Raw genomic sequence first — 144,179 nt, 5'->3', positions numbered from 1 at the left:
AAAAGTTCATTATTGTGTAGATAGACTACTTTTCCAAGTTGATCAATGTCAAATTAGTTAATAAAGTTTACACAAAGACTATAATATGTTTCTTGACTGAGGTTTTCATGAGTGAGGGCATCCCACACACACTCATCACCGATAATGGAGTACAGCTGGTTTCCAAGGGAATGAAGTAGTTTCTAAAGAGTCTGGCCATTAAGCACATTTGCACCCCCCTCTATTGTCCATGTGTAAATGGTTTAGTGGAACGCTGCAATCGCATGATCAAGGAGTCCTTGCAGTTAGCTATGGTTGCGGGCAAACCTATAAACCAAGCGATCAGGGACACCATCTGGTCAATTCATACCACACCCAACAGTGCGACAGGCATGTCTCCCTTCACTCTTCTTAGAGGATGTAAACCAGGTTCCAAACTCACGCCTAATTGGTTATTGGAGGACAACTCAGTTGGAAGAAATGACACTATAATCAAAAGGAAGATTGAGAATCACCAGAATAAGTACAAACAGGTGTATGACCGCAAATGGGGAACTAGAAATCACCAAGTAGGCCAAAGAGTTCTTATCAAAAGACCACAAAATAGCATGAACCGTTTTGACAAATTCAGTGGCCCTTTTAGAATAAGGGAAGTCAGGAAAAATGTAGTGATAATATCAGATGGCAGGATGTGGAGTGTGGACAGATAAACTCCTTATACAGAACCTAAGGGTGACAATGGAATGATAGTCTTTGTGCCTTCTGGGTGGTCTCAGCAATCTATGTCATGAAATAGGGTCTTTCCTCATCCTATGTTGTTTACTGTATCTTTCCTGGATGTTCTTTAATATTTACTTCATCATTGTTGGATGTATCTAGTTGTGTAACCTTTCTCGTTCACAGATTATATACATATGATCTGTAAATTTGTGTTACGGGTTGACCTTCCGTTTAGTTTTTCTCCAATCTTTTTTTCCCTCTTTCCCTCCTTCCTTTTCCCATCACCCTGAGGGGAGGAGGTGCGTTATATTCTTCCTGGTCACTTCCCACTTTGGTATCTTCCACCCCACCCCCTCCTATTGGTATGGTCCGTTGGCCACTCTGTAGTGCACCTTAGAATGTTTGTTATGTGAAGCGGAGGGATCAGCTGAGGAGTGCCAGGCTGGTACTCCAGAGGAATGTATGAATTAAGCTCATTTGAACTGTATTCTCTGCAGTGTCCTTCTTAACACACCTCTCTCCAACACAGCTCTGTGGCGCTTACTGTAGGTACCTGGTGGGCTAGTTGGCCCCCAGGGACCTTCGGGACTCATGGGGAATTAATCCCCCAATTTACAAAGCACCAGGGGGTGTGTTTGAACAGTGGCGCAGGGCCTTACATAGCAAGTGTGAAAATGCACCCCCTGGCACATTGTAAATTGGGGGATTAAGTCCCCTTGAATCCGGAGGGTCCCTAGGGGCCAACTAGCCCATCAGGTACCTCCAGTAAGCGCCAGAGGGCTGGGTTGCAGAGAGTTGGTCCGAGGCCGTGCCACTTTCACACCTCTCTACAATGCAGCTCTGTGGTGCTTACTGGAGATACCTGGTGGGCTAGTTGGACCCCAGAGACTGTCAAGATTCATGGGGACTTTACCCCCGAACTTAGAGCACGCCACAGACAGGGCGCGTTTGCACAGTGGTGAAGGCAGATAGGGGGGGCCTGATGTGACAAGTGTGCAAACGCACCTGTGGCACGTTTTAAGTACTGCTACTCTGTTGCCCTGCTGCTCAAGTGAGAAGACTGGACCCACATCTTGAACCCAGGATCACTAGAGTTACTCCAAGGGATATATGGCCTGATCAGAGTCTAGGGGACAGAAAATGCTCCAACCACCTCGATCCCAGCACCGAGAGGGAGAATTTCAATTTTTTTATTAAATATGTTTTGGAACTCCGTAGAGATCCACATATTATACACTTACAAACACAATATAAAATTCAGACCGTATATAACAACTCATGTAGGCAGTAATTATACAAAAACAACATACCATTCTATTAATAAAGTTCTAAGAAACATTTAAAAAAATTAAAAATTTTGTTACAAAAAATTCCATTTGGGGGACTAAGGATAGCATCCAACAAGGCTGTTACGGAAGAAATACCAAATTGGGTACAAGCCGGTTTTATCCAGTGGCGGCGGTAAGTCAATAGCTAGACAAACTAGCAGGACGTGTTTGGAATCTTGAATTGCTAGGTTACAGTAATTGCATACATTAGATATGCCATACCATTTGGCCAACAACTTGTTCAGGGGGAGCAAGTCCTGCCTGAGAAGTAGCCAAAAGCGGCATAAGCCGTGGGGGATGTTCCATGACAGGTAAGGTTGTATTTGTCTAATTGTATAGGAATCAACAACTTGTATGGCCCCCTTTTTTTGTATTATTAAATTCCGATCCCTCTCGTGACTTAGCTTCCATGTAGCTTGTTTTAGTTGTAATTTTAATTGGTTCATGGAAAGCTCTAGGATGGATGCTTCCTCCAAATCCAAGAGAGTGATGGCTCTCCTATAGTTCTTTATTAGGATCGAGTATTCATTTAGTGGGCCCATCAACTCTTTTGTAATAAGAGATCTGAGAGTAGTTGGCTTTCCTTTGATCAGACTAATAACCCAGCGAATCACTCCTGCAAGTCCCTGAGCCCAGCTACTCCTAAGGCCGAGTTCTAAACGCAGGGTTGCAGCACTACAACTGTTGTTAACCGAGGATAAATTTCTCAATAGGGAGCCCTCCACTGTATCTAGGAAGCCCCATTCCGCTAGGTCAATTAATTCAACCCCATTGAGCAGAGTCGGGGGGACTTTTGCCCGAAAGGCCTCCAACAAGTGAACAAAGTGTCTCTGGCCTGTTGATTTATACAGTGCTCTTAGGCCTTTACCCTGTGACTTTGCTTTTCGGGAGCTGCTTTCAATATGTGATTTGTTGCCTAAACTGCTAGTGACTACCATACCTAGAAAGACATACGATTTTACTCTTTCTAATTTCTGACCTCCCAATTCCCAACTAATGTGGTCCAACTTTAGTTTATTTCGTCCTTCCAAGCACATTATCTTACTTTTAGAAATGTTTATTTTCAGAAAGTGCTCTTCGGAGAAGGTGTGTAGTGCATGTAGACGATTATTAAGACGCTTAGGGGTGAGGTCTAAAATTAAAATGTCGTCCGCATACATTAGGCAGGGGATGTGTCTTTCGCCTAAGCGTGGTGCAATTCCTACACATGTCGATAAAGTGAGGGGAAGGTCGCTAACATAAAGGGAAAATAAGAGGGGAGCTAATAGGCAGCCCTGTTTGAGGCCATTTGCAGATGGAATGAGCCGGGAGAGACCTCTTTCTCCTCCCAACAGTACCTTACACCATGTGTTATCATGCAGATCCTGTACCAAGCGTAAGAGACTATGTGGCATTCCTAGGTTGTGTAGCTTTCTCCACAATACCTGACGGTCGACCTTATCAAAGGCCGTGGAGAAATCTATGAAGGCCACATAGACTCTCCCTTTCCTTGCTCTTATGTACTTGTCAACTATTACCTGGAGGGCAGTTAGATTATCCATGGTCCCGTGGTTTTTTCTAAAGCCTGTCTGTTCGAGTGGAAGGATATTTGCAGATTCAACCCATGCATTTATCCGTTTAAGCAGGCATCTAGTAAAAACTTTGCCGATTGCATCCAACAATGCAATCTGGCGATAGTTCTGGGGGAGGAGACGATCACCCTTTTTGAACAATGGGACCAGGATGCTTCCCTTCCAGGAAGGTAGAACCTTTCCGCTTAATAGGCAGGAATTAAAGATAGGGCACAAGAGCTTGCTCCATTTGACCCTGTTCTGCTTTAACACGTTGATTGGAACTTCATCGGGGCCCATAGCCCCTGAACGTCTCATTTCCCCAATGGCGAGATCTATGTCTTTTTCTGAAAAAGACTCTACCGGCGGGCTTGTGTCTATTAACCATACCTGGGGTGAAACTGTGTGGTTACTGGCATAGAGGTTTGAGACAAAATCCCTCCATGTATGTTCCTCGATAGGGATGGGAAGCGGACTGGTTCTCGTTCCGCACCCTTCACCTATAAGGGACCAAAATTGTCTCATTTCTCCATTAGTTGCTGCTTCCCTTATTTTTACCCAGATGGTGTCCTCTTTTTCTTTGCGAAGAGCATATAAGAGTCGTCTCCTTCTCCTTTTTAGCGTTGTTATTTGTCGGGATATATCCTCAGTTCTATTTAAATATTGGGCCCTTATAAGTTTATTCAGATCTACGTTAAGCAGTTTCAGGGGACAGGAGATTATTTTGGTGGACTTTTTCTTGTTCTGTTTTTGAGCCCCTGTTATTATCGAGTTCAAAAATAGGGAAAAGAGCTCGTTTTCGCGGCCATACCATGAGGGGAGCTCAGAGATTGCTATATCTAGCTTATCCTCCAGGTAACGATGAGCCCTTGCGTTCCAATAGCATCTTCCAGAACGGTTACCAAAATTTATTTGGTTACTATTCAAGGTCCATTGGTCACATTTAGGAGGGTGTACGTTCATCGAGATGAAAAGGATTTTATGATCGCTGAATATGGTTTCGATTACAGCGATATCCTTTAGTAACTCAAATGAATGAGACCCTATTATAACATAATCAAGGATCGATTCCCCTTGATACGATTTGTGGGTAAAATTTGCTGGGGAGTCCGAGGGGAGACGCCCGTTAGCGATTATCCCATCGGATTCTGCCAACTCATTTAATAATAGTTTACCCCGTTTATTTGTTAATATACTTTCAGGGAACGTTGCTCGAGGAATATGGAGTGTTTCTTCTCTTATTTTGTCAGAAAATAGATTTAAGCTAAAGTTGGAGATCTTACAGTTCAAGTCCCCGGTTAGGATGATAACCGTTCTGGGATCTTTCTCCTTAATACTCTGTATATGGAGGAAGATTTTATTTAAAATTGTATTAAAACCTGTTTCAGGTGGGATGTAGGCGTTTATCAAGGCCAGGCGGTTTCCAGCTAAGAGGTTGCCTGACCCAAACAAAGTTACTACCTGGAAAAGTTTACTCGAGTCCAAGAAGTGGTCATAGTCCCAGTTTATACGGTTCGATAGAAGGCAAGCTATACCCCCACTGGCGTGGCCTTTTTTATTCGCAGTGGCGCTGCCTTCCAGTACAATATAGTCCTTCCCTATTTGGATATTTCCATTGCACCATGTCTCCTGGAGGCATATAATATTTGCCTCTAGCGACAAAAGAAATTGTATTTTCTCCGGATTATTTTTTAGGCCTGCTGAGTTCCACGATATTATGGATAGATCCGTGCTAAAGGAACTGATTGGATAATGGTTTACCCGAAGATTTGTCGGCCAATACTTTGGGGAGCCAATTCCACTGATCCTTTTCCTCTCTGGGGGTAATTTGATAAGTTAAAAAAGAGGATTGAGCATAGGATACCACACGAGAGTCATTGGACTTGCTTATTTTTAATTCTTTGATTTCACCCAAATTATTTATGTTGCCTGTTGCAGCTAGCAGCAGGGAGGAGGGTGGATTCTGTTGGTTTAACGCTTTGGCGGCATTATTCCGACTGGATGGCATTAATACAGGAATTACATCTATTCCTCTACTCTGGAGGTCTTCAGCCCGTTGTAGGATGAGGTTAGCTACTAATTTAGAATGAAACTTCACCCTCGTGACCGTCCCCACTTCAGACTTTTGTTGTAGAACTATGTCTAGGTCGGCTGATTGGATAAGTTTCAGATTGGCAGATTCTTGAAAGTATTTCAACAAGAGGGATCTGTTCAGGATACAGTCAGCTTCGAAAAGGGGAAAGAATTCTACCCATACAGTATCTATATTATTTTTCATGTATTCTTTACCTGGGATAACCTTTGTAGGTGCTTCCATGGGGGCAGTTATAAAAGGATTGAATGATGAACTTTTTTGAGCAGGGAGATTTTGCTCATGCCCTAATGGAATTGGTTCATCTGCTTCTTGGTTCATGGAACCTTGGGGGGGAGCACCCTGAGCGGTTACTCCCTGGAAGGCAGGTGCAAAGGGATTAAGTGCCATTGTTGCTTGGGTAAGTGGCTTTTGAACCTGACCTGGGGAGGTCGATTTGTGTGCCACTTTTGTATCCCTAGTATTGTTGCTTTGTTGACCAAAGGTGAATATGTTAGCAATTGCTGACAAGGGGGATGTATGGGTAGATAAGAAGGGTGACGTTGCCTTGGATGTTAAGGCAATATTTTCTTTGGCTGACATATTGACTGGGTTTTTATTTTTTCCCACTGCCATCTGTACTGGGGGTGTCGCTTTCGGAAAGGGAGAGTTTAAGTGTTTCCTGAATAGAATTTTCCTCCGCCTATTTTTATCTATCCGTCTTAACAGTTTCCTCTTGTGCTTTCCGTTCTTTTTTATTGGCACAATTTTCCCTCTATTATCAGTTTCCCCCTGAATAGCTTCCTCCTCTATGTCCCCGTCCCCCTTCTGCTTCTTAAAAATTGGGAACAGATCATTTCCAGTTTTTAGCGGGGTTTCCCCATGAGATTTTATTTCAAAATCGTTATTTGCTGAGCCATTTAAACTGGATGATGACTGGGGAACACTTATTTTCTCTTGTGGTGTTTTTGAAGTAATTATAGCTACTGGGGAATGACCATTTATACCTATCTTATCTGAGGCCGTGGGAGGGTAGGAGGGCCCCTTCCCGTCCACTTCCTTCTCTTTTTGGGTCCTCAGCAGGACTTTTAAAATTTGAGTCACTGTATCAAGCACACAATCAGGTCCCCCCACAAATTTTTCCAACAAATGTAAGATAGAAGCCAATAAGTGTTCTAAAATGTGGAGGGAGTCAGAAAGCGGTTTGTCGGGCCCCTTACATTGGAAGGTATTTATTCCGGTCAAATTTAAATTAGGGCTAGAGGAAAAATGAGAGTGTGAGGTTTTGGATGGAGTACTACTGTAAAGATGTAAGCCGGCATGGTTTGACATTAGCGGGGTGTTCTGGGGTAGCTCAACTTTTGTGGGATCAGATTCTAAATACCGTTGACATAGGACTTCATCTAGAATCATTGGGGACAAACCGTTGTGAAATGACGTTTTGGTTAGTGAACTGTTAACTGGCTGAGTAGCTTCATCGTGAGGAATTATCATGATGTTTAAATTATCTTGCTCTATATCTTTTTTTGTTTTTATGATTACCTCTGGTGCTAGGTCAATATTATTTTTCAGAGTTGAAAATAGGGGGGGTGAGAACTCGCTCTTGGGGGGAGATTGTAGCGTCCTAGTTGGCCCTGGGCTCGAGTCTGCCGTAACCTTTTTAATTTCAGGGCTCTCTCGAGGGTTATTAGGGGCAGAATCTAAGTGGATAACTCCGGAGTCCTTTGGGTCCATTTCTTTATTGTCCACCCCTGTGGCTTTGTTTTTACCCTTTTCCCAGAAATTGAAGAGCTGACACGTACTTTTCATGTTGGTGGATTGGCTATGTTTATTTCTAAGGGGATTTGATTTTGTTTTGGTGCTGGATCTTCCTACTATTATTTTACCAGATCTTAATTTCTTTGTCATCGTGACAGGGAGACACTGTCGTGGTTGCACAGTAAAGTAACGTGGCCAAAGTGGATAATGGACTCTGTGATTACACTACAAGAGAATATTTCTAGGGTCGGGAGCTTAAATACCTATCCGGCTACACACTAGCTGAAGCTGCAGTCTCACAGGTAGTTTAAGGCAAGGGTGGAGTATGGTTTACCGGGCATAAGGTGGTGGGCCTAGCCTGGCCTTCTCGTGCCTCTGAGGGCCTCAGAGGGCCCGCCCTTGTCCCGGGCTTCTCCCGGGCGCTACCCGCGCGCTCCCGCGCAGCGGTATACTGACACTCTATTTATTGGATGGCCTTGGGAGAGGGCGTGGCCTCCAGGGAGAGCGTCACCAGGTGGTATCGGTGATGGCAGCTGCTGGGACTCTTGGGAGTTGGAGTCCAGCAGTCTGCTCGCTCGCAGCCCTGGTTGCCTCAAGCCCTTAGTACGAAGAAGTCAATATCAGCAGGATGCAGCTCCAATGAAGCGGGACCCGCGGAGCGGGTCCGGCGAAAAGTAGCGCTTTGAAATGCGCTTCAGCAGGATCACAGAGCGCTATCTCAGTCCTCCAGCGCTTGGCACAGGCACAGTTCGGTAGAGAAAAGTAGCGGAAAGGTATCCACTGCAGCTGTAGATCCGGCGCCTTTTGCAGGATAGCAGGGGGCGTGGCCTTCAGGGAGAGCGTCACCAGGTGGTATCGGTGATGGCAGCTGCTGGGACTCTTGGGAGTTGGAGTCCAGCAGTCTGCTCGCTCGCAGCCCTGGTTGCCTCAAGCCCTTAGTACGAAGAAGTCAATATCAGCAGGATGCAGCTCCAATGAAGCGGGACCCGCGGAGCGGGTCCGGCGAAAAGTAGCGCTTTGAAATGCGCTTCAGCAGGATCACAGAGCGCTATCTCAGTCCTCCAGCGCTTGGCACAGGCACAGTTCGGTAGAGAAAAGTAGCGGAAAGGTATCCACTGCAGCTGTAGATCCGGCGCCTTTTGCAGGATAGCAGGGGGCGTGGCCTTCAGGGAGAGCGTCACCAGGTGGTATCGGTGATGGCAGCTGCTGGGACTCTTGGGAGTTGGAGTCCAGCAGTCTGCTCGCTCGCAGCCCTGGTTGCCTCAAGCCCTTAGTACGAAGAAGTCAATATCAGCAGGATGCAGCTCCAATGAAGCGGGACCCGCGGAGCGGGTCCGGCGAAAAGTAGCGCTTTGAAATGCGCTTCAGCAGGATCACAGAGCGCTATCTCAGTCCTCCAGCGCTTGGCACAGGCACAGTTCGGTAGAGAAAAGTAGCGGAAAGGTATCCACTGCAGCTGTAGATCCGGCGCCTTTTGCAGGATAGCAGGGGGCGTGGCCTTCAGGGAGAGCGTCACCAGGTGGTATCGGTGATGGCAGCTGCTGGGACTCTTGGGAGTTGGAGTCCAGCAGTCTGCTCGCTCGCAGCCCTGGTTGCCTCAAGCCCTTAGTACGAAGAAGTCAATATCAGCAGGATGCAGCTCCAATGAAGCGGGACCCGCGGAGCGGGTCCGGCGAAAAGTAGCGCTTTGAAATGCGCTTCAGCAGGATCACAGAGCGCTATCTCAGTCCTCCAGCGCTTGGCACAGGCACAGTTCGGTAGAGAAAAGTAGCGGAAAGGTATCCACTGCAGCTGTAGATCCGGCGCCTTTTGCAGGATAGCAGGGGGCGTGGCCTTCAGGGAGAGCGTCACCAGGTGGTATCGGTGATGGCAGCTGCTGGGACTCTTGGGAGTTGGAGTCCAGCAGTCTGCTCGCTCGCAGCCCTGGTTGCCTCAAGCCCTTAGTACGAAGAAGTCAATATCAGCAGGATGCAGCTCCAATGAAGCGGGACCCGCGGAGCGGGTCCGGCGAAAAGTAGCGCTTTGAAATGCGCTTCAGCAGGATCACAGAGCGCTATCTCAGTCCTCCAGCGCTTGGCACAGGCACAGTTCGGTAGAGAAAAGTAGCGGAAAGGTATCCACTGCAGCTGTAGATCCGGCGCCTTTTGCAGGATAGCAGGGGGCGTGGCCTTCAGGGAGAGCGTCACCAGGTGGTATCGGTGATGGCAGCTGCTGGGACTCTTGGGAGTTGGAGTCCAGCAGTCTGCTCGCTCGCAGCCCTGGTTGCCTCAAGCCCTTAGTACGAAGAAGTCAATATCAGCAGGATGCAGCTCCAATGAAGCGGGACCCGCGGAGCGGGTCCGGCGAAAAGTAGCGCTTTGAAATGCGCTTCAGCAGGATCACAGAGCGCTATCTCAGTCCTCCAGCGCTTGGCACAGGCACAGTTCGGTAGAGAAAAGTAGCGGAAAGGTATCCCAACACCTAGACTGTGTGTTGTGAGTCCTATTTCCCAGTGGTGCCACCCCAGTCCTGGATCCTTGGAAGTGGGCCTGAAGGTGCTCTGCCAGCCCAGCTGTGGTCCTGTGAAACAGAACTGACAATATGTCTCCCCGCAGCCGCATTTAGTCTCCTCTGAACTGCTGATGCAGGACGTATCCTTAGTTACTGATGGCATCACATTGCATCTCAAAGTAAAGTTAACAACCATCTTGAAATGTTACACTATTTTTTATGTAATAGAAGGAATAAAATTTCAAGATGGCAGTCACATTGCCTGATGTCTTTTTTCTACCAAATCTGATGCCATTCAAGATTTGTGTTTAATCTAATTTTACAATAGTGGTCCCATTGCTGCCAGACATTAACTAATAAAATGGATTTATATGATGGTGACCACCTTGTCAGGTTGTGGGAGGTCATGTTTATATATTTATAAAACAAGCACCAGCAATGGCTTGCATGTGCTCGTATTCACTATGCCCACCAATATCAGCGAACCCCTGGCTACCTCTGACTTTGGAAGCTCTGACTAGGCGCACCCTGACCCACCTGAGGTTACGTACCAGGGGAGACTTGTTTCCTGACAGACACGCATTCTCCCGGGACAGAAGGCTTCCGCTTCCCTACAGCTACATTTATGGATCAGTTTGTACAGGCCCAGCTACAGAGCATACTTAGGGATGTGATTTCAAACTATCCTATAGAACCCGAGAAGTTCGGCCCGCTTAGGTTAGTCATCACGGATAGCAGCAGGTAGCATATTACGTCCAGACTACACAAGACATGCCTTGCACTGATGCCACAGCACGACACCAAGTGCACTGATGCCAAAGCACGACACCAAGGTCAGGGACGCCTGGGCAACTGATATAGGGCAACAACTCACAGATAAGATAAGGAAAAGATGCTGTAAACAAATTAAGTTGGTCTTGTGCAACCACAGGCACAAATGAATCCATTTTAAGACTCTTAGATGGGCTTATGTAACGCCACAGCAGATGGCCATAAAAATAGTGCTAAATGTACGCATTGCCCTAAATGCAACATGCAAGCGTTATCATTCATACACATGACCTGGTCATGTAATCTAATCAACACCTACTGGCAGGAGATATATAGTCCAACACAACAAATGACTGGGATACAGCCAACTTCTTCCCCCTTACTAGCACTAATGGGATACGCTGCCCAAAAGCACGCTAAGATTTGTAGCTGGGGCAATGCTCTTAGCAACACACAAAATAGTTCTCTGCTGGGGGCAAAAGGCAGAAACCCACTGTTAAAAGTTGCCTCAAGAGCATGTCATATTGTGACACTATGAGTGAGCCATATGCTGAACTCCAAGCACCCACATCCTGTACCAAAAGACATAGCAGCCTTTGCAGGAAATCTTCTGACAGGAGGAGGAACTCCACACACAACCCAGTCAAGGGGGACAGACTTTGGAGCAAGGTTCATGAATAACGGGGATATATATTAGGAACTACATGAGGAGACAGCACCAACAGACTGAATGGGAGCTATCGGCCAGATGCAGGGCATAGAGGTAGTAGAGTAGGTGAATTAAGAACAAAAAGGAAGGTGCACTGAACAAATCAAGATGGTCTTCAATCTTAGGAAATTCTTCTTTATTTAGCAATTTCTTTTGAGAACAACAGCGGCACACACCCAACGCGTAGCATTCCCCTGTGCCTGGGAACTTCCTCAGGGTAAGAGAATGTGTAATGATCCGGGCTTTTCAGATCCACCCAAGCGTATTATGTATCCGTGACCGGAAGCCACAACTGCCAGTCAGTATCAAAGAAGAAATCACGGTCCTTAGACCAATATTTGAATAAGATAATAGGGGAAATTTTGAAAAAGCACGACTCTCCACGTTCAGCCGAGTCTGTAATGGATTCTCAATGTAGTAAAAGAACACAAATAAGTGATGAGAAAGTAAGTCAGGAGCTCCTCTTGCAGCAACCAATCCGATCTTCCATGATACGAAGCCGGACGATGAAAAGGAAGGCGTCTCCCTTGGTACAGCGAGGCAGAAACCCACTGTTAAAAGTTGCCTCAAGAGCATGTCATATTGTGACACCATGAGTGAGCCATATGCTGAACTCCAACCACCCACATCCCGCCCAAAAGACATAGCGGCCTTTGCAGGAATTCCTCTGACAGGAGGAGGAACTCGACACACAACCCAGTCATGGGGGACAGACTTTGGAGCAAGGTTCATGAATAACTGGAATACATATTAGGAACTACATGGGGAGACAGCGCCAACAGACGGCCGAATGCAGGGCATAGAGGTAGTAGAGTAGGTGATAGGTTATGTAAAAGTATAACGGACAAGAACTAAAAGGGTTAATACTCTGTCAAATGTGCGAGATGAATCATGATCATGGATCTGAGAGAAGTTGGTAACTGCATATTACTGTACTTTCAGTTTGTGTATTTTTTTTTATTAATCTTTTTATTGTATATTAGGTTAACTTGCATCAGTCTGGTTACAGATTATTAAATATACATACATGCTTCACATCACAAACAGCCTCTTCGAAGGATTATACCATCATTGACAGTTAAGTGAATAACACCGTTTCACTTACTTTATTCACTAATGTCCTTTGTTGACTCGTCAGACAGTGGATCGCAGATATTCTCTCTAAAATTGTTCCACTTTCCCCAAACCCGCTTCCACTTCTTAAGGCACTCCCCATGTGTATATACTGCCTTCTCCGTCACAATGTCTCCATCCCCATCACCACACCATTCCTCTATGTGTTGGGAGTAGTTTGTGCTCCCCACTGTATAGCGATGTTACGTTTGGCTAACATCATACCCAGGATTGCCCAGTCTTGAGCCACGTGGTTTACATCTGTTGGTTTGCAGATGTTTAGGTGACACCTCTTGGGTTCTGGAGATATGGGTGCTCTGCTAACTTGTGTAATTGTATGCATAATTGCTCCCCAGTATGACGCTATCTCGGGAGTTCTAACAGTGTATGCTAGAAGGTGCTGATTGCCCTGCAATTCTGTAAGCAGGGTTGACTATCAGTTTTCCCTATCTTCTGCAAAGTTACTCTTGTGTAGTAAATTCGATGGAGTATTTTTACCTGCACTAGTTTTAATTTTGACCGTATTGCCACTTCCCATGGGGATGCGAGTGCCTACTGCCAATCTTTCTGGTCCATTTCTCCCACATCAGCTTGCCATTTTTCTTGAAGAGGATTTGTGGGGTCGTTAGTTGTTGATAATCTTATGATAAGTTAGAGAAATGGCTTTCTTATCCATATATTCGGTTAGGAGCCTATCTTCTTATGGGTAGGCCTCCAGGACGATAGTTCCTGATGTAAAGGCTGCCTTGAGCGCATGCCTCATCTCAGTGTAACTGAACCCTTCTGTGGGCGCCAACTCATACTTCTCTTGGAGTTGAGTAAAGGCGATTACCTCTCCCTTACACCAGAGATCCTCCACTCTTGAGATTCCTATTAAGTCCCATTGTTTGAATCCCTTACAACCACTGAGTCTACCCAGCCTTTGGGTTTCTCAGAGTGGAGTTAGTTGTGTTATAATACCATCCCAGGCCAGCATTTGAAGCACTATATGCCATATTCGAATTGTATGTGCGTTTGGTCCCATTAAGGGTGCCGTTCAGGATTTAATGTAGAGCGCTCTCATGATACCTCCCTCTCCCAGGACATATCTATCCATGTAAAATGCCGGTTCTATTGAGGGGCGTCAATCCACTGATTGAGCCCGTTACCTCTTTCTGCTGCTGCTGTCTGCCGCCCATTATCTGGTGAAGGGGGAGAGACCACAACCCCCAGGCACACAAACGGCGCGAACGCCGCCCACGTCATTGCCCTTGCGCAAAGAGACGCTTAAAGACCTGCCTGGGCTCCCACAGCAGGTGAAGCCCAGGACAGGGTCAGGCCCGTCTGCACCTGTCAGCTGCCGGAGGAGCCTGGGCCATGTCCCTAAATTTCTACTACTAATCACCTGGTCATATAGCAAGAGCGGCTGAAAATCTACCCATATAATAAGTCATATCATCTAATCCCCCCTGTGTACGGTGTGCCATTAGTGAACCTAATTATGGAGAAACTTAAGCTCACAGGTGTTGCAACTGGTAGTAAAAATAAGAATGCTAGAGTAAGCGCACCTACTTAAACACTGCGATGGGACTCATTAAACGGGAGATAGTTAATGTAGAGGAGCGCCTAGCACTAACAAAGACTGCATTAAATAACATGGTTGAAGATACTTTAGTGGACCCAGAAGTGTGGACCCAGCTACTAATAATATTTCCCAAAATACTACCACAGCATTGGTTCATAATGTAGCGCCCTGTGTATTAACATTATTGGAGATAACAGTATTAACAGAAGGCTCGAAACCATCTACATGCCCTGTAATTGACTGCAAACAACAACGGAAGGGAAAAACGAAAAAACTTATCAAAGCTCCACAAAAACAACAATCATTGCCACAAATACAAGTGAGGGCAAGAAAGCTATCCAAACTCACGACTTTTCCCATAATCTGGATTTACGCTTTAAAAAGCTACACTGGAAAATTGATTCGATTGAAAGGAATTTGTTATCCGAAATCTTAAAAATCAAGAATAAGGTTGCTAGAATTTCCAAATTAATCAGGGAGTCTATAATACAGGAGGAAAATAAAAATGTAAATGTACAACTCGCTACAAATAACATAACAACAATGGTTAATAATCCTCAAACTATCACAAAAGATCCCTTACATAAATCAAGAGAGGCCCTCACTGATGGTTGAAGGAAAAACCACTGATCACCAAAGGAATAAGAAAGAAATTAACATTGGGTCACACCTTATGACATTGGAAACTCAAGAGACAAACATTGTTTTTTGGGTATATATTTTTATTAAACATAAAGCACAGAAACACCATTACATTATCACAGTGCGAATCACATGCTATACAGTACATCAATTTGACATTTGTTACTACAATCACTAAGGATGTAAGAGGGTCCCACATTCTGTCCGTCTCATCGCCATATCTTCTGAGGGAGGGGTACAAATTTCCCCTCTGTAGGCATTCCAACCTCCCCATTTTTTATCCCACTTTTTAGAGCAGCCTCTGTGTTTTGAAACCTCCTTCTCCGCGATCATACATCTGTCCATCTCTGCTACCCACCCGATTATTAGCGGCGATCTACTGGATCCCGAATGCATCGCTATAGTCCTTTTCACCAATAAGTATCCTAGTGCCACCCATTGCTGCTCTACCTCTGTCAAGTCGGTAGGTTCCCATATATTTGAAATCCTCATTTGCGGTGATAACTGAATGGGTTTACCCAATGTGTCGGTCATTCAAGGTTCAATTATTGATTACATTCTAATCTCGGCTCATGGCCAAGATCAAATAGAGAATTTTGAGGTGAAAATAGTTTTTGTCAGTGAACACCATCCACTCCTCCTAACAATTAGAATAGGTGACACTTATCAGAATGGTCCTCGTTTAGCCCCCTTTTTTTCTACCCAAGAGGAAAATGGTATATCCATTAAATGGTCAGGAGTAAGTGCAACAGATTTAATGGAGGATCTAATTAACAACTGTAAACAAGATATAGAAGCCTGTAATAGGGTGGACATTACTGATAACCATATTATGGGGTTCTACTGTAACATTACTGCTGAAATCTCAAGAGGATTGAAATTTAAGAGGGGGGAAAAAGAAAACAGTTGGTTGGTTTGATACAAAATGTACAAAGGCAAACCAATCATTAAAAAATGCAATAAAGATCAGACCCAAAGATAATAAATTCATTAAGAAACAGAGACTCTGACATAGACATTCAATATCAAAAAGAAAGCGTGAAATTCAACAAAATGCTTAGGAATAACTTTCTCTGGCTGCGAATACAAAAGATTAAGCCCTATTGTGGAAGACTATACACCACCCGTTTTTTAAAGAAAATTGTGCTACTAAAAGAGAGCCTGGTGCAACCCGAAGAGTGATACGTTACTTTGGCCAGGATTTTTATTCAGAAAATTAAACCCTATTTTAGCAGGGATGAGCAGTCCTGATGGTACCATGGAATTATCAAATAACTAAACATTTATAACTTTTGAATCACCTAATTTAGATTGGATGAAGTGATATTGTCATTACCGAGAAGTGCTAATGGTAAGGCCCCCGGTGTTGGTGCGGTTCCAATAGACATTTTTAAATAAGACATCGATTTTTGGGCCCCCCTTTTACAAAACGTTTTTATTATTGCAGGAAGCACAATACCAAAATCATGGACTGAAAGTATAATTGTGCCAATTTTTAAAAAGGGCAACAGAAGTGATGCTAAATGTTATTGCCCAATTTCCCTTCTTGACACAACCTCAAAATTGATGGGTAGGATACAGTTAGAAAGATTGAAAATATGGGCTGAGGAAAATAAATTTCTTACAAAATCACAATATGGGTTTAGAAGGGAAATAGGGACGACTGAACAATGCATTAACTTACAATTATTGATTAGTAATTACACAATTATGAAAAAAGGATCACTTACACCTTTTTGGCATTGTTTTAACCAGTGCTTTTGTCCTGATAAATCATGTGAAACTATTGCAAACCCTCTCTCGAGCGGGCGCTCCCAATGACACAATTACATATCTTTCACAGATATATAGCCGTTTGACCACAGGAGTTCGTTATGGATCAGACGGGGAGTGTACCGCCGGTTTCAGGGCAAAGCGGGGAATTAGTCAGGGGCGTGTACTCGCCCCACTTATATTTTCCTTATATATAAATGGTGTGGACGAGGAATTGCAAAAGTTGCATGCAGAGATCCCCAAGGTAGCCAAACGTGCTGTTTCAACCTTACTTTACGCGGATGACGGGTTTTATTATCTAGAACTGCAAACTGGCTGCAGACCCTTATCGGAAAATTTGCACAATATATGCAGGAAAAGGACCTGGTAATTAATATGAAAAGGAACTTTACAATGGTTTGTGGACAAAGGAAAATAAAAACCATTAGTCATAAATAATGTCCTCATTGTAAAAACAAATTATTTTGTATATCTAGGGTTGCCATTAACAGATACGGGATTTGGGGAGTGCATATCGAGCATTGTAAATTAAAATTCATGAGAATAACTGAGTCCATTTTCAGAAAAAATGGGCAATAAGCCCATCAGGGAAATAATGACACTCTACAAAAGCAAGTGCCTTACCGGGATCTGTTATGGAGCTGCACTATGGTGAGGGGCAAACTGTCCTATTCTTTATACCCAAGAAAATAAATTTTTATGAAGGCTGTTAGCCATCCCTAGCTCTACCCTGGTATTTAGTGTGCATAAAAAATAGCTGCTTCCTATATACATGATTGTATAGGTACAATAAGCTTGAATGTTTGGTATGGCATCTGGAGTAAAAAGGTACAAAGTTTACACTAGACATTATCAAAGACTGTGTTGCCCACGATCAAGGATTAAAAATGCCATGGTTAGTTTACATTAAAAATGTATTAAATGAATGTGATTTAAAAATTGATTTTAAAAATCCCCACCAAATTTCTAAATATGGAGAGAGAAAAAAAAGTCCTAAAAACTGTTTATTGAAATCAAGGAACTGGTTAAGGGTTGGAAATGCAAATCAGAAATAATAACTAAAGCTTTTTTGGACCGGTCCTTTGGGCCTGGGATACCCTTATCTACTGCATATTACAAATAAACAATACAGGTTTTATCTAGCTAGATTGAAAATGGGATTAGTTCATTTTTTATTAGATTTTCCAATAAAGGGCAAGTGGAGTCCAAACAGTCCATGCGATGGAAGATCAGAACAAACAACCTTGCAATTTATCTAATTTTGTGGTTTTTATAGAAATATCAGGAAGTGCATCCGACGACCTTTGCTTCTAAAGGAGAGACTCTTCACATACAATTCAGCTTTTAAATACATATGTGGCCTGGCAAATATTAGAGTCTGCAATGCAGTGGTGACTTTTATTCAGAAGGCAATTAAAATACAAAATAATAACTCCCATCTTGAGGCCTTGGTCTATGAAAACAATGATGTAGCCTCCGACAGATCAGCCCATATTTGACCAATAGGCACTGTAAAATTATATTTCTATAGGTCTGATATTCTGATTTTCTTTTAAGATTGGGTATTCATACAATCTCCTCCGCACTTGGCACTTTGCAAATAATATTAACTGTTGCATATTATGTTTTTAAGCTTTTTAGTAAAATTAATGTTTAAATATTAGGTTCCTTTTTAGATAGATTATTGAGGTGTTGAAACTGCAATGCACTTTTTCCATATATTCTGTGATATAAAGAAGATTTTGAGTTATCATTTTGTAAATAGGCTATCTTTGCACAAAGCACCTTAATGCATATGGCTATCAGGGCTTTTTGCCCGGGGGTTCTTTGTAGTCTTGCTCAATTTTATGTATACTATGCATTTTATTGTATGTTATGAAATATGAAGATATGTATACGTTTTTAGGTTGCTTTTATGGTTGTATTTCATTGAACCGAATAAAGCTTGTTTAAATTTGAGCACAATCAGTTGGGAGGTCAAATAGTATGTTTGTACCTTTGGGAGAGCAATTCCGCCATCATACCATCCCTTAACCAATGTGTGCATGGCTATGCGGGCTGGTTTACTGTCCAAGAGGAGGTTGCATACTTCTGCTTCAATTGACTTGAAATAGGTGAGGGGAACCAGAAATGGGTATTTTGCAGGGCGTAAAAAAAAACTAGAGAGTGCCATCATCTTGAAGAGTGTGGCTCTTCCCAAGAACGTCAATGGTAGGGTTTGCCAGTGTTTGGTGTCCAGGCGGAGCCTTTTCAGGGGTTCTAGGAGATTTTTTTCCACAAATTCCCTTGGCAGTGTAGAATATAGAGGCCTAGGTATTTGAAACTTCCATCCGTGACCTGGACCGAACATCCCCTGGGCAGTTGTGGCAGTGAGCCGCTTAGGACATATAGAATCGATTTGGTCCAGTTGATAGGGTATCCAGAGAATCTACCATATACCTTACAAATGCCCAGGAGCCTGCTTAGCGAGCACCTGGGGGATGCAAAGACAGCAGAATATCATCCGCATATAAGGAGATGCGGTCTTCCAACCCCTTCGTCCACTGGAGCCCACGAAAAACTGGGTCTCTCCTTATCCAGGCTGCCAGCGGTTCCAGCACTAGGGCGAATAGGAGCGGGGACAAGGGGCAGGCCTGTTGTGTTCCACTCCCTAGGGAGAAGTCAGCTGAGATTTGCCCGTTTACCACTACTTGCGCCAAAGGCTTTGTGTATAGCTACTATACCCAGGCGCAAAACTTGGGGCCGAAGCCCATGTGCTTAAGGATGGCTAAAAGGAAAGGCCACTCAACCATATCAAAGGCCATAGGTGCATCTCAGGATAGAATAACATCCTCCTACTGGATGGTAGGTATACGGGCCATTACGCTGTGAAGGCGTCTCAGGTTGAGTGCCGTGTTTCTCCCAGGCATGAATCTAGATTGATATGGGTGTACTAATTTTTTAAGATCGGGTTGCAATCTGGTGGCCAGTGTTTTAGCCAGAATTTTGGCCTCTGCATCAGAAATTATATTGGCCAGTAGGACGTGACGACTTTCCAGGTTTGTGTGTAGCAACTATTGTCACCAGTTTCTGGTCCCTGGGGAGTATACCAGATCTCGTACATGTTGAGTAAGTGTGGTGTGAGTTTAGTCGCTGCTTTTTTGTACATGTCAATGGGAATACCATTAGGTCCCATAGCTTTCTTGTAGGGTACCTATGGCTAATGTTTGTTCGTCAAAAGGGAGATCTGCCTCAAGCATCTGGGTGTCGTCTAGTGAAAGCGTGGGTATCCGAATATCTCTGAGGAAAGCTAGAGCCTCTTCGAGTGTGGCTGTGGCTGACGGGGTGTATATCCACTCCTAGTGGAGTACTAGTGTGTTTATTATCCATTGCAGGTCTGTTATGATGTCTCCATTTTCTAAGTGTAACTGTGCCACCTAGCGACAAGCTTGTTCTCGTTTATCCAGCCAGAACAGAAACTTGCCCGCTTAATCACCGACTGCGCAAATCTTATGCTGAGTGGTTATAAACTTGGCTTTTGCTTCCTCCCACATGAAGTCTCTATATTCCTGCTTTTTCTTTGTTTTACTTGTGTGCATTGATTGCATTGGGAGTCTGGGAATGTGTGGCCTCTGCCTAACTCACCTCCTGCTCAAGAGCCTCTACTCATTCCTGTTTTTCGTTTTTGTGAGCTGCAATTAACTAAATTGCCTGGGCTCGCGGAACTGACATATGCTTCCCATAAGTTTAATCCGGGAGGTTACCAAGTGCTCATTTTTGCTAAATTAGTGTTGTGTAATTTTGGTTAGAACTTTGCAGATCTCTGGGTTTTTAAGAAATCCCAGATATATTGGGAATATAAGTTGCTAGTCTGGGGCATGTGACGTGTATTTGAAAAAGACCGTGGAATGATCTGAGATGCCCCTAGGTAAGGGTGTTGCCCCCTCCAGCTTCCTCAAACTATCTGCCAGTGTGAGTATGTAGTCTATTCTAGAGAGGCTGTTATGCACCCTGGAACGAAAGGTGTACTGCTATTTCTGTGGAAATCGGGAACGCCAAACGTCTATGAGTCCGTGTGAGTCAAGGAATTCCGCAAAACGGGAAGTATTGCATTGGTCCCTGGGGGGCTTACGGTCAAGAGTGTCATCAACCATGGCGTTGAAATCTCCTCCTACGAGAAGTTCCCCCTGTGGAAGTTTGAGTAGGAAGGTGCTGAGGGCGGGGAGTGCCACTGAGTGTAGTACTGGAGGAATATACACAAATACTATGTTAAATGCCCATGTTAAATGCCGTCCCTCCCATTAACATGAGACGACTGTGAACCACGCCTGGTCGTCTGTCCATGTCTTGTTAACTATGAGCAGGAATTGCTTTTTCACCAAGATACCCACCCCTCGTGAACCTGAGGTGAACTCAGAGTGTGCCACCATCCGAAAACCACACCTGTCGAGGGCCTTACATGCTTATCCCACTAAGTGTGACTCTTGGATCAGGGCCACCACGGTGCCTGGCAGGACACGCCCTCTTTCTTTTATCGCAGAGGCCATTGACATTCCATGAAAGAATTGAGAAAGGTGGTCCAGCTGCAGGGTGGGGCAGTGGCGGCATGGCTACAGTGTCAGCTGATGTTACTGGCAGAGTAATATATTGTAGTTATGGAAGGAAAATTTGCTGGATTTTGTGTCGGAGGTGTTGTGTGGAAGCAGTGAATTCATATCGTGAACGGTTTCAAACATTTGAATGATAGTGAATGAGAACCATGTAACTAACCACTTACACACCCCCCTCCCTGCATGATGGACTTCAAACTACCCGCCTCCCCAACTGCGCAGAGCACTTGTTCCCCATACCCTAATACTTGAGGGGGGGGGGAAATCAGTCCAGTACCTCCCTGCGAACCTCCCCTTATCTGTAGTTTGTAGGTAAACTTAACTAATACCGCTTACCTGTGGTGTGAAGAGCACAAACTAAAACAAAGTTTACAGTAGTCTGATAATTGTCAGTGTCGGCTTCAGCCACCTTGACAGATGTGTGTGTGGTCCTCAGAGTTTGGCGCTGTGGTCTCAAGGAGCAGTCCCATCACTGCAGGTCTGTATGTATTTCAATCTTGCCATTATGTACTGTGCTATTGAGTATGTACACCTAGTCTTAAAATCTAGTGATGAAGAGGGTCCCCTCACTCACCACCGCTCATCTGCGCAGAGCCATCCACTGACCTGGTCTTGTCCGACTCCATTAAAGTCACTTCCTGTGAACGGTGATTAAATTTCTTGCCAGACCTCCCAGTTTGTTCCCATCCCTCTAGCCATTCTTGAACCTCCGCAGGTGTGAAGATCCAAGTCTTACCCTCAGCCTCTACTCCTAATTTCGCCAGGAATAGCATGGCGTACTTAAGTTCACCGTTTCTCAGCTCTTTCTTAACTTCTAGGAAGCTGCAGCACTTTCTTGTTACTGCCACTGTATAGTCTGTTAAAAATGTCAATGTAGTATGCTCGAGTCATAGAGGAGGGGCGACTCGAGGTGTTTGGAGAATCAAGTCATGATCTCGGAAATTGAAGATGTGGTCCAGTATGGGGCCGGTCTGAGTCTGCCTCCCGTAACTTGGTCGGCCCTTTTCACCTAGGAGAGGTGTGTAATATATATATATCTATCAAATTATAAAAGAATAATGGAAAGCCCTACATTTGGAAAAGGGAGCAGAGATTGACAAGCCATCAAATAATGAACCAGATCCAGACTCCAAGCCAATTTATGTTAATTTATTCGAAACAAATCTGCAGAGAGCAGCCTAGCATGACAAAAAGTTAGGACAATGTCACAAGTGGGTATAGAAGACCAGGTCAGAGGTACAAGACAATGGTCAGAGATCAAAGGGAACTGGATAGAACATCACAATTTACCCACCGTGTATAGAGCCCGAATATTGAAGGACACCCCTTTGCTGTATATTACGGTAGTTTAGTTGAAGCATCATTTACATGAATCTGCACTGGACCCATGATCACAGATCAAAGTCAAGTCACCCTTCCCAATGGAATGAGGACTGTCGATAATATCCATTTTGCAGTGCCAAGACTACCCCTGGGGTCAGTGTGGGAGCTATATACAGACAGATGTTAGTTGAAGTTCTGTGTGTGGTAGTTTTGATTCTTGCCTGGCAAATGTGCTTCACGTACCGGGGTGAAGGAATTTCTGGGAAGGCGAGGATGCTTTACACAGTAAGGCACTGTGGATTACGTCACAGAAAGGCCGCTTTGACATAGAACCGCCCTGTCACAGTTCGGCCAATCATCCTCTGTGAGAGTGACATACTCCGAGGGGCGCGAGCGCCTTTTGGTTGTGTGAAGGCTGCGAGTGCAGGCCGCGTGTGGGTGTTGTCTGCAACTTCTCACCTGAACTACCCTCTCTGTAGTCTCCTTATTCCTATAATGGGATTTCTTAAACTGAAAAAGAAAGGCAGCAATATACAATGTAATTAGCAAAAAGCTGTACGTTTAATAGCAATTGACGGTGGTGTTAATTATAAGGGAAATGCATTCTATACAAACAGTACCCTAAAGAAAAGAGCCGTGTAGTAGTATACCTCGGAAATAGGTGCGTCAATTTAAAAAGTTTTAAGTTGTCTATTTCTAAATGTGTGTGGGTGGCCTTCTTTGGCAACGAGAAGAGTGGACGGTGACGGGTGTGTTGCGGGTTGAATTCCCCAATGGATGGGGTCAGGGGTGCAATGCTTGACAGACAGGATACAGACTGTGGAAAAGGATGCCTTGGGGTGCGACTCCTTCCCCCCCCCCCCCCCCCCCCCCTGGGTTGGTTGGTGCGCGCGCGCACAGAGATGCCTGGCTGCCTCAACAGCGAGGAGACATTTGCATGAAAACGCAGGCGAGGGTCTCACCGTTCACTGAAACGACCAAGATCGCTATTTTAGGAGGTGCGCAGCTCCCAAAATATGGGTGCACCGGGTCCACTCTCCCCCCTCGCTCTTTTTTAACGACTGAATGAGGATGAGTAAATGTGCTGCCACACCTGACAAAGGCAACGTGGCGGATATTGTGTTGCAGAAGTCCCAGGTGACGTAACAATTATTCACGAGTAGTGCTTTAAATGGGCAGGTGCTGACCAGTACTCTGTTGCAATTCTTTAATTTGAAGAGGATAGTACGCACCTCTCCCCACTGCTGCAAAACATTGAATGGGAGAGAGTACCCGCACTTCTCGGGAACAAACAGGTACTCTAAATAATGTCCATTTAAAGCATTGCTCAAAGGGGGGGGGGGGGGGGGTCTGTGGAGGTTTCTTGCGAGAGAGGGCGAGGAACGTCCCCAGTCGCCACTTTCGGTAGGATTAGAGAAATTACATTTGTAACCACTTTGTCTAGCGCAACGATTTAGAACACACCTACCCCTAAAAAATACAACAACCGCACGCCCTGCCCTCACTTCAAAACTGACAACAAACGGGCATTATTTACCCAAAGTTTTCTCCGACCTCGCTTTGGAGTCACCTCGGCTCTCGCTTCTCCATCAGGGCGCGGACGTCTGCCGCGTGCACACCTGCACACAGCTCGGCTGATTGCACTCCCCCGCCGACCTCTCACCCAATCAGAACTCACAATTGGCCGATGGTCCGCGCTTGTCCAACCATCATCCAATTGGAGGCGTTTGTCCACTCGCGAGCCGAGGTTACTCCCTCCCCCAGGACAGCAGGTGCGTTTTGGAGCTCCAGGTGTCCATTTAATTCACGGCACTGGAGGCTCGTGTTGCGCTAAAAGCAAAGTCCAATTAGAAAACTGAGCGGAACTACCTAGAAGACCCTCTGCAGCTCTCGCAATGCACCTCAATCCCCCCTATAACGCTCTTGTCTGAGGTCAGCTACCTGCGCTCAAATCTCCCGGTGTGCGTCAGTCCACACCCGGCTCTGCCGATGCTCATCAGTCAAACGTGCAGCACCGAGCTCACGGCTCTGCGGAGGTCCCTCAAGCTTCACCTGAAGTAACTCCCATTAACTGGAGGTTGATATTTACCCACGGGTCTGCCGACACCTGCAGGCGGCGCCTTTGGTGTTAAGAGGGGGTCGACGCATCTCCCCGACGATAAACCATCAGCCATGATGCCCAATTTGTAAGCATAAATAAGTAAATTAAAAAAGCGAGATTAATTGTAGGGGCCTGAAGTTTCCCCTCGTACCCCGGGCTCCAGTTTCGGTCCCACTCAGGCCTCCCTTTTCCACCATCCTACGACCAACGCTCCCCGTTACTTTCGCGCGTTCTCTTTTGTCACTGTTTGTTTCTCTTCTATCACTGGCCTTTTCTCTCTTGTTCTGGTGATGAAGGCCGATGATGAGAAATACGCCCCCGACCACAAAAGAGTGGCAGCGCTAAGCGCCCGCAAACCACAGGTACAAATTAGGCGCTAAAGTTACTTCATCTAATTCTAGTTTGAGGTGTATTTTCTCGTGACTAGTTTTCATGGGGTCGGCTCAGGACCGGTAAGATGCTAAATGACGAGGTCACGCGAGGCGCCTTCTATTTTAATAAACTGCCCCATCCCCGGGAATCCAGTACTTGTACTGACGGTTCCCTCAACGCACCTCCGTCCTGTCCCGCAGAGCCCCTTCCATTGCAGCCCCGGGGCCCGTAAAGAGCCCGGCAGCCAGTCTCGCTCCCTCCCGGTGCTTGAAGCCGCAGTGTGGGCTCCCAGAGTGTCTCTGCGCCTCCATGCAGCGCGGACGGATATTCCAGCACCTGCTCTACAGCCACGTGACCCTCACCCGTGACCCGCAGTTTATCTGCACCAACTCACAGCAATCCCGGCGCACCTTGAATCTGACCTGCAGCCTCTGTGACCTTCTAGACCTGGACACCCCATACAGCTCTAGCGATGCACCCCGGTCTGGCCCGGAGCACCTGTGGCCAAGGGGCGCCCCCAGGATCCGACCCCATACTGGGGCCAGGTCTACAGGACCCCTTTCCATTCCAGCATTGAGAAGCGCAACATCTGTCAGTGCACCTCTGCCCCCCAGCAGTATATGATGCTTTTTCAGGCTGGAGTCACACAGCTCCGCCAGGGCGCCTCAGACCGAATGTCTCTATAACTAAACTTCCTGCACCCAGCCCAGGGGCGACAGTGGCGCCCCCTCTCCGTGGCAGCCATTACTCCAGTGCGCCGCTTCTCCAGCCTTCAGGGTCTGTCTTTCTGTCAAACCCTTTACATTTCCATATACTGCTAATAGTTTTATGCGAAAATAAGCAACTCGTCTCTTCATTTCCGGTGGGAATGGTTCAACCTTCTTTGACACGTTGGAATCTGAGGGTTCAAATGGGTGAAAACTTGGTTTTTATTCCTCGGTCTACACTGCCTTTCCTTTGGGGGATTTGGAATTGGCCACGGGTGCGCTCCAGGGACACCTGGTACTTGGAGTCAATTCTAATGGCCTTTACAATATGTAGATTTTATCAAAGGAGTCATTATTACATTGCATTCTAGACAGAGTACAAGCGCCACAGCGCTGGACACATCTGAGCTGGAAGGCGAAGCTATTAATCAAACAATGAATTAAAACAAGCGTTGGTAAATGCATTAGGTTTTGCCTATATGAAGATTAATACACAGATTTTTGTTGCTGAGTAGTTGTACAATATAAGTTGCAGAGAGCCTGCTAAAATGGTATGACTTGTTTATGTACAAAAAACAATATATTGTGCTGTTACTTGTGATATAGTGCGGGTAAGTAATAGCTAAATTTGAAAAAATTAAATGAAAGAGGGAAATAATAGAAGTAATTGATGTAAAAGCAATATTCTGTGTGTATAGGAGTTAGGACTACATTTGGCCCGGTGTCACTACACCATTCAAATTATGACCATATTACTTGTAAAGAAACTGCACTTGTGACTGCCTGTTTAGTAGTAAAATATAGCAATATTAGGTGTTTAGTGGGGTGCATTGACATTTAGGTCCTGGTGCTACTGCATCTGCTGCACCATTCAAATCATGACCCTATGGCCTCCTAGATAAACGCACTTGTGACTCTTTTTTTTTTCTTTTCTTTTTCCAAAACAAATTTTATTAATCCCTTCGAGGCTCATGACAGAGCGGTTACGTCATGAGCTTTGGTTCGGCTGTGCTTATGACGGAACCGCTCCGTCATGAGCACAGCCCCTGGTGGAAGCACAGCGCGCGCTGACGTCATCAGGAAGCTCTGGACGCGATGGAAATCATTTCTTTCTAGCGTGTCCAGAGGAAGGGTGAACATTTGTTGCTCCGGGGGGGCGGGGGGCTAAATTAGGATGCCTTGAGGCATCGGGGGAGAGGAAATAGTGTTTCCTCTCCCCTGATGCCTCTATGCAGGGCACTCCTGGTGCACGATCGCGCACAGTGTCGCGACCGTGCACCAGGAATGCCCTACTAGACACCAGGGATTTGTTTAAATTGGTGCACAGGAAGGGACCTCCTTGGGCAAGGGTCGCGTCCTAAGGGGGAAAAGTAATTTTAGACTTTTATGCCCCCCCCTGGGGACCGATCGGCTGATTTTTGGCCGTTTGTGGACCCGGGGGGGGGGGGGGGGCAGAAAAGCCCACTAGATACCAGGGATTTTCTATTTTTCGAAATTGGAAGCCCCCCCCCCCCAGCTTCCTAAGGGGGAAACTTTATTTTAGACTTTTCTGCCCCCCCCCGGGGACAGATCGGCCGATTATTGGCCATGTCTGGACCCAGAGAGGGCAGAGAAGCCCACTAGACACCAGGGATTTGTTTTTTTTAAAAATTCAAAGCGACCCTTTGGGCAAGGATCGCTTCCTGGGGCCCAATTAATTTAAAAGTATATTATGCCCCTCTGGGGGCAGATCGTTTTTGTTTATTTGGCCTTTATGCCCCCAGTGGGGGCAGAAAACCCCACTAGACACCAGGGAATTTGTTTAAATTGAAAAGGAAGCAACCCCTTGGGCAAGCGTTGCTTCCAGGGGCTACATTTATTTAAAAATTATATTCTTTCCCGGGGGCAGATCAGTTTGTTTATTTGGCCTTCCTGCACCCAGGGGGCTGGCAGAAAACCCCACTAGACACCAGGAAGTATTTAAAATTTTAAATGGAAGCGACCCCTTGGGCAAGGGTTGCTTCCTTATGGGCCTAAATAATTTGTAAGACTTTTTTGCCCCTCACTGGGGACAGATCACCTGCATTTCTGCTCGTTTATTTGGCATTTCTGACCCCATTTGGGTAGTGACATAGTGTGTTATTATGTTATTTTTTTTATTTATTGTGAATTGCAATTGTAATGATTTATTTTTCCCTTTTTGTTCTAGTTCTTTTGCTCTTTAGACTGTTCCAGGTTGCGGTTTCGTTACTGGTGGTTCTGCTGTTTGTGTAGTTGTATGTGTTTGGTAAGAGACTTTTTTGTACAATGTAATGAGTTATATTTTTCTGCATGAATGTGTTTTTTTGTAAATGGTGTAATAATAGCGATATGTTTTGGCTTCTGTTTTTTGAGTCTGAAAATCTTTTTTGCATTTGTGCTCAATTTGTATTTTGTTGTCTTGTGAGTAATTGGTTTTGTTTTTTTCTTTCTAGTGGGATATCGTTGGTTTTTGCTGTGTCTCTGCAGAGTAGGTGCTGGTGAGTGTAGCCGTCTCTTGTAAGTGAATCGTATAGTTTTTGAGTATATAGATCTTTGTAATAAAGGCACACATTTTTTATGTACTTGTTTTGCACAGTGTTGGTTGTTGTTGACTTGTTTGTGCAGTCTCCTTTCTTAGTAAGGATAATTGCTAGCCGCAGGATTCAGCAGGTTGTTGGTATGCTTTTTGAGTCTTCCTCTGACATTGGTTCAGAGGGTGACTCTGCATCTGAGGCAGGGGACGATTCAGGCAGTGAGTTTTCTCTCCACATGGAATCATCGGATAATGAAGGTAGTCTCAGTGCAGATGAAGTGCCTGTGTTAGAGGAGGACATTGATATGCAGATAATGTAGCAAGAGGCATCTGGGCTGTAAGGCTTCCCATTGGTGTAGTGCGGCAAGAGGCTTCTGGGCAGCAGCCTGCAGCTGCAAGGCTTCACATTGGTGGTGTGCAGCAAGAGGCATCTGGGGCTGCAAGGCTTCCTGTTGGTATAGTACGGCAAGAGGCATCTGGGCTGCAAGGCTTCCTGTTGGTATAGTACGGCAAGAGGCATCTGGGCTGCAAGGCTTCCCATTCGTGTAGTGCGGCAAGAGGCATCTGGGCTGCAGCCTGGGGCTGCAAGGCTTCCCGTTGAAATGCTGACCTCTAGGTTGCCCCAGGCATGGTGCAGCCGGCATTGCCAGACTTTACTGGTTTTCCAGGGTATAGAGTGAATACTGAGAACTTTTTGCCGATACATTTTTTACAGTTGTTTATGGACAATGTTTTTTGCAGAGATTGTTGAGCAGACTAATTTGTATGCCGAACAGTTTTTGAGGGACAACAGTGCCAGCCTTAAGCCCCACTCTAGAGCTACCCGGTGGACTCCCACAAATCTGGAAGAGATGAAGAAGTTCTTGGGTTTAACTTTCTTGATGGGCTTGCTAAGGAAGACCTCAGTGTCTTCATATTGGTTTACTAGTCCCTTGATGGCAACGGCTAAATTTCCGGTAGTCATGACTAGAGTCGTGATCAGTATTTGCTTCTGCTTCGGATGATGCATTTTGTCGATAATGGTTTAGCATTGGCACAAGATCACCCTGATTGTGACCATCTTTTTAAGATTAGTCCTGTCATTGATCACTTTGTTGATAGATTTTCTGAGATCTATGTTCCAGGGAAAGAAATTGCAGTGGATGAGTCTTTGGTGTTGTTCAATGTTCACTTGGTTTTTAGGCAGTACATTCCTAGTAAGAGGGCACGCTATGGAATTAAGCTTTATATGCTGTGTGACAGTAGGACTGGATATGTCTCTAATTTCAGGGTGTAAGGAATCCAGGATTAACCCTCCTGGTTGTCCGTCCACTTTTAGAGTGACTGAGAAAATTGTGTGGTAACTTGGTAGAGGATTTTTTAACAAAGGCCACCATTTATATGTAGATAACTTCTACACTGGTGTGCGGTTGTTAAGGGAATTGGCGAAAGTGGACACTGTTGCTTGTGACACAATCCGATCCAATTGTAAAGGTTTGCAAAATAACTTGTTTGTCAAAAGCTTTTGCGGGGACAGTGCAGTGCGTTGCCTTGCAAGGAGCTTCTAGCTGTGAAGTTTTCAGACTGAGATGTCTCCAAGCTGACTACCATCCATGATGAAAGCACTGCACCTGTGACTGTTTGGGGTCAGGTTGGTGAAGCGCGCAAGCATTTTAGAGTACAATACGCACATGGGGGGAGTTGATCATAGGTTGGAACCTTACGCTGCTCTTCGTAAGGCTTACATTTGGTATAAGTAGTTGGCTATCAATCTTTTCCACTTGGCAACTTTTAATGCTTTTGTTGTGTTCCAGGATTCTTGTCCTGAGTTAAAAATGTATTTTGCTAAGTTTCAGGAGTCTGTAATAGGCAGCCTTGTTTTAGTGGAACAGGCAAGTGTTCCTAGAGTTGGAGTGGTGGAGGATTTATTTTATTTATTTATAAAGTTTTATATAGCGCAAACTTGATCCCGAAGGATAATACAGCGCTTTACAATTATAGGGAAAGGTAACAAATCAAAATATGTGTAACATGGGGAGTATTATAGGCATTGAATCAAATAATGCACACATAACAGCTCATTTATAAATCCTGAGTGAACGAGGAGTAGGCTATATGAAGGAGCATAGAGATATAAGGGGGGAAAGTGAAATAATCATATATAGGAATAATAACCAATACCAAAATGATAATCTATAGGCATGGAATCAGTGGTGAGCATCTAATAGATCATTTATACACCTGGGTGAACGAAGAATGGGATAGGCAATTAAACATGACGTCTTAAGGGGAGTAAATACAATAATCATGTGCAGGAAGAATAACCCCCAAAAAATAAATAAAAAATAATAATCATATACTGGAATAAAGACCAATACTATAGTATGGCTAATAATTGCCCCTATAGGATGTTGCTAGATTGAAAGATCGCCACTTTCCTGATCACATCCCTCCCACACCCTCAAAAGGCTTTCCCAGTAGGAGATGTAGAGTCTGTTGGCGAAGAGGTATGCGGAAGGAGACTTGTATGTTCTGCCCCAAGTGTCCTTCTAACCCTGGGCTGTGTGTGCCTGCTTGTTTTAGAATGCCGTTTTTCGTTGCCACTTTTGGGGTTCTTGACTATTAGGACTGTATATAATTAAGATGACTTAAAAGCTGATTATATGCTCCATAAAATATCTCAACCTACCCGATTTTTTTGATAAAGGTCATATATACATATTAGAAGTCTTCTTATACTGACTTTGAAAGAGGTCAACATGAGGTCAATTCACCTATGTAACTTGTGTCTATTTTTGCCTATAGGTTACTTTCCATAAATTCCATGATATTGGAGAAGAGTGAACAATTACAGGTCTTAATTATTGGAATCTTACTTGAATATGATGTAAATCTTAAAATTGTTTGAATGACACATTGCTTGTTCTCTTATGTAAGATTGTTTATAATCAAACGGAAATGACAGACTAATAAATAGTTTTTTGTGGTTGATTATAGTCGGTCTTCAGATGAGATACAACTACGTTGCTTGGTCAGTTTCTTTGAGAGGTTAACATAATTGTAAGTTTATCCATAGGTGAGTCAGTTTATATCTATGACTCCCTGAACTTAGAGACACACTATATTTTCTCTCTTTTACACAATGGCTGGGGTGATGTCCCTGCTCTATACTTTTCTTTCTGGTCCTTTCTTCGCGATATATATTCTTACTCTTCTTTTCTCTCTTTTTCGTTTTTTATTCAAATTTCCATAAATTGGAATTGATGAAGATTGACCCTTTTGACTGGATTTCCGTACGATCACCTTAGGAGACTTATTCTCTGTTTATGATTATTTGTTAAGTTCTGGAAATTAATTCTTGCTATCTCCTATCATTATGACAATGTTGTAACTTTTAACAAAATTAAACATCTGTTGACACAAATAGATGACTGAAATTTTTGTAATATTCTAGCCCTGAAGACGTCTGTGGCAAGAACCACAACAGACTAAACACGTGTTGGCTAGACTGTGTCTTGGAAGATTACACATTGTGAATAAAAGAAGAAACAAATAATTTCTAAATTTTGTATATGACTGTACTTATTGTTCATATTTTAGCTCAGGATATATTGTGAATTTGTCACAGGAGTTACTTATCCTGCGAGGGGGTTGTAAATATCCGTAGTTGTTGCCTGCATTGGATTTGTATGGCCATCTTTCTAGGGGTCGTTCTCTGTTAGCCCTGTGGCTTTCCACTATATAAAAGAAACCCAGGGGTAGTGCCTGTATTAAAGAACCATGAGTTGGTTGGCCTACTTGAGCAGCACCTGATAAAATTCTTTCTGCCACAGCTGCCCTGTTGAAATTAACTATGACTCAATACCCTTCACCCACCCTGGGGAAGCAGCCAACCCATGCCACACTGATGATACTGCGATCTAATCCAGGACATGCAGCAATATTATTTGTTAGCCAATGAAGTACCTTGTTCTTCAAGTTATTATGGTCCTCAAACATGCCAGGACGGAGCGGAGGGACATTACCCAAAACTACTACATAGGGTGTAAATTCTGGAGGGAGACGTATAGTCGAGAGGTTCGGACATACTTCATCAGATGGCACATCATTACCCTCCAACTGTCCTGCTGTGCTCTGGAAGACCTGCTTGTACGGGGGGAACTACCTGGGTCCACTGAGTGTTGGAGCGCCCTGTGGGCCATTGGATACTGTAACGACCGGGTTCTAGACCAGATGGGATCAGCTCCTGAGAGCCCCTCCAACCCAGCCGGAACGTAACCACCTCCCTCCTCAGGACCCATCTATCCAGGTACCTACCTGAGGATGGGGAACTCGCAATATACAAGCTCATATCATCAGAAACACCACTAAATCTATAGGGATACTAAGAATACTCACTGATTACTAAGGACATCCATGCCCTACACCACACTCATACCTCATAGTCTCGCGACCACATGGGTCCAGACTAATCTACCCTGAGGCAGTTCTGATTATCTACCATTACACACTGATCACCATCAGTGCTCACTCGACACACAATCCGGCGTGCCTTACACACTGAGCTGCAGCCTCAGTGCTCACTCTCTTTCTATTGTGTCCACAATCCAGCGAAACTATACACCGGTCTCCCCCCCCCCAGTGCTCGCTTACTTACTTTCCGGTCCACAATCCGGCAGACCTAGGCACCAGTCTCCCACCTGGTGTTCTCATTAACGCCACTTACCAACGACGGCCACTTTCCTATGAATACCTTTAGCTCTCTCTATGTTGGGAAGTCTCTCTCACTATCCACTAAAGGTTTGCTACTACAATAATATTATGGGATGGCCGAATCACTTAGTGTCAATAATTCCCTAGCTCAAGGGCTCCTCTCTCTCCCTAATTATTCAGACTTACCGGATCAGGGGCAGCATCTGTTCTGGCTGTAACATCTGACTAGAAGAAAAAGGTTACCTGTGCTTTAAAAAGAATGGACACACACTGTGTGCCAGAGTTATTCCCTGATTTAAGCGCTCCTACTCCCTTTTGATCCATCAGTTGCTACACAGCATCTGGTTAGAAGAAAGGTTAGCTCTATCTTAAGAACAACACATGCACACTAGTTCACTAAGAACTGGGGTATCTTTATTATAATAATAGAATGCACATAGACAAATCTGCGGGGTCTCTACAACTAACAGGAACTTTAACACACCGCTGAAAGAAAAGGATTAGACATACAATAGCCTAGGGAATAAGGACAAGATTAAGGTGCAAGTGTAAAGTGGACTAGTTTAGACTACCTCACCTATTAGAAGGAAGATTTCTCTCTGTCTCTGGTGAGATCAGGGCTCTCTCTGTCTCTCCCTCCGTCACCACAGCTCCACGCCTCTGGCTCAATTACTTCAGCTGACAGCCTCAACTCCTCCATCTGCTTTAATGCTCTCTGACAAACTGGCAGTCCCAGCTGATAGTTACTGCTCTCTCTTCAGCTTCAGCAATCATCTGCCTTCTTTCTCCATTCCAGAAAACCAATAGACCTGCACTGTATTCTGCAGCTCCAGCAGACATCCTACTCTCCACTCTTCAAGAACCACACTGACCACTCCTCCTCTTCTGCACTTCGCTGATATGGATTCCTCTCCCCTCATGGAAATTTCCAACAGAGGGCTGCCTCCCACCGAATTCCTGTGCTAGCTCCAGAGCTCTCTGCGCAACCGCAGTGGCCATCTGCTTGTTACGTCTGGGCCCAAGAGACAAACACATTCTTCCGATAAGAACCAGTCCTGGCCGGTTTTCCCCTAGCACACAACAGCCTTAACTATAAACATTACCAACTGTCAGCTGCATGCCCCAACATTCTAGGTGACATCAACATTATAGAATTCTACAGTGGAGGAGTGTAAAGCATGTAAAACATATTAACTAAGATATTACACTTTCCCCTTGAAGCATCTCAGCTCTATCAAAATGGAGTCTCTCTAGTTCTGGGCCTTGTAGGCCTGAGAAGGATGAAATAACCCTTAGCTCTGTCAGAGTACCTACATAAACCATACCAATGTGTAATATAAAGTCAGGACCACAGGATCCAACCTCTACTATAGGCAAAATAATGAAAGGCAAAGCCAATAGGCAATAGATGGATTAGAGTATGCAAGGTGGCTGAGATAGCTTAGAGGTTGCAGCCAGATTCATCCTCTGGACACCGTGTCACGAACACATGACCTATCACCTACGAGCCCTACACTGGCTCCCCGTTGAGAAGAGGGTCACCTTCAAACTCCTCACCCATGCCTACAAATCCCTCAACTTTGGACCCAAATACCTCAATGAGAGAATATCCTTCCACGTACCCAAGAGGAACCTTCGCTCTGCCGACCTCACCTTGGCAGAGGTCCCCCGCATCTGCAGAACAGGCGCGAGAGCCTTCTCCTACATTGCAGCCAAAACCTAGAACGAGCTCCTGGTGAACCACAGACGCTCCCCCACCCTGCACAGATTCAGGAAGGACCTCAAAACCTGGCTCATCGACTGATCTGGAGCTGCTCCACCCCACCCACCCCCCTCCCCCAGCACCTTGAGACCCCCACACACTTTATAAACCCCTGATTGATTGAATATGCCATACAGAAAGTCTGATGCTGGAGAAAGAATGTTAACCCAGCACAACCCTAATTAGTAAGTTGTGTAGGTGCTGGTCACAGATGCTCCTTCCACCCATATTCAGCTGCTTGAGATACAATTGCACCCTAAGGCACATCGATTCATCAAAATGGGGAAAGGCACTGTAATATTCATTTTCAATCAGAAAACCAAACGTTCAGGTGGTAAATTAACATCTTTCTTTATTCTTCGTTATACAAAACCTATCCACAACCAGCGTGTTATGCTCCTTTATAATGAGCAGATCTTCTTCAGATCTGTACAATAACATTGTTTTAACTCCTATACACAAACACCATTGAAAAATGCCAAGTTGCATATTAAAAAATACTATAAACTATTACATTTACACTCATTTTGGAATCTAAGACACTTCCAAACAATACACATACGTGTCAGACAATTTCCCTATGTACAGTAATGCCCTACATTAAACAACCAAATGTTACACAAATTCTACGTTCTATGAATAATTCAAATTAATTAAAAGGAGAGAGGTGCACATCTTACGTCGCAGAAACAAAATTTACTGCATCCTTGTAAATTTTCTCCAATGGCCTGAAGGAGTAGGTGCTGTCAGATGTAAGCCTTCAGGCCACCTACGCCATTTTGGAATGGGCATTGGATTTTTTTTTTAAACGGTGTCACTTCCAGTTAGATCTTGGATGTAAGGAATAGCTAAAAAACAAACTAAAAATTATCCCCACCATGAGAGGAACATTTTTAAGAGCAGTACTAATTGAAGGCAATATTTTGTTTCTGGTGAGACAAAAATCAGACTGAGGAACTCATTCTCAAGGGATCCTATGGTTGAAACCCAATTTACAACAATCATGGCCCTAAATGGTGAGAAACAAGTCAAAATACCAAAACTCCCCTGCAACTTGCAGGTTGTTTGTCACTTAGCTGTCAATCATGCACGGACACTATTTGCTTATCAGAGAAATCGAGACTCCTACAAAGTATTTTCCCCATGTCTTAACCCTCGAAACAGATGAATTTGTAAAATATTAAGTGCCCTTGCACAAAGTGTTTCTCAATAACCTGCAATCCATGCTGACAAATGTCAGAAATGCAGAAAACCAAGGCTGTGGAGTTCTCCTTTAGGGCAAAAGAGCGATGCCCCCCCCCCCCCTCCTGCGATTTGCCACATACAATAATGTATAATATATATTCTGTACCTTTCACAAAATAAAATGCCTTGCTAGAGTGCCTTGGAGGGTGGGGCTGGTCCATGGAAGCTGATTGGCAGCAGGGACGAGTAATGCCCTAAGGTTTGAAGTGTGCATGTCGGACTCGAGGACTGGCTTGTTATGTCCAGCCCAACATGCCTAGTGAGAGAGGCATTGTCAACTGGTGCTGTGTTAAGAATCTGTGGAAATGTAGACACAATCCCCCAGTATACTAATGAGCGCTGGTTTGCCTGCCTGAACCAATCTTGTCACTGCTCTCATGCTGTTGACTATTACAAACATGAGAGCAGGATCTAAATTGGTTAGCTGGCTTCAGTGTGTCCACGGGCCCACGCTACGAAGGGTGCAAATGTGAAAGCAGAATTCTTTGCAGGAGTTCTCCTTGCAGTAGCTGCCTCCGCACACTGCTGTACTTCAATGGCAAAACTGCTGCTACAAGATCAAAGCAATAGTATAAGAATTGCAGGCACATGCAAAGAACTGGGGTAAGTATTCGAGAACGTGGTGTTGTTTTTCCTGATAATACAACGAAAACCACAAGAGCGCCAGAATGCAAAGACAAACACGTCCCTGCATGGAGCACGGTACGAACAAGCAGCAGCTCGAGATCCTGCAGCACATGCATTTATTTGATCCCAATTATTGTTATTTCGATTTAGACCGAGAAACTCAGAGCTAAATTGATTTGTCGAGGATCACACACGTTTAATAAAAGATGGAAATTGCAGTTAGGTTAATACTCGAGATTCCTGTTCAGCACTCACTAATTACCAAGCCCACAATTACTTTTTCGGTGCATCTAATTACACACCAACCTCAACAGTAAGTGCTGCACCGTGTGAACTGCCACAATAGCCTTGTATATCTTCTTTACCCCAGTTGCTGATCCATCCCTTAATTAGCGCCGAGATGCCCACGGGTATTCGCCGCGCTCTACAAATGTCAATAAATAAATAAATTGGTTTTCTTTTCTCTGTGAATATTTTTGGCTGGAATTTAGATACCTATGACTCGCCACCAATGCTTTAAATGGGGAAAAATAGGCGCAGGTACTCATTAAAATAGAGGCGTGACAAGTGGGCGGGGCAAGGGGCGGGCTAGGCAAAATATCATCATACATAGAAACTTCTGTACCAGTTGCAGCAGAAATGTGTTTATGTAAAAAAAAAAAACAGATTAACTCATAACAAAAAAATGAAAGTCGTGATGGCACTTTCACCCAAATGGTTGCTGCACACTAAATTGACAGTGCACGGTCTGTCTAGAGACCCTGTCCTGTTAATCACAGCGTGACACAAACCCTCTCATCTCCCCTGCAGTTTGGGGACATTCAAATGGGCGCTGCTGGAAACTTCACCAGCAACTCAGGAAAAAAATACTTCAGCCGAGTTAATTACAAGCTGCTCGGAAGCAGAGCAGCCTCCGGCCTGCACTGCATCAGAAACCTAACCTGAGCCTGCCGTGCCATGGAGCAGGGTACCGGTACTCTCTCTGGCTGCTGAGAAGTGCCTGTACGGGTTCTTTTTGACATCTTGTTTTTATTGTAAGTGGACCCACAGTTCCTCATCGTTATTTAGCCCTATTGGATGTTTGCTCTGTAAGTATATTATATATTTTGATTCCAGCACCCTTAAGTATTTGACCCGGTCCCCACCTCTCTCTTTTCTATCTACCTGATCCAGGCAGAAGAAAGTGAGCAGATTTCGATTATTATTGTGGTGTGTTTCAAAGTGGCGTGCCACAGGATAATTCTTGTCCTGGTTTGTTATTGCACGCATGTGCTCTAATATACGCTTTTTTGCCGGGTTGATTGTGCTGCCAATATATCTTTTGAAGCAAGGGCATTCTAGACAGTATATGGCAAAGTCTGAGTTGCAGTTGAGAAAGTTTACCATGGGTCATTGGGTCTCCCTTCGTACTTAGTTCTTTTTTTACTGTATTTGCACGCCTTGCAGTGCATACAAGGAAAGAAACCTTTTGAAGGGCTTCATCAAGGTGGCTTTTGGCGGGACCTCAAAGTGACTGTGTATCAAATGGTCGTTTAGAGACTGACAGCGTCTATATGTTATAGACTGATGTGCAGGTATAATATTTTTTTTAATGGCATCAGTTTGTAAAATGTGACAATTTCTGTTAAATACCTGTACCAATTCCCCAGATCTCATGTTAAAATTGGTAATCATCCGTATTATGCCCTCTGATTCAGATTTATTTTTCTCTTTAAGAAGGTCCTTTCTGTCAATCAGGTCTACTCTACTTTCTGCGTTCGCTAGCACCGTTTTAGAATAGCCTCCTTCTCTTAATCTTGCAGTGGCGTCATACCTGGCTCGAATGAAATCTCCCTTGCCTGAACAATTAAGTTTTAGATGGAATAATTCTCCAAATGGAATATTTCGAATCAAGCTTTTGGGATGGTGGCTTGCCGCGTGTAACACGGTATTGCCCGCCGTGGGCTTTCTGTAGAGTTTTATATGAAGTGTAAAATATATATATTTCAAAGTCCACAGCGACAGCGAGGGTAATCAAGTCTCCCACCGCAGCAACCCAGACACGGACCAAGGTAGTTCTGTGCAAAGTATTTTATTTGTTGCAACCCGCCATAATGTTTCGCCTCCGCAGAGGCTTGTTCACATGACAATGTGAATCAGGTAAGTTGCCGTTTTTAAAGTGACAGTGCATAATTTGAAAGTGCATCACGTGACAGTACCATCTATAGAGGTAAAAGACATACTTTGAAGTTATGTAATCAACAGGTAACTCCATGCTTTGCAATATTGTAAACGAGTAGTCCTTAATGCATATTAAATACTGTATTAAAATCATTAAATTGTTTATATAAATAACGGTACAATACAAGATATTTACATCAATTATTTGGACACAAATCATGTAAACTTTTTATGTTTCGGGTTAATCATGATCTGTAATTAAAAGCCAAATGCTTGGTCCAAAAGGTGCAAAATAAGCAATTGTGCAAATTTTGCAATATATTCTGTTTGGCCATTGTCCATATCAATGTTATCATTTTTCATAAACATGGAGAACAAGGCAATGCATTACTCTTCATGATTACTGGACTAACCATTATAGAAACTGATATGCAAAGAATCAACGAAATTGTGTTAACCCCGCGGGTATATATCAATAAGCTGAAACAAGGGATAACATTCTACCGGATATTTGACCACCGATAGATTGTGGGGCATAATGAATATTGCACTCTAGGTATGCTGCTCTAATATATGTTTATCGTAGTATTTGAAATATCGGGATAAATCCCTACTACACATGGCTCTCTTGTAATGACATTGTGATGAGCTCATCCCTAGAGTAGTTAGCCCATCCTATTATTGAATATACCTGTATGAGGTAACCACACATATCTCAACTGGTACTGTGCAAATTAGTGCTGCGAAAGTGCCGTAGTGTCAAAAGAATAGTGAAATTTGAAAACTGAAACCCATTTAACATCCGCTAAAAAGGTTATGGTACAATATCCATCGTTTCTCTTAGTTTTAATTTTAGTTTTGGTAATGTAGTGGATTGTGGTGGCTACATAATTTCTTTTTCATAATCTGTGACTACAGCCCATCTTAACCTGGCAATGAGCATAACTTCAGTATATAGAGGTCCAATGCCACAATATATATTCTACTCATTTGCAAATAGATGGAAGTTTGCTTTGAGAAAGACAAAACATTTGCGAGCAATGCATCCGCATTGCTCCCATCGATGTGATGCTTGATGCTGAAACTTGAACTAATTGCAAAAAAAGGTGAATGTATGACATTGTTCTACATTCTGTCCATCAACTGTGTTTTCTGCAATTTTCACCCCGAGTGTGCTGGGTATACTCAGATGTGAGTCCCAGGCTCTCCACACCACTGGAGTCAAGCTATCCAGGCTGATGAAGGCTGATAGCCAGAAACCGGTCCTTGGATGCTTGATTCCGGTCTGGGAAAGACATGGCTTGATAGTTCGGACTGGACTGTTCCCATGAGGCACAGGGTCAGAGCTGATTTGCATATAGCCAGTGTGTAACCCAGGGTGGTGTGGAGTGCAAAAAAAGGAAGGATTTAGGTCCAGATCCTTGTACTGGGGTTAATGTATGACATTGTTCTACATTCTGTCCATCAACTGTGTTTTTTGCAATTTTCACCCTAAGTGTGCTGGGTATACTCAGACGTGAGTCCCAGGCTCTCCACACCACTGGAGTCAAGCTATCCAGGCTGATGAAGGCTGATAGCCAGAAACCGGTTCTTGGATGCTTGATTCTGGTCTGGGAGAGACATGGCTTGGTAGTTCGGACTGGACTGTTCCCATGAGGCACAGGGTCAGAGCTGATTTGCATATAACCAGTGTGTAACCCAGGGTGGTGTGGAGTGCAAAAAATGATGGATTTAGGCCCAGATCCTTGTACTGGGGTGAATGTATGACATTGTTCTACATTCTGTCCATCAACTGTGTTTTTTGCAATTTTCACCCCGAGTGTGCTGGGTATACTCAGACGTGAGTCCCAGGCTCTCCACACCACTGGAGTCAAGCTATCCAGGCTGATGAAGGCTGATAGCCAGAAACCGGTCCTTGGATGCTTGATTCCGGTCTGGGAAAGACATGGCTTGGTAGTTCGGACTGGACTGTTCCCATGAGGCACAGGGTCAGATATGATTTTCATATAGCCAGTGTGTAACCCAGGGTGGTGTGGAGTGCAAAAAATGATGGATTTAGGCCCAGATCCTTGTACTGGGGTGAATGTATGACATTGTTCTACATTCTGTCCATCAACTTTGTTTTTTAAAACTTGAACTAAGGCAGAGCACTTCTGGTAAGGAGACTAGACTACTCAACTTGGAACTACAAATCGGATTATGACAGACAAGTGTGCAGGTCCTCAGTAATATTAAGGCCTTTTGGGGTCTTGGAGTCAGGTAACAGAATGTATCGAGTTTCAAGTTTTCTACTCCCTGTTTCCACCTCTCCTACTGGCGCACACGGCATCTATGAGGAAATATTTCAAGCCTGAGTTATCACTGTTGTGTTTGTCTTTAAAGTGCCTGGCTACCAGGCAGGTGTTATCCTGGTTCGCGATGGCCCGGAGGTGTTGTAATATGCGCAGCCAGTTTTGTGCTGCCCACGAAATTCATCCCACATGGTCATACCAAGACATATACAACATATCCAGTCTTACATGTTAATATTTTGTCAATAGGATGTTCTCTATTGCTAAATGCATCTACATAGGTTTTGATATTTATGCCATGAATGCACGATTTGCACGTTTTGCATCTGTAGCAGCCTTTATTGGTCTGTAACCAAGAGGTTTTTTCCATGACCTCTGGGTTGGTGTTGACTAGACCATCCCTCATGGAGGGTGCTCTACTGTATGTTAATGATGCTTTGCGTGGTAAAGTAGGGCCGAAGGTTGGATCATTCAGGACTAACGGCCAGTTGCGATTGATGATTTTATAGATATCTGTATGTTGTTTGTTGTAACTGGTGATAATCCTGAAAGGACCTCATTCTGTTTTGGCCAAGGTAGTTGTAGTTACCACATTTACTGTACCGTTGGCCTGGGATTCTTCCTGATGGTATGTACTGAGGAGCTGATGTCTGTCTATTAACATAGATTTGGCAATGGCGGACTCAATAGTTTTGGCGGAGTAACCACGTTCAAGAAATCTGCATTTGCTGTCATGTTGCGCCTGTTTGAGGTCATCATTATTGCTACATACTTTTATTAGCCTCAACATTTCCCCGTAAGGGATGCTGGATATTAAGTGAGCTGGGTGTGCACTAGTGGCATGAAGAATGGTATTCCCAGCTGTGCTTTTTCTAGGTCGCCTAGTTTCCAATTTGCCGTTGTTAATAAAGACCTCTGTATCTAGGAAAGGGACTGATTGCTGAGTCATATTTGCAGTGAATTGTAAATTAAACAAATTGTTGTTGATATCACTTATAAACTTATCAGCTGATTCCCTGGTCCCCCTCCATACAATAAACAGGTAGTCTATATAATGCAACCATTTCACGATGTTATTATCCCAAACTATCTTATACTGGGTTTTGAGGACCAGTTCTTCCCAGCTGCCCATGTGCAAACTGCGATACAAAACCTGGCCCCCATCGCTCCCCCTTGTATTTGGCGATATAACAGGTTGTTATACATAAAGAAATTGTTGGTCAAGCAATATTCCAGCATTTGAACAATGATCTCATTATGCTCTTTATGTTGAACAGCTCTTTGCGCAAGATAATTTCTCACTGCATTTAACCCATCAAGATGCTTAATACTTGTATATAATGCAGCTACATCCAATGTAAGCATCCAATAATTCTCTTCCCAAGTGATTTGTTCAAGTTTCCAAAGAAAATCCCCTGTATCCTGTACATAGCAATCTAAGGCTTTAACAAAAGACTGCAGGAAATAATCTTTATAAACTGAAGTCTTTTCCAATATGCTGCCTCTGGCTGATATAAAGTATTTGCGAAGTTTTAACTTGCAGACTGCTTTGTATATGTCGAGTCTGGTAGTGGCATAATCAAAATTTCTCAGGGGTGCATAAGAGAGGCCGAGTTTTAAAACATTTTTTTCCTCATTTGTTAAGGCAATGTTTGTCAAATTGATGGTCTGATTGATTTGGGTTCTCACTGTTGGTTGTTGGGTACCCATTTGCCCTTCACTTTTTTGTTCTGATATTGCCCTCCTTTTCCTGGTCCTATATATAGGATAAAATAACACAACAAGTTCGAATAAAATGATGATAGTCAAAGGCCATCACAGGGTGTCAGACCACAAGAGTGCCTCTAGTACTACACCACTCTAGATGTAAGGCTAAATCCTCTCCCCTAATACTTGTTGTATTATGTTGTATTATATATCTGGATTCAGTGACAAAAGCAGCAAAATATCAGTTGGGCGGCACACAATGCTAAGCACAGGTTTTTAGCTTACACATGCTTAATTCACGCCCTTAATTACATGGTCAAGTCCCTTTGAGAGACCCCCCCAGTTTTTTCAGACACTTAAAGTCTGGATATTACCATCTCTGTACCTGGTGTATAGTCCTGCTGCTTGAGCCCATAATAGTGCTGTGATCTGAGGCATTGCCCTACCATGGCTGCGTTTACAAGATTAGAGTAGTAGGAGGTGCTGCTGCTCTGCTGCACCGGATGGGTACAGTGCAAGTCTACAGTTTGCATGGACCCCCAGTGCTTTACAGGTCTAGGTTGCAACGTACTGCAGGGGGTTATTGATTTAAACATTGCATAGGGTGACAAAACGTCACAGATTTCATGGATGGTGTTATGTTCCCGAAGGTCCGCCCCCGGCGCCCCGAGGGCTGGACGCGTTGGTCATGTGACTCCCTATAATAAAAAGAGGTCTAGCACGTGCGCAGGCGTTCAGAGAGAGACGCACAGACCGAGCAAGCAAACTTATTCCTAGTGTCCGACTGAGTTTATTCTAGGGCCACGTGTCAGGCCTAGTTAGGGTTAGATGCCCCTGAGTGCAGGTCCCAGACTGATCTCCCTAGGGCAAACCTGTCCCCATTACTCGACACAACAATTGACGACGAGGGTGGTGGTCGATCCCTCGCTCGGGGTGTGTGTGTGCCCCTCCTGGGGTGAGGCGGCCGCGGGCGCTCCCAATTGCCTGCGGTGCTCGTGCCTTGCTACCACACACTCCCCCGCACAGCTCGCCTGGAGGAACGACTCTGATCCCTGGCTCTCGACAGGTGAGCGGCGCTGGCTTGCACCTTCCTGCTGCGCACACTAGCTCGATTGGTCGCGCGAGGCCCTCCCTCTGTGGACCCTCCACGTCTGCAGCCGCATCGTGCTTGGCTGCACGTGCGTGAATCGCACCTCGGCCCGCCTGGCGAGGCGCTCCGGTCGGCGCCCGGTCCTACCCAGCTGTTCGAGGGGACGTGGTGCTGACCCGTCCCGGGCCTTCACCCTACTACCCGACTCTGGAGTGCCAGGACCATCAGTGACTCGGCCCGTGGACCTTGCCTCGCCGGAGCGCAGTCGCCGCTCCCTCCGCACTAATCGGGGTGCCCCTTCGGATCTTCCCCCGGCCACCCACGGACCTACTCCAGAGCGTCCAGGGCGATGGCTACCATTCCGCCCATTGAACCGTTTGTGGTGGAGGGTGCGCCCTCCACTCTCGCACCGAAGTGGAAGGAGTGGGTGGACAGGCTCCTAATATTCTTCGAAGCCACCAAGGTACACAAGGAACAGAAGCGTGCTATGATCCTCCATCTTGGTGGCAAGGACATCCACTCTATCGCCCGGACCCTCACGGAGGCGACTCCCAAAACCCATCACACCTTGATCAATGCACTCAACGCGCACTTTGAACCAATGGCCAACCAGGATTATGAACGATTCATTTTTCGGCAAGCACGGCAACTGCCAGACGAGTCGCTGGATGCCTACCACTCCAGGCTAAAGAAACTAGCACTAACATGTGGATTCCAGGACGTCACGGAAGAGATCAGGGGCCAGATAATCCAAGGATGCGCCTCTGCTAAGCTGCGCGAGAGAATACTGGAGGAGTCGGGGAAGCCTCTACCAGATATCCTCACGCTGGGTCACACAAAGGAGCTGTCCAAGGCCAGGGCAGCCCACATGGAAGCGGCCCTACAAGCCAACATGAAAATGGAGCCGGTTAACAAACTACAAGTCCGCCCACAGCCCAAATGGACAAAGCGAACAACAACTTCTCAGGGCAGAGCTTCAGCGCAGTCATGCGGCTACTGTGGCGGCCCGAAACATCCGGCGCCAGAATGCCCAGCACGGGGCAAGAGATGCTCAGGTTGCGGAAAAATGAATCACTTTGAAAAAGTGTGCCGGTCCAAGAAGTTCGGTAAGCCTCGCCAGACAATACACACGGTGGCTGAGCCCGAAGGCGCTGAAGGAGAACCAAGCAACAGTGATATGGACGATGACGAGGAGGAGCGATCCGTACACAAGGTGCACATGATCGGCACTGCCACCAGACGCACCAGGACACTGCCACAGTGCGCCATACAGGTGGCCGATCAGGACATCATGGCGACAGTCGATACGGGCGCCTCGATAAATCTCATGAGTGCGTCCCTCTACGGAGAAATGCCTACTCCTCCCAGTCTCCGCTCCACTCCGATCACCGTTTTTGCCTACGGTCAGGACGTTCCCCTCCGCATCCGGGGCAAATTTAAGGCAGCGGTCCGACACGGGGACAAAATCACGCGAGCCAACATCTTTGTGTCGGAAGAGGGTCAAGGCATGCTCCTGAGTTGCCGGACGGCAGAGGACCTGGGGGTGGTCACTTTCGCATTTGGTGTGCATGAGGAATCGGTACAGCAACTGATTGTAGACTTTTCTGACCTATTTGAAGGAATTGGCTGTTTCAAGGGCCGGGAGATACATCTGCACGTGGACCCCACTGTTCAACCGGTGGCCCTGCGACACCGTCGCGTTGCTTTCCATTTGAGACCACTGGTTGAGGAAGAGCTGCAGAAGCTGGAAGCAGCGGGGATAATTGAGAAGGTGTCCGGTCCCACCCCCTGGGTGTCGCCCATTGTGGTCACGAGGAAGCCAAAACAGCCTGGAGCGGTCCGGATATGCGTGGACATGCGCCTACCCAATGCTGCCATCAAGAGGGAGCGCCACATCACCCCCACGATAGATGACCTGATTGGAGAGATGGCTGGTGCCCGGTGGTTCTCCAAATTGGACCTCCGGGCGGGGTACCATCAACTCGTACTAGACAAGGACTCCCGGAACATCACGACGTTCTCCACCCACATCGGACTGCGCAGGTACACCAGGTTGAGTTTCGGAATCTCTAGTGCTGCCGAAGTCTTCCAAAATGTAATCCAGGAACTGATTGCCGGCATACCGGGAGTAATCAATGTCAGTGATGACATCATGGTGCACGCAAGAACAATCCCAGAACACAACCAACGCCTGGCGCAGGTTTTCCGCAGGCTCCGAAGTGCCGGGCTCACCCTGCACCGAGACAAGTGCGAATTCCTCCAGAACAAACTGGGATTTTTCGGATACGTATTCTCAGCCGATGGCGTCAACCCCGATCCTGACAAGGTCAAAGACATCAAGGATGCACCACCGCCCACAACAGTCACGGAGGTCCGGAGTTTTCTCGGGATGGTAAATTACTGTGGCCGTTTCATAAGGGACTTAGCCAACCTGACTCTCCCTCTGCTGGAACTAACCAAAGACTCCACCCCATGGAGCTGGGGACCTGAACAGGAAAGGGCCTTTCAAGACATTAAGAGCGCACTCTCCAGCAGCACCACGTTAGCATTCTTTGACCCACGTCACTCCACTCTCATTGCCGTAGATGCTGGACCGGCAGGACTGGGGGCCGTTCTGATGCAGAGAGCCCGAGATGAGATAGACTGGGCCCCTGTTGCTTTCGCCAGCCGGTCGCTCACGGACACGGAACAAAGATATTCCCAAATAGAGAAGGAGGCCATCGCAATACACTGGGGATGTCGTCACTTCCACCTGTATGTCTATGGCAAGCCCTTCACAGTGGTGACGGACCACAAACCGCTGCTGGCTCTGTTTTCAGGCACCTCCTCCAAGCCACCCCCTAGAATTGAAAAATGGATTTTACAACTGCAAGAATACAATTGCACCATCGAGTACCAGCCAGGGGCAAGAAATCCGGCGGACTACCTGTCACGGCACCCTAGGCCCGCAACCCCTGAGGAGAGGGATGAGGCAGAAGAGACGGAGGCCTATGTGCAGTGGGTCGTGGCCAGATCATGCCCGCGTCCCATATCATTGGAAGAGATCGTAAGCACCACGGCTCAGGATGCTTGCATACAGCGGGCCAAGGATCTGCTCCGAACGGCCAACTGGCAGAAGGCCAAGGAGGGCTGGAAAGTACTCACACCGGAGGCTCAGAAGATAATGGACAGTTTGTACCACGTGAGGGCTGAACTAAATGAAGATGCGGCGGGATGCCTCCTGCGGGGGCATCGCCTGGTAATCCCGACGGCTCTGACAGGACGAGTAGTCCAACTGGCCCACATAGGCCACCAGGGGATGGTCAAGACGAAGGCCCGGCTGCGGACGAAGGTATGGTTCCCGCTCATGGATGACATGGTGGAGAGTGTGGTGCGATCGTGCGAGGCCTGTCAAGTCACGGGCGACAGCCCCCGTGAGGCCCCCATCATTGTGAAACCCAGGCCACGAGGACCCTGGGAGAGAGTCAGTATGGACTTTGGCAGCCTTCCGGATGGAAGACACACGCTGGTGATGATAGACGACCACTCAAAATATCCCGAAGTCGAAATTGTCACAAGCACCAGTGCAGACTGTGTCATTCCCAAAATAGAAAAAATCATTGCCACTCATGGAGCCATGAGAGAGCTCAGAACAGACAATGGACCGCCATTCCAGGGTCAAGACTTTGCGGAATACCTCTCGTCTCTGGGAACACGTCACAGGCGCATAACACCTCGGTGGCCTCAAGCCAATGGGGAGGCCGAGAGGTTCATGAGGACTTTGAACAAGGTTATCCGAATCGCACATGACAAGGGGCAGTCCGTGGAAATGGCTATTTTCACATTTCTCCGAAGTTATCGCCAGACCCCACACTCCACAACTGGGGTGGCCCCCGCACACCTTCTAGGAAGGGTGATAACTGACTCCATTCCTCATCACCCCCAGTGGGCCCCTGCAATGATAGATGAACGCGCAGTGGAGAAGAAAAGAAACTCTGCATGTGAAAAGATCAGTAAGAAACGCAGGGCGGTGGCCCCGCACTTCAAAAGAGGTGATGTGGTGCTCATCAGAAATCGTGTAACTGGTGGCAAGTTTAAACTTAACTACGAGAAGCGACCATGGCGAGTCATTGGAGTGAAAGGCACCCGCCTCACGGCCATTCGAGGACGAGATAGGGTGACTCGCAATGTGTCTCATTTCAAACTGTATCATCCTTCAAGCTTTGAGTCAGGGCGCCAGCAAGGCGGTGAACAAACCGAAACTGCAACCACTGTGCCGGCCGTTGAACTAACACCTCGTCACGAGGTCAGGCAAAGCAGCGAGCAACAGGCTTCCAGCGAAGAAGTGGGAGGTGACGTGGAGGGCTTGGACGAGGCCCCAGATCCGGAGGGGGCAGACAGAGAGGCGCCAAGACACGAGTTGGAGGTTGGAACGGAACTGATGACTCATCGGGGGTCCCAACGTCAGCTACGTGATAATCCTACCCCCTCCGGCTGGCTGAGAGACTACTTTACGTAAGACTGTTCCCATTTACACATATAAATGTGCTGTTTGAACTGAATGCGTTGGCATTTAAAGGACGCTGAAGGTATCGGTCCAAGTATTTTATGAGCAAGAAATGTTACAGGTTGATTGTGTTCATTGTTTGCATTTTGTTGTTTTTTCCTTATTTTTAGGAGGAATGTTATGTTCCCGAAGGTCCGCCCCCGGCGCCCCGAGGGCTGGACGCGTTGGTCATGTGACTCCCTATAATAAAAAGAGGTCTAGCACGTGCGCGGGCGTTCAGAGAGAGACGCACAGACCGAGCAAGCAAACTTATTCCTAGTGTCCGACTGAGTTTATTCTAGGGCCACGTGTCAGGCCTAGTTAGGGTTAGATGCCCCTGAGTGCAGGTCCCAGACTGATCTCCCTAGGGCAAACCTGTCCCCATTACTCGACACAACAGATGGTCCAGATTTTCAGAGGACTGTCGCGGTGTCCCGATGCGCTCATTCATTTCAAATACTGTCCCGTTTTTAGGGCCAAAGGTCAAGTAATCCTACAAAGCAGAATTAAACAGCATGCTGTAGTCAAATAATGTATGTTTCGGGCTGCAGCAGAGGAGTGACAGAGGAGAGGAGGACAGGGGTATTCAGAATAGAGACTAGAAGTCTTGCCATAGCTAATGTTATGTGAATGTACCACACGGGCAGTTTTGTTTTTGTAAAACATCAGAACAGTCATGACATAGAAGTAAGGTTAATGGCGTTAGTCCTAGTTTTATATCTGGCCTTTTCCGGTTTTTGCATCTCAAAATCGCATGAGCTTTACACAAAATACCCCCATCCTTCCCGCCCTCTAAACAACCCTACTTGGCTGTTCATCAGCTACTCTATGGTGCAGTCTTCATTACTACACAGGGCAGGCTGGTGGCTCCAGAGCCCCTGGTGCAGACAGAGGTGGGGACTAGGAGACTGCAGCAGGCAAGGTAGCAAGGAATGTGGGGTTGTCGGTTAGCCTCATCAGACCACTGATATCTAACTTTACCTCTATATATAATGTCATCATAGCACAAGAGCACAGAGTTGGCTCCTCCAGTTGTTTGCGGGGGCGTGTGAAATGGGCTGGACCAGTGGGCTGATGGTGCATGTATAAGGGTACTTGTACTATCAGCATTGTGAAATATTGCTCTGCTACTTATAAAATGTGCTACCATTACATTTCTATGGCTCTGGAATTATTACCCCATGGTGCACATCCCTACCATGTTCCCTGTGGTAGAGAACGTATCATTCAGTGGGTGTCGGATAATCTGTGGGAAGCTCATGAGCCGAAGTCCATCAGTGAGTACGGAAGGGCGACTCGTTGACCAACATAAGCTCAGATGCTTTTAAAAGGGGCCCCAGCCTTATTGGTCTCCAATTAGTGTCAAAACTGCCATTATCTACATGAGACCCTACATTAGAAATACACAGTATATTGTGTTTTCTGTGATTAAATTGGATAGCATCTCATCTCCTAAAATAGTCATGGGCAACAATTAATTTGCCACAAACATCAGTGTAAGAAATTCACCACAAGTACCACTCTCTTTTTTCACTAGCCATCCAAAATATCGCTATTAAAAGCATTACCAGTGGTGCTTGAATTATTTCTTTGGGGCCCATAGTACCAGCTCCGTAGTCTAAAGTTAATCAAACATACAATGTACTATTAATTCCTTGGGGCTAACATAAAACTGGAGTGTTACTACCCTCAAAGTCTACTCCCTGAATGCCTTATTACTAAAACAGGAGCTCTAATATGAGTTGATCTATTGATCAAGTACCACGCTCATCTCGGGCATTTGTGTCAATGTTTCGACACTTCTGATTATGGTTGCCTTCAACAGGGCTACATTTGAATTCACTAGGCCTACGAATACTTCTTAAAGCTTTAATAATATATCGTATGCTTGGTTAAATTAGTTTTCCAATATCTAATGAATAAAGAGACAAAAGTATTTAAAACAGTAATGGGTATTATTTTCTTACACTGTTTTGGTGGCAAAGAATTGTTGCCTATAAATATCCCCATACATAGAGGAGATGCTATCTATGAAAGCTAGAGAAAACAAAATAAGAGTGTTGATGGGCCCTCTTCTGAATTACACAGCTTGTCTTTGACACTCAAAAGTAATGGAAATATTACTGGTTGTACTATTTTAAATACATTTTACTATAATATGTTATGAACTGTATTGTGTGAATTTGCAAGCTACTGATATTTTAGAAATTTAAAGAAAATGATTTCAAATGCAAATTGAGTATCTAAACAGCAACAACGCATTGAGGATCTTTTAAAAACAGGAAATCTGGATGTGAATGCGTGGTCCGTGATTAGTCAGGCTGCTGTTGAGAACAGTTCCTCCAGGGATGATAGCCCCTCCCCCCCTGCCACTTCCCGCTCACAAGACTTGAAACAAAAACAACTTCGAACAAACTAAGGTAATTGTGTCTGTTTAATTGTATGAGTTGTGACCGACTTCCACCAACCCATCTGTTTTCTCCAGACGCATCAGCCTGGCATGTAACCGAGCAGTCTCCAGCTCTAGTGGCCTCACCGAGACACAGGCCTCAGAGATGACTGACTGGCCAAGACTTACTGACCTTTGAGGACCCTGATAAGTGAGTGACTGTAGAGGCTCCAACGGTCTTGCAGGGGCACTCTCCTGCTCTGGCCCTTCTGGTTTTTCAAAAGCACCATTCTGATATGCGTCTAACTCTTTGGGTGAGGGACTTTGACGCTCCATCAACACTTTCTGAGGTAAGTGACTGACGCATCCACATTTATACCAGCTTTTCAGAGGCACCTCATGATGTTCCCCATCCCAGCCCTCAGCCCTACTGAATTTTCCGAGATGCCAATCGGTGCCTGTACCCGCAGAGATATCATTCTATCTTAATAAATTCACTCAAACACTGCACCTCCTGCTAGCCTACTGCTTAAAGTGTAAACTACCTCCTCTCCAGCTGACATGATTGGCTCATTTCAACCTACATATTCTCTACCTCAGTCACGTTTTACCATCCAACAGCCACATGTGGCATAATACAGACCGGCGCACAGAGGCACCTATAGAAGAATTCTGTTTCAGTGTACTGGCCACCGGCTTGAGTACCAGGGAGTTCCGCTCCAACTTTCATCCACACAAAGCCAATAAGGTGACTATCACGCCACGAGCAGATAAGCTGCTAAGATGTGAAGGAGCAGGCTCAGAAATAGTTAGTCATATTTATGAGCAACACAGCTCCGGTTTGCGACAAGTGAGGAGTTTGGGAGCGCAGGCGGGGGCTTGTGGTCTGCGATTACCCTATGACAATTTATTGTGCTGGAGTAGCTGTTGCAGGGAGCAGCTTTGTTGTGGTCATGGTGGTTGTGCATGCCCCAAAGGACCGCAGTTAGTGGGCACTGTAAACAATACAAGCATTTGCAATGCAATAGCTCACCAATTTACGCAAGACCTATTGCATTACAAATGGTTGGTAACTTGGCATTAAGGACAACGGGAGGGTTGGCGGGGGCAAGAAGGCACAGACATAAGTAAGGAGGACGGGGAGAAGACAACAGGAGGACAGGCAGGCATGGGGGTGAGGAGAAGGCACAGAACACAGGAGGGTGGGCGGAAAGGGTAAAAGATGGCACGTACAATGGAGGGAGGGTGGAGGGGGAACGAAGGCACGACTACGGTAGGGGTTAGAAGGCGCCAAAACACAGTTACCTGGTCCGTTTCATGCAGCTGGCTCCGGCTCCAAAAGGAAATAGTAAATGCATGGGTAACAACCAACTAAAGGGGCCAGTAGCCATGGGAGGATACAAATGACGAAATGGCTGTACTAAGGAGGGACTAATAAGCTTCATAATGAATCAGAAGACAGTGTTTATAAATTACAAACTCACAAGGCAATGAAAAATAAGGGAGGGGAGAGGGCAAAGTGTCTCTCCATACTCAACTACCACAGCTCTTCGCAAAGCAGTGCTTGCAAGCAGGCTCATGCAACCTAAAAAAGTGTTGTCGATAAACCTCCACGTCCAAACAAAATCCTGTTCCCTGAATGTTTCACAAGGACTTGGTAGCCCTTCTGGGGATTAGAAGAAATCTGTGTAGTTTTAAACCCTTTTAGTTTCTAGGACTTCTTGTAAGGTTTGAGATACCTAGCCTTCTATTATTCTGCAACTTCTTTTACAGACTCATGTGATCAACGTGCTCAAGTGAGCAAGAGAACCACTTACACAAGTCGCTAGAGGATAAAATGGCCTTGAGTGGTTCACTGCATTTCTTTTTTTACACAACCAAGCTTTTTCCAGTTACTCTACCTCCAGGCGCAGTTGTGGTGAAGTTCAAAGTTGTCCTCAGGATATAGTAGTACAAAGGGATACCTCCTCTCAAATTCATAGGTGAATGTACTTTGCATAATGTGACAGGTACCACCCCTTTTCCCAAGGGTGATGAATTTATACTCATTTAATTCTTCACTATGCACCAGTGGCAACTCTGATTATATATCTAATTTGCCATTGTCCGGCGATTCTGAATATTCTGTACGGGTGCATGATAATTGTAGGACTTACTGTTCTATCATCACAAACTCAGACAGTCTCATCACAACGTTGCCCAAAAACGTAAATGCAACAAACTTATCTTAAAAATGTAAATATTTATTAAGTATTGTAAACAATTATAGCTGTGAGACTTTGTTAAAAAGAGCAGTGGAACATAAGGACAAGCAACACGGCAAAGAACAAAATACTGGAGAACACAGATGCGCTAAAGCTCAGCAGCACATTTTGGAAAATAGTGAGTACTGTAAGTGGCAAACAATACCAAACAGACCAGGAGAACTTGGTGAAACAATTAAATAGTGTATATATCTTGTTGTAAAAAAAAAAAAAATATATATATATATATATATATATATATATATATATATATATATATATATATATATATATATATAGTCCGTGTTTTTCTCTTTGGGGTGGATCGAAGCTCCGGAGCGGTAATTGGATTTGGATATATATATATATATATATATATATATATATATATATATATATATATATATATATATATATCCAATTACCGCTCCGGAGCTTCGATCCACCCCAAAGAGAAAAACACGGGCATATATATATATATATATATATATATATACACACACACACATACATATATATATATATATATATATATACACATACATACACACATATATATATATATATATATATATATATGTATATATATATATACACACACACACACACCAATCCAAATTACAATTGTTAGGGTTACATGTAATTATAGTAGGTGATATTAAAATTGAACTTGCTTTGTTATAATAAAATACAATCAAAGGGCTCTTCACATAGTCGAGAGAGGAATCATATATAGTTGTTGCATTCAATTGTTCTGATGTACAATGAGTTCCAATACATGCTTAGCCTGCTCAATGCAAGGGCATACAAATTAACCCTCATTTTAAACATGATTTAGGTAAACAACTCCTGCCTGTATGGGCATTGGCATTCTTTCCAAAATCAGAATATATAACGAGTTTATAAAGTAATTAAACAAAATTGACAAATACAAATAAAACATTACTACAAACATTTACAGAGGGAAGAATACAGTAAACAGGTCTTGCAGTGGGACCAGAAAGTAATGGCTGAATTATGAGTGAAGAAAGACTGGATGTACAACCGCTACCCAGAACATTTCCCACCCACAGGTAATCTGCAGAATTCCCCGTACATAACGTAGTACTACAGTGAACATCCTTGTTTTATGACGCCTTGCACTTACAATAGTGTGAAATTAGTGCTCTATCATTGCCCCTCATCTGTCTCGCTCTATGGCGGTGGGGAATGATAAGAAGTATCAGGGTCTGGCTCAGTGAGGGAATCTACAGCTGATCCCATGCCCTGACTGTCCAGTGACCCCTAAACCCTCCTCGCCTCTTGAAATAATACTGCACTTTCATACTCTGCCCATTGGGTGAGGTCCTCCATCCATGGAACTAATCTAGCATCTCTAGCTGCCTTCCAATGCATAGTGATTTACCGCTTTATGAGGACTAGGGCTGAATCCACAAACCGGTAGCAATTTTACATTTATGGGTTCTTCTTGGGAAGCCCCATGATAGGCAGGCCAGTGCAGATTATGAGATCGACCTCAGGGGAACATCATTGATACACTCAACCACTTATCTCCAATACATACCCAGTGAGTGACCAGACCAATCCATATGAAATGCCACAGCTTGATATTTGCAAACTAGACTATTTGATTTAGAAAGGCACTGTTGTAGCTCCCCTCTTGCAAGTGACATTTCTGCAAGTGAAAGATCTGGCTGAAGTCAAGCCCCCAGTGCATTGCAGAGAGAATGAAGCAGAATGAATTCCACTTACATGAGGGCAATAGTCAATGTTACAGCCTTTATTACCATCCAGATAAGTAATGATTAACCATTTTGGGTGCACTGAACTTCTGGTCTAATTTGTTGCTCATTTTTTCTCTTTAATAGGTACACAAAGATCTGTTACTGTTTGGGCATTGTCCTTGGAGTGGTATTCAGTTGGGTTGCACTCTGATTGCCTTACACAAGCATTCCAGAGATTCTTGACCAGAGGTTATGACTCCACGGCCCTAAGGGAGGCAATGTCCAAGGCCAATGAGCTAAACCGAGCAGTTTATTTAAAAGCAACCACTGCTGCTAGAACCAGACAGGAAGAATCATCTGAGGTCCCTGATAGATTGGGATTGATCACCACCTTCAATAGTGAGGAGAAAAAATTGAGAGGCATTCTCAGAAAGCATTGGCCACTGTTAAAAACTGACATCACAATTGCACCCTTGTTACCTGAAGAGCCAACTTTAACTTTCAGGAGGGCACCCTCGATGCGGGATGCCTTGGTAAGATCTAGCCCAGAGGTTATCCCCAAAAAGGAGGGTCTATTTGATAAGTCAGGTTTCTATCGGTGTATATCATGTAGGGCCTGCAAATTTGGAGTTTCCACTAAGGAATACAAAACGGCTTTTGATGCTTCCCCTATTTCCATTAAGGGGCACTACACATGCCGGTCTGAGTTTGTGGTTTATGTGCTCCAATGTACCTGTGGGCTCAGGTACGTTGGAAGCACTAAACTACAGGCCTTCAATAGAATACTCCAGCATCTCAGGGCCATAGTAAACGCAGATGATAAATACCCTGTGGCTCGTCACTTTGGCCTAGTACATCAGAAGAATGTTAATCACCTAAGCTATTATATCATTGATGGAGTCCCTAAGAGCATCAGGGGAGGTAACAGGGAGAAATCCCTCAGACAATTAGAAAGCAAGTACATTTTACTATTGGACACGAGGATCCCCAATGGCCTCAATACGGGGGAGGACCTTCATTGCTTTTTATAACATCACGACCTATGAACCAGCTATGCTGACAATGTTAGGCGTAATATTCAGTCCCTCCGTATGTCCACTTTCTAGCATCTTCTAATTTTTGGGAAGGCCAGCTGAGTTTTATTGAACTTGTAAGAAGTGTGGGCAGTCCAAGGTGCACCATCGTACCTGCACTCATAAATAGAATTCCATCTTTGTACTGCAGCGGTGTCTGAGGCTTTCACCCCCTAGTGCTAAATCAGTTCCCCGTACTTTTGTGTATATATCTTCCATCAAACACATCATTGATTACAATTTGGACACATTTGGTCGATTCCATCTTGAATTCTGTGTTTACCAGCTGTAAAATAATGTCCAAACTGTTATGTTTTGATACCCTTAAGGCACTATGTCTAAATGCTGTCTCTAATGATTGAGATTGTGTATATACTTGGGTATTTATTTGTATGGGGTATCCATTTTGCAAGTACTGTAGTCATGTTTAAATTTAGGGTTGGGAAGCAGGGAGAGTAGTTGTATTTACTCTTGCACATGTAAACCTCCTAATTGGTATAACATGGTAAAGCATGAGTATCTCCCAATTTTTATAATTTTGACCAGTGTGTTAAAACTTTTATAAATTAGTCACATATCAAATCACAAATTTTGATCCTTTTTTCTGAATTTCAGGTTATGGGTTTGCCTTTTCCCTCCCTCTTTTTTTGCACACTAGGTGGTCACGTTAGGGGTTTATATACCAATCAACTCGGGTTTGTGAAACGGGTAAAATTTATATATTGAATAAGAAATATAATTGCGCATCATCTTTTTATCTTGCTAATACATGAAATGTAAAACGGTATTAGGTTTGTAAATATATGAAAACAGCAATCTCGATAGATTCACATGTACATAATGTATAGCAATAATGATATAATGATATTATCAAGTGATCGATTGTACATAAATTGTACATGTGAACAGTGTGATCAGTTTATGGATTGTAAATAGTCAGGTATATTTATATCCATTCCTTTGTCTGTTTTCTACGACAGGATGTTGTGCATTAAGTGATTTTTTCAGTTTCCATCATTTCTCCCGCCCCTCTTGTTGATTGGTAACCCTTTATATACATTTTCATTGGTTTTGTTCGTCATGTGATCAAGGTCACCGTGGAGTGACCGAAACGCGTCATGCTGGCGAAATCGTGTGAATAAACTTTGAGAATATTTCACTCTTGCGCTGTGGAGTGGTCTGTACCTGTGGTATCCGGTGTGGCAGATTGGATCTTGGTCCTGATTTGAGGCAGCGGAACAGGACTGTGAATTGTATATATATATATATATATATACACACACATACACACATATATATATATATATATATATATATATATATGTATATATGTATATATATATATATATACATATATACACACACACACATACACACACACCAATCCAAATTACAATTGTTAGGGTTACATGTAATTATAGTAGGTGATATTAAAATTGAACTTGCTTTGTTATAATAAAATACAATCAAAGGGCTCTTCACATAGTCGAGAGAGGAATCATATATAGTTGTTGCATTCAATTGTTCTGATGTACAATGAGTTCCAATACATGCTTAGCCTGCTCAATGCAAGGGCATACAAATTAACCCTCATTTTAAACATGATTTAGGTAAACAACTCCTGCCTGTATGGGCATTGGCATTCTTTCCAAAATCAGAATATATAACGAGTTTATAAAGTAATTAAACAAAATTGACAAATACAAATAAAACATTACTACAAACATTTACAGAGGGAAGAATACAGTAAACCGGTCTTGCAGTGGGACCAGAAAGTAATGGCTGAATTATGAGTGAAGAAAGACTGGATGTACAACCGCTACCCAGAACATTTCCCACCCACAGGTAATCTGCAGAATTCCCCGTACATAACGTAGTACTACAGTGAACATCCTTGTTTTAGGACGCCTTGCACTTACAATAGTGTGAAATTAGTGCTCTATCATTGCCCCTCATCTGTCTCGCTCTATGGCGGTGGGGAATGATAAGAAGTATCAGGGTCTGGCTCAGTGAGGGAATCTACAGCTGATCCCATGCCCTGACCGTGTCCAGTGACCCCTAAACCCTCCTCGCCTCTTGAAATAATACTGCACTTTCATACTCTGCCCATTGGGTGAGGTCCTCCATCCATGGAACTAATCTAGCATCTCTAGCTGCCTTCCAATGCATAGTGATTTACCGCTTTATGAGGACTAGGGCTGAATCCACAAACCGGTAGCAATTTTACATTTATGGGTTCTTCTTGGGAAGCCCCATGATAGGCAGGCCAGTGCAGATTATGAGATCGACCTCTGGGGAACATCATTGATACACTCAACCACTTATCTCCAATACATACCCAGTGAGTGACCAGACCAATCCATATGAAATGCCACAGCTTGATATTTGCAAACTAGACTATTTGATTTAGAAAGGCACTGTTGTAGCTCCCCTCTTGCAAGTGACATTTCTGCAAGTGAAAGATCTGGCTGAAGTCAAGCCCCCAGTGCATTGCAGAGAGAATGAAGCAGAATGAATTCCACTCACATGAGGGCAATAGTCAATGTTACAGCCTTTATTACCATCCAGATAAGTAATGATTAACCATTTTGGGTGCACAGAACTTCTGGTCTAATTTGTTGCTCATTTTTTCTCTTTAATAGGTACACAAAGATCTGTTACTGTTTGGGCATTGCCCTTGGAGTGGTATTCAGTTGGGTTGCACTCTGATTGCCTTACACAAAAGCTGCCCCATGATTAAATCTGCATTACTCTGCCTACACAAGTCAAAACCCAAAAAGAATCCTTTGGCATTTTTGAGGAGTTCAGTAGTAGCCAAGTCTGTGGGACACAAGTAACGAGTGAAAGTAAGTAATGATTTGAACCACGGATATGGAAAGGGCCTGGCACCATGGGTCTAGGTAATTCCGGTGAAGTACAAAGTCTGTATATGCACATTTGCATCTCCATCCTTGGAAATAAGTGTTCAAGGCAATAATAGTTCATTACCCATCTTTCACATCAAGTGGCTCTGTATTTCCTAGGCCCACCTCATTCAAATCCCTCTGGCTAACCCGATCCACACCACATTGTTTCGAATTTTCCTCAAAGCACCTTGTTTATAAGCCTACTACACACATGTTCAATCCTACCCCTACCAACCCATATCCCCAGCACCACGCAACTGATGTCACTAGCAGCCAGGATCCCTCTTCCATCCACATCGTGACCATTCCTTCACCAACCACTTCCTACAATCACTGCTCCATTCACTACCCCTGTAACCACCCTTCTTTCCACAACCCCCTATAACTGCTGTTCCCCCCACCACCCCATTTAACCATTCCTCCTCAAGCCACCCTGTGTAACCACTCTTTCTCCCACCATCCCAAAGGACCACTATTCTTCTCATCCTTTATTGGACGATCAACATGCCACCCAGACTGCCTTATAAGAAATCATTCACGAGCTCCTCCTCCCCACGGGCAATCTTCTTCCCAACAACCCAAGCAAGTGATCTCTTTTCACTCCTTTTTTTATGTCAGATCTCTTACACTACTTGTATCCCAGATCTCCTTTGCACCATATCTGAACCTGCTCCTACTGACCAAATATACCAAAGCCCTATGAAAAGTTTAATTATTCCCTGGTAACAAGTGATGGGAACTTGGCCATGTAAGACCTTTGGAACTTGAATAGTGCGATCAGGAGAACACAAGGGGACCCAATCTAGGGTGAGCCATGAAGAACCACATTGCTAGGCAACTTTAAAAAATGTAAAAGTAGAGCACAAAAAACATGGATGTAAAGTGGCCCTAGTGCATGCGTGATATCAGCTATTCCTGGTTTTGTCACCAACAAGTTATATTTTGAGACATTTTGGTGTATATAGGTGAGGGGACAAAGAAGCTCATTGGAGTGAAAAGTGCCGATGGGTAAAACAAAATGGATTAAATTGCCACCCTAACATTGGGCTGCGTGGGAGCTATGGAACGGTTCAACAAGTCAAACTATAAAAGGCTAGAACATAAGGTGCAGTGCAGTCTAAGAAATTGGAGGACCCTAAATGCCAAACCTGTGGTGCTGCAAAGAGTCTTGGTTGAGAAGTCTGCTAGCACAAGAAGGCAAATATTACAAACCAAATGCTATTGGAGTGTGAAAAGTGTATACAAGGAGTAAAAAGGTAAATTCAAGACACTACATAGGATAAAATTCAAGGGCTGAAAGGCAGTGAGTAAGGATAAAATATTCATAGCAGAATTTGGCCATCCTTAATATTCCCCATTTCAGTTCTATTTAACTGATTCAGTTCAATCAATGGGGATGAAAACATGGCAGGAAAGGGCAGTCTGTGGAAAGCAGAGTAAATGCAGCTGAGATTTAGGACTAGATTTAGGATTACTGGGTTGGGTACAGAATATCAAGGATATTAAACACAAGTTATACTTAGAATAATTGTGTAATAGACTTTTTGTTCCACATTTAGCTCTGTGTTGTGCAACCTTGTACTGTGCACCTTTGAATCACTGCTTTTAAGTTCCAGTTTGATACCCTGGTTTCAGCCGTGAAGTCTTTCCAGGATTGCACTCCTATAGTTGATGTGCAGGTTTCCTTCTATCTTCACAACATTTAACAGTATTTAGCGTGCAGTCCATTAGATCCTCTGTTGCCTTCAATTTTAATGGCCAACACAAACGTATGTTGGTCCTGAACCAGCCCCCAATAGTCCAGGAATCAACCCATGATACATACTCAGCCTAGGACACATTCTCGAGAAAGAGGGTAATGAAAAAAGCTTTTAGAGGGCTGTACTCTTCAAGAAGATGATCTTCTCAGTAAGAAGTGGGCATCTTAACACTGGTCCCTTGCAATCAGAGCATTCAGTCACTGCAGGATAGTGGTGAAAATTCAACCACAGCAAGATTTGTAGAACAGCTGGGTTCCTGTGGACATGCATTTGCAGAGCAGCCTGTAGATATAAGAGGCAGCGTTTTTAAAGCAGTTCATTTCCTACATACACAAACAAAAGCAGATGACTTCTAATATAACAACTCAGTCTTTGGAGAGCAGTGTGTGTCCTTTAAACACAGGAAAGCTTTGCGGCAACTGATGCCTATAGGAAGCAGTGCTTGTAGAGCAGCTGTGCGCTTGGACAGATGGGCATCTATGAGTGGCATCTTGATACCTTAACCCCTTAAGTGCTGATGGCGGAACCGCTCCGTCGTCAGCTGCGTTGGCGCTGTGCTGATGACGGAGCGGTTCCGTCATGGCCCGCCCGCCGCTCATGCGCGGCGTGAATTCCGCGCCTGCGCTGAGCGTTCTATTGAGCGGGCGGGGCCATGACGGAACCACTCCGTCATGAGCACAGCGCAACCGACGCTGGTGACGGAGCAGTTCCGTCACCAGCATGCGCCCGCCGCTCTTCCGCCCCGCTCCTTAGCACTGTGGCGGAATAGCCGCCACAGTGAAGGGGTTAAGAAGCAGGAAGCAATACATACAGAGAAGCACAGTGCTGGCAGACCCAAGAAATACTTTCCAAAGTGCAAGGGTGCCTACAGAAGCATAGTCTACAAGTGGATGCTTGTATATACATGAAACAGTAGGTGTAGAGGAGCTGAGTCACAGTCTATGTAAACCAGCTGATGAGGGTACATGCTTGAAATAGTCTTTGTAGAGAAGCAGGGTCCTGGCAGATACAAGAAACAGTGTTTGTGGAGCAGCAGGGTCCTGGCAGATACAAGAAGCAGTGTTTGTGGAGAAGCAGAGTGCTGGCAAATGGAGTGTGCAGTCTTTCACCTTGACTCCTACTAATACAAAAAGCAGTTTTCGTGGAGTAGTGGAGGGCATCAGACTCAAAAAAACTCTTTGTAAAGCAGCAGGAAGCATGCAGACAAGCAGGCAGCTGGTTGCTTGTAGATGGAGGAAGCAGTATGTCAAAAGGAACAGGTTGGCACTAGGCACAGGTAGAGCACCAATGCACAGGTAGTCTATGCAGAACAGCTGGCCGCTTGCAGACAGGAAACAACCTTCGTAGAGAAGCAGGGAGACTGCTGGCACAGGAAGGAGTTTTTGTAGAGCTGCTATCGGCATGCCAATACAGGAAACTAGGCACGTCATTTGCTCCCTCTGGTCTTCTATGCTCACTCTTCTGAAGGTTATTGGGGCAAGATCAATGCAGGCAGACTCTTCTATAACTGAAATGAGAGTACACATTAAAAACAAAAAAAAACAATTTGTGAAAATAGAAACACAACGTATTCACATGGCTACTCAGTAAAAGATGATTTTACTTCATAGGCCCCGTCCATCTATTTTATTGTGTGAAGAAAGAAACTTAAGGTCTACCAATGGTTTCCAGTGCAGAACTCCCCTCCCACCCCCTTTTTACATAATTATTTGACTTGCACAAATCATAAATGCACAGTCGGCTGTTAATCTGTACATTCCATATTCTGTTGTACGGATCAGAATATAAATTCTAAGCGCTAAACCACAAATGCTTTAAAAAAAATAAGTGCCCCATACCGCGATTTCACTTTAATGGCAGCCACAGCCGCAGACCTTTCTTTAGACGGGGCTTGTCTAAAATAAAGTGGCATTGCCTCTATTAACGTGAAAGCTTAGCATGGGGCGCTTTTACAAATAAAGTATTTGCAATACAATAGGTCTCGCATTTGCAAGAGTTTAATCTATTGTCATTTACAATGCCATAGCCCAAACTCTCGTAAATGCGAGACCTATTGCATTGCAAATGCTTGTTGAACTAAGTAGGAGGAATGTTTCACCTCTGGGATGTTGGGCCCTAGCAAACCAGTCTTACCAGCATGTGCCTTTCATTAAGCAAAGAAACTGTTTTGGATATTTAATTTGTATATTTAAAATTTTTATTAGTCCATTGTAATGCTCACAAACATTGTACTAGTTGTGTAAATGTCAAGTTTGTGACCTTGCAGCAAAAAGTTGCAAGTCACGTTCGGAGCAACAGATTTACAACATCCCACTTTAAGCCATGCCTCAAGGTTTAAAGTGATCACTGAAATGGTTTAAAAATTTAACATGTCTGGTTTGATGCTATTGGACTAAACTATAATTGTGCCTTGTTAAGTTATGCCCAACTTAATGAGTGTTGACTGCCTACAGCCTTATTTGCAAAACATTTGAGCACTATGAATACTTGCAAAATGTTCAAAAAGCTAATTCCATATCGCTTCAGCTGAGTAATAAGAAAGACATTCCCACAGGCTACACATAATAAAAGCAGGTGAAAAAATGATAACATTGATTTTATTTCATATACTGCAAACACCAATTTCACTTCAGGCATTTGCTACGTGCGGTACTTGCATCTGTCAGTGCAATGCGGTGTGGATTTTTCAGCAGGCAAGTGTTGAAAATATTTTGAACTCCCTTTTCCTGCCTGTCATGTGTCTTTGCATTTTAAAATGTGAAACTGTAGGCTAGTTTCAGTAGGCTTGCAGATTCTCAATACCCTTGGAGGGGGGCAGGGAAGAGGGCAGGAGGTGGAGAAGGGGGGAGAAGAGGGCAGGGATTTGAGGGGTGGGGGTGGGGGGGGGGGGAAGAATGAGGCCCGGGGTTGAGGGACGCTCAGTCATTGGCTTCCTTCTTGTAGAAAAGTATTCCTTTTGTATGGTCACATCAACACTTTTCTCCAAAGCTGATGGTGTTGACTCTGAATGTGCACTGGAGCTAAGCAGACCCCAGTGCTCTCTCCCTAAAATATGATGCATGTCAATTAGCAACCCTAATTGTCAAAGACTTTAACACCCTTATTATTCCCTGGTAAGTAACTCTCATGTCCTGTGTAGCAGAAGGTTCATCAGGATCTGCAGCACTGATTGTGCCAGGTGAGTAACCAAAGTAAAGAGATGATAGCAGGCCTGGCATTGCAGACGGCAGGAGCAGGGCCAACTGCTCAAACTCGACTTTGCCCTCACTGTGAGAGGCAAGAATGTAGGTAGCACAATTTATAATACAGGTCAACCCCTAAGGTAGGCCTCCTAAGCCCAGGAGACAGTGTGTATTTGTATTATAACCTTGCACTTGTATTTCCACAATTTTAATATATGTCCCTATAGTAGTTAGTTTCCATTTAAGGCTACTACAAGCGTTCAGGGGCCACAGAATAACATGGGCTGGCACATTGGCATCCTGAGATTCCTAGCTCCATTATGGTCCCATTGATCATGTTTGTTATCAAACTTGTCTCAAACTTAACTTGGTTGCCATGCAGATTGGATGTGGCATGCACCCACGTTGCTTCCTTAGAGTCTGCCCATCTGGTTGCCCCAGCCTCTCCTGTGCCCTGCTTGACAAATTGCAGCTGCTGCCACCAAGACAGGAATCTATCCCCTGATAAGAGGTCTGAACACTCCCAGGGGTCAGAAACAAAGGCCTGCCTGGTCAGGTGCGGTCATCTCCATCAAGACAGGTCAGTTAGTGAAGTGGCTTATCAAGGTGGTCAGCTTCAAAGCTCCCACCGCCTCGGATATGCAACCAGGTTACCTCCCAGAGAAGGAAACGGCCACACCCTGCCCCAGGTGCATTTGCAGATTAGGAGCTGATAGCACTGCGGGGCTCGAGGGGCTGACTAGTTGACGGCCATCTTTGGAGGAGCAGGTTTCTGCTCTAATGGCTGCAAGGAGCGACGGACACGACGCGCGAAAGCGCTCAAAAGCGGAGGATAGGATCAGGTCTGGTTCGACCTTGAGGCTGGTGGTTGCTCCTGAGGCGGAAAGCCGGGAGCTAGGTTTTAGCTGCTCGTATTTTTAAAACTTGTGATCATTTTGCATTTCTTTTAATAAAACTATTGGTGATTGTACGTACTCTCCTTTTTAAAAAATACTCGTGGTGTCCCCTCCTGCTGCACTTATTTTCAATAGGAGCGCTCGGGCTCACCTTTATTCCGCACCGCACCAGGGTCATGGGGGCAGGCATCAGCCGATTAGGAGCTGATAGCACTGCGATCTCGAGGGGCTGGCTAGTAGGCGGCCATCTTTGGAGGAGCAGGTTGCTGCTCTAGTGGCTGCAGGGAGCGACGGACACGACGCGCGAAAGTGCTTAAAAAGAGACTGTACATCTACGCGCAGCGTTCGCGGTAGCGGACGTGCCTTTCCGCGCCTAAGGAAAGCCCGTCTGTGCCCGTCTGTGCCCGTCCGTGCCAGGCCGGGCTAGGACGGGGCCAGGGGCTTTAATGATGGGATCAGCGTTCAAGGAACAGATAAGCTACAGTGGGAAACGGTTGCGGGTGCTTAGAGGCAGCACTCTGATTGGCTGCCCTACTACGAGGCTGTTAGAGGAGGTAAGGATTCCTTGCTCTATCTGTAAAGATATAGGGCCAGGTCCTAGTAAAACTAAATCGTACTCTTTTGCCCTGTTAAACTGCCATTCTCTGTCTAGGCATGGGGCTGAAATCCGCCTAATTTTGGAGGAGCAAGATCCAGATGTCTTATTCTTGACTGAGACTTGACTCACAGAGACATCCGGTCCGGATATTGTTCAGGCTCTTCCGCTTAGCTATTCCATCTGCAGGCAGGACCGGCAAATAGGACGAGGAGGAGGAGTGGCTATTTTCAAAAACTCCTTTGTCTATCGTACCTCTGAGAGCCCTCTTGTAGATTGCGAGAGTTTAGGCTTCTCCATCCCCTTCTCTCCCACCTGTACCTTATCTGGTATTCTTGTCTATAGGCCTCCGGGCGACCACTACGGTTTCTGTAATAACCTTTTGGATAAGATTGCTCTCTCAATCAGTAGTGCCTCCAACTTTTCCATCCTGGGCGACCTCAATATTCGCCTTGATGAAGCTGAGGTACCTGCAACTCAGTGCTTGCTGGATACCTTGGGGGTAGTACAACTTCAGCAAATTGTTTCTGGCTCTACGCATATAGGAGGTAATTTATTAGATCATTTTTTTTACTAATCTTGGTAATGTCATCTGCAACGCGCCCAGTTTTGTCCCTTGGTCAGACCATGCTCTGCTCTCATTTGTCTGGTCACCCCTGGATAAAACCTATACAGTGAGCCTCTCAAAGAAATTCACTTGGACCTGGTCTAAGCTATCAGTGGAGGAGTGGGAATTGGCTTTGAGGAGGTTCACCCGCCTCTTCTGGATGACCCCATCCTTGCTAATGAGGCTTTTATAATTGGTTGGAGTCTACATTAGACTCTATGCTTCCCAAGAAAGAGGTCCATCATCGGACGGGCCCTAATAAAAAACCTTGGTATTAAGGGGAACTTAAGGAAGTTAAACAACAGTGTAAATGGGCGGAGAGGTAATGGAGGAAAGACTTCTCTCCCCTTGCCAAAGAGGAATATAAATCAGTGCTCAGACTGTATAAAAATCAATTGAAAAACGCTCAATCTGCGTACTTCCAAGACAAAATTTTGGAAGCATCTAATAGGCCCAGGGAAATATTTAAAATATTTCAAGAATTGATTACCCCTCCCCAGGTTATTGTGACTGCACCCGATCTCCTGAAACGTTGCGAAGACCTGGCAGCCTTTTTTGCCACTAAGGTAACTAACATCTATGCTGGCTTTGTACCACATGCTCAGCTCTCCAGCAGCAAGGAGAACGAGTTGACGTCTGATGAGGTTACCCCTCATGCTCCAGGACGTCTCGATGCGTTCCCGCTGCTGGATCTGGCTACTGTTGAATGACTCCTTAGCAATTTAAAATCAGGATCCCCCTTGGATATTGCGCCGCCTTCTGCCCTCAAACAGTTGTCGGGGACGGTCTGTCCTGCCATAATGCACGTTATCAATGCATCCTTGGAGTCGGGAGTAGTGCCCCCCCACCTGGAAGTTGGCAAAAGTCAAGGCCCTTTTGAAAAAATCTAATTTGGACCCTGAAGACTTGGCCAACTACAGGCCTATTTCGCTGCTACCCGGAGTCAGTAAAATTGCTGGAAAGCATGTTAATCATGTACTCTCTTCGTTTATAGAGACTACAGGAGCCCTTCACCCATCCCAGACGGGATTTAGAGCCAAATAGGGGACAGAGACTGCGTTATTGGCAGTGGTGGAGGTGACCAGGAGTATTGTGGATGCCGGAGGCTGCGCGGCGGTGGTCCTTTTGGACCTCAGCGCAGCCTTCGACACGGTTAATCATCCCCTCCTGCTTCATCGTCTCCGCATTGCTAGAGTTGCCGGAAGGGCCCTCAAATGGCTCCAGTCTTCCTGTCTGAGAGATTTTTCTCCGTTTTTGAGGAGGAGGCGTCATCAAGCCAGCTCCAACTGCATCACGGCGTTCCTCAGGGATCCTCACTCAGTCCGACCATGTTCAACATCTACATGAGACCACTTGCTGAGGTGGTACTTCCCTGGGGAATTCAGCTTGTCACCTACGCTGATGATACTTATTTGGTCGTGTCCCTAGTAAGGGACGACGCCATAGGCCGAGGGATCAACTATCTGACCCCCTGCCTCACAAAAGTGCTGGAGTGGATGACCTTCTTAAAACTAAATGGGTCCAAAACATACATCTTGCTTCTGGGTTATAAAGCTCCCATTAACCTGGACCCTTGGTGGCCGAACTGTCTGGGTCCGCCACCCCTCCCCAAGAACCAGATAAAGAGTCTGGGGGTATGGCTTGACTCCTCCTTGGGATTTCAAGTACAAGCAAAGAAGGTGGCGGCAACCTACTACGGACTGATTAGGGTCCTCAGGAAGGTCCTTATTCTTCTTCCGTTTGAGGCCAGACGCATGCCAGTCCAGTCGCTGATTCACTCGCGGCTGGACTATGCAAATGCTGTCTATTTCGGGGCCCCAGTAGGATCCATTCATACATTGCAAGCGGTGCAGAACTGTGCAGCTCAGCTGCTTATGAATGTACCCAGACGCAGTTCGGCGAGGGCTGCATTGCGACAATTGCATTGGCTGCCGATTCATGAAAGAATCACGTTTAAAATCTTGTGCACGGCACACAAGTCTATTTGGAACGACGGCCCCAAGATTCTTCTTCCCCTGTTCCGTATACACCAATCTCTCAGACCCCTTAGGTCCAATCAGCATAATCTGCTGGTGGTGGTACCTAGGGTGAAGCAAGCCCGAATGGGTGGTCGCCAGCTCTCTTTCCTAGCAGCCAAATCCTGGAACAACCTCCCGGCTAACATCAGGCTCGAAAGTAACCATCTCGCCTTCAGGAAGCGATTAAAGACACTTATGTTCCAGTAAATGTCTCCTTCAGTCCTTTGGTCTAACAGCGCTGGATGCCCCAGGGTAGCCATGCGCTATAGAAATGAGTATTCATTTGCACTCAGGCAGATAGGACGATTAGATAGTCAGGAAGTGTACCCCTCCAGAAGGCTACACACACCCCTAGGGTGGACTACCTGGTCTGTACAGCCAAAGAAGGATTCGGCTACTTTTAAACATGGCAGATTGGAGTCTTCTGCATCTGGGTACAAAAAGGTTCCACCCTCAACAGGAAGTGGTCACCACAGGGGTGATTAAGCTGTTTGAGCTAGTAGCTAGTTTGGCTACCAGCACCCACAATCCCATTACCCTTAGATCTATAATTTAAAGGTCCATTTGGCACCAGAACCTCCGATCTGATGTACTTGTAAGAAAGAAGAAACCAGAGTTTGCAACATTAGGACCTACACAAAGTAAAGGTGGGATAACCTTCTCATGTAGAAACCCTAAAACTGCACGACTGATGCAAAAAGAAAAGATGATGGATAGAAGGCTGAACAAATTAAACATTCACCCACAGTCACAGATCTGGGTTAAATCTATAGTTTGTTGCTCGCCACGCTCCTCTATTTTGGACCCAGACGTATGTAAATCAGCCTGGACCCTGCACCCCATGGGAAAAATCCATCCAGAACAGCCAGACCAGTTCCTCCCCGGACCAGAAACCAGCATTCTAGGACCGGTTTCAGGGTATCGCCCCTCATCAGCCATGCTAGCTTGAATCCCGTTCAGAAAAGGGGGTGGTGATGAACAGAGTGTCTGAATTAAGCAGACCACTCTTACCCAGTCCAAAGATCAGGGCTTGATCCATCACCGTTATTTATCTCACTGCACCATCCCAGCTCAGAACCTGGCTATATGCAAATCAGTCTGTCCCTGGCCCAGTGCATCATGGGAACAGGGCAGACTAAACTACCAAGCCAATTCTTCACCAGAAAGGAGACAAGCTACCGGGGACCAGTTTCTGGCATTTCAGCCGTCTTCGGCCCGGCTTGCTTGAATCCTGATGGTGCAGTGAGAAAGGGACCCATGTCTGAGTATACCCTGCCACACCTATAGTGGCCAAAAACGATTCAGAAAAGGGGGTGGCGAGCATGCGACCCAATTCGGGGTATACTCATCCCACTTAGGCGACAAATGCAAAAAGAACAGATGATGGACAGAAAGCTGAACAGAAGTCACTGATCTGGGTTGAACACATCGGTTTGTTGGTCACCATACCATTCTTGGGAATGCAAGTATAACCAGTACTTAGTTTGAATAAAAGAAAAATATAAGTGCCATGACCCTCAGCAGGAAACCATTTCAGTTTGCACCGCCCATTGCCTCCGTCAGCACTGAAGTTACAGTAACAGCACAACTACTAACATCACACTTTTACAAGTGTCACAATTCTGATTAATACAGATCCCCAAAGCTAGAAGTTTGACTTAGAATCATGTACTAGTCATTTTTAACTTATATTACATTAATAAACAGCTGTTGTAAAAGTCACAAAATCAAACAGCACCACAATGTGGTAGATGGTCATAAGTGTTGCTGTTGGCAGTTAAGTGCCACTTCTGAGCACTAGAAACCACTGGCTCAAACTGAGCGCTGGTTGTAACCTGCTCAGTCCAGTGGAGCTAGGGAATCAAGATGACTGGTTGATGATGCAAAGGGCTGTGGGAATGCATTACTTTGCACTTTCGATGTAGCTCATGGTCAACTCTAACTCATTGTGTTTTTCTGCAGCCAGTCATGAAACACCTGATCACCAACAAGAGCAAAAAAAAACTAAGCAAGTATTTCTGTAGTGAAGAATTAAAGGCTTTCCATAAATTTACCCTTCCTACACAAAAGGAATTACCGTTTTCAGGGCAATAGGCACATTTCTCTTTATGTATATATAACCTGTGGGTATTTGGGCTGTCGGTTGACTCCGGTGCGAGCCCTGGTCAAGCAACAGCCACAAACCCTGACAGGGTGAACCACAGAAAGTAATTAAATTAACCTTTGGTTAACCCTGCGTATCTTCGCTGAAAAAGCAGTCAAGTTTAACTTGGAGGCAATGTGTAAAGTACTTATGCAGCACAGAAACAGTAGTAAAGTGAAAACACAACACAAGAACAATCCCAGACCAATTTTAATTATTTGACACTAAAACGACAAAAATCTATTCAGTAGAATCAGAGTTATCAATTTATAAAAATGTTAAGTAAAACTAGCACTTTTTTCATATGCTGCAAACATACATTTCACGAAGTTGTCATATCCCCGTCCGAGTAACCAGACTATCCTAGTGGCCTTAACCTTTCAGTGGAGACCCCCTCCTATGGATGATGGGTAATTGGCATCCCAAACACTATCCCCAGTAAAGAAAGTGACTTCCTGCCTCTTTAACATGCTTCTCGTTTCAGGCATTTGCTATGTGTGGTACTACCATCTCACTGACAATGTGGTGTGGATTTTTGAGCAGACAAACGTTGAAAATATTCTGAACTCCCTTTTCCTCTGTCCGGTGACTTTGCATTTAGAAATGTGAAACCTTGGACTATTTTCAGCTGGCTTGAGGAGTCTTAGCCCCCTTGGAGGGTGGCAGGGCAGGGGTTGGAGGGTGGCATGAAAGAGGGAAGGGAAATGGGGGGGACCGGGCATGGGGGAGGCTCAGGTATTGGCTACCTTCATTTAGGAAAGTAACCCATTTGTATGGTCACCCACACTTTTCCCCAGTGCTGATGGCTTTGACTCTCAAAGTGCACGTGTGCCTTCTAACCAGACCCCAGTGCCAGTGCTCTCTCCCTAAAATATGAAGCATGTGAATTGGTAACACCAATTGACAAGGATATTATCCCCCTCACATGTTCCTGGTAAGTGGTACCAGTGGTAAACAGGACATGGGAGTTAAAGGGATCGCCCTAAGTGACCTAGGTACAGATGACACCAGGCTCTGCCCTCACCACGAGTGGCAAGCTCAAAGCACTATTTAGGTCGAGCAATCGAGACCTCTTGTATATACTTTAGTATATACTTATATGTGTATGTACTTTGTGGGCTCTGGAGATCACTACTAGAACTTGTCTGCTTCCACTTAGGGATTTTTTTTTTGCTTTTCAATTGCCTCTATTTAGTGGTCTTGACAGAAAACGTCCAGAAGAGGTCAGTAAAATACCAGAATTGCTTTCTGCTGATGGACTTTCTTTTTTAAATTTTTCTGGCAACTGCCTCTATTTAAATTTCTTGATAGAAAACGACCAGCAGAGGTCAATACAAGGGGCCAAAGGATAACAAGGGCTGGCGCTTTGGCATCCTGAGGTAGCCAGCTCCATTATGGTCCAACTGAAAAGTGGCATGTTTGGTATTAAAAAACTAATCAGTTCTGACTTTGTTCCCATGGTGGATTTGATGTGGCATCCATGTGGCAACCTTAAAGGTTGCCCCAGCCTTTCATGTGCCATGGTTGGCAGCCTGCAGCTGACAAAACCAGAACATATCCCCTGCTAGGAGATCTGAACACTACCAGGAGTCAGAAAAAAAGGCCTGACAGGACAGCTAGTGAAGTAGCTCATCAATGCGGTGAGATTCAAAGCTCCACCTCCAATGTGCAACAAGTCTGCCTCTCCAAGGAACCCAGGAAGATGGGATAATTAGATAGTCAGGAGGGATGCACCCCCAGAAAGTTAGCTACACCTCTAGGGTGGGCTACCTGGTCTGTATAGCTGAAGAAGTGTTCTGTCATTTTTAAACGTGGCAGAATAGAGGGTTCTGGGTAGAAAATGTGCTACCCTCCACAGAAGGTGGTCACCTCAGAGGCACATTAGCGGCTGGAGCTAGTAGTCCATTGGCTACAGGCACCCTCATGCCCAACAGCTCTTAAATTAAGGATGTTAGGTGCCCCCCCGAGCCAGAAACCTTCGACCTTAACGACCTTAATGACTAGCAACATAGGACAAAGAAGGGACTAGCGACAGAGACTTCCAGAGCAGCACAAAGGAAAGGCACCTTACCACCCAGTGGTTTCCACTGAAACCAACCTGCAAGTGACAATGTCACTAGTGTAAAATTCCCACTGACCGCAATGTTATAGTTTTTTATGAGCAAAATGCACAGATTTATTTTTCCTTTAAAAATCCATTAATCTGGTTATACTCATCCAATATAAAATCTGTTTTATTTATATAAATGAGTGTCAGAATTCTTCTGAGTCGTGTCAGTCACTTACCACCTATGATGGTACTTTGACATGCTTAACACATGTCCCTCTAGTGAAGGCGGACTGCTCTGTCACACTACCAGGACTAAAAGATGGATTTATTAATGTTATTTCAAAGGACCTAGTTGCAGTTACGTGAAGGTTCAGCATAGTGAAGCCTAGCCAACTTCAGTACATAATACCCCACTTTCCTACACTTCAGACAAGCAATTTTCTTTTGAGACTAGTGTTAAAGGAGTTGGAGGTTTCACCTCTTGTGCTAGGAAATCAAGACAACTGGTATTAATGACGCAAAGTGCTGATGGAATTTGCAGTTCATGCATTCTTTTGAACTTATTATGTAGCTGATCCATGCTTTACACAAAGACGATTTTGGAGTCAAACGTTTGGAAAAAGACTTCACCCGACGCATTGGTTGTCAGATATGAAGTATTGAGAGAGGTTTGTTTTGCCTGGGTGATTAACTTTCAGCGTTATTCCCCTGGAGGTATTTTCATGACCACGCTAAGCTCCAATGTTTCATTGCTACCAGATGGATTTCAACCATCTCCCTTCCAAATCGGTCTTCAACTGCTGGGCCATTCCCCAGGAAAACACTAGTCTTTCCTAACTGTAAAGGTTATACCTCCAAAGATCTCTACCCACATTTATCCAAATGACAAAAGCTGTGCTTCACCACATTAACCCTTAACCATAATATACTAATTTCTTATTGTTACCACTCTTATGCTACTCAACTTATCCCGTCAAGACTACAGACAGCTGGGCCTGACTTTTTGAGCTCCATACTCATAACACACAGAACATTACATCTGTTAGATGTGACCATTCAAATCATTGAGACTTACCAACTCCAATTCATCCAGAGGGGTTTGGGTTCTTCACTACACAGCTGTGCCTCTAATTTCAGGGGCTAATTTAAGGAGGTGTTTCTCGGTAGAAGGTCAAACGGAGGCGCCTTCCTTCAAAGAACCAGGACCAAAACAGTTGTGCAGCTAAGTCTGGTCTTGAGTTGTCAGAGCATGAAGTAGCTGTTTCATGTGTATTAAGTCGTCTTCAATAGAGTTCTCTGCATCTGCCTTAGAACTGTTCTATTATGGACCGTGTTTTCCAGATGTAATTCAGAGGCTCTAGTTCTCCAGAGGAAACCCCAGTTTTGACGATTGACACATGGATGTGGTCAGTAGAGCTGGACCAATCTATAAAAGAGGGAGGAAGCATCAGCATTATATAGACAGTATATTAAAAAAAAGTGTGAATCTTTTAGAAATGTGTTAAAAAAAGTACTGTAAATGCCCCCAATAAACTTCAGTTGAATGTAAGTTATGGTTATGCATAGACAACTATCTTCTGTCTTTTACCCGCAGTCAGTCTTAAAAAAACCTGATCACCTACAAGAGCAAAAACATAAAGCACGTATTTTTGAAGTGAAGAATTGCAGTCTTTCCATAAACCGGTCCTTCCCACAGAAAGGGAAGTGCACACAATAATTTACCACTTCCAGGCCACTAGGCAAATTTCTCTTTATATACAACCTGTGAGCAACTGAGTTATTGGTTGACTGGGGTATGAGCCCTGGTCAAACAACAGCCACAATCCCTGCCGGGTGAACCACAGAAATCACTAAATTAACCTTGGCTTAACCCTGGGTAGCTTGGCACGAAAAGCAGTCAGGCTGAATCTAGAGGCAATGAGTAAAGCATTTATGCATCACACAAACAATAATAAAGTAAAATGACAAAGCATGAAAAATCCCACACCTACTTAGAAAAAGAGTACATTTTAATACATTATTTGTCACTAAATTGACAAAAAAGTAATTAGTACAACCCTAGTTCTGAATTTCTAAATTTGGAAGTAAAAACTAGCACCCAAAAGATATCTAAAGACAATAGGGTTTCTCCCAAAAGTTAAATACCTTTATTGAAGTACCAACCTGAATCTGTCCATGTGCAGGGTTACCGGTGCACCTCATGCTCATCCTCAAAGGACATGGCAGATCAATTGGGTATTACATGAAGCTCCTTCTTCAGACTGTAATCATCAACTTGGCCAGTCAAGATTTGGGAATATAATGTTGGTGAGGGAGTTCAGCAATGCCATGGTGACGTATGAACCAGCCCCACATTCATGCCATCACACTCCTATCTGTAGGAGTTATTTCGTAGCTCTTTAGAGGGAGGATCAGAAGCTCTGTCCGCTTCCAACACTGTAAACAAATTAGCAGAGCAGTTCTGATTAGTCAGTCCTCAATCAACAGAAGGAATTGCAGGTTACAAGGAATACCTAAACCCTGTTTTGCAGTGAGGATCATCTATGGATAAGGATGACTTCAAGTGTCAATCATAAGAGGCAATGTTCAATACCAAAGTCTTCCTTTGACAAAAGGCGGGCATCATCCCACCATAAGCAGTGAACCAAAAAACGTGCAAGCACAGTATTTTGAGATCATTTCCAAATGTTAATTACCAGACTTTGCATTGCCTACCAGACTACTTATTATAAGTAAGAAAAATGAACATGCATAAAGAGCAATGAAAGCTTGTAACGAACACACACACCAGCAGCTAAGGGAAGCAGCATAGTCAGCAGCTGGCAGTGGCACTGTATTCTATTTGCAATTATGTAGTGCTTTATATCTCATGAAGGTGCCTTTCCAGTCAGGTATCCCAATAATCCATGGGAATTCCTATGGAAGGAAGCCTTCATATCTAACAAGAGCTATGGGGTAATGTTTGAATGTCATGCTTGAGGTCCACAATTGTGCTCTTACTGTGTTTGGTTGCTGTGCCTATGATTTGATTAAAAGCTAAAAAACAGATAGGGTTAAAGCATTAGATAGTGCATGTATGGTTAGAAATTCTGCCAGTGTTGCCTGTGTGATAAACTTTTTAGTCACCCATTTATGGCAGGCTGTTCAAAGTATCGCTACCAGCGTGTAGCTATTCCTATGCATGGGGTTATGACAGGCGTTCACATTCAGTTTGGGCATTGGAAGTATCCAGAAGTGACGGGGGTACGTTAGGGTTGTTAAATCTTGTATCAAGTGTAGTATTGGCTCAACAGTCCACATAAGTGTCACTGAAACAGCCCTTGTTGGACATTTTTAAACCTGGGTTTGTATAGGCTCTTATTAATCCACCCAGGAGAGGCAAGGAACCACTTACCTAGGAGTATCAGCGGGCTACCAACAGGTATGTGCTTTGTAGAGTCGGCTGTGGTAAGGGATCAGCCTACAGGAAAAGGAGATTATACAAATCAGCCATAATATGTGCTCAGCTGGTTCTACCCAGCACTGGCAATTGAGCAGCCATTGTGCTACCAATCATAGTATAAACTTTGAGGATTTCCCATTGTAATGGCAAAGGAGCAACCCATAGGACAGGCCATACGATAAGCAACCCTTCTAAATGGTGTGAGGAGTGCCCCTAGGTGTAGCAGAGGTGGAAACAATGATAATGAGCATCCTTATGCAGAGAGCCATATTATATGGTTAATAGTGAAGGCTTCAGGGGAGCAACAACATAAAATGGGCAATATTCTGTCACCATACTACATATGCAGGAGAGAGAGAAAGAAAAACCAAGACATCAGACATTTACATGGATGTCGTTGGTCCACCGGGGAGCAGTAATAGCACAATCCTTAAGCTTAGAAGACATCTAGGAACTGAAGAGATGGCATTTCTGTTATTCTGTCAAAAGTATACAGTTTATGTTACTTATGAAGAAAAGAAGAGGTCCTAGGTATGGAGTGAGGAAAGACCACCCAACGATGACCTTTTCACTTATCCCTTTACCTGGATGCCTGAGATTGATGCACAGACAGGAGGGGCAAATGGACTAATGGGAGGTAATCATGTCACATAGTCAAGCAGGCTATATGACAAGCTGCCATCAAGCACCTCGCGGGAAAATAATTAGAGGGAGAGAAGGAATGGTGCAATGGAGCAATCAAATAATAGATAGGAGGTCGGTAGGGTTGAGGCTACTGTCAAGCAGCCCTGTCGATGCAGTGGCTACTGTATTCAGCTACGAGTAAAACAGAGAGAAATGATAGGTTAGCAAACCATAGGAAAACAGACCAACTCACATGTATTCAGTAATATCACTAAAGTTGAGAGAGAGAGTAAACAGTGGACATAGCATGGTCATCATCCACCACACTCAGGCACAGCGCCTATTGTTTTCCTAATAAAATCCCATTGTGCCGCCTACAAAGGATCGAGCCATTAAGATTGTGTCTGGGTAATTTCTATGCCACTCCTGGCTCTCCCTCCAGGCAACTGAATAGGCAAGGATGGCTGGCCAGTGTGATCCTAGGCTGTAGACCCTCCAAAGAGGTTGAGCAAGCCACATATGACCCTGTGTTTAGCACCATTTGGATAGGCCATTTTAGCACTTGCTTGGAAATGCTGAAGGAACAACCTGGCCTTCCTTGTAGGTTACCCGCTCAGAAGCCAGATCGAAATCTGCATGCCCATCCACAACGGTAAATTCCCTACCTGGAGGGGAGAAAGTTATTAAGCCAAGCTGAAGGTAACAAAACTTAGCAAGATCGTAATAGAACAAGCTTGAAAAACCTCAATTGAATACCTCACTTCAAGTTCCAATACCTATCAGCATTGGCCAAAAGCCCTTCAAGCTTGGAAGTGTAGATTGTGTCTCTAATCTAACAGGAAAACTAATCTCAATGTATACATTTTTGGACCAAGCTTGAGGTACAAAGTCTTGTCTGCTTGGATGCTACTCAAATGCTTCGGTTTGCTATTGTGCTTATCCGATTCTTATTGGATGGACATATCCAGACACAGGATTCACAGCTTGCCCTTAAGAATGCAGCTCTTTCATGGCAACGAAGGGAAGTAAAATGACACCCAGTCGCCAACATCTCGGAGGGAGTGGGAGTGATCTCAGGTACACTCTTATCCCCTGATCACATCATGCAATAGCACACTGACCACCTTTCACTCTTTAACACTCTCCTCTTTTCTACAGAGAGGATAGCACACTGGGTTGTGGGAGGGAAAGATAGGAACTACAGACAGAAACATGGCTATTAGAACCATAGATTCTTTCTATTTTTACAGTTTGGTTTCCTCTGGTAGAAAAGGATTGCTGAAACTATCCCCAGCTCCCTCTTATTAACCACAAACAGTTGCTAACTCTAAAGACTGCATTATAATCCCTGAAATTCACTAATCATATAAAAGAGAGTGCTTTTTTAGAAGCTGAATGGGTCACTTTTTGTTTTTATAGTGTCTACTGAAGATTGAAGGCTACTGGGTGTTAATATTCGACGTAACATTTTTAGATCCCAATTAAGGTCATAGTTCCTGTAATGACACTTATAATATAAGTTAATTTGATATCATATCCAGTGCCCTACAGTTATAGGTAAAGGACCACTGATTTGATGACTTGGCTCTAAAGTAATGGAGGAGTAAATCAGGGAGCCATCCACCTCCGAATAAATGATGAACCAAGGCTTTTATGAAAAAGTAATCAGTAAGATTAAGAGACTGCTAATCCTTGACATTTCAAAAGCTTGGCAAATGCAAAAATAATTATTCATTAGTGACGCTAAATCAAATGGAGACCCTTAAACACAGACAAAGGTTCTTGCTTCTTCCAAATTGCCTGTTGCCATTCTCAGTAGCTACCACCAAATTCTGAATGTTTAATACCATTATTTTTCAGTTACAATATAAATGTATATTCTGGGAGTTATAAAAATACATAATGCATTATCAATTTACAATTCTTACAAAGCATCTCCGAAGCTATTAAATGAAGAGTTTACATTTTGAATATAGTTACAAATGAGGTATTGCCCTCATAATCCTGCTTAGGGATGGGCCTCCTTTGGCAACACTGTCTGGAAAACAGTCTTAACATGTCCCTAGTTCATCATTAATGACGTGCATGAGGCACATGTTTTGAACCATACAGATCTCTCCTCCCCAAACATTTAGCCCAATCTTACTCCACCCTCCCTGTTGCTTTTCTCCACTGCTCACTAAATTATTTCCTATTCACATTTTATTTGGAAACTAATTTCAACCGTAGTTGGAAACTTTACTGATGTCTGGGATCCTGTATGTACCTGTACACAAACAGAAGAATATGAAGGAGAAACAAAGCATACATTGATACAAATTAATGCATGGAATAAAACTTTTGAGGACCCACCTTAGGTGCATGGTATTGTTTTTGGTCTACTTCACTTCACACCAGAGGGTGTGGTCTTGACTTTCCTGAAGAACGCTAGTATTTAATTCCACTTCAGTCAAATTTCAGAATCATCTGCTCTCTGCAATGCTGGGTAGGATGTCAGGTCTCATTAAGTCTCTTCAAATTTGGAGCACAAATCTTCTTGAACTTTCGATGGCAAAATCACTGTGGTCTTCTGGGACAGCTGACCAAACCAACATCAGTTTTGCCACTCAAGTCATAGGAGAGCTCTCATCTTGGACCCTCAGACTCCAACCATACCTCAAACGGTAAGGGTAATTAAGCCTCTGATAGTTCTGCTCGAAAGGTTGATATATTCCATCACTTGGCTGTCTTCTCCACTTACTTAGCGACCTTTTTGTTGGATAAAGACTGGAGATGCCTTTAGTTATTAGCAATTTATGGAAGTAAAAAAAAATATAATTTGATCAAATATAGATGAGATTATTCTTTCTCTGTTCCCTCAATAACAAGACACCAGCTACTGAAGGGACAAATCTCCTGAAAGCAAGACTCCACACAAGTTCACGTCACTGCTTCATGTACCCTCTTAGGAATACTTCCCAACTAATAGAAAATCCTTCTGATTTGCCAGTTTTTTTTATTTTACTAACAGTTATTTTGCCATGTTTTCTTCTCTAGCGGTTTGTACATTATGGTAAGACAGTATTTTTGTAATGCAGTTATTTTCTTGCTGTTTTACAGCTTTTCAACAGACTACATGCACCATAATGCATTTCTCTATCAAAACAGGACAGAGCAATATACAACCAAAAACATTCAGAATATGCATGAGCCATTTACTGCCGGCTCCCCCCTCTTGTATTGCTGCCTGAAAGGTGAAGTGAAGTGTGTGATTCTGTTTTCTTGACAAGAGCTTGTCTTGGACTGGTCTTTTGTATCGTAATCACACTTGGTATGGTGTTTTTCATTAAATCTGTTTAATCTCTCGATGCATGATCGGTCATCTTGACCTACTCCAAAGTATCAATCTTTAACGCATTCTCTTTAGAGCAATTTGTTAGTTAAAACTGGGCAGGCAGGATAATTGCTCCTGTGGGGGAACGCTGTTTGGAGACTCGTGGAGGCAAGCTGATTCACCTAGAGGGACCTTGTTTGCGGCAAAGTTGCTATATAGGCAACTAAATTGCTATAAGAGCATGTTGTATGTTAAAGGACAGCAATTCGGTAGGTTTTCTGTAGCATTAGAAGGGTTCCAAGACAGTGCAAATTGATTATCAGCTTCTAGATGCTCATTTTGTTTAAAGATTAACTCAATCTACATTTTGATTTATAACTTTAAAGAAATAGTTTAATTCCTATTGTTTTATATTTTTAAACTGATTGGGCTCATCGAGATATATATATATATATATATATATATATATATATATATATATATATATATATATATATATATATATATACACTGTGTTTAATTTTCGGGAGGAGAGGCATGCCCACTGGGGAAATCGAATATCAACACCACAACAACCAGAATGCCGTGAGAGGGCCACGCCCATTGTGGGAGGTTGTTTTAATAAAAGGAGGTGTGTGATTGACTTTGCCTCCCTGCACGAGCCCCCCCCACTGACGAAGGGATTTGTTTCCAGAAACGCGTTTGGCACTATATTGACTTTGGTGTTTTCAAAGTGCTCTCTGCCTGCGTGCAAATCGCCAATAAATGAAGTAAGAATACTGATGTCTGAGGCTCCACTCGATTTTGGGTTACCTGCGTGGTTTTGATATATATATATATATATATATATATATATATATATAATCTCCACAATGATCCTTACTCCAAATGAAGAGAAGAAGGCATTCACTCAAAGACTGCAGGTTCAAGGCTTCTTTATTAAAAGGGCCTCCCTTATATATTCCAACTTTCACCATTCACTTGGCCCAAGGCCTGGGCTAAGTGAATTGTAAAAGTTGGAATGGATTACATTGCCATTGCCCACCCCCGCTGCTGGCTGGAGTACGACCAGTATTTAGACTGAATATCGAGAAAGTGGATCGTGGTTGAAAACTGAGTGCTCTTGCAACGATGGACAGTGTGCTGTGCAGGAGTCTGACGACCCCCTTTGGTGATACCGAGGCTGTTGGGTGAGCGGTTTACTTTATTGAGAATCTCGATTTTGTCTGAGCGAGCTACGGGGACCTAAACGGGTACACAAATCAACTGGATGAAGTTAATTCAGAAGGATTGGATTGTTCAGCATGTACAGTGCAGGAAGAATTGCAGGATTATTTTTGAATAAAGGAATCAATAATTGTGGGGAAATAGCAACGAGAGGCTAAACGAAGAGAGGCAGCCGACAAACTGTTCATTAAAGCAGCTTTATCTAATGAGAATGTGTGACTAGAAAAATCCGAATGATACACAAAACAAAACGCAGCTGTGGGATTGCTTATGGAAAGCTAGGAAAAAAGAGCAGTCAAAATGGTGGGAGGCAACCACATTACAGAAACATATTGTACCACGAGGCCTAAGAATTTTTATTACACTAACCGTTAGTGATCCTGATCCAGAAATGGTGGATGAGTGGGCAATTAACAATCATGACTGCTCTACAACTATGCTTAAAATTCTAGTAAAGTACTCGAAAAAAGATTGTGAGAAATCGGCACGTGAAATTGAGGAATATGAGACTAAACTGAAAGAAAAATACAGCAAAGAAGAATATGAAACTAAAATGGTAAAATTAGATACAAGACTGGAGAGAATCGAAGAAGAGATCAAGGCAAAAAAAAGCAGAGAAAGTTTAATCGTGATGAAGTAGGAGAGGACAAATCCTAACATTCGGAAGGAAATTTGATCACTTTCAACAGCACAAGAAACACTGAGGCAGGAACAGCCCTCATGCTCTAGAACAAACAATGAGACTACTGTGGATAGACAAACAAGTAAGGGAAATGGCAACTATCGAGAACGCAGAAAGCGATAATAGTCTGAGTGATGTGTCAGTGCAATCAGACACCACGGGAGCAAAAGCCCAAATTTTAAATGAATTAAACTTGATAGCAAGAGGAAGGTTCAATACCAAGGGAAACAAGGGCACACCTTTGCACTGAGGTAAAGGTCGAGCAGGCACCAAGCCAAAAGTAAACAAGAAGGAAGAAGGAGAAAGCTTGGTGGGAGTGCTGACAAGAGGGCAAAAGGCAGGAAAATGAAGGACAACAGAACAGTGGCAAATCTTTCAGACTTTGTGTTGACTGAAAACCAACTAGAGGTTTTAAGTTTAGGATTGTCCTTCTGCCCAACCTTGAATTTTAATTTTACGGAAACTCGTATAGATTTATTTCATTTTACTAGAAAATTAAAATTGAGAAAAAGGGCATGCTTCATAAAGTTCACATTGGAATGTACAACAGAAAAGTATAATTGAACATCAGAAAGCAACACATTTGACAATTGGGGATACTGAAACTACATACCATGCATGAGCTGGAGGGTGATGTAAACTTTATTGATGATCTTTTTTAAAATCTAATAAGTGATGATATCAATGTCAGCATTGGGATTTGAAGTGGGTTTAAACTTAAATAAGTATTTTTTTTGATCAAATGAATAATAAGGCAGTCCATATACTTTAAAGAAGCATGATCAAAGAATTACAAAAAAATTATTTGAAGGTACCCTATGTTAGGAACAATTTGAAAAAGATCCATTTTGAGGCCATTAAGGAATTAGAGATGAACAAGAGAAGTGATAAATAAGTCTGGAGGGGGGTGGGGAACGTAGATATGGCCCCTTAACATGCATCTAACCGAAGGTCATAAGCAGTTAAATGACAGAAAAAGATCTGAAATTACATCTAAAATAAAATATGAAGATGCGAATAGAGAATACTTGGATAGATTGATTCACTGGTGGGATAAAGAAATTCTGGAGTGGGATGAATATCAATTTTTGGCATGTAAATTTCCCAAAATTCCAGCCCTTTATTAGCTGCCAAAATTGCTTAAAGATTTTTCTACCCGACTCCCCAGGAAGACAAATTCTCTCATCATGAGGAAACCTGTTAGAAAATACATCTAAGTAGGTGGACAATTTTTTGCAACCATTTGTGCATGCTCTCCCGTCATATGTAAGAGACACTGGAGACACTGGAGACTTTGAGGCGAATCAACGAGATCACTTGGGATAAGAATTGCCTATTAATGTGTTTGAACGTTAACAGTCTATACACCTGTACTCCACATGATTTAGGAATAGATGTCTGTCGATATTTTTTGAACGGAAGATCATTCTCATCTCTTACACACTGAGATGCTTTCAGAAATGCTTAACAAGTAACTTTTTTCTCTTTAACAAGGTGCTTTATAGACAAACCTGGGGAACAGCGATGGGAACCTGCTTCGGCCCCAGCTATAGCCTGGTTGTACCTGGGCTGGTGGGAGAAGCAGGTTGTCAGTAACATCAGACATTTGGAGGACTAAGTCGTCCTCTGGGTACGATATATTGATGATATATGTTGTATCTGGAAAGGTACTTGTGATCAAGCTTATGAATTTGTTAACATTCTAAATGATTATTCACTCAATTTGACATAAAGCAGTAGCATTAATGAGACCACAATCGAGTTTTTATATCTAAAATCGGAGGTAAAAGATGATAAACTAACAAGCCAGCTATTTCGTAAAGAAACAGCAGGCAACAGTCTGCTTCATGCAGACAGCTGTCCCCCAACAAATTTAATTCAAAGTATCCCATACGGTGAGTTATTATGTGCTAAAAAGGAATTGTAGCACAGAAGATAGATTCCTGAAAGAAAAGGTCATTATGACTCAAAGATTTGCTATAAGAGGGTATAGCAACAAAACTATCAGACAAACTACAAAGTTGAAAGATTTAAACGTAGCGAATTATTGGTACCCAAAGAGCAGTCAAATGATGAAGAGGATAAACAATTAGATGTATCACATCCTCCCATAATCAATCTTGGGAAGTAAAACGGAGTCTGAAGAAGTACTGGGAGATAATGTAAACTGACCCGGACCTAGTTAAACCAATAGGAGAGTATCCAGCTGTCATCTTCAGGTAAGCAAGATCCTTAAAGGATACATTGAGTCAATGTTTAGTGAACTGGGAAAGAGAAAGGAATGATATCAAAGGTTTCTCTACTTGCAGAAATTGTAAGGCTTGTAAATATAGTGATAACTGTAAAACGATTTGACTATCAGACAAACTGCACACAATATCTTGAAACATCTCACATGTAACACTGAATTTGCAGTATATGCTCTCAAATGTTCATGTAATATATTTTACAAAGGAATTACTGTACACAGAGCAAAAAAAAAGAAAAATAGAGTATTAGAACATATGCGAGCAATCCGTAATGATGATAAACAATTCCCCATTTCACAACACTTTAAAACCTACCATAACTGAAATTGTAATTTACTAAAATTGTGTTTTGGATAAGGTACCACTCCAGGAACATGGTGGTAACAGAATTTTAGAACTGAGAAGACTGGAATCTAAAATGATCATTAGGTACAATAAACTTCATCCTATAGGTTTAAACCTGGATGAAGATGTGGCAGTGCATTTAGGATAAATATAATAGACAGCCTATTCCTGTAATAGTCATATTTCTTCGATAGACCAATCTTTGGTATATATGTCCTTAAGAAGGAATGTGTTTTCATGAATTTGATTTTAACCACTGTTTGTTTTTGTACGTTTCGTTGCAGATGAAGAGAAAATCTAAACGCATGTGAGCTATGATACCTGGTAACTGTTGTACATAAGTAATGTCATTTTGTTTATTGAAAATTATTTTGATTTGAATGGTTACTTAAATTTACCAATAATAATATTATTAACTTGTATATAAAGTTCTAGCGCATGACATGGAGTTATTAAAAAATGTGAATGGAGGATGAAAACCAAGCAATACTAGTAATTGATTGCCCACTGGGGCTTATGAGAGTACTAACAGGTTGTTATCTGTATGAGATATAGTATGTCTCCCAAAAGTACCAACAATTAAGGAGCAAGTTAGTGGACTCCTTCTCTTCAACTGCACTAATAATGTCTTGTTCTAAGGTGATTAAAAAAAGGTTATTGGCAGTATGCTCACTGGGGCAAAGAATAACAATTTTGAATAAAGATGAAGTGAATTTTAAGTTATCACACATATAATATTGAAACTGTGCGATAACATTTAACAATATGATAGAAATTTTGTATGTCCCATTAGGAGTTTAACTGAAAATAATGAATTAGAAACTGACAAAGTATTTATTTTACGTTTATTGTACGCACATATTACGTGGTGATTTCTTTAAAAGATACAGAAGTCATGTGTAACCTCACTCGTGATCAAGAAGCGGTAGGCTACGAAACGCATTGAGACGTTTTTGCTAGTTTTGTGCCAATAAATACGCTGTAACACTGGAGCCATGGTACTTTGGTTTGTTATGACAGGAGTTGATTTGTATCCGGTCGAAGCTTACGGAGTTATCTATATATCAAAAGACCCTTTATGTGCCACTCAGCTAGTGTGTTGTGAAATAGCGTTATTGGTGGATGCGACCGGGTTCAATACAGGGATATATATATATGCTTTTCCTGTTGGCCAGCCGCCTGGGGACTCCTTTGGTCTCCCTGGAGGGAGTATCAAGACAGGAGCCCTGCACTTATAAGGACTCCAAGACCCCTGCAGCGCGGGATACGCTTTTCTGTTTGCTAGCCACCTGGGGACTCCAGCTACCAGCATCCTTTGCTCTCCCTGGAGAGAGGAGCAAGCCCACAGTCTGGTGCTTAAAAGCGCTCCAAGACCCCTGCAGTGCGGAACACGCGCGGGTAGGCCAGACCTTGCCAGGAAGAAGAAGGGTAGGCCCAACCCTCTTTCCCCCAACTCCTGAGCAGTGACTAAGAGCCACTTGCAACCTGACAAGGTACTGTGCTAAGCACCAACTATTTCCGCAGAGATTCTTTGAAGAACGAAGATATCAGTAAAACTCAATGATTATAAACTCTAAGCTGGGCCCCCGAACTTATTAACTAACCTTGCCTAACCTAATGTTTGACTTTGGGCCTCAGGGAAATAGTTATCTCGTGGGTCACTATAAGCAACAAGCTATACATAACTACCACAGGCTAGAACATTGGTAAAAGGAAAGCAATGGAGGGAACAGGGGCCGGAAGTTGCCCTAATGGGGGGGTGGAGAGGGGGAAGGGGAAAAATGTAAGGAAAGCCCCCAAACATGCTGCAAACAACTACATGATGGAAGAATAGACACCCTCCTTAGTGAATATGAAGGCATCCTAGAAGCAGGACCAATGGTTTTCCATACCAACGACCAGTCCCCCTCCAAAAGCACCAGCCCTCCCTGCCCAACTATTATTCCCACAGTGTTCCGGAAGCCCTCCCGGAAGGGAGTTCCAACACATAGTAAAAATACATCATTGGAGCTTACACTGGGACAGGTGAAGGGCTCTTCTTCCCACCCTTCAAATTTCTTTATTGGTATTGATGAGTCAACCTGGTCCCTCCATAACATGTTTAAATAGGTTTGCAGCTTTGGCAGATTTGCCCTACACCTCTGGGGATGAGATCTTTGAACCATCTCTTACAACCCATATTGAGATTATTGAAGGACAAACTCAACCGTCATGTGACATTTTTCAGCTTGTCAGCTCCCTTAGGCTGGAGATAGGAACCATAACACACATGATCAATGAACTTATTGTTACAGTCAAACTCCTATCTTCGAAGGATAAACCCCACCAGCAGCCTGCATATCCACTGCAAAAACAGTGCCCACAAGCCTACTGGACATGCATACTTACTCGTAAAGAAAGAGGCCAAATAGGAAACAAGCCTTCTCCATCCCCCTTAGCAACATTTAAGCATGTCCCTCCAAGTCAAATCAGGAAGACTATCTCAAAGCAAAAACATCTAAAAACCAAAAGAATCATGTCCCCTCTCAGGTCTCTACAAACTACACTAGACCTCCTAGCTTACTACAGGTCACGCGCCCCCTTGCTAAAGATTACCTTCAGAGGAGCTACCCAGTAACGGCCCCTCTTTCACAGGTGCAAACAGTTTTTATGGTTAATGTCCACAAGTTAAAACTAACGGGTGGCCCCGAAAATGGAGACTCCTTAACCAACAAATCCATACACCGGATCCGCTACATTAGGGGCTGCCGCTCATCATACAAGAAGACATTGTCAGGGCACGGAGATGCACGTCCCTCACCAAACCCCTGGACTGCATTGAGCTTACCCTGTCCAAGGCCGATATGGCTGAAAATCTTCCTGCACTGGAGTACCATACTTGCCCTCCAGGCTCCTCATCAATACAGTTCGGGCGGTTTCCAAAAATGACAATAGCCAGGCCACATGAGAAGCAACCATTGATGGCCCTAGGGGGAGGGTCCCCCTTGGAAGCCATCGATTGACTGCAACGCAAATTCCAGCTACATCAGAAACCACACTGTGGCAGGGAGACTCAGGAGGATGGAGGAGAATACCCCAGGGGCACCAAAGAACACGGATTCTTGTCATATCCATAACAGTCCGGAAGCCCAGGCATGCTGGGAATAAGAGACCCGGAAGACGCCATGGACAGAGAGCAGTCAGATGAACTCTGGAGTGGGAAAAGCAACGCCCGAATCAAGGAGGAGAACAGGACCATAGATGAAGCGGAGATGTAGAGACTGAGACAAGGAGACAACGGCGAGAGGAAATCGAGGGCAGACAACAGAGGTGGCCCCTATGAAAGGCTTCTTGGGCAAATCGGCTGTGACCCCGTCACCGTGTCACAGCTTCAGGCAAGTCATTGAGGGAACAGGGAGGCGGCTGGGGAGTTGGCTGCGAACCCAAGCAGCCTTCACAGGTCTATAGAGGAGAGTGGAGAGAACAGGGGATCCAGAGCCAGGGAAAGAGAGCAATACACTGCCTTCCATTCTCCAGAAAGGTGGCCTTAAACTCAAAATCCCTCAGTGTGGGAGGGGTCTACATTGTACATAATAGGTGTGCTTTCCTTTCTTTTGTTTATGTGCAACCGGGAAAGACCGGAAGTAAAAACAAGTCAAAGCCCAGGTAGAATCAGAGAGAGTACTCTAGGCCAAAAAGGCCTTCTGATGCAAGAAGCTCTTTAGGGGTTTTTAGAATAAATAATCCGTTAGGACAGATACCGGAAAGAAGCGAGAGGCTGTCATAGCATTTGCAGAACCAAGGACACCACGACAAATCAAGGAAGCCGGTTCCCTGGGAGTCTCCCCTTTACTGTTCTATGCTAATTCCCCAATAAAACCTAGCATACCGTAAACAAGTTGTTTGTGGTTATTGGGTGGGTGACAGGTGGGGTCAGAAGTGGGATAGCTCGGATCACCACCCCCCAGAGACTTGTCCCAATCTGTCAGTCTTGACGACATGATGAAGCAGCTGGGTGAGGGCCAACACCACCTCCAGCTGGTGGTAGAAGGTCAGAGCACAGAAGCACAAAAGGACAGAACACCTGCTGGAGGCTCTGCAAGCCCAGGCAGGGTTTATCACACAGAATCAGGCCGTACAGGATTCAGCCATCCAGAAACTCACAGATACCATTGCAAGTAGCAAAGTCCACCCGAATGTCCCGAGTTCAGTGCTCCAGAAGTACCAGCCAGGGGAAGATCCAGACTTCTTTTTCACCACCTTTGAGAGAGTAGCCAGCACCGCTCAATGGCTGCCTGACAGGTGGGGTCAATTCGTAGCCCCCTTGTTGTCAGGAGAGCTGCAGACAGCTTATCGAGTGGCAAAATCGGCAGGCACCACACCTTAGATAGCAATCAAAAAGACCATACTTGAACAACTCTGCTATGATCAGGAACATTATCGTACCCGGTTTAGAAAAGAGAAATGGCTACCCCAGATAAACCACAGGCGTTCTTCTACCTTCTGCAAGACCTGGGAAAGCGTTGGCTTCAACCACACACATCCACCATGGAAGTAATGGACCGAGTACTCCTAGAGCAGTTTGTGGGTGGGCTCCCGATGGCTACCCGGGCTTGGGTGAAACAGCATCCGAACATCACCAGTGCTAGCGCGTGTGCAAACCAGAGGGCACCAGATTTATGGGTGTTCACTCTACGCATACCCACACAAGCTATCTACAGATGGACTCTCTTTGCCGGCTCCTTCACCACCTCTGCCCATGCTATTAATCGACCAATGACCCAGACCCGTCCCCAGAGAAGGCAACCAAGGACCCCAATGTTTCCAGTGTGCGGAATGGGGCCATATAGCGCGCAATTGACCGCAAAAGGCTTTCCCAGCTGAACCCATGAATATCGGTTATATACCAGAGTTTCCTTCTAGCTTCTGCATACCGGAAGCTAGAATGAGGGTGATTGAGGGTGAAGTAAGAGACATGTTATAGAGCGGCATTGTCGAACCCTCCCATAGCCCTTTGTGCTTCCCGATAGTCTTAGTACCCAAACCGAATGGCACTGTCCATTTTGTGTCGACTACAGGTGCCTAAATGCCGTATTCCAATTTGGTTCCTACCCCATGCACAGAGTCAATGAAATGGTGGAGAAGCTAGGTACTGCCCGGTACATGACAACCTTAGATTTAACAAAGGGTTATTGGCAGATTGAGTTAGCCCCTGCAGCACGGGAGAAGACAACTTTTAACACCCACTCAGGCTTGTTTCACTTCAAGGTCATGCCCTTCGGCCTGCACGGGGCCGCTGCCACCTTTCAACTACTTATGGGCGCGGAGTTGCGACCCCATGGTGACTAGGCCTCTGCCTATTTCAATGACATAGTGGTTCACAGTCAAACTTGGGAACACCACGTCACACACCTCATGGCAGCATTGACCAGCCTTATAAAAACAGGATTGACAGCAAATCCAGACAAATGCATGTTGGCCACCAACACTATTCTCTACCTGGGGGACCTCATTCAGAACAGTCAGATACAACCCCAGGTAGACAAGAGGGATGCCATAAAATCCCTGACAGCCCCCTCCACGAAGAAAGGTATAAGAGCCTTTCTTGGACTGGTAGGCTACTACCGGCGGTGTATACCTCGCTTCTCGGAAGCGGCTGCTCCCCTCACTGACATGTTGAAGAAGACCTGTCCGAAGACATGCGGTCAGTATGGATTCCCTGGATGGTTTGTACCTCCCTGTCGACCCGTTTCTTCCCCCTCTCTCTGGTTTCTGCCCTAACAGAGTATCTATCCTAAAACCCCTTAAAGAGCTTCTTGCCTCAGAAGTCCTTTTTGGCCCAGGGTACTCTCTCGGACCCAACCTATGCTTTGACTTGTTTTTACTTTTGGGCTTTCCCGGTTGCACGTAAAGAAGAGAAAGAAAGCTAAGCACACCTATTATGTACAATGTAGATCCTCCCACACAGAGGGATTCAGAGTTTAAGGCCACCTCTCGGGAGAATGGAAGGCAGTGTATTGCTCTCTTTCCCTGGCTCGGGCTCCCCGGTTCTTCCCACTCGTCTACAGACCTGTGAAGGTTGCTTGGATCCGTAGCCAACTCCCCAGCCGCCTCCCTGTTACCTCAATGACTTGCCTAGAGCCGTGACCCGGTGATGGGGTCACGGCCGCCTTGCCCAACACGCCTTTCACAGGGGACGCCTCAGTTCTCTGCTCCTCAGTGGTTCCGTTGTCCCTCGAGTTCCTCTCGGTGTTGTCCCCTCCTTTCAGTCTCTCAGTCTCTGCTTCCTCTATGGTCCTGTTCTCCTCCTTGTTTTGGGCGTTGCTTACCCCACCCCAGAGTTCTCCTGACTTCTCTCTTTCCACTGCGTCTTCCGGGTCTCTTATTCCCGGCATGCCCGGCCTTCCGGACTGTTCTGGATATGACGAGAAGCTGTGTTCTTTGGTGCCCCCAGGGTAATCCCCCCTCATTCCTCCTGAGGCTCCCTGCCACAGAGCCTCCCAACCAGGCATGGCCGATCGGCCCACGAGCGTAGCCGACCAGGAGAGGTAGTCCACCTTCGTCTTGCTGGTTGCCAGGGTGATAATACCTGAAAAGAAAAAGGTTCCAGGGCCAGAAACCATCGGAGGTTACGAGGATTTGAGTCTTCGTGGCGGGCCAACCAAACCAAAAGGGCATGGTCCGTTAGGTGGCGAAAAGGGCGCCCCAACAGGTAGTATTGCAGGGCCTGAATTGCCCACTTGATAGCCAAACACTCTCTCAATAGTAGAATAATGGGCTTCCCTCTGTAGCAGTTTTCCGCTAAGGTATGCAACAGGGTGAAGTTCTCCTGTGTCAAGTTCTTGGGAGAGGACAGCCCCTAGGCCCCTGTCTGATGCGGCGGTTTGTCGTATAAAGTTTTTCCTAAATTCGGGACAGATCAGGACTGGGTCATGACACAGAAGTGCTTTTAAGTGATTGAAGCTGTGTATCTGGGTCAGGGTCCATTCTTCTGACACAATCCAGAAGGTAGTTGGCAGAGTCCTGCTACAGAAGATTCAATCTTGGGCTGAGGACGAAGAGGTCCTCTACCAATATCAGGCGGGAATTAGGACCAACACTGGAATGGTTAACCAGGTAGTCAGGCTGCTCCTTATATATTGGAACATTGTTGTAATCAGCAGAGGCAGGCTTTATCTCACTTTCATTGATTTAAAGACTGCCTTTGAACTGGGTTCCAGAAAAGGTTGTGGCAAATACTAGTAGATATGGGCATCCCTACCCTAATCCTCAACCTACTGATCTGGCTTCCACAGGGAAACTATGCACAGGTGAGATCGGGGTCCCAAGGTCAGTTGACGGAAAGAATTCCAGTTAACAGGGGAGTCTGCCATGGTTGTGTCATGGTACCCACCCTGTTCTCCTTATACGTGAATGGGGTGGTCAGCTTCTTGCATGAAGTTCCAGCTGATGCCCCGGTCCTGGGGGGTGACAAGGTACAGACGCTCCTGTTTGCCGATGACACACCACCTCTGGTCTCTAAGACACCAGCCAGGCTGCAAAAATTATTGAACAGATTTCAATCTTTCTGTAATTCCTGGGGGCTGGTCATCAACACCTCTAAGACCAAGTTTACGACATATAACCCCCCACAAATCATTCAGAAATAAACTCACCTTAGATGGACCCACTTGGAGAGCGTCAGTACACTTGACTATCTTGATATTCGACTCTCAGAAAAAATGCAATGGAGGTTCCACCTTGACAAAATGCTCTTGAATTATAAACGTGCAATCGGAGTACTAGGCAAAGAACATCACTCATCGCAAAGCAGACCAGTTTCCCCGGCACTCACAGTTTATGATGCAAAGGCAGTTAAGTTGGCCCTTTATGGAGCCGAACTATGGGGATTTGATAACATTGATGAGATCTGCAGATCAGAGCACAAGTTCTTGAGGGATCTGGTGATGCCCCCCTGTAATGTCCCACTAACACCCTTGATGTAGGACATGGGCAGGCGTTCACTTAGTGATATTGCTAAACTGTGCCCACTGCTTTTTGGGCACGCCTTAGGCGGACTCCTGAACTCACTAAATATGCTATAGCACTTACTGAGGTAATGAACTTAGATGTCAACCAAAGGGTTAATTAGATAGCTAACATCAGGAAATCAATGACAGCTCTTGGCCTTAAGGAATTCTGGGATAACCAAAACCCCCTAGTAAGGCAGAGCTTAAACACATCTATTGGGACTGGATCGATACCCGGGAGCTTAGTAAACGAAATGTGGGCCGGCTAACGAAAGAATTTTACCAGCACAAGCAGCGTGGAAGCCTTGAACCATATCTGGATATAATCCAGATACCACGAGATAGGGCGTTCTATATCCAATTTAGGCATGGATCGATTCTGGTCCATGAAGTAACCGCAAAATGGCCTGCCCCAAAGCAGACACCAGAAGATTGTCCTTGCTGCGGGGCACCAAAGAATAGTGTTGCTCACCTTATGTTTGCATTCCTATCGTATGAAACAGCAAGGTCTAAATGGATAAAATCAATCTGCAGACAATTGGCCACCCTTGACCATCGTTCTGCTTTTTTGCATTTTGAAGTCTGATGCAAGAACCCTTTTTGTTTGTGGAGTGGCTAAGTTCCCAAAGCTGTGCTTGGATAGTTAGTCATAAAGCCTTGCGAAGGGCGATTTATTTTTATACCACAGGCCCTATGGAGAATATATCTGAGCACAAGTTGATTGACCAAACATTGCAAGAATTTATTTTTAGTCACTGTCACTTATATAAGTTATATTGGGTACCATGGTTTTAATCACATATTTTAAACTCCTGTTTTTATTCAAAATGAAATACTTTTACTATTGAATCCATGGATCTGTGCTACATTGTCTTGGCAATAAATATTTATTCTTAAGTGATGTTTCCACAACTGCTGGCTAATCCCTTACTTGTTTGCTCACGCTGTCTGGGGGGCCCACGCATCCGGATTCTGCCTGCCCACCTCCTGCCGCCTTGCTCCTGACGCCATCGGAGTCTGGCCGCCGAACGGAGAGTGGGCGGGGCAGATGACTTCAATCCCCAGCAGCCCTAGCGGCACCTTGACCGAGCTTTGCGCGCCAGGAGGCGCATAAAAACAACAACACCCCGGTCGAGTGGGGGCTTCTTTGGTTGTTTCCACAACTGCTGGCTAATCCCTTACTTGTTTGCTCACGCTGTCTGGGGGGCCCACGCATCGGGGTTCTGCCTGCCCGCCTCCCGCTGCCTTGCTCCTGACGCCATCGGAGTCTGGCTGCCGAGCAGAGAGTGGGCGGGGCAGAGGACTTCAATCCCCAGCAGCCCTAGCGGCACCTTGACCGAGCTTTGCGCGCCAGGAGGTGCATAAAAACAACGACACCCCGGTCGAGTGGGGGCTTCTTTGGTTGTTTCCACAGCTGCTGGCTAATCCCTTACTTGTTTGCTCACGCTGTCTGGGGGGCCCACGCATCGGGGTTCCGCCTGCCCGCCTCCCGCCGCCTTGCTCCTGACGCCATCGGAGTCTGGCCGCTAAGGGGAGAGTGGGCGGGGCAGAGGACTTCAATCCCCAGCAGCCCTAGCGGCACCTTGACCGAGCTTTGCGTGCCAGGAGGCGCATAAAAACAACGACACCCCCGTCTCGCGGGATGCCGGGCGAAGCCCGGGCAAAGGGCGGGCCCTCTGAGGTCCTCAGAGGACGAAGAGGTCGGGTTGGGTCCACCCCCCTAACGACTTCATCTCCCCAGCACGTAAGACTCCGACTTTGTTCCTAGGGATATTTTTCCACTTCATCAGTGCTATATCAGCAGGCTACCAGCCTCACATCATACTGTTTTGCAGCTTCTGATTCTTAGTAACATCTGTTTCAAACTAAGGCAAAATAACTTTTTATTATGTCCACCAGAGGCAGTAGAAGTAAGACAGCGGCCGGGGAGGGGTGGGGGGGGGGTCTGTGATTGGACCAATAGATAATTTTATTAAAAGGACTAATGATGCCATCGATCTTAGTATTTCACTCCTCAAGCGTAGGGTTTCGCAAGACTTAGAAATTGCTAAACGTTCTTCTCTTGGGAGCATTATGTTAGCAACAACACCAGTTAGCTCCAGAAACTTAGATAGCAATTTACACACAGGTCATACTCATGAAATCCGACCAGACTTTCACACTCTACCCAACGAGGTCAATCTTTCGGCAACAAATCCCTTAAATAACTCCGACCTTGATATAAGTAGTGAATTAGAGAGGACACCAGATTTAAATACAAATCTTACTCCAGAGATTGTAGTGGAAAACAATGAGAAACATCAAAAGATAGGCAAGAGGGTCCCATTCGAAAACAAATGATCAAACGCATTCCCCCTGTTTCCAGAAAACGTAATGCAACAAAAGAACAACATAAGAAAGGCGCAAACAACCATCTAAACGCTAATGGACCAAATTTATCTACAGAGATATTAAGTAAAGACACTCGTGAGCTCCCTCCTGTGTGCACGGACAAATCTGACGCTATTATAGGAAATGACCAACTAGTTGAAAGATTTGGCGACCTTCTAAGCATCTTTATGTCGCCAATTGAATCCAGGCTTGCCCGCATTGAAAAACAGCTAGAAGAATTTATAGCTCATAGTAAAAAAGCTGCTAGTGTCACCTCAAAAACTAATGCTGGCCTGAAGACAAGTACTAGTAAACCTATATTACCTAAATCAAAGGATATCACAGTTTCTTATGCTGTGACAAAATCAAAACCAACAAAGTCCTTAAGAAAAGAATCTGTCACAACTAAACCTGTACTAATCAATAGCCCAACTCCCAGAACTGAAACGAATACCCAACTTACAAATACGCAGGTAGAGAAGATCCACATAACATCCCAAAGTGGTAGTAAAACATCAAATCAAACTAGCGACACGTTGCCAACTTTCCAAAGGCCCCGGATGCCTCATGATCCTCCCTACAACTCAAGGCAGATACCTCCACGCATTAGTCTACCACCTGAGTGTGGGGCCTATGTGTTGGTTTTGGTTAACGTCCCAAAACTCAGGTACGACCAAGAAGAGACCTACTCCTCACTGAAAAACAAGACATTACATTGGTTGACAGCTAATTGCAACTTCCCTATGGAATGCTCTGGAGAAATCACCCACACCCAGAGAGTAGGATGGATAGGTCCTCTGAAAAAAAAGTTTGAGGGGGATTGTATAATTGTCAACTTCAAAAAAACGTTATGGGCTGAAAAAACTCTGGCTAGGGCCCCTCCCCCCTCTACCTGGGAATTTAATACCACTCTTCTCCCTTTGGGCTATTTTTATAGGCACTTAATCACTACCCAATTAATCACTGCAACTAACCCGGTTACTCCTTTCTATGACCAACAACCTATGTCTGAAAGCAATACTCCTTTCTTTCACCAAAACTCCAAATTTATTTACCCTAATGGTCCTGCACAATGGAATCAATGCCAAATTCACTCATACCCAACAACTCACCCATATCTGTCTACAATGCCACATTATGAGCACAGAGACGTCCGATGGTGCCAAGTTGCCGCGGCATCAGGCAATTCCTATAGCATTCCGACCTATAACAGATTTAGTGCACCGTCTGGTCTGGACTTCAACGACTGACTGCCTCATGATCAAGCCAAAGGGATAGATGGGCATATCTTAAACAAGGGGGAATTATTAACACACAAAACGCCAGATTCAGAGGATAAAAATATAATATTTACTCCTGGCAAACATACTTTTAAGGATCCCTCGCAATGCAGGCCAGCTGATCTGGCTAACCCGTTATTAGCCCATGCCACTCTTAGGTTAACTGCAAACTTAACGAACATACAAATCCCCCCTAATCCCAATTCAGCTATTCCTCAAGTTCACTTTACATATTGGAATATAGCCGGCTTGTCTGCCAAACTGACAAACCCTAACTTCCTGAATCAGGTAAATCTAAGTAACATCATCTGTCTTCAGGAAACATGGGCTACTGATCCCATACATATAATAGGGTATAAAACTTTTTTCTCTGCAGCCAAAAAATCATCTTCTGGAAGAAGTAAGGGTGGTCTAGTCACCTATATTGCAAACACTTTACATAATGAGGACATTCTCCCCTTAAAATTGGCAGAGAATTACCAGCTAATAGTTCTAAAGAGAACTAAACAAAATTTATATGTTATAGTAAATCGTTATAATAATTTGAATACAGACGACTTGACCAACCTTCTCTCAGAGATTTCCCTAGCCCTCCAAGATCTTCGAGCACAGTACATTAACCAGTCAAGTACAATAGTGTGGGGTGGTGACTTCAATCTTCACCTATGTAGAACCAACAACATTGATAGATGTGGTATCAGGGAGGATGACGGCAATGGCATAACACACTTTTTACATTCAACTGAGGGTGAGAAAATGAATGAGATCATGACAGAATTGGAACTGGGCTTCGCCAATGAGATAATGACCTTCCCAGTATCTTTTTCCCCAACATTTAACGGTAGAGGTTTGATGAGCCTGATAGATTATGTCTTGATTTCATCATGCAAAAACCCTAATATCGAATTATTTGAAGTAATTAAAAATCCATTGAGTTATCACTTCCCTAATACCATCGCATTACGCGAACCAAAATTCTATAAAAAGCCTCACTGAACGAATATCTTAGACCAGCAAGAGCTCGCAATAGGATCTTTGAATGGTTACACACTAAAATGGGGAAACATCGACAAAGGAGATGCCACTGCAAAAATAGTCAGGCAAAACCAAATAGATATAATAAATTGCCTAGACTCTAAAACAAAATCTAGAGAAGTTCTGGCTAGTTTTAACACTATTTCCCAAAATATAAAGAAAAAACTCACTAGATCATGTAAACAAAAAACTCAGATGAAAAAAGGTTGGTTTAGCCCGGCTTGTACCAAAGCCTATTCGAAACTGAAGGAAGCCCTAAGCAGGGAAAAGAGACAGAGGGGAGGTTATTAGATTAAGAAAAGAATATGCCTTAGCTTTGAAAACCAGAAAACAAGAGCTAAAAGCTGACCTATGGGAGCATCTAAGCAGAAGTTCGGAATTAAAAGATAGTGCAACTTTTTGGCAAATAGTTAGATCCCCTTTTTCAACAGACAGTGAGGATTTACCATCCAGCGACGTTGCAATTAGCGACAGTGAATGGGTGAGCTATTTTTCTAAAGTCTTTAGTGATGGGAACATACAGGGTATGGAGTATACAGATCCCCTGACTGAGGTTATTTTCCCAATAAATTTGTATTTCTCACACGAAGAGGTACAAAAAGCACTGAAATCCTCGAACACAGGCAAAGCCCCAGGCCCAGACGCGGTTCCAGTGGATATTTTTAAACATGTAGTAGACCTTTGGTCCCCGTTGTTGACTAATGTTCTAAATGCCACCATAGATGAGGGCCTAATAGAAACCTGGAAAACTTCGATACTGGTCCCTATATATAAAAAAGGGGACCGAAATAGCACATCTTGCTATAGACCGATTTCACTCCTGGACTCGCTCGGGAAGATGGCAGGTCGGATTCTTCTCGACCGACTCCAGGAGTGGACAACCACCCAAAACATCATTTCGGACATACAATATGGGTTCCGTGAGGGGCTAGGTACAGTAGATCAGGCACTAACCCTGTCTTTATTGGCAGGAAAATACGTGGAGGCTAAGGGGACAGCACTGCATATGGTATACGTTGACCTATCCGCAGCGTTCGATTGCGTAGTGCACTCGAAGCTCTGGAAAATTATTGTAACAATGGGTGTCGACCCTCCGGTTGTGGATTTCCTTCGGGAATTATATACTGGAACAACTGGAAGAGTAAGATTCAGGACCAAAGGACAGCTCACTGAAAGTTTTAGGGTGGAAAAGGGGGTCAGACAGGGATGTGTGCTGGCCCCCTTTCTATTCACCCTGTATACAAACGGGCTAGAGGCCGCCATGCTAGAAGGAAGTAAAGATCTCCCCTTAATTGGTCGTCGGCAGATACCGGCCCTGTTATATGCCGACGACGCGGTTATTCTAGCAAGAACTCCTGTTGAGCTGCAGCGAGCACTAGATAGATACTGTGCTTTTATGTCGAGTCTAAACCTGACCCTCAATGTAAAAAAACATACACTATGCATGCAGGGAAGAAATCTACAAAGACAAGAAGTTTGTATGTAAAAGGTGAGGCATTGGACAGGACAGTAACATACCCATATTTGGGAATTGTAATCAATGAAAAATGTAAATGGAAGGCAGCGATTAATGCAAGGAAACAGGCCTTTTTAAGAGCAACAACAGAATTAAAATCGTTTGCACAAAGATTGGGTCAGAGACCACCAACAGAACTATTAAAAATATACAACGCGAAATGTGTCAGTACTGCCACGTACGGAGCTGGGATATGGGGTTTTGTGAATGTGGAAGAACTGCATATAATAGAAAATTATTTTGTTAGATACTTATTGGGAGTACCAAAGAGCTCTTCCACATATGCCTGTCACTTAGAGCTGGGCATAGACTATATATCAGACACCATAAAAATTCAACCAGTAATGTTGTGGCACCAAATTTGGGTAACTGAACAATGTCACCTAACAAGATCAATTATACAAGATATCCAGTTACTTGATCATTGTGGAAAAACAAAATGGTTAGCATATGTCAAAGCTTTATTAACTGATCTAGGATTTGAATTTTTTTTTTCCGAGCCCTTAACAATAATTGCGATTTCAAAGGCGGATTTAAAAAGAGCATGCCTGGCACATTTGGGCCAGGTGCGCTTGTTAAAAGAGATAGTGAAACCGTCTGTCCAACAGGGCTTATTAGCTCAGACCGTGCTTTCCATTGAACCCTATTTGCTGCACAGTTTAACCCAATTTGAAAAATTATTGCTGACACGATTTAGATTTAATATGTTTCATTTAATGGTCTCTTTTCCCTCCCATGATGATTGGTCATCAAAATCAATCCCATGTCCTTGTGACTCTGTCTCCACACATTCGACCATACATACAATTTTCTTCTGTAAATTTTACACAATACCACGAACCCGCTGGATATTGCCCATATTGAAATACTGGGGCTTGCGTCAATGCCGCCCTGCATTTCTGGCGCTCCAGTACCTCAAAAACGAAGCTATTGCAAAAATGATGGCTCGTTTTCTTAAATTTTGTATTCGCCATCGTCTAAATCTGTAACAAAGATGAGTCATCTTTTCTGTACAACAGAGGGCTGCTGAATCTACTGTAATGAATTCATGTAGTGGTCATAATTGAATGAACTGTATTTTTATGAACTGTGATTTTTACAAAAACTGTTTTTATTGTATAATCAAATTTTAACTGATTCTTTTTAACTGAGATATTTGTACAAAATGCATCTTTTTATGAACTTTTATGGTATTTCTACAATTTTGGAAAACCGAATAAGGTTGGTTTGAATTTGAAGTGATGTAACCATGTGTTATGTTCTGGCAGGGTAGACACCATGTACCAGCTATGTCTTATGATAACTTTTAATTAATCAAACTACTTTTATAAAGGATTGTCTGATGCTTTTATGATATCTGTTATCGAAATAAAGCAATTTGACTTGATATATCAGATGTCAAGCAACATTTAAAAAATTGGGTATATATATATAAGAGGTTTTATTTTAAACCATTAGGAAGATTGCTATGAACTATACAACCATGACTTTCATAACCATTTTTATCTATGAAGCACTTAACCAGGTTTTTATGTTTTACGCTCCCTAGGAAATTACAAACTACAAAAATTTGTATTTTTTCTATTTCCTTGACTGTCTCACCTTCGCGTAGTTCACGATAAGCACATTGTCACTTTAAAAAGGAAAAAAACGTACACTAATGCGGTCATGTGATCAAGGCTCCTTGTGAGCTGAAACGCGTTATGGGGGCATCCAAATAAAGAACACCTCCAATGCACTGGAACTTTCATGGGCAGCACATTTGCCCCAAGCGTGGCGGGTTTATACGTCCACGACTTTGAGACCCAACATATCCTTCCAACGAGCAATCCTTTCGCCTCCTTCATAGGACTATGGAGGAGATACATAGACAATATTCTCCTCATCTGGAAAGGAGGTGAGGAAGACCTTACAGAGTTCTTCAGATGGATCAATGCTCTAGACCCTTACCTTAAATTTACACATTGCTCTAGTAAACAATCAGTGGTATTCTTGGATGTGGTCATTACTATACGAGACACCAGTCTGACAACTAGGACCCACTACAAACCAACTGCTAAGAATAACCTCCTTGAATTCACAAGCCAACATCCCAGACCCCCCAAAGAAAATCTCCCTTATGGGCAGTACCTCCGGATACGCAGGAACTGCAGTGACATTAAGGACTACAAATCCCAAGCAGGGGATTTGACCACCAGACTAAGAGCAAGAGGCTACCCGTTGAAAATACTTGAAAAAGGAAACAACCTGCAAGGAACCAACCCCGAGAAGCACTCCTAGAAGACACTGAAGGAAACCAAAGAAATACCGCTCACATGTGTGACCACTTATAGTTGCCTATCTGACGCTTTGAAAATATCCATTAATAAACACTGGAAGATAGTGACAAGTAACAAAAGGACCTGGGAGAAACCACTGTTCTCTTTCAAGAAAGGAAGGAGCCTCAAGGATTCCTTAGATCATACCCGCCCAAAAGCAGAACTGACAAACTCACACGCAGTAAGATCCATCACCAGCGCATGGGGTCTTCCTCCAATCACTGGGCATTACCCCTGTTCAAACTGCAGTGTGTGTCATTTGACCTCTCATACCAAAGAACTCTCTTGGGAACCTGGAAAAACCTGGACACAGAGATCGCATACCAATTGTAACTCGACCAATGTGGTCTACTTAATTACGTGCCCGTGCAACAAAAGTGTCAGGATTCCCCGGCCGCTGGTAGATCACTGCCTGCAGTCCGAGTTCTGCAAGGGCTCGAAAAACTACAATCCCCATGATCCTTAGCATGGCGCGCTGCAATGTGACGCTATGCGCCCGGAAGGGAATATCCTGGCGTTTTCATAGAGAAACGCTGCCGATTATTCCTCCTGGCGAGCAAGAGTGATTGCTCGTGTTTCTTGTTTCCAGTCGGCGTTGGTCGTGGTGAACTAAGGTAGCTCACAGCTTTGGTTCCAGAACCCGTGGATTATCTTGGAGGGGCTTAGGAAGCGCCCGTATTGAGAGTGGAGAGTCGGTGACATCCTCACCGGGTTTTCACCGGACCTGTGGATTACATTGGAGGGGCTTAGGAAGCGCCCGTAACTAGAGTGGAGAACGTTGTTTCAGGTTTTCCTCTGGTTTGGGGGGGGTGCTTGTATCTCGTACATTCCTGGTGAAAACTGCTCCTTTTTCTCCTGTTCGAAACTATCGATTAGGAGTGAGAATCTCCTATCCTGACTGGACACCTAGTCTCTGGTGCCGCATGTTGCTATAGGGAGTCTCGTCCCTTTTTGTGCTTGCAGAGACGTATCTGCAAAGACGCTGTGTTTGCTACACTTTTGTTTTGTGCTGGGTATCTTTTTTCTTTACCGGTTGATTACCAGGAACATACTTGGTGAACTCCATTCAGGTGATATATGAATAGTGTAAGGGATTGACTCTTATGCTACCAGCGCTTACCCTTGACTTTGGCTGTTCATATAATTACCTCGGAGGGGAAATCTTTTCATAAACTGTATGATATTACTGGAAAAGAGTGATAGTTACTTCCTGGGGCGGTTAGGTCTTCTACATTCCCATTCTGGGTAGGTGTACCTGCATATCCTATTGTCAATTGCGTACTGTCACCCGAAAGGAATAGACAGGGGCTGATTTATGTTTTCCTTTGTTGTGTCTTTAAGTAGGAGAACCAGGGGATATAGAAGACGCCCTTACTACTACTCTCTGCTTCAGCATACCTGTAGGATATTTTAGGTGAAGAAAAGAGTAGCTTATTGTGTAGATAAGGTATTCGTTGAGGGTTATAATTCCACTCATCCCCTGCTTTATATATTCACAGGTTTCCAGTTCCAGTCGCCCAGCTGTTCCCCTCCGGACTTTTTTCTTCCCCCGCTTGATCTCCTTAAGAGTCTGTGTACTTGATAGTCAGACTTGGGATGATCTAGAGGTGGGCCCCCTTTATAGCATCAATCCGATCCTGAGCAGCAACCACGAGAGTCGTGACAGAATAATCGGCCCAAGAGTTTTGTTCCTCCTGGTTGGACTGATCAAAGGGATGGCCACCTTAGATGACGTGCTGGCAGCACTAGGCTTGGTGCAGGTAGAATTAGCCACCTCCCGCCAGGAAACAGCCGCGTTGCAGGCACGGATGGATGCCTTACAGCGGAACCCTTTTGATGCAGGGACCCCCGCCCCTCAACCTGCCTCAGTAGTGGTAGAAATGCCTTCCCCTGTTCCATTGGCTCCCCCTGAAAGATTCCTGGGAGATAGAAAAAAGGTGCAGGTATTCATGACTCAGGTGAGGTTACATTTCACCTGTAAACCCAAATGTTTTCTAACTAATCAATCCAGGGTTTCTTTTCTGATTTCATACCTGGGTGGAGAGGCAGCTCAGTGGGCGGTCCCTATCGTAAAGAATAACGATGCAATCCTTTATGATTGGGATTTGTTTCGTACCGAATTTGAAAAGACCTTTGACAGGAGAGCAGAAACCTTTTCCGCTGATAAGGAATTGCTTGTCCTCAAACAAGGCAATTCCGATTTAGTTACCTATTTGAACCACTTTAGGAGGTTGATAGCGGAAACCGATTGGCCTGAGGCAAAGCAAATGGTCTTGTTCTACCAAGGACTCACAGAAAATCTAAAATATGTCATAGCCCAGGTTGAACCCCAACCTACGACATGTGCTGCTTTTATTGATTTGGCCTTGCGTTTGGACCACAGGTTACGTGAGAGAAAAGGGGAGCAAGGAAGAAAAGACAGACCACTTCTGTTGGGTGACAAACCGACCAGTGGAGAAAAACCCGAGGGAAAGACCGAACCCATGGAAATCGGAGTAGTACGAGCATCCCTAACCTAGAGCGAACGAGAATATCGCCGCAAATTTGGGCTCTGTCTTTATTGTGGGACAAAAGGACACTTCCTGCGCGAATGCCCAGTAGAGCCTAAGGGAGGTCGCTATCGTTCAGGACAAGGAGCGGTGTCCACAGTTGACAAGGGGTCGGAAAACTCCAACGCTTGAGTTTAGAGGAAGGGAGGAACTCGAGCACGCACTTCATCCCTTCAGTAACAGAAGAGGGCCTAGTGGGAAACCATCTATTTTTTCTGGAAATGGAACTGTGGATAGACCAAACACCCAAGTCCATCAGAGCCATGGTAGACTCAGGAGCGACAGGTTGTTTTATGGATCTGGCGGAAGCTCGTAGACTGGGGGTGACTCCTGTTACAAAATCTGTCCCTGAAGCCGTTTTTGCAGTAGACGGTCATGAACTAGAATCTGGCCCAATTAATGAACATACACCTGAATACGAGTTGTGGTATGGGGTTATCACATGGAACGTCTCTCATTCAACCTCATTCATGCCCCAAATTATGGAGTGATATTGGGACTCCCCTGGTTAAAGAAACACAAACCCACCATTAAGTGGACGGATCAGTCTTTGGATTTTGACTCCCCTTATTGTCAAGAACAATGCCTTAGAGAGAATCCTCGACCTTCCATGGTGCTGGCTGTTACCCACCTTGTTTCTACCGTGGCAGAAAAGGAGGTAGAATTACCTAGTTGTCACCAGGAATATGGGGAGGTTTTCAGTAAAACGAAAGCGGAAGTGCTCCCTCCTCATAGAGAATACGACTGTCGTATCGAGTTAACGCCTGGGTCTGTCATTCCATGTGGCAGGATATATGCTTTATCACAACCCGAAACTGAACACCTCCGGGAATATTTGGATAAACTCCTTAAATTGGGATTCATCAGACCTTCCAGGTCTCCAGCAGCTTCCCCGCTTTTCTTCATCCCAAAAGCTAACGGGGAATTACGCTGTTGTATCGACTACAGGGCATTGAATGCCATAACTATCAAGAACCAATACCCACTCCCTTTGATACCAGTATTATTGGAACAAGTACGATCAGCTAACATCTACACCAAATTGGACCTGAGAGGGTCATACCATTTAGTGCGCATGCGAAGCGGCGACGAATTGAAAACCACCTTCAAGACGAGGTATGGGCTCTTTGAGTACCTGGTGATGCCCTTTGGGCTCTGTAACGCCCCTGCCTCTTTTCAATTCTTCTTGAATGAGGTTTTGAGAGACTTCCTAGACATCTTTGTAGTAGTCTACATAGAGGACATCTTGATATATTCCAACGATGAACCAGAACATCAAAAACACGTGTGTCAGGTGCTTCAGGCTTTACAACGAAACCGACTGTACTGCAAATTAACGAAGTGCGAATTCCATGTCACCACTGTCGAATTTTTAGGAGTAATGCTCACACCCTCAGGTCAGGTGATGGCAGAAAGAAAAGTACGTGCCATAGTGGAGTGGCCTAGACCAAACTGCGTCAAAGACATTCAAAAACTCCTGGGATTCGCAAACTTCTATAGGCGGTTCATATCACACTTTTCTGACATGGTAACCCCACTCACAAAGTTGACCAGGAAGAACACTCCCTTTGTGTGGGGCATCGCCGAGCAAACCGCCTTTGACCGATTGAAAACTGCGTTCACTTCTGCACCGGTACTAACCCATACTGATCCGAAACTCCCCTTTGTGGTGGAAGCTGATGCTTCAGAACTAGCAGTCGGGGCAGTCCTCTCACAAAGGAATGAGAGTACCGGTCATTTACATTCCATTGCTTTCATGTCCCGCAAATTGAACAACGCGGAACGCAACTACACCATTGCGGAAAAAGAACTGTTAGCAATTAAGGACGCCTTCACTGAATGGAGGCATTGGTTGATGGGAGCCTCTCAGCGGATCACAGTGTACACTGACCACCGTAACCTGCAGTTTATGCGAGCAGCACGCCATCTCACCCCAGACAACTTCGATGGATGCTTTATTTTTCTGAATTTCATTTCGTGGTTACATTTCGTCCGGGATGTGACAATCGGAAGGCGGATGCTCTCACGCGTCAGGAAAACAACCCCGTGGTAACGGCATCACCCGAGGCAAGCATCATTGAGCCCAAGAAGGTGGTGGGAGTGATACACACCGAGGACTTTATCCACAAGGTCAAGAGAGGTGTACAAACCTTTGCCTAGAAAACATGGATCCGTCTACATCCGGAGTGGAAAATCCGTCAAGGGTTACCAAGAAAAGGCCCGCAGTTGCTCCTTCCCACGTTAGCCCTGAGACAACAGGCTTTCAAATGGTGTCACGATCTGCTGTGTGCTGGGCACACTGGAGGGAAGAAAACCCTGGAGAAATTGCTACGCACCTACTGGTGGCCCACCATCCGTCCTGATGTGTTTGCTTGGGTTCAACGGTGTGACATTTGTTCGCAGGCTAAGAGCGATCATCGACCTGCACAAGGGCTTTTGCAAACCATGCCCACTCCTGTGAGTCCTTGGGAGAGCTTTTCAGTGGATTTCGTGGTGGGTCTCCCTAAAGATCATGGTATGACAGGCATAGTAGTAGTAGTGGACTACTTAACAAAAATGGGTCACTTCATTTCCTGTAAAGGGGTTCCCACGGCTGGTCAGCTTGCCCATTTACTGCTCCTACATATAATCAGGTTGCATGGACTTCCCAGGGTCATAGTTTCAGACAGAGGAGCCCAGTTCACCGCTAAGTTTTGGAAGGTCTGGTGTGACAGGTTAGGCATTGCTTCTTCCTTGTCCACCAGCTTTCATCCTCAAACGGACGGACAAACCGAAAGGTTAAATCAGACCCTCAAACAATACCCAAGATGTTTTGTAGACACCACTACTGAGGCATGGGTTGACTGGTTGTGGACGGCTGAGGTAGCATATAATGATGCTGCCCATTCCTCTACTTCTTACACCCCGTTTTTCTGTACCTACGGGTTTCACCCTAGGTTTGCCCCATTTAGTGTTCCATCCGTAGAGGCTCAGATACCTCAATTGCAGTCTAGATTGGTGCAGCTACGGAAAACAGTACTCTTAGCAAGAAGAAATCTTGAGAAGGCAAAACAGAAATATAAGGCACAGGCTGATAAACACCGCAGGTTTTGCCCTGAGTATAGCAAAGGGGATTGGGTCTGGTTATCCACTCGAAATATCCGTTTCCGCAGGTACAGCGTCTTCAACCCTAGGTTTATTGGCCCTTATCAGGTGCTTCGCCACGTTAACCCTGTGGCGGTAAAATTGAGACTTCCAACCCATTTCAGGATACATCCGGTGTTCCATGTGTCGCTGCTCAAACCGGCGAAATGTCCCTGTGCTTCGGCCCCTGCGCCTGTGCGAGTACAGCAGGATGTGGAGTACGAAGTGCGGTGCATCTTGGATGCCCGAAGAGTGCGGGGCAAACTCCAGTACTTGGTGTCCTGGAAAGGTTACGGACCGGAGGAGGACTCCTGGAAGCCTGTGGGTGCTCTCCATGCCCCTAGACTGGTGCGGAGGTTCCACTTGTCCCATCCGGGCAAACCTGGTGGTAGTCAGTGAATTTTGTGAGAGGGGGTGTACTGTCAGGATTCCCCGGCCGCTGGTAGATCACTGCCTGCAGTCCGAGTTCTGCAAGGGCTCGAAAAACTACAATCCCCGTGATCCTTAGCGTGGCGCGCTGCAATGATGCTATGCGCCTGGAAGGGAATATCCTGGCGTTTTCGGAGAGAACCGCTGCCGATTATTCCTCCTGGCGAGCAAGAGTGATTGCTCGTGTTTCTTGTTTCCAGTCGGTGTTGGTCGTGGTGAGCTAAGGTAGCTCACAGCTTTGGTTCCAGAACCCGTGGTTTATCTTGGAGGGGCTTAGGAAGCGCCCGTATTGAGAGTGGAGAGTCGGTGACATCCTCACCGGGTTTTCACCGGACCTGTGGATTACATTGGAGGGGCTTAGGAAGCGCCCGTAACTAGAGTGGAGAACGTTGTTTCAGGTTTTCCTCTGGTTTGGGGGGGTGCTTGTATCTCGAACATTCCTGGTGAAAACTGCTCCTTTTTCTCCTGTTCGAAACTATCGATTAGGAGTGAGAATCTCCTATCCTGGCCGGACACCTAGTCTCTGGTGCCGCATGTTGCTATAGGGAGTCTCGTCCCTGTTTGTGCTTGCAGAGACGTATCTGCAAAGACGCTGTGTTTGCTACACTTTTGTTTTGTGCTGGGTATCTTTTTTCTTTACCGGTTGATTACCAGGAACATACTTGGTGAACTCCATTCAGGTGATATATGAATAGTGTAAGGGATTGACTCTTATGCTACCAGCGCTTACCCTTGACTTTGGCTGTTCATATAATTACCTCAGAGGGGAAATCTTTTCATAAACTGTATGATATTACTGGAAAAGAGTGATAGTTACTTCCTGGGGCGGTTAGGTCTTCTACATTCCCATTCTGGGTAGGTGTACCTGCATATCCTATTGTCAATTGCGTACTGTCACCCGAAAGGAATAGACAGGGGCTGATTTATGTTTTCCTTTGTTGTGTCTTTAAGTAGGAGAACCAGGGGATATAGAAGACGCCCTTACTACTACTCTCTGCTTCAGCATACCTGTAGGATATTTCAGGTGAGGAAAAGAGTAGCTTATTGTGTAGATAAGGTATTCGTTGAGGGTTATAATTCCACTCATCCCCTGCTTTATATATTCACAGGTTTCCAGTTCCAGTCGCCCAGCTGTTCCCCTCCGGACTTATTTTTTCCCCCGCTTGATCTCCTTAAGAGTCTGTGTACTTGATAGTCAGACTTGGGATGATCTAGAGGTGGGCCCCCTTTATAGCATCAATCCGATCTTGAGGAGCAACCACGAGAGTCGTGACAAAAAGATACATTGGCATGACCACCCGCAAAGCCAAACTAAGAATCTGCGAACACCGCAGCAACATAAGATGCCGGAAAATCCCAACAAAATGAGTGAACATTTTCTTCAATACAACCACACTCCTAACGACCTACGTTGGACGATCATAGAGCAAATCACCACCGAAAGAAATACAACCAACATCCTTTTTGAGAAAGAGCAACGTTGGGTATATAGGCTGGGGACCCATCTCACTGGCCTCAATGACCAAATTCCCTGGAGTACTGTACTAAAACGCTAGCTCCATAACAACTGTGTCTTCTATGACATAATTAAAGTTCTGCTCTATGACCAATAACTGTGCCTTTTGATACTTAATGAAACTTCAGGTCCTTGACCCGATCCTGCTGCTCTCATAGAAAATCCCCACTCCGAATCCACCATTCTGCACCTTCTCTATTTCGATTATTAATTGAAATTAAATCACCAATTCTACACAACTGACTTCACTGTCAAAGTCTTTTAACTCCGGGCCAATACAATTCCATTGTATTTCCGAGCAGGAAGGTTCCAATGGAGCTGTGTTTCAAGCCTCGCTTTTGTAACACGCTCCGCAATTGGCTCACACCATCCTCCTGCAATGATCCCAAGCCTCCCTCTGAGCCGCGGATCTAAGTGGCTACTCCCTTCAAGCCTCCTTTTCGATCAAGACTGATTGGTCGACCTTCCCGGCCCCTCCCGTTCACGCCCCCTACAGCTCCAAACATTAGCGTTCTCGGCTCCCGGCCCCACATCCACGGGGTCCGGTAGCAGGAGACGTTAGGTGCACTACGGGTGTCAGGCGTTGCGGGCGTAAGATCTTCAGACTACCTCCACCATTGAACAGATAAGTAATTTGCGGACTTGTCTCTGAGCCTAACTCCGATCTCGCCATTTTTATTCTTCCCTTACAGGGTGTGCCATTGTCGCCTCCACCCCCTCCCGAGACCCATGGGGTTTGGATCATGTAAATAACAAGTGAGAATTCACAATTACTCGCCAGCAATACCTTGCTTGACGATCCTTTACATCACCATTTGCCCTCTAGTTGGGCTCCATGATCGCTAATGACGAGTGATATATTGTGATATTTTGTGAGCCGATCTGTCCAACGGCCATTTCTCATTTGACATAGTGCATGTCCACACGCTGAACTACATATAGTACAGCGTTCTTCAGCACTAAAATAGAATTTATGGCACAACAATCACCTGTTCCTTTGTTGCCAGCACTGTCACACAGAGTTCTCTCTTTGCAGAAAACACGTGTGATAAACTGCACTAACTATTTGTTGTTTGTCCTTTGTGTCTGTATGTCTTTTTTGCCTTTCAGACCCATGATACCTCTAACTTGAAGGTACCTCCATCACTTTTGGTTTGTTTTTTGCACCTACTTTTTTACACCTGTTTTTAACTTTCACATCCTCAGGTTAGGGTAGGCCTTAGCCTGCCCATACCGCCGAGGTACACAAACTGATGGTCCTGACGAAAGCCCGGTAAAACTTACACATAAGGGCAGAAACATGTTGACCGACCCCACTTTAAGTGGAAACAACCAAGCCATTAACTGGTAGTTTCCCCACATATATTTTATCCATGCCATACTGACCATTGAATAACATTTTTTATATGGTACAGTCACTGACATTTTTAAATCACATTTTTACACTCTTGCCACAAAAGAACCAGCTCCGCAGTAACCTGGCGTTGTAGCACACCAGGGAGGCATTCGGCTTCTCCTGGTGGGCCCGATGATGAAGCATGTCACCACCCAGGGTGGTGAGTGAGGGCTTCCTATAAAATCCCCTCCGATTTCCATTGTGGCTCATGCTGAATAATCTCCTTTGCTTTTTCTCTGTGTTTTGTGCGCACTGAAATTACGTTCTTTACGTCACTCTTCAGTTGTTTAATAAAATGGCATCCAAATAAACACTTGAAGAAATTTGAAACTGTGGTCCGTGTCTGTGTTTTCTTGGAACAATCCAGAGTACTGGCGGCAAGTGCCTTACAGACCTAATATTCAATGGTACTAACATCCAAATCTGATTTAATTCGGTACCAGATAGCGGTTTGGATTCTGAATTAAGAGATACTAGTAGCACCACACTTCAGTATAAAAAGGCCCCTGGGGAAGAATTGCATTTTTAAGTCATGGGCCGCAGGGCGACACTGCTCCCAAGAAACCCGCAGGCCAAAACAACGGCAACAGTACCTACAAACGTCGGCAGAGGAGAAGGCCAGGTGGCAATACCACCAGACCCAGAAGACAGGCAACAGGGAGGTGGAATCAACAGTAGAAGCCCTACCTTCTACCAATGACAACAAAACAGTTATCAATCTGGCACAAATCTACCTTACTAAAGCAGAGGAACACATTTTGAGTTTGGGATTGTCTCATTGCCCGGAAAGCAATTTTAATTACGTCAAATCTAGGATGGATGTATACCGCTGTATCAGAAAATTAAAACTCAAGAAATTTTACAGGATGAAAAATGATGACTGCAATCCCATGGGGCAAACTAAGGAACAAAGTCAACATCACAATCTATCTGATACGGTAGATGATGATAGGCCCTTACTATTAGATTTACAAGATCTATGGAATGAGGGCCAGATAAGTAAACGGCAATGTTGGCACAATGACTACAGCAGTAGACAATACAAATACAGATATAGAACCCATTGAACCAACTCGATTCCATGGAAAGTCTACATTTAATCAGATAATCGGAGGTGACTCCATCGATATTTTCAAAGAACTGTTGCCCAACTCAAACGTCTCCATCATAGGGTTGAAAACTCTAAAAGCAAATATAACCAGCGTACCATGAATTACCATAAGCTTATCAATTGATTGTAAAAGGACAACTATCATCATCAGAAATGGTGACGAAGACAGCAACACAGTCATTTGGGATAAAAAGGAATACATCAAGAAGGCAGTTTCACAACTGAGTGACCAAACATGCTATACAAAAACTACAATACTAAATTGAACACTTGGAAAACAAAGAAATTAATATCCAATGATGAATTCAATTTTTTTTAAATGATCACCAAGTATCGCCTTCAATCTATTTTATCCCAAAAATACATAAAGATTCTCAGGATCCGCCAGGAAGACCAATCATAACAGCCCGTAATGGATTTTTAGAGCATAAATCACAATATGTGGACTATTTTTGACAAGGGTTTGTCCAAACACCACCATCTTACGTGCGGGACACTAAAGACTTTTTAAATACACTGAATAACTGTACTTGGCAAGATAACTATCTTTTAATAGCACTTGAAGTGACCTCGCTTTATACAAGCATAAAACATTGTGATGGGCTAAATGCACTGACATACTTTTTGTCCAGAAGATCAGAACAACAGACACAACACAGTCAAATGCTAGCTGAAATGGTGTCATTCTCTTTGGACAATGTTTTTATGTTGTATAAAATGTTGTATAAGCAAACCAGAGGCGTAGCCATGGGAGCCAGCTTCTCCCTCAGCTATGCATGTCTCCACATGGGCTGGTGGAAGAAGCTGCTACTCAAAATGAAATTTGAGGAACAGATACATCATTGTATGGCTAAGCTATATCGATCTTTTTGTAAGATGGAAAGGTACACATTAAGAAGCTCAGGAATTTGACAGTATTAACGAAAATACATTGAACTTACACTTTACTGCCACAGTCAGTACAGACTCAGTTAACTTTCTAGATATCAACAGCTGGTACTGTGCACACGTTTGATAAAAACAGTAATAGTAATATGGTGTTTTAGACAAAGAGGAACATGGACGTTGTTGATGAAGTGAAGATAGTCTTTGATGTTAAATATTGTTTTTTATTTCTTTTTCTTCTTTTACAAACGCCAGCCGACACGTGTTTCATCAACAGGGCAAAACCTGTGACTCATCAGGGCTGTAAGACGAATGAAATATGAAAACTGACTTATAGCAGTCCAAATTATAAGAGAATTGAGAAAATAAGCAAAAGGTCAATTGTAATCTTAAAAGGTCATAAGATAAGGGCTGCGTGCGGCATATAGTGGTGAGTTGCATAAAAGAAAATAGTCGTGCAATATAGTGTTGGGTATGTGCCAGAAAATGGTCAGGTGTGACGCGAGTACGGAGTGAAATTAAATTGGAGGCTGTGCAAGTGTATATCCAAAGATGCCAACGTGTGATGGTGCCAGTGGATAAAATCTGATAAAAACGGTATAATGGATGGACCTATAAGTGTCTGTGAGCCCCTTAAATAAACAACTTCAAATAACGCGGCAGAAATAATTTACAAATGTGGCTATGCATGCAGAAACAATTACTTAGCGAGCGCGTTAATTCCCTCTATACTGTCAGCACCGTCCAAACCTTTCTACAATCTGTCCATCAACACTACTACTTCTTGCACTGTGTGAGCACCACAAACTGTACAACTGAAACCCCCAGATGAACGCTTAATTGTATAATTAAAGTCTGGCAGCTCCATAGCATTTGACTTCTAGATACCTTGGATTCGGGTGATGGATAGAGACAAAGAGGCATCAGATCTCTTCGATAATCTTGAAAAAGGCAGACAACCTACAGGTCCTTCGACTAGCAGCAATCCACCGAGACAAGACACACTTAAGGACAAGTTCATCAGACTAGAAAGACTCAGGAAAACAGAAAATTCGAGGTGGTGGGACTGTGCCACTTCAAGCAATATCTCAGATTGAACAGGGTTCCCGGTGGACTCCGTTCACAAATCTTTCCTACATTTGACGACTTAGACGACGATCTATTGGGTAGATGGGAAGAAGCTCTAACCATCAACTCAAATACACTTAACATTCTTATTGAAAGCGGGGAGAGGAAAGTATGTAAGCTGCAGGCTGATATTCAGACATTGGAAGAAGAAATCAAAAATCTAAATCTCAAGGAAGCTACAGATAAAAACTACGCAATATTTAAAGACATCCTCAATACACATCAGAAAGAAATCAAAGAACGTAAAAGCAGACAACTCAAACGTGACGAAGCGGACTACAGGGAGGGTAGAGTTTTCATGTTCGCGAAAAAATACGACCAACTAGAGAAAAAACCCAAGACACCGGAGAAGACACCTGAAGCTGGTACAGCTTTTAACGCATCAAGTTCATCCTCGCTCAACACCATTCCCAGTGAGAACGAAACGGAAACAGACCGGAACATCAACACCTCTAATTTTTTCGGGGAAATCTTAACTATTAGACGCGAGAAAAGAACCCAACAGCGTCAAATCCCAACTATACCAAAAAAAACAGAAGAGGCAAACATTCCAGGAAAGGACGATTACAAAAAAAAGTTGAGGTCAGGAGACAACCGCAGATAAATACAGAATCACAAGAGGTTCAAGTGGTCAATCTCTCCAGCAGGACTCTTTCTCAAGATAAGACAAACGTACTCAGTAAGGGACTCAATTTCAATCCTCAAGACACTGGTGATTCGTGCAAAATCAAAATAGACTTGTTCAAATTGATACGCCGACTTAAACTTAAACATTTTGCATACAACCCCAAAGAAATTCCAGATGCAAGACCTGTTATTTCCATGGAAGGCATGCAAACTATACAAGAAATTATAGACGCACACCTTCTCCTTACCCTTGAGGAAGGCACTGATGTACTGTTCACACCTGAACACCTACTGCAAGAACTGGATATAGAGGATGACAACACAATCACCAGTAATCTTAAATGCAAATCCAAATGGACACCAAACCTACCAGCCGGAAACCCTATTGATACGTTTCATACGTTGGTCTTAGAAGACCTGGAAAGATTTGAAACTAGAAATTACAGAGCACGGAGACACTACATCAATGACAATCTCACAAGAGATGAACAGATATCCCTGAAAACATTAACATTGGACATTGAACTAGTGATAAAAGAAGCAGACAAAGGCGGCAACGTCGTTGTCATGAATAAAACCGATTATGAGCAAGAAATACTCTCCCACCTTAACGAGGTCTCATTTTACACGCCTATTAGGAACAATACAACAGAGGCTGTAACTACCATGATAAATGATCAACTCTATAACCAACTCTGGGAAAGCTCCAACATCATGGAAAATAGCCAAAATAATTTTTTTCCTAAAAAAAGGTAAACCTCCGAAAGAATGTGGCTCTTATCGGCCAATATCTTTGCTTAACTCAGATGTAAAAATATTATCTAAGATTTTGGCTAACCGTCTCGCTCCCATCATGCCAGACCTGGTTAACTTACAACAACACAGTTTTGTGTTAGGCAGACATACCACAGCCCATGTAAACACTGCAATTACAGCCTTTGATGTTGCCGCAACTACTCTCACCCCACTCGGAATGGTCATGTTGGATGCGGAGAAAGCATTTGACCGAGTGGGGTGGGAATATCTGTGGGAAGTACTAAAGAAAATGGGCATTAGTGGACAATATCTTGACTGGGTCTGTTCACTTTATGATAACCAGCTGGCCAAGATTAGCTACGGGGGGAAGGACTCTGCTAACTTCCGGATAGGAAGGGGAACAAGGCAAGGATGCCCTCTGTCCCCCTTGCTTTTTGCTTTATCTTTAGAACCTTTCTTAAATGCATTAACTGAACAGGCGAATATTATCCCAACGTATCATGGCTTGAAAAGCTTAAAGATAACGGCATTTGCAGATGACATCGCGGTATACACAACAGACTTAGTTAGGGCTATACCCGAAATAATTGAAGAAGCTACACAATTTGGCAAGGTGTCAGGTTATAAATTGAACGTGAGCAAGACACAAGTCATTACTAATTATAACCCAGATGAACCAATACCTGGCATATGTCAAAGTGCGACATATTTAGGAATTAAGATAGCAGCCAATATGGAGAAGATAATAAATATGAATTATGATTTTTTATTAAAGGAAACTGCTTTAACTTTAAAAAAATGGCATAAGATCCCGCTCAGCCTAGTAGGGCGAATCAACCTTGCAAAAATGAAGATACTACCTAAAGTATTATACTTATTTAGGGCCATACCTCTACAACCTAATAAACTCTTTTTTTTAAAATTAGAAGGTATGTGTAGTAGCTTCCTATGGGGATATAAAAAAGCACGTAGGTCAATGAAACTTCTGGAATTACCAATTGAAAAGGGGGCTCTTTCTTTTCCTGATTTCAATCTATACTTTCTTGCAACCTTTTTTCGGCGCATAAGAAGCTTGATGAAAAATGAGAATTCACTATTTTATCATCAATACATGCTGGGACCAGATTGTAATCAATTCTTATTTCGCTTACATGACCCTAACTATTTCAAACGTGTTAAATTTAAGACGGCTAAACATATTAAAAAGATTTGGGATCAAATTATGATTATAGATAAAAGTTCCTTCTTTAATGCTGAACTTAGACTATGGGGCAACCCAGGACTTCCAGATATATTTTCAGATGGGACAGGAAATCTTTGGATTCGAAGGGGTATTAGTACTTTGAGGGATTTATATGGCCCAAATGGCTTTCTGGATTTTGATATACTAAAAATCATATTTGGCCTAACAGATGATATGTATTTTAAATATATACAGATAAAAGATTACTTGATACGCAAAATGAAAATAATGAAAGTAACACAATCAGATACTTTAGAATGTTTATACTCTGAAAGAACAAAATCACTTATCAGTTTGGGTTATGAACATCTGTCACGTGGCAAATATGATGATAGTACTAAAATTGCGTCTAAATGGTCGGACAGACTTGCCATGAACATTAATTCGGTGCAGATTGCAACCTCATTATCCCATATAAATTCTATAGTACACTCCTCTAATTTAAGATTACAATCATATAGAACAATTACACAACTATACTACACTCCGCAAAGAATTTTCAGTTGGACACAGGGCAATTTAGTAACTGAGAAAACAAAATGTTCGAAATGTGATTTGACAGCAGCTGGAATAGAACATATGCTGTTTTCTTGCCCAAAGCTACTTACATACTGGGAAGGTATAATCGATGTTTTAAAAAGTAAACAAATTAATACCCCGTTGCTCTCAGCACATTTGGTGCTTTTGAACATTCAAGACATTAATTGCTTGTATAAAGATCTTATAACTATAATATTTGCGTGTGCTAGGTTAGTGATAGCAAGATCATGGATTTCTAAAGAACCGCCAAATATATCAGAATGGTATAGTCTGGTAAACGAAATAAGAATAATGGAACTCGCGCTAGCAAAACACAGAGGCCCAAAAGCGTGCAAAAAAAAGGAAAAGATTTGGAAACAATTTTTTGAATTTTGAAAACTTAACTGCATAACTTCTATTTGAAAATGAGGCCTAAAGTATTTGTGATTTTGTATTTCGTGTTAAAGTCTTCATTTGCTTCGTTAAAATGTATTTGTTTCTCCCCTGGCCTTTATATATGTTTTTTTATTCTTTCATTTTTCTTGAATCAATTGAATGGTTTACTAAAGTATACTTTGATATTTTTCGATATGTAAATGCAACCTGCTCTTTCTTGCAATAATAAACATACTTAAAAAAAAGATAAATGATCAACTAAAAATGTGGCACGGAGCAGGACTACTGAATGACGCAGAAACATCCTACCTCAAAGTCAACAAACCTATGGCCCCTTGGCTCTACACACTACCTAAGATCCATAAACTTGCCCCTTTTACTCCAGGGAGACTGATAGTATCCGGTATAGGTGGACATACTGAGCGAATGGCAGAGTACATGGATATTTTTCTCAATCGCCTGGTGAAGAACCTCCCATCCTACATCCAGGATACCAAGCATATCCTCAGCATTCTGACTGATATCCAATGGCAACCGGGAATGACAATGGCAACTTTGGATGTCGTCTCATTATACACCTCTATAGATCCAGACAAAGGACTGGTGGCAGTGTCTAAATATCTCAACACTTGACCGGCAAATCTATGGCAACATACCAATATGACCACAACCATGATAAACATTGTTCTCAAAAATAACTTTTCATGTTTAACCAGAAATGGTATAGACAAACGAAGGGGGTAGCCATGGGCTCAAGATTTTCCCCCTCGTTTGCTAATCTCTACATGGGCACGTTAGAGACTACTTTGATTTGGAGAACTAAAGGTGCGGCTTGGGTAGACTCAATAGTATACTGGGGGTGATACATTGACGACTGCCTACTGATCTGGTCCGGTACTCACCCCCAGCTGGAATCCTTTTTTGACCATCTGAATACTAATGACATGGACATGAAATGTACTTGCAACTACAGCACTACTAAAGTTACCTTTCTTGACTTGGAAATTTACATCCTGAACAACACACTCCACACTAAGCTGTTCAGGAAGGAGACCTCATGCAACGCTATCCTAAGAGCTGACAGCTCACACCCGAAACACCAGATTGAAACTATACCATATGGTGAACTCGTCCGAGCACGCAGGAATTGTAGTGAGGAAGTGGAATTAAAGGCCTGCATAGATGACATGCGAAATTGTTTCCTCAAACGTGGCTACAACCAGAAGGTGGTCAACAAAGCTGTCAAAAAAGCCAAATCACTTGACAGGAACAGTACGCTACTACCAAAGAATAAAGCCACCAGCAAAGATGCCCAAACCAGGATGATTATGGATTATAACAATATCAGCCCTGTGGTAAGAAAAAGCATCAATAGACATTGGAATGTACTTCTGGCTGACAAAACTCTTGCACCATGTATTGGTACTAAACCACAGTTACATACAGACGTGGCGAGACCTTACGCACCAGATTAAGCCTAACTGTGCTTCCCACACACAACACCACTACCTGGTTTACTTTCCATATGAAAGGATTCTACAAATGTGGCTGTTGTGGTGTATGCAAGTGGGTGAGAAACAACACCAAACAATTCCAGGGCCACCACAAAAAGGAATATGAAATCAACATCAACATAAATTGCAACACAAAATTTGTTGTTTACATCGTGGAATGTGTATGCCACAGCCAATATGTTGGCAGTACAATTATGCCCCTGAAGGATCGCATTAGTGAACACACCAGGGCTATGCATCAAAAAGATCCTCGCTACCCCATGGCCTTACACATAGCCAAATGTACCAGCCAATCCATACACAAGAGATTTGAATTCTATGGAATAGACATCGCAAAACCCAATATACGTGGTGGTAACCGTGAACTCTGTCTTCGTAGATTGGAAGCTACCTGGATAATGCGTTTACATGCAGTCAAGTACGGCCAGAATATGGATTCTGAACTGGAAAACTTCTTGGATACATAATCAGTGCCTGATGATCGTGTTTGCAGTCTGCATCTTTCTTTTTCCACGCTTCCTTTATATTATACCATCTTTCCCTTCTCCTTCCTACCTCATGTCTACTACACATCCATGACCCGTGGATGTTCTGCTATTACTAATACCTTCTCCTTCCTTCCTTTATGTTCCCTACACATCCATGACCCGTGGATGTTCTGGTTTTACTAACAACTGTTACTGTTCTGTTCAACTATGAGATACCCTTTCCACTTTTCCACTTCTTAATCATATTCCATGTTATAGATTAACAATATACATTTTTTGCTATTGTTGGCGTCTCCACTGCAAGATCCTCCGTAAGAATTATTTATATTACATGTTTTATACAATATGTTGTCTCATCATGCATACATTGTTGATACAGTTTGACATAAATCATTATTTTTATGGTCCTATCACCAGATGACTTAAAATGAAACACTTTGTAAACACTTTTTCTGAATGTTTTGTTCCACCTTATATCAAGTATGCCATGCTATTATGGCCGTTTTGTGAAAATATGATCCCTCACTCATCATCCTTCTTGTCTATCTTGTGTATTCCCAACTTCCCTTTTCATCATTTCTACTTTCTCTTTACGCCGGACGCTCATTTGCACTCCGTTTGAGTCAGCGTTCTAGTTGTTCCAGTTTCATCCTCCCTACTTCCTGGTTACACCCCGGTTTGCGGATGTGCACTCCGTCCTCGCTGATAAATACACTTTGCCCTCCGGCCACCTCGCTCTCATACTATTACTGCCATACTACGGCCCGGAGCGAATTTACTTCACTAAGGTATGTAGCAAACCCCTGGGCTCACGTAGTAGACCCACTTCGATGAGTTTCTTCACGATGAACTAGCACACACCTTTCCCAAGTTGCTACCGCTCTTTTCTGTGATTTACAGGTCAGCGCGCAACAGTCATACCGACTGCTTGGCGTCCGTACGATCAGCGGTTTATCTATGCTGACCTTTATTATTGGACACTACTGTGCGTTCACCATACCCTGGTGAGTGCCAGCACTCCGCATGTAATTTGTTCATTTCCATGATTCACATTCTCATGGCCTTATGCCATCATTTCCCTTGTTGTCCCAACCAACCCCCATTCTTACTTTTTTTTCATACAGATATTCTTGCACACCTTCCACAGGTAATCCATTTACTTGCTTACCTAACTGTCAGCCCGTATTACACAATATTCTTGTTAACTTCCGGGATCATATTTTAGTCATATACACTTGCAAAGCATCCAATTTTATTTCACTCCATACTCACGTCACACCTGACCATACGCATATGGGTTTTTTAAAATGCAAACTTTGCAAAGCTTGTCAACTGGGGGTAAATACTTGTATTACCCCTTTCAGTCCCAAGAAACATAAAATCCAGAAACTTCCAATATGCAAAACGGAATTTGTAGTATATGTCCTGTTTTGTCCGTTTGGCTTACAATATATAAGAAGCACCAAACTCCAAGCTCACAAACTTATTTTACAACATATGCGCGCTATCAACAACCAGGACAACACACACCCTGTTGCCAGACACTCTAGGAAGCATCATAAGTCTAGGAGTGAGGATTTTAACTATTACCTCAGACTCAGTACCAGCGAGTAGGAGAGGTGGAAACACGGAGGATAAATTACACAAGTTAGAAACTCAATACATTTTGGAGATGGATTTTAAACAGCCAGGGGGGCTTAATGTGACAGTTGATTTATACACCTGCATCTAGAGTAGTACACCAACATGCAAAGATAGAAGATTGGTATCACCACTGTTGCATCATTAAAAGAACATTTTTAACTTTTGTACCAGATATTTTAAGTTATTTATGTATTTATAGATTTTTATATATATTTATGTATTTATATATTTATAGTTTGATCTTACACTATCAGTTGTACAAAATAGCCACCAATGTAGTGTATTAAATCCAATAAAGATAAACAAAGCGTTCTGAAACCTATTTATAGCAAGAATAGTATACTTCAACATTTCAATAAATCAGATTGAACTGACCCACTATATTGATAAAGCTCAGAGGGCCATCAGGGTATTTGTACCATAATTAACAAACTGAACACATTTGATGAGAAACCTTATTTACAATACAAGACTGTTTGAATTTCCAAAAGCCAAAGAAGATTTCTTCCAGGTTTACACCACATGATCGGCACTATAGCACTTCAAAAATGAATGAAGTAAACACAGTCTTTTGCCCGGGATGGAGTGATTTGTAACTCCGAAACGCGTTGGACGTTAGTGTTGACTTAATAAATCGCATTTGGAATAGAGGCCGCGGCTCCAGTTCTTTTTTGCCTTCAAAAGGAGGAAGTATTCATTGGTGATCGTTTTTGGATTTATGGGGAGCCACGCCTGCCGTGAGCCCGCTTTGGAAGAGGCTCTGGATTCAGCCAACTTTTGGATTTGGATTTATCATTGAAAAGCCCTTGTCCGCCCACACACGCTTGGCAAAAACGGATGCATGCCTTTGAGCTGTGAGCTGCCGGCTCCAGTTTGAGTGAAGAGAAGGAGGTGCATTTAGAGGATGGTGCCTTCATTATCCGGCCCTCGTCCGGTAGCAGCTAAGCAGCACCGTATGGGCATATTTCCATGGCGTATAGTAGTACTTTGGCCAGCATTAGGTATATGCAGGATTGATTTACATGCATCTTCCCATTTGCAATTCACGTGTGTGAACTATAGCGCAGGTTCCCTATTAACCTTTGCTCTAACCAAGCATTGCATCATCATGTCCAACACCAGAGACAGTAAGAGAAGGGAGGCAGCATCAAAACGGTTTACCAAGGCGGTTGAAACAGGATGTGGCGAGTACAAAATTACGCGCCACCAGTACCAATACTGACAAGAATTTTTTGGGGGATAAACTGGAAATAAAAATTAAAAAAAACAATCAAAGTGGTGTGAAGCCACAGCCTTACAACAGTATGTTGATTGCAATAGAGTGCCACGTGGACTAAGAATTTGTATTAGTCCCACGTTACAAGAACCGGACCCAGACATGATTGGGGAATGGCTGGAGTACAATCATGTGTGCTCAATGAACATGCTCAAAACATTAATTGAATATGCACAAAAAGAAAGCCTTAAATTAACAGAAGAAATTGAACAAATTATTGCAACACTCAAAGAGAATGATTTTGATTCCAAAATGGCAAAAATGGATAACAAATTGGAAAGGATTGAAGAATACATTAAAGCAAAGAAATACAGCAAATTTGAACGTGACAAAGTGGATTATAGTAATGAAGCAAGAGAACATATTGAGCCAGCCCAAACTCAACCTCAACCATCTACATCCGGATTTAAGACCACGACTGAACAGAATAGGATTCACCTATCATAGTGGAACCACATGACAGCGATAAGTATGACAGTGATAGTATGGGCATAAATGAACCAAATTCAGCAAAAGCCAGTTTTTTTTTTTAAAGAGTATACGCTGATGGCCAAAGAAAGAAAAAAATGCACAGGCACACAGTAAGAGCCGGTAAAGAGGTCGTGGAAGAGGCCGAAGAAGAGGAAACAGGCCAAAATTTACAAATCCAACCGACAGCCCAGTGGGAACTTGTATGAGGGGCAGATTTGCGAAAAAACAACGAATACTATGACAGTGGTAAATCTTTCTCACAAAAGATCAGTTTGAAATATTATCTTTAGGACTGTCTTTTTGTCCCACATCTGAGTTAAATTACACTGAAGCCCGCATTGATTTATTCCATTTTGTTAGAAAACTCAAACTTAGAAAATGGTTTGCTAATAGAAGTGATAAGGTGTCTAGAGAGGCCTCAGGTAATCAATGTACTCTCACTATAGGTGAGATAGAAACCCTTCAAACAGTACATGAGCTAGCGAATGTAGTTGGAAACTCAACTGGTCCGTATTTAAATTTTGCAGACATTTTGCAGACACTGGCATTGAGCTTGATAAGGGTGCTAAAAAAACTAATTTTGAACCCAAATCGGTGTTTTGCCACAAATCAACAATGAGGCTATAAATTGATTAGGGAATTCAACAGATTGAAAACACACAAATCCCATGAAAGACCATCTTAAAAATACTCACAGAAATGCCCCTAGAGAACTAGAAGCAAATCGAAAGATAGTCATTAGAAAATCAGATAAGGGTGCAACGTTGTAATTTAGCCACTTGAGATGTTTCGCAATGAAGGGAATGAACAACTGTCAGATAAAAACAAGTATTGCATCTCTTCAAAAGCAGAATTTGAGAAAGCTGTGAAAATAATTGCCAACAAATTAATTGGTTGGAGGGACGATGGGCTATTGAGTGAAGAGGACTTTATTTCTAGCATGTAAAGATCACCAAATCCCTGTGTTTACCTCCTGCCAAAAATCCAAAGAAGTGCCACAAAACCCCCAGGGAGACCAATTGTTTCCTTGTGTCACAGTGTATTAGAAAATACATCTCAATATGTCGATTTCTTCTTACAGCCACTAGAACATTCCATTCCTTCCTTCGTCAAGGACACTAGTGATTTCTTGAGACGCATCAACAGCATGACATTTTTGTATTGTTGTGTATGGATGTCAACAGCCTATACACCTGCATCCCACATGATTTGGGGACAAAGGCATGCAGGGCCTTTTTGAAAGAGATCTTTATCGATTCTCTTTCATACTGAGATGATCTAAGACAAGATTCAGCTATGTCTAACCAATAATTTTTTTTCTTTTTGACAATTGCATGCACAAATAAATCTAGGGAATGGCGATGAGAACCTGCTGCGCCCCCAGCTTTGCAGGATTGTACCTCTGCTAGTGGGAGGAGCAGGTTAGCTATAAGACCAGACTATTTTTAGACTACGCCGTCCTCTGGTTAAGTTAAATTGATGATATTTTCTGGGTCTGGAATGGAACTGAGACCCAGGCACTTGAGGTTGTTGATTTCCTCAACTGCAACAATCTGAACTTACAGCTTACCAGTCAAACTGATCCCAAAACTATTTAATTTCCTGACCTCAAATTAGAAATTAGAGATAATAAAATCAGCAGTAAACTGTTTGAAAAATACGGCCGGTAACAGTTTTCTGCATGCAAATAGTTGCCACCCAAAAAATCTTATCAGCAGCATTCCTTTTGGAGAATTATTAAGGGCTAGGAGGAATTGCAGCACAGAAGAGGGTTATCAAGAAGAAAAAATAATGACAAAGATTTCTAGCATGTGGCTATAGCAAAACACTCATTAAAGAAACCATCAACAGAGTAGACAAACTTAAAAGGGATGAATTAGTGTTCCCTACAACTGACATCAATACAGTAATGAAAAAAGAACCCTTGAGGTTCATTAAAATACAACACCCATGCATGGGAACTGAGAAAAAGTTAAAAAAAATAGGGAGGTACTTAGAAACTATGGTGAACATGTAGGTGAATATCCGTCCACAACATTTAGGAAACCCCGATCACTATGTGATAGCTTATGCAAAAATGTGATACCTAGCAGTGGCAAAATCAATGAGATCAGGGAATTCTTCACTTGCAACCAATGTAAAGCTTGTAGGTTCAGCTGCAGTATCAAATCCATCAAACTCTGATAGTATGGCTCATTTTGTGATACAGAAGCGTGTCAATTGCAACACCGAATATGCAATATATGCATTGAAGTGCCAGTAACAAATTCTATATACGGAGCACTATCCATAAAGGAAAAAAGAGAGCCCTTGAGCACTTAGGGCAATTAACATAAATAGCGAGACGTATCCTGTCGCTAGGTATTTTTATGAACACCATAAAAGTAATCCCAATCTCATGAGATTTGCTGTTCTTAATTGTATTCCAACGAAGCCACAAGGTGGCAACAGAACGGCCGAACTATGGAGACTCGAATCCAAATTAATCATCAAGTTCAATAAAATGGCCCCCAACGGACTGAATCTTGATGAAGAGATATCTGTACATCTATGAAACTGCTGCTATTAAATCTCCCATGATCATTGTATCGCCTCTGCTGTTGAAGAATTTGTGTTTAGTTGTAATTAAAACCACAAAAGTGCCCAAATCAAATATATCATTTCGATCTGACTTTTTTTACAGATGTCCAAATGGGGATCAATATGAAAACTTGGGTAATTGTTCTGTGCATGATGATTTATGAGAAAGAAAAATAACTGCACGTAATTGTGATCAGGACTGTGCTGATGAAACATATGCCGATAAAGGTTTTTTCTGCGACATTTTGAATATTGAAATGTTTGACCACTAGGGCTGGATTGTCGACACGTGACGTACTGTAAATGTTATCAGATACATAATAAGATACTGAAAGAAGTATGATATTGGAGCCCACTTGGTCACAAGGTGGTTTTGAATGTAAAAGCCAGCTCGGATTGATTGTGCAAGCGCTGACATGTTTAAATTCCTGCCAACTGGGGAGCTATTCAAAGCAGAATCTGCATTTCACTTTATTTGTTTTGCACGTAATTATGTTTCGTGAAGAGTACACCCATTTAGATCAGGGGCTCAACCCGCCGGCATCATCGGGTTCTGTCATAGTATTCTTGAGATTATATGATGATACTACAATTACTTATTATTATTATATCGTAAATATCACCCTATGACACGCAATATTTTTACAAAGCCCAAATTGCTTATTGTCCCCACATGCAATATTGATGAAATACATAATTGTTTTTATTTATTAAGTCATTGTTTTAAATCAACTTATGAACTTTATTGAGATGAATGTTGTCACCGAAGATTTCTTCTATGTTTCTACTACGTGATCCGCACTATAACACTTTAACAACAAAGTAAACACAATCTTTTGCCAGTGATGGAGTGATTTTTAACTTCAAAGCGCGTTGGACGTTAGTGCTGACTTAATAAATCACACTTGGAATAGAGGCCGCGGCTCCAGTGCTTTTTTAGCCTTCGAAAGGAGGAAGTATTCATTGGTGATTGTTTTTGGATATAGATATAAAAAATATTTTATATATATATATATATATATATATATATATATATATATATATATATATATATATATATATATATAAAATATTTATTCAGAATGCTCATTAAATATGCTTGGAGCGACCGTGAAAAATGCATTAAAGACATAGCGGGCCTTGAGGAAACTATTGCAAAAGAGAAGGACACAAAAGCCAGTGATGAACTAAGAACTGCCATGGTAAAGAGACTTAAGGAATACGAATTGGGAATACGCAAGAGGAAACAGACAAAGTTCCAAAGGGACGAACAGGACTATCTGTCGGGCAGGATTCTAACATTTGCACGCAAATTTGATGCCACAAGAAAGAGACTCGCTCAAGGCAACGGACAAACAGCTGCTATTGATACCGAGGAGTCAGAAGTAGAAGTATCCGATGGGGAACAAAATGCTGCCCCTTTAACCAAAGAAAAAGAAAAAGCGAAACCTTTTTGACGAGTACCAAGTAATGAAAGAGACCTGTCAAAGACCACAATTAAGGAACCATCCCCCTCAACAAAATCAAAGAGGACGACGAGGCGGGGGAAGAGGCACAAGGGGAGGTTCTCGGGTGACAACCACCCCGATGGTCACACGGAGTGCCTCCAATCGAAGGAGAAGATAACACTAATGGAAGAAAACAAAATCATCAATCTGTCTAAAAGGAACTTGATGGTTGATGAAATCAAGGTACTTAAAAAAGGCCTCAGCTTTTGTCCGACGAGTGAGTTCAATCTTGTGGTCACAAAAATAGACTTGTTTAGATATATAAGAAAATTTAAATTCAAAAAGATCTTCTTACAACATCCTAGAACAGGGCAAGAAACAGCGAGCCCAGAAGTGATAGAAACAACATTAACAGAGGAAACAATAGAAGATAATCTCCTGAATATCTTGCTGAATCCCACGCAAGAACTACAAAATCAGGAGCAAGACTCTGAGAGGAATAATGGAACATCTATAACACAAGTCAGAGACCAAAGCAATCTAAAGAACAAATCAAGAAAACTGCCGAATGCATCCCACTATGCGATTGATGTTTTCAGTAAAGCGATAACGGCAGTTCTGGAAAAAATGGCTAACAATAAAATGGATATGAGAACATCAAAGATCACAAGAAAGGAATGGGAAGCAATCAAATCTCTTCGGAATGATGAGACGATTGAGATCAAGCCCTCGGATAAGGGTGGGAACATTGTTATTTTTAGCAAGGAGAATTACGAACATGAGGCACTAAGACAATTGAGAGACAGAGTGCTATGTTATGGTAAAGAGAGAACAATATGTAAAGAGCACCATAGAATATAACACACTTTTGAATCAATGGAAAAGTGATGGCATGATCAGCTCAGAGGAATACTCTTTTCTCCACTGCGATTCCCCGGTTCTTCCCACTTTCTACCACCTGCCAAAAATCCATAAAAATGCCAAAAGACCACCAGGGAGGCCGATTGTCTCAGCAATAGGTAGCCTATTTGAGAATATCTCTTGCTTCATTGATACATACCTCGCCCCGATTGTGAAGGACTTACCCTCTTATGTGAGGGACACGCAGGACTTCCTTCGCATCATGGACAGCGTCTCTTGGGAAAAGGATATGTTACTAATAACACTAGATGTTGTTAATTTATACACATGCATTGATCATGAAAAAAGGATTGATTGCCACAAAGTGGTTCCTTGATAGTTAACAAGATAAATTTCAGGCACATAGTGAAATGCTTTTGTGTATGATGAGATTTTGTCTGTACAATAACTTTTTCCTTTTCTCGGGCCAGCTGTACAAGCAGATCAGGGGTACTTCAATGGGCTCGTACTTCTCTCCCAGCTACGCGAATTTATTTGTGGGCTGGTGGGAGAAGCACGAGGCTTGGGGAGGTAACAATGAAATGTGGAATGAAAGAATTTTAATGTGGACAAGATACATCGACGATCTTTTTATTGTTTGGCGGGGAGATAGAACCTCGGCTGAGAATTATATCTCCACACTAAACAATAATGATCCGAACCTGAAATTCACCAGTACAATTAGTGAAATGAGTGTATGTTATCTTGATTTAGAAGTATTTGTGGAAAATAACAATCTCCACACCAGACTCTATAGGAAGCCCACAGCAGGCAATGCCATGTTACACGCGGCTAACCACCATCCTAGGAGTCTGATCAAGAAAGTACCTTATGGTGAATATCTGCACCTCAAAAGGAACTGCTCAGCGGAAACAGATTTCTGAGATGCCCAAAAAGATGCTAGCAATAGAGTCCAGGCTAGGGGCTACTCTAACAGTGTATTAAAACAGGCAACCGTGAAGCCAGAAACCATCAACAGGAGGGATCTCTATTGGTGAAGGAGGCACAGAATGAGAGTGATCAGGTCAGAATGATCACCACATTTAACATTAAATCAGGTGATCTTGTCCATGCCTTCAAGAAAAACTGGCACATATTAAAAACAGACAACATCTTGAAAAAACATCTTTCTGATAGACCCATGATTACCTATCGAAGATGCCAGTCCCTATCAGACCACCTGATCCATAGCCATTTCTCCCCCCCAATTGAAACCTCGGCTACTAACAGGATCAAAGGCTTTTTCCCATGCTTGCGCTGCAAAGCCTGCAAGTATAGTAAGAAAGTAAAAGAATAGCCAGGAAGATCTGGAGAGGATAAACCTAACAGGCTGATCACTAAACATCTGAACTGTAACTCAGAATTTACAGTATATTGTCTGGAATGCACGTGTAAGAAGCGTTACATAGGCAGTACCATCAAACCCACTAAACTGAGAATCCTGGAACACATGAGGGCTATCGCGAATAATGACAAGACCTATCCGGTAGCCCGTCACTTTGCTGAATTCCATCAAAGCAACAGGGATTTACTCAGCTATTACTGCATAGACCAAATCACACGGTCAGAACGTGGTGGGGACAGGGAAAAAGCACTCCGCATCACAGAGTCTAGGTACATTATGGACCTCAAGACAATGATACCGTGGGGCCTCGATAATGACGCAGAAATGTGGGTACACTTATGAGACTTTACTGGAAACAGCCCTGAGTGCACTAACTGTTAAGGTAGATTCAGTCCTTTTTTTCTATACTTGCACGACCCCCAGGTTAAGCATTGTAAATATGTAAATATCTGTATCATACATATTTTGGATTCAAGACCATACAGGGCCTCACAACTAAAATGATCATGAACTGTGAAATTCTTGTGTAGATGAATTTTGTATAAAACCAGGGGATACACCCCTCCATAACGAACTGTATGAATCCAAATGAATTCAATCTCAAAATACACACACATGAAATCATACAGCATAGTGAAGAATATATAATGAATAGAGTGTGCATAATAATAAGGAATTGTTTGTTGTCAATGATTTTAATTTTGCACTTGAGCACTTTTTCTTCGCTGTTTTAACCAATGTGGAATCTTTGTAATACTACACTACAAGATGGCCGCCATTTCCAGTGTAATTTACCATCTTCTATGTTGATGAAATGAAAAAATGAGGTGGGTTTAAAATGGCGATCGTATGTTTGCACAAACTGACACTGACGAAGCTTTCAAGCGAAACGCGTCTGTCGGGGGTGAAGGGGGTTTGAACATAAATAGACTTTAACATCTTGACACCGGAGTGCTTGCCGTTTCTTTCGACCGAATTGGTTGGATAGTGTGGCTGTATATATATATATATAAGTGAGGTAGTGTGGCTCACTGGTTAGAGGCATCAGACCTGAGAGCAGAGGACGGCCCAGGACCAGGGTTCGATTCCCGGCGCGGCAGGTTTCTGGACCAGGGACAGCGGACCCGATAATTCTCTCGCCTCGGTGCCCACTCTGATCAGCGATCACACTCGGCAACTCTGGGCATTAGCTTGCCTCATCCTCACTAACGGCCCCACCAGACCGCCGGGGATGCCTGGTCTCACCCTGGAGATACCTATTAAGGGACCATCTCTCAGGGAAGCCAGGAAGGGTTTCGCAGCGGTCGAAGTGCCTTGAGACCCTCCGGGTAAGTAGTGCGCTATATAAATGCCTATACATTTACATACATTTACACATTTACATATATATATATATATATATATACATACACATACACATATATACATATATATATACATATACATATACATATACATATACACAAAACACTCCCAAAAGCTACCTCCAATCCCCACGGACCGGCGAAGCAGGAGACGGACCACAGGATCTGACCAAAAAGTCTTTACTTGTTCAGGTTTCAGCAATAAATATATATATATATAGTTTGGTTGGCGTTCTTCGCGGAGCAACACTTCCGGGGGAACCTGGAAGTAACTTTTGTCCAAGACGGAATCAAACGCCTACCCCCCCGGAACCTGAAAACCTCCTGGTAACCACTGGACTTTTACTGAGTCGGCAGACTAGGTGGAGAATCCGAAGGAGACCAGGTAACTAATACAGAGGTATTCTGGGGTGGAGGAGTTTGCTCCGTTTTGCAGCAACAGGCGATATTTGATAAGGCCCGTGTACTGTGATCGGACATTATTAGTGATAACTTCCCGTAAAATGTCATCCATCTTGTTGGAGAGAAGGAGGCGGCTGCCTCGGAAATGTTTTCAGACACCCCGCAAATAACACATAGCACTAAGGAAAATAAACCAAGGAGCAATGCTAACACCAGCTCAATGCAATATAACATGAAAACATTAGAGAAAAAAATGAGAATGGAGACCAGCAAGTGTTGGGAGTCGCGCTCACTTCAAAGATACATTGAAGTTGGGCGAATCCCACGCGGCCTAAGAATACTAACGGCACCTACATATGAGGACCCAAATCCAGACTTTGGGCCTTATTCGGATGGCGGACGGAAAAGTGTCCCGTCCGCCTTGGCCGTGGGAAAAATACTCCCGACCGCACCGCGGACATTCTGCGGTTGCGATTAGGATAATAATGTCAAGAAACTCCGACTGCGGTGGACGGATAACATGAAACACCGTCCGCGGCGGACGGAGCACACCAAAGACCGCCGCAAACGGACGGTACCAAAGAAACACCCTGCGCCGTGGACGAACATGACCGCGGGAACAGGGACAACCGCTGCCATACCTGCGGAGGCTCCAGCCGCGCGATTAGGATAACGCCGTCATACCAACTGAACTCACCACCTTCTTCTATCGCTGCGGAAACAATGCATTGAGAAACGGAGCATGACTGCGGAAGAACCACACGAACGCCATCCCTGCCGTCAAACCGATTACAAAATGGCAGCCGGAAGTAAATAGAAAACACACCAAACAGGACACCCACCCACCTGAAACACCCACCCCCAGCAACTACATGCCCCAATGACACCCCCACCAAGCACCGAAAAATGCACACAAGTCAACACACCCACAGAACACCTGACTGCCAACAACCATTGGGACACCACCACCACACAGAGTATAAAATGGATCCCTCCCACAACCACAATCCTTTGCATCACAGCATAGCTGCAAGCCAGAGGCATAATAACACTAACAGCAGACACACAAAAACACACATACAACCTGCACACAAACACACCCACCACACAAACACCCACAACACCATCCCTACACACCACACACCTGCACATACCACCCCACCCCACCAACATCTTGCACATCACACACCATGGCACCGAAGAAAAATCCGAAATTCACAGACTGAGTTGAAGGTCATGGTGGATGAAATCATCCATGTCGAACCACAAATCTTCGGTACCCTAGTCCAGCAGACCACTGTGGCAACCAAAAACAACATGTGGGATAGAATAGTGACCAGAGTCAATGCGTCCGGGACCATGCCACGCACCAAACACGATATCCAGAGGCGGTGGCATGACCTCAAGACAAGGGTGAAAGGCATCAGGGCAAAGAACCACCTGCGGGCACACCACACTGATGCCCCCCCCCCCCCGGAGCCCATACCATATGCAGAATGGGAGGAGAAGGTGCTGGGCATACTGCAGCCTGAGAGCCTTGAAGGAATCAAAGAGGGACTATAGGCTGGTAAGTCCAAACCAATGACCACCATCACACTGCCATGGTCTGCCTTGCACAACTGCCAAGACACATCTCCCAGGCTCCAATCCATGCATATGGGCCACATAGTCACCCAAATGTGAAGTCCTGGGCTCAAATGCACCCACCATGACCAAACACAAATGTTGGCTCCTACGTTCCCAGCATTGCATGTCGTCAAAGCAGCAAGCACTACAACGCCACAGAGTTTATGGTAGTGAAGTGTGGGGATATAAGGTGGGTAACAAATTACAAACTGAAGAAAATATTTTAGGCGCTTGCTGAAAGTCAGTCATAGTACCCCTGCTTACTCTGTACATGAGGAATTGGGGTTCAAATATGACATGGTGGCTGTGAATCCCCTCCTGTGTTGGGTGAAGATCTGGTCCAACGAGGAGGCAGGCTTTAATAGGCTGGTAATCCAGGACTCTCTCCCCCTCGATTACACGTTAAAAAATGTAAAGGATACCCTCACCGCACTGGGATAAGAAGATTTATTCACCAGTCACGATGGGGTAGGATCACAGGAAAAAGCGCTAATTAAAGATCTGTTTTTAAACAAGTCACTACACAATGTGAGAATAGGGAGCTCAAAAAACCCACGGTCAGAGAACACATTTTAGTAAAGTCAGTGCAGGGCACGGAATCCTATTTATTCCTTATAACAAACGAACATGAGAAATTTTTAATTACACGTTTTAGATTAAACTCATTTCATCACTTACTGACCATACCCCTTGACTTTACTGTATATGCAGAACAAAGAGGACCCTGTTGATGCAACAATAGGTCACCACAGGACACCTTACATTTTGTCCTCCTCTGCCCTCACTACTCACACCCGAGAAGTGTCTTAAGGGGCTGTTAAGAAAGCTTAGATTTAGGTAGGCACGTGTTGCCCTATTGTTCTTACAACTCTGAACAATTTTTTTTACACTTTTTTGTGATTCTAACTTTTTAAGATCTGCTTCAAAGATAAGAACCACTAGAGGTGCTTGAAGGCCACAAGAGTTTCTGCCAACTTTGCACTGTGAGAGGTTGCTATAAAAGTCTTGAAATGTGGGTCACGCTTTAGGATCAGGCCCAGTTTCTTATATGTTAAATTGATGGCAAATTAGGATTTATTGATCATACCTTTTTATTTGATTTTGTAGTAAAGGCTGCTGGAAGTACCATGAACTTAGAAGGGGGACAACAATACTTAATGGATCTTGTGCTGTCTTAATGTACACTTGGTTGTTTTATTAAAAATGTTTACATTTGATGTATGTGTAGCTTAAAATGTCTCTTTTATGGTCATATTTTAATATGACGAATAAAGGTAATTATTATTTGAAGCACAGTGGTATAAACAAAGGACTGGGACTGCCATGGGCAGTTGCTTTTCTCCAAGTTATGTGGGCATGTTCACAGGTTGGTGGGAGTTAGAATGTGTATGGGCAGAAACCAGTGAAGAGTGGGCCAGCCATTTAATTCTATGGACAAGATAGATCGAGGACATTCTTTATCAGGGATGGCCCGAAAGAACCTAGACATTTTCCTGCCTGTATTAGGAGAGAATGACCTAAATCTATGTTTTACCAGCAGAACAGAGACAGAGTATAGATTTCCTGGATGTACAAGTTGAGATGGTGGGTGAGAAAATCCACACCAGTCTTTACAGGCAGAACACAGTGGGTAATAGCATTCTTCATGCGCATAGCCATCACCCTAAGAACTTGAAATTAGTATCCCTTATAAGTAGGCTTTCCTGTTTTCAGTTTCTATTTTTGGTAAATTATGGTGGGGTTTTTTCAGTGTTTTCAATATCTTAAAAAACTGTTGTTATCAGTTGTTACACATTTTCACGCCACTAAAAACAACAGAAAAAGTGTTTTTCCGGTGTTTATGGAACATTTTGCTTTTAATATTGCTTACTTTCTGCACTGAAATAACATGGTATATAGACAATGTATGTATAGTGTATATGAGGTCCAAATAGATTTTTGCAAATTAATCTTATTGTAGTACACCATACAATACTTCTTCAGTGAGTCTTTGGGTCATGTGCGCTCGCTCTTTCCTTCCCATGTAAACTTCTGTGAAAAGTCCCTCTCAGCATTTATAGCCCCTTGGGCTGAGAACCATCAGCTAAGGGACACAGTTGGGATGACTCTTTCTTTGATGCCACATAAAGCACAAAATGATAAATATTTGCGTTTTAGTTCCTGTGCATAAGAAAACAGTGCACCAGAATGGACTAAAAAGTCAATAGCACCCCTCAACTCTGAAGATTGTAAAGATGCTTTCAGCATACCATCTAACAAGTGGCAAGGATCTCCTACAGGGAATCACTTCAGCTCGGGTATCAATTTTGACAGGTCATCACACAACTTTTTTATATACGTAGCTGAATCACTGCAAATACAAACAACATCACTCCAATCTTTGTTGAACTTGGAGAGCACATTTTTTGCAGAGCATTACACGTGACACTGCGTTCCATGTTTCCCAAAAGTCTGGTGTCATGTTTTCACCACTATCCCAGATACTTGGTGATATATATACTTGTCACTATACCTTGCATTGAATGTTTAAAGCCTGAGGTGTTGGCAATTCACCTACTATCAATACTGACCCACTAGAAACTATGGTCTGATGTATTAACCCCTTCCATGCAGCCGCGATTCCCCTGGTGTGCTGTAAACAACACTAACAGTGGCGGGACGTGACGAACCCCTGCCGTCATCAGCACACGGGCACCGTAGTGCATGACGGCTGGGGTTCGTCATCAGCATGGAAGGGGTTAAGGGTTTTTACCCATTCTCTGTGGGTAAATGTGATGACACATATTAGGAAAGATTTTTATGAAACCAGCCATTTTACCTATCAGTGAAAGAATCAAATTCAGCCAAAACATCAAATATGAGTTTGATATTTCCTGATTCTCTACAGTTTATAAAATAATTAAACTAGACCTTAAACATGAAACTAAACCCTGCATCTTTAGACCTAAGGCCACAAAACTGAAAAAAGGAAAAGGAAGAAGAAACAATATTTCAGTGGCATCCCTAAAGAACAAAACTCAAGCAGAATAATGCTAGCCAGTCTTTCTTACTACTAGATTGTGTAACAAAGTTACATTGTATTGACCCCTTCAGGAAGAAAAAAATGACTCTTTCACTCTATTTTTCTTTTATTTGAATGGCATTTAGTTTGTGGTTGTGCAGGTGTTTTTTCAGTGTTTATATGTTTTCACCGGTGAAGGCTATTTTTCTTTCAGTGGGGTTTTATCAGGTATTATAGGTTTAAACCTAAAACCCCACAGTCTACTTATAAGGAAAACCTGAGAGCCAGAAGAAAGTGAAGCACTAACAAATCCTATAAGAAAGGGGAGACTAATATAGTGGGGTAATTTAGACAGAGGAGATGCACAGAGCAGCGAGGGAGAGGGTGGCTAAAATCAATAGAGATAGCCTCTACACCAGCATTTAGTTAAATCTGACCTCATCATGGGAATATCGGTTCGCTCCCGGTCACACATCACCCATAGCAAGAGGGCCTCTCTTAGTGAAAATGCTAGTACATAGGTATCCTAGACAACAACGTAATCAGACACGATCATGGCTCAGAGAATTGCCGGGTTTCTTTAAATGAGGAAGGGGTAAGGCCTGTGCGCACAGTTCGAATGTGAAGAACTATCTTCTACCAACAGGAAGGAAAGTCAACATCAAAGTGTTCATGAATTGCAATAACGATCATGTGGTTTATGTTTTGGTGTGCATATGCAGTTTACAGTATGTGGGCAGTACTATTTTCACAGTCAAGAAACCTATCTTGGAACTTTACCGACTATGACACTAGCTATCCTGTAGCAAGGCATTGCAACCAGGTACATCAGCCAAACTGTAATGGCATTGTATTTCTTTATATTTAGAGGGTCCCAGTGAATCCCAGAGGGAATAACAGAACGTGACCTACCAAGTTTGGAGTCATAATATATAGTTTGTCTCCACAGAAAGCCCCCAGGTGGCCTGAACCAAAATTGAGCTAGTCTCATATGTACAGGTCTATCAGACTTCAGTAATAGTTCTGTAACCATAACACTGAACGTATCTGTTTTGCTCCATGATTAAATAGAACATGTGCTAGATAGGTGGATCTGGCCAAAGTGAGTGATTAGAAACTTTAGCAGTCAGTACACAATTTTTTCTTTTTACTGAAAGCATGCAAAATATTCACTTGACTACTGAATCTTTGATTTGTATTAACCCTATAGAACCCACCAGCAATAAATAATGTTGCCTCATAACTGTCTTTTTAGACCAACAGTATGCAACAATGACGGGATCATGCCCACATTTAATGGTAGACAAGAAGAACTAGCACTAGGCCTTTAAAAAAAAAAATGGGACAGGTAGAGAGTGGACAAAGAAGCTTAGGATATGAGGGACTAAATAGTTAATTCCAAAACCTAGAGAGACTAAAGAACTGGCGATGGCACGTTGGTGGGATGGGACCACCCTCCAAAAATATCTAGATAACCATAAAATCACCTGGGGTATCAGAATATTGAAATTCTCCACATTTGAGGATTTAGACGAGGAATCTTTAAAAGAATGGGAAGACAACCTTCAAAATGCATCAGCCATTATGATGCGAATTTTAATCAAACCTGCTGACAAAAATGTTAAGCTACAAATGGACATCGACAAATTGGAAAAGGAAATTGATACCTCAGATCTCAAAGAGGTGATAAAAAAACTACAAGATCTTAGATAGATCTGATGGTTTTCAATTATTTTATCAATGTGACAAGGAGCTTAACCTCATGCGCGCTATTGTTATTCTGCTCGTATGCTGAGATTTTAAAAAACCCATGTAACATGACGAGCTGGGCTCGTCATCAGCGTGCGAGGAGGCTACACCATGACGTGCCCAGCTCGTCATCAGCGTGGAAGGGGTTAAGAAGATCAGGCTGGATGGAGTAGACTACAGAGAAGGAATACATACATTTGCCAGAAAATATGACAATGTAAGAACATCAGGGGAAGGATAATAAACAGGGAACAAATGACTCGATCCTAGCCAGTAGTGCTCACTGACTTAATAGAGTGCAGCACTTCAACTAACTGAGCTACATTAGCTTCGATCCCACAAAATGCATCTACTTTTTTAGTGGAGATGAAGAGACAATGTTTGGGAAACATAACGCCAAAAAGAGAACAAAGACTAGAAGGGGAGGGAGGAGATGGAAAAGAAAAGGAAATCTATCATGATTGACGACACACTCAAATACAACTTAGTGACAGAAACTAGGGCACTTAAAATGGGCCACACGAATTAAATTGTGATTGTGAATTTATCTGGTCGCACTTTAACTGTACCCAAAAGTTGGGTATTGAGCAAGGGTCTATGTTTTTGCCCCACACAGATGGGGGACCATGTAAATTTGTTTGTGGATTTGTATAAATCTGCACGGTTACGGAGATTAAAGGATTTCTTTAATGAAAGCCCTATGATGCCACTGCCCATTTCTCAACCAAACTATCCATCAACTCCTACAATATCTGACCTCCATGATCTGCAATTACTAATGTCATTATCAGATGATGCTATGGTAAACATTGATACGCTGAGGGATAACCTCGACAGCAGTGACGATGTACACAGACAAATCTCATTCAAAATGAGTACTTACACTGGTACACACAACAACATTGACCTCTTTAGGGAAAGGGTGACTAAAGACATATGAAATGATGGGGAACAGCACAAACACACAAGAGTCACAATCTCACATGGATAGAGAGAACAGCACTCCACAATCTGCCTGTGGATGATACAATTGTCATCAGGGAGGTTGATAAAAGAGGAAATGTAGTGATCTTGGACAAAAAGGATTACATTGGGGGATTGATAGACAACTATCAGATACTAGCTGCTATGAGCGTGTCATTGAAAACCCCATGAAAGCACTTACTATTCATATAAATATGAAACCTATTGAATCGCGTGATAGTGGTCTAAATTCAGAGGAAGAAAACACATACCCATCAGTAAAGGATCCCCGTCACCCATGTATCTATGTTCTACCTAAAATCCACAAGGGGGTATGTTCCCTCTACGGCGACCTATAATTTCTGCCCTTGTCTCACCACTGAATGGATTTCTGAATAGGTTGACATCTTTCCACAAACTTAGGTCTGTAACCTAACTGCTTACATACAAGATAGTCAGGACATATTACATAAATTTCAATATGTGACATGGTCAAATGACCTGAGTTTTGTGACTATGGATATGACAGGCCTTTATACCGGCATTCAAAAACATTTTGGGCTCTTGGCCGTTGAATCTTTCCTTCGCACCAGGAATGCGGATCATCTTCATCACACAGAAAAGAGATGTTGATTGAAATGATTGAAATTATTCTCTCTAAAAACTGCAACTGATTTTTTTTGATTTGTGTTTCCTTTGTTACTCCATGGGAGACTGCTAAATAATATAGGTGAGTTCAGTGATTCTTTGTGCCATGTGGTCTTGGGGTGTTTTGCACAGAGGCAGATCCTATGTTTTTTCTTTCTAATGAAATTAGGTTTTTGGTAATTTTCGAGCTCTCTGTATAAAAATATATGATGAATCAATCTGCTAATTGCTAGTCGAGTAGCTGTACCCCTTGGCTGTTTATTTCCCTCTTTACTTTTTTCTCTCCCTTTTCACTTTTTTTCACTTTTCTCTCTACCCTTCCTTTTTATTTCCGCCACTTTTGTCTCTTTGCTTTCTCCTTATTTTTTTTTGCTTTTCTTTCTGTTATTTTATTAGTTTTCTCATGAATGTTATAGTCTCTGTTCGGTTCTCTGTAACTGCAGCCTAGTGGTGGGTACTGTACTGACTTTTCCCATGTTATTACAATAACCTAAGATAATTGATTCGATCCCCTGTGTCGTCCTACTTATTGTTGGTATATTTTGTACTGTTTGTATACAGTTATCATTGTATCAATGTGTTCTAGTTTCCCAGCTCATTAATAGGTAATCCTTGGAAGCACTCCCCCTTGAGTGTCAAATGTTTTGTGTATGAATGTAGTGCATTTATGTATCTTTAATCATGTATTTGTAGATATAGATGTGTGATTTATGTTTTTCATTACAGGATTTTTCCCCTGACGAAGGGTCCCGAAATGCATTGGGCAATGCCGAAGACTACAAATGATTTTGAAAATATGGTGATCTAATAATGAACATTTGACTAGGAATTTGTTCACATATGTGGTACAGTGAATTTATTTAGTCAGAATACATATGTATTAGTATCACTATCTATTGACTGAAACACTGATATATGTTGGCTATGTGTATCTTTATAGTACAAGACATTGATTGATTGTTAACAATGAGAAAAATTGTATGTCTGTGAAATTGACTACATAAAATAAAATAAAAAATCCTACACATGTATAAAAAGTTCAATCAAATTTTGATTCAATAGTTTAACAATAGTTTGGAAAACAGTTTTTGTTTCCAGCAGGAACAGTGCTCACTACTAGTAGTTTCTTAACTACTGTTCTGTTCGTTTCACATATTGTGTAGCCAACACAATTTTGTAGTGTAGCATCCTTGGAGTGAATTGTTTAAGTATAAGTTAAGTATATTCAATACTCGAGTGCACCTCTGATCATCTTTTCTGTTCTTCACTTTTGGCTGCCCAGAGGTTGCACCGACACTAGCACATTATTCAACACGCTATTACTAAATATCCATACATTATGGCTTCATTTGACAGTATTACGCACATAACAGAAAATAGAGCTAGTACATTAGTGTACACAAATGAGGAAGCCACAGATATATATGCACTCATTAATGAAATAAAACTTGTAGACACCAAAGGGGGATCCACCATCCAACGTCTTAAGCAACTTGAATACCTCACAAGAAGACAATTAAATCAACGGCTCCATGCATCACCCTTGGTGCAATACCACAGAGCAAAAAGAATACCCAGAGGGTTAAGAATTGCGTTGAGACCCATGTTGTTCAAGTTCCACATGAATCCTAGGTTTATGGACAAGTGGTTTTCGATCCTGAATAAATGTTCGTTGGACTTAATTCTTCTTATTAATATTGAGGAATTGTCACACACCATTAAAGATCTTGACAAAGAAATTTTTAACCATAAGAGCGATCTATAAAAAGTTTTGGAAGCAGAAACCTGGAAAATCACACTGGAAGACTTGAATCAAAAACTGTATCAATACAACAAAGAACTACAAGAAGGCAAGATAAGAAAATACCGTAGAGACACGATAGACTATAAATTAAATGAGGTAATACACGTGGGCTGAAATGTATGCCAAGAGACGGTTCACTCCACATAAGACAATGACATCTAGTGAGGAGAGTATCACCACTGATCAAGATGTATCTGCTTCACGACAACCATTAGCGAAAACAACAAGCGCGCCTGCTTCAGTGCACCCCGCAGCTCAGAGTACTATCAGTGTTACCATGGTGTCTTTTTTGACACAGGTCCCAACAACAGGACAACCACCGCCCCAGACACAAGCAACAGCATCAGCTTTTATAAGCAGCGCACAAGGAGAGGACACAGGAAGATTGCTTCGCAGCGGCAAGAATCTACCCTTATCATGAACATTTTATCACTTGAACTCTCGAAACAACAAACTATGACACTCAACAAAGGTATGTCCTTTGTTCCCACCAATGACAACCCTCTCCTGGAAACTAATGTAGCCTTCTACAAATTCATGCACAAATTGAGGTTGTGTCATTATTTCTCAAATATTATGGACAGCAAAATTGATGAGGATATTTCAATGGAAGAGTCTAAATTTAAACCACCGAGCAAATACTCACCACCTATCTCCCACAAAATCTTGGATTTTTTTGAGAAAACAGTTACGAGATCTGGCAAAAATTGTTTACAAATCATCCAAAAAGAAAAATTTCTCTATCCATGATTACAATACCGTGCATTCCATTACACAGAACATAAACCTTACCTTGAAACCAGCTGACAAGGGTGGGGCACTGGTTATAATGGACACTGAATACTATCACCGCAAGGTAAATGACCATGTTCATGACACCAATACATATTTGCAGCTAGAACATGACCCTACATCTGAACTCCAAAAGTTACTTGAGACCCTTTTTACAGGAAGCTGTCACGTCAGGAATTATCACAACATCTCAAAAAAAAATTCTGACAACCCAGAACCCAAGAAGACCCTCACTGTACATGACACCAAAAATTCACAAAAATCCTACAGATCCCCCGTTTCGTCCTATTGTGTCAGGGTGTAGTTCTATTTTTGATCCGATTGGAAAATACTTGGATTACTTTCTTCAGCAACTTGTACAGTCTTGGTGTACCTATATCAAGGATACAACCCACTTTTTGAATAAACTAGAAACCATCCAACAATACTTCCACAAAGACTGGGTACTATGTACCATAGATGTGACAGCACTATGCATTTCAATAAACCATCATCAAGGACTGGAGGCAACAGAATGGGCATTACTTCAAAAGGATCTTGCAGAAGAAAAAAGTTTGTTTATCTTAAAATTGCTACATTTCTGTTTGCACAACAGTTATTTTCAATGGGATGGTCAATTTTTTGGACAAATGACTGGAACAAGCATGGGATTCTCTGGGGCTCCAGCCTATGCGAATATATTCATGTCCAAGTATGAACATAAATTTATCCTCACTAATGACATGTGGAATCAGGGGCTAGTGTTATATGGTCGATATATTGGCGACATCTTCCTGATTTGGTCCAAAGAGCGTCAATCACTTAAGAACTTGATACAACAACTGAACACTCACAACCCAAGAATTCAATTCACGTATACCATCAGCTCAAGCACTGTGACTTATCTGGATATTGCTGTATCAATAGATTCCACCAATACATGGTTGGTTACTGATATCTTCACCAAGCCTACAGACCGGAATAGCACACTCATGTACACAAGTTTCCATCCTAAAAGCCTCATCACCAACTTACCGTATTCACACTTTCTACTGATCAAGAGGACATGTGCCACGACATCTTTGAAAAACAAATTGATACTCATCGCAACACATTTATACAAAGAGGATATCCAGAAGAAATATTTGACCAAAGCATCGACAGACTCACCATAAAGGATCGTCAAACCTTGTCAACTGCCGCCAAAATGCCTAGCAAAGCATTCACGTTTGTGACTAAATACTCCACCACGTCAGACCAGATCAAAAAAATCATTCTCAAAAGGTGGGAACTACTTCAGAATGAAAAAGATTTTAAAGACATCTTCACAGAGAGACCCATATTTGCGTTTACCAGGGGTAGAAATTTGATGGACTTGGTTCGTACACCCAGAAGGCATGAGAACACTTTAATCTTCAAAGGAACGACTAAATGTCAGAATTGCATTCATTGCAACAACATTATTACGGGTAATACCCTAGTACACCCCACCTCTGGTAAAAGGATTCCGTTCAAACACTCAGCAGACTGTAACAGCTCTAACATTGTGTATTGCTTGAAATGCCCGTGTGGCAAACTCTACATAGGTAAGACTGAACGTAAGTTTAAGATTAGACTTACTGAACACAAAAGCAATATTCGATCCAAAAGTAAAACCACACCAATTGCGAATCAGTGGGATGAACATAAACACAATATTGCCCAACTCAGGGCTCAAATCATTGAAGTAGTTCAGAAAAAAGAAGGACAAGATAATTCCGCGAAACTGCTTCAACGTGAAATCTACTGGATAGAATATTTATCCACAGTTACACCGAAAGGTCTTAATGACCGAATAGACTATAGTTGCTTCCTATGAAGAAACACACACACAGTTCACCACGCTTGGTGGTCTCATATAAGCATTTTTCTTAGTCCCACATTCGAGAGACCTGTTTTTATCACTGTAACAAGCTGTATAATTTTTTTAAGTGTACTTACTAGATTTATTGTTTTTCAGCACACCAATTAGGTTTATGATTCAATAACCAATTCAGACAAAACCAGAACGTATAGTTACAGAGGCATGTTCCCCTAGAATACTCTTAACAGTGTGACTAGAACAGTTTTATGATCATGTTGGAAATTGGTGATATTGCCTATATACAGCATTGCAGTTCTTTTCCTCAGTTAGCTCTTTAATGTAAATGACTTGGTCATCGTACAACTGCATAATGTGTATCACTGAACTTATTTGCAATATTAAACGTTACTAGAAAATCTCTTGTATATCCCCCACATAAGAAAGTCTTTTCAGTTTGTTTATTCAATAGTATGCCGTTCTCATAAAGACACTTATGGAATCAGCATGACGAATGTGATTATAGATCTATATACAATGTGATGTCAAGCAAAATTGTCCCAATTTACCAATGTATGTTATGTGACATTATGTAAATATTATTTTGTAGTTAGAAATTTATGACAGCCCCACAATATTCCCAGGAGCAATGCACACCTACAATTGTTACCATAGCTATTACATGTTAATATCATAGGTATAGGGGTAACCTGCCAGTTCTTGTTCTTGCTACATATATAATCAGTACTATTTACTTTACGTCATAGTCTTGTTAGCATATACGTAACAGCTCATTTAAGACATGGTTCCCTTATAGATTGTGGGTAACCATCAGAACTCCTAATCGGAGATTTTTAATCTGCAGTGAGGTGTTTAATGTATGAGAAATATATGCCTAGCAGAATCCATTGGATAAACCACACGTAATCATCCACTATATTTCAGAAAATTCATACAGAAAGTCTTTCAAACTTTCCATTAGTGTTTGTTTACCGCATTTTTCAATTTATCCTGTGGTGGTTTTTTCCCCGCAGGTATATAGCCGTATTGCCTTTTTAGAACATTATGAGATGTCATTATTGCTATTTGTAACTGTACAAGCACAATGAGAGCGTGTAGTTAAGGGTTTTGTATGTGTCCAGGAATCTCTATTTACATACATCAGGGCACATAGTCTAATCGTAAAGACTATGCTTGCACATTTATATATATTCGGCTATATCCAGTCGCCAGATTGGTGCCGTTTTGTGAACCATATTATCATCAGGTTCTTAGAGAGTCCTTTTGTTTTAGCGTAAATAGCAGCAGCCGACCAACACACTACATTTCCCAGCAGGCTTAGCGTTATCTAGTTCTAACCTGGCTCGCGCGTGTTTGTTTATTTGTATGGTATCCCTCCGCGGGTACCTAGCCATCAGTTTGATGGGAGCTCTTATTGTGAGGACATGCACTATGTTCCAGTGAGCTAAGGTAGGCGTCGATACAAGTGGAATTTAGACACTCATGATATACACGCTGAGTCAATATTGGTACAGCGTCTGATTAGTTGTTCTTCGGTTGTTTTTTCAGAAATTTGCGAATTGTATGTCGTCTGCATCAGAATACTGCGTCAACATGGGTCTATCGTTTACGAGAAGTTTATCGTAGTTCGATACCAGGTATGACAATTACTTCTTGAAAGGTTTTTTAGTGTCGTAAGAGTGTAGAGAGCTACAAAGTAGTTATTTTATAAACTTGTTTCACAACAGAAAATTGTTCGAGCACACTTCAGCTGTGTCTAGAGAGTACCAGCCCCGAGACTCGACTTTTTCAATTCATCTCGGATGTTCTCCACATCAAGTTGACCTGTGCATAATCGTTCGCAGCACCATATTACATATATATGGGTACATCGCCAATGTGAAACGAGCATTTGCTTGTAATAAGGTACGGCATGTTTTTAACGAGATGTCTTTACCTATTGCATTATTAAGAGGCACTAAGTAGTGACTTATTTCACTTGTTTCAACCAAGATAATTGCCCGTCCATACTTCAACAATACGTAGCGAGTGACACGCAGAAGTTTAGATTTGTATCGACTCAGAGCATCATACTACAGTGTCGGTACGTGGGGATTGTTATATGTCTGGTACATAGCTTTCATTACCAGTTCTATCAGGCTACCTCTCTAATGTACTATGCATTGTATTCACAGAAACTATACAGACTGAAGACCTTTATTATTTCTAAGCGTTACGTTTGCACCACGAAGCTAGCTCTTGTACATCATCTTCCTGACCACATCTTGGCTCATCTAGGTAGGCGTGCATCACTCTGTTTATACGTCATTATTGCGGTAACAACTTCTCCAATCGCTACGGTGTATAGCTAGTAAGATTACAGTCGCGGAGTAGCCATGTACTTATTCCCAAGTATGACCTATCATCAACCTAGGAATATCAGCACAAGTGATTGTTGGGGTTCCGTGATCATCAAATACTTGCCTTCAATTTTAGCTGT

Source organism: Lissotriton vulgaris, chromosome 12, assembly GCF_964263255.1.
Source record: "Lissotriton vulgaris chromosome 12, aLisVul1.2, whole genome shotgun sequence".
NCBI lineage: Eukaryota > Metazoa > Chordata > Amphibia > Caudata > Salamandridae > Lissotriton > Lissotriton vulgaris.
This window is presented reverse-complemented; position numbering follows the sequence as displayed.